This window comes from Lagopus leucura, unplaced genomic scaffold, assembly GCF_019238085.1.
Source record: "Lagopus leucura isolate 7727_CA_CO unplaced genomic scaffold, USGS_WTPT01 Super-Scaffold_100001, whole genome shotgun sequence".
NCBI lineage: Eukaryota > Metazoa > Chordata > Aves > Galliformes > Phasianidae > Lagopus > Lagopus leucura.
In genome coordinates this window covers 70,273,911-70,401,163 of record NW_024962262.1, presented here as the reverse complement: position 1 = coordinate 70,401,163, position 127,253 = coordinate 70,273,911, and the positions used below count along the sequence as shown (strand labels likewise).

The 127,253-nt window shown below is 40.4% G+C and overlaps 3 protein-coding genes and 1 long non-coding RNA gene across 4 annotated transcripts in view; 2 read left to right on the top strand and 2 right to left on the bottom strand.

The window, feature by feature from the left end:
• Positions 1–5,949: 5,949 nt before the first annotated feature.
• Positions 5,950–8,481, top strand: LOC122178100. Its single transcript, XR_006178234.1, has 3 exons — positions 5,950–5,979; positions 6,571–6,683; positions 8,415–8,481. It is a non-coding gene; the product is annotated as an uncharacterized LOC122178100 (long non-coding RNA).
• An 18,931-nt stretch (positions 8,482–27,412) lies between these two features.
• ABCG1 (ATP binding cassette subfamily G member 1) lies at positions 27,413–87,947 on the top strand. Its single transcript, XM_042868033.1, has 15 exons — positions 27,413–27,517; positions 30,394–30,637; positions 64,571–64,688; positions 65,419–65,551; positions 66,908–66,958; positions 71,733–71,878; positions 72,559–72,682; positions 73,767–73,881; positions 74,598–74,746; positions 74,930–75,031; positions 77,656–77,824; positions 78,577–78,677; positions 79,137–79,295; positions 80,559–80,677; positions 82,189–87,947. Exons 1-15 carry the CDS (start codon positions 27,476–27,478, stop codon positions 82,415–82,417), a joined length of 2,001 nt encoding a protein of 666 aa, XP_042723967.1. The 5' UTR covers positions 27,413–27,475; the 3' UTR covers positions 82,418–87,947.
• Positions 87,948–93,233: 5,286 nt separating this feature from the next.
• Positions 93,234–97,583, bottom strand: LOC122178271 (trefoil factor 2-like). Its single transcript, XM_042868343.1, has 4 exons — positions 97,472–97,583; positions 96,028–96,174; positions 94,036–94,185; positions 93,234–93,413 (listed from the first exon to the last, which is right to left on the bottom strand). The coding sequence occupies exons 1-4, from the start codon at positions 97,548–97,550 to the stop codon at positions 93,406–93,408; spliced, it is 384 nt and encodes a 127-aa protein (XP_042724277.1). The 5' UTR covers positions 97,551–97,583; the 3' UTR covers positions 93,234–93,405.
• A 21,985-nt stretch (positions 97,584–119,568) lies between these two features.
• The window catches only part of TMPRSS3 (transmembrane serine protease 3), a 12,696-nt gene continuing 5,011 nt past the window's right edge, over positions 119,569–127,253 (bottom strand). Inside the window, exons 6-13 of the mRNA XM_042868004.1 lie at positions 126,685–126,810; positions 126,088–126,131; positions 125,406–125,571; positions 124,692–124,861; positions 122,565–122,660; positions 121,283–121,425; positions 120,473–120,625; positions 119,569–119,679 (exon numbers count right to left, since the gene is read on the bottom strand). Coding sequence (XP_042723938.1) covers positions 119,569–119,679; positions 120,473–120,625; positions 121,283–121,425; positions 122,565–122,660; positions 124,692–124,861; positions 125,406–125,571; positions 126,088–126,131; positions 126,685–126,810 — 1,009 coding nt within the window. The remainder of the gene's footprint in view (positions 119,680–120,472; positions 120,626–121,282; positions 121,426–122,564; positions 122,661–124,691; positions 124,862–125,405; positions 125,572–126,087; positions 126,132–126,684; positions 126,811–127,253) is intronic.

Below are 127,253 nucleotides of genomic sequence, written 5' to 3'. Positions count from 1 at the left end.
TACAGCGGAAACATCCCCACGTCCAGCGTCCTCTGCTGCTAGTGCTGCGAGTGGCACTGTTGGCTCTATTTCCCCAACGCATATCTCGTCGTTATCTTTGTCTACAACGTCTTTGCATCCCTCATCTCTCTCAAATTTTATTCCGTCCACTTCTATCAAGTCAGCTTTACCTGAATTTTGCTGTGAGTGATATTTTTGTTTTTGTATTTTTTAATTATTTTTTATTGATTTTTTTTTTTAATTTAAGAATTTGTCGTTTTTTTTTCTTTCTTTTTCTTTTTCTTTTTTTCATTTCAGTGTAAATCTTGTTTGATTCTCATTTTGTTTTCATATTTCAATCAGAATTTAATTTTTTTACTTGTCTTTATCTCTTTTATTTTTTTAATTTTTTTTAGTATGAGTTTCTTCATACTGGTTGTCTGTCATTTTTTATATTTGTCTTTCTTATATCCCATTTTGTTTTTTGAAAGTCAGGTTTTATGTGTTTCTTGACAGCCTGGTCTATTTATTTGTGACTGTGCACCTTACTGGGTGATATGTACTAGATGATCATTATGGTTCTTTTCAACACAGAGAAGTCTACATTTGTTTTTTTTTTTTTTTTGATCTGGATCTGAGATTTTTGCTAATTTTTACTTTTTTTTTTTTTTTCTTTACTATGAGTTTTTCATTTGTATTAATGTACAGAAATATTTTTGTGTTTTTCTTGTTTTTATTTTGTTCTTCTTTTTTTTTTCTTTTTTCTATTTTCCAATTTTTTTAAAATGTTCACCCCTTTTTTCCCTCTGTGATTCGTATATGTTGCTTATGTTGCTTTAATTTATGTTCTTCATTTTTTCAGGTAAATATTAAGAATGAAATAAAATATTACTGCTCTTTTTTTCTTTCACAAATTTATAATAAATTATGCTTCTGTTTTTATGATTTTCATTTTTTGAGGGAAGTAATAAGCTTCCTGTTTTAAAACAAAGAGTTTCATGCTACCCTTATTTGTTGTTCTATTACTGTCATAGGATTCAATAGGCAATAGCCCTGTGCGTGTTGGTGGTACGTGGAATTTCACATGTTTACAAAAACATTGCAGAGACTTTTTTTTTTTAACGCAAGGAGTTTTTCATTAGTGTTTTTTTTTTCAGCACACCTACATCAACAACATGTCTTACAGGGATTTGCTTTTTTTTTTTTAGCTCCGGTTACTCTCTCCATACAGCTGGAGAATGTGAGCAGTACAACAATACAGTTCAGCTGGAAACCTCAAGGTGGCAGAAGAGACAGTCCTTATCTTGTGCATCTCTGGGACGGATCTATAGAAATGGAGAATAGAAACTTAAATGAAACTAGTACTGCATTTGAAGGTCTGGTCTCTGATCATGAATATCAAATATCTGTGAATGTTTTAACTTGCTCTAAGAACGTCAGCACGTCGATGACTGTTCGGACAGGTATTTCTTCTGAAATCTTTCCATTTTTTCATTAGCACACTAACATACACGTGGCCTGACAGTGAAGGCCATTTCATTGGGCACTGTCCTGGACATGAATAAACTATAAATTGAAATGTACAAGAAAACTGAGGCCAAAACTCCAGACACTAAAAGCTAACCTTCACATTTTTCATGCAACTAAGGTCCAAAGCCTCCCCTTACCAATCTGACAAATTCAAGATTTTGCTGAACTACAACCAATGTTCAACATGCCCATCTCTCACAACTCCACACTCCTCAGTTCCCAAACCTGCCCTTCTATTCACATGCAACTTGTGTTCTCTTTTGAGTTCCCAGTTACATGGCAGACAGCAGATTTAAAGCCATAATCTTCCTGTAAACTAAGGAAATCCTGGAGTCTTGCAGCTCCTACTATTCCCTTTGCAAATCCCAGCTTCTTCTCCAGCAAGCAGCTGTCCTATGCTTACAAACGATGGCAGTAAAATCTACCAGTGTAGTTATCTGAACTACTGAAGCACCTGGAGTCTTCCTCTGACTTCCCATTGCATAGCATGATTTGTGATTTTAGGAGTAACTGTGTCTGGTACATGGAGCAACGTATTGGAAGGAGCAGTCAATGCAGTGGAGGTTAAGGGCAAGTCTGTTCATGGTGTTCAAGTTGCCTTGATGTGAGGCACATAGCCCAGTGATATCCTTTCTCGTGTAACACCTTGTCCTCTTCTCTCAATGACACATTCAAATAAAAGGTGAGGGATACACTGGTCAGTGAGTGGCACAAAGTACTTATGCGTTATGCTATGGCCATCTGGGGTGCAGGGAGTTCACTTGTCTACATTTACCTCTGGTTTACTCTTGCCCTTAGAGGATTTTAGCTGAAGAGCTATTTTTAAAGAGCAACTTTGCTTTTGCTGGTTATTCTGTCTTTTATATCTCCACAGCTGCTAAAGTCTTCAATGGAATGACTAGGATTACCAATGAAGACTTCGTACCTGAATACCTGAACAAATCAAGTACAGAATTTAAGCAATTTGAAGCTAAGTTCACTGAGGAGGTATTTTGCTTAGGAATTCTAACCCAAGATTCATTTTCTCTTGCACTCTTTTTAATGTCAGTAAGCATGAGGATCCAGGTATGAATAATCTTTAGTGTGGTTATAAAAAGAATATGATGGTTATAAACAAAGCAACACTTATTTAGGCCTTAATTCTCATTTATGTTGTGGTCCTCTGAAGCCATAATTAAAAGTAATTCTAACTAGCTGATATATGTACTCCCCTTCTATAATACATGCCTCAAAATGAATTAGAGCAGCTTATTGCAATAACAATTCTTGGTGTTAAAGGAGAAAAAAGATAATAACTTAAACTTTTTACTTTCAGATTAAAAAACATCTGCCACCAACGATCCTGAAATTAATAGAGGAAGAAAAAATGCGTATTGTAATTAATAGCCTCAGGAATGGCAGTGTGATTGCACTCTTCAGCATTGTGTTGGATGAAGGAGAAAATTTAACAAAGACAGAGATTTCAGATGCTTTTATAGAGGCCCTTAACATGAGTACAGTACTGAAAGCTGATCTTAAAAAGACTGTTATAGAAGGTATGAATTCATCAACTTAGTAGTGTACCTTTCACTGATGGCAGAATTCAGTGAAATGGGATTTAAGTGGCACAAAGCAATTGCAAACAGTATTCTGTTCATTTCTTTTTTTCAGTGCTCATTTAAAATATTCTTCTTTTTCCATTTTGTTTAACCACACACTGCAGCAAGGAATAGTTGTCAGCCAGGATTAAATGACTGCTCACAAAATGCTACCTGCACTGCTGAAGGAGCAACTTATTCCTGTCAATGCAATGAAGGATTCACAGATAACAGTCCCCAAGTTCCAGGGAGAGTTTGCCAACTAAAGCAGAATCCACCTTCACGTAACTGTTTTATGTCTTTAAACTGTTTTTTGTCTGTCAGCTTTAAAAATTTGCATACAGCCTCCAAATTTCTATTTTACAGAGCAGATAACTACAGTGCCTCCAGAAAGTGCTATGGGTGGATCTACAGGAACCACAACTACTTCTGTTTTTGCTACCACATTCACACCAGGATCTTGCAGTGAGTAAACATTTAATATTGAACACTAGAATTGTTTTTTTTTTTCTGAGATTAGTTACTGAAATTAGTTACAATAGTTTTGTTCATCAATCATATTGGCTATGAAGTAAAATTTCAAGACACATCTTCTTAAAGAATAGCCTGAGAGAACCATTGGAAGCTGACATAGAAATATCAGTCAAGGAAATTTCTACATCTTAGTAAAGCCATCCTGAACACCATGATGTTCGTCATGGACAAAAATGCCTACCTCCAAGGATGAACCACTATGATAGACCATTTTTGTAATGTTGCTGTGAATCACATTTATTAAGTGCCTGCTTACTGCTCTGAACTTCAGGTGTCCTGCCAAATTTTTAGTAACCAATCCTCCTGACGATATCAAATGTCAATATCAGTCAGATAGCAGCCCAACTCAGTACACTCATTGATCAGAGCAGCTGCCTTGCCTGTGAAGGGAGAGACTAGAAACAAGCGAAATTATACCCATTTATGTTTTTGAGTCACCAAATAATGTACATTTCTTTGGACTGCTCCAAAAGTAACACCTCCATTTTACTATGTTGGCCCACAACATCAGAGGTGGATGTTGGTGATATGGCAGTGGAGGTTGAATTTTCCTGCCAACATTCTGTTCCATTTCCATCTCACATCTGCTATGTGACAGATGGCAGCAGAGGGGCAGTCTGACAAAATGACTGTTGGTTTATTTCACGCTATTTGGTTAAATACTAAATGTTTAGACTTGCATAAATGAACAGAATCCCCCTCAACTGCATGAATCGTTTTTACTTTGCAGTGCCAGTGTTCATTAAAGTTGAGAATGTGACTGGGGAGGCAATACAACTTAGCTGGAACTCAGAGGATGGCAAGAGAGACAGTCTCTACACAGTCTTCCTCATGGATGGAATCCAAGAAATAAATAAAACCACTACAAATGAGGCAACAATAATATTTAAATATCTGCTTCCTGGTCACGTATACACAATATCTGTGGAAGTATTATCTTGTGCTGAGAATAGCAGGACTTCAGTGAGTGTCCGAACAGGTATTTCCTTGATCATGCTGTCATTTGTTTTTAGTGGATATACTCTTAGAATGTCTTTTTGCAATGTGATTTGAAATTGATTTCAAATACTACTAATCTTGTAAGTTTTCTTTATTTATCTGACTCATCTCTTTAGATGGGACTGCGTGGATTAAACAGGAGTTTGCAAGAGTAATTGCTTATTCTGTAAAATTTCTGATTAACCAGATAATTCTTCTTTCCCTTGAAAGTCTCGATCACTCTTAATTTCTTCAAAATAGAAGCTTGAAAGTGGACAACTAGGATTACACACAATAATCCAGGCAAGGTTGTACCACTGTGCTTACAATATCATTAATATTCTCATCTCTGCTGGAAATGTATTGAGCATTGCATTAGATACACATGCTTTTTTCATAGCTACATAACAGCTTTGATCAACTTAGGCAATGAGCCACTTTTCAGTGTCTGTAACCCCGGGTTAGAGAAGATTTTTCTGTTATTAATCCTCAAATGCCCAACCTTCAGCGAATATTTTCCAGCTTTCAGGAAATGCCATCCTACTGCTCTTACTTTGGTCTTAGCTTCATCAAATTCTTTCTGTACAGTACCTCAGTACTCCCGTCTGCTAATGACACTTGCTAACTTTATGACATTAGAAAATTTTGTGAGAAAACTCCTGTATTTTCCAGCAGGATTTATAATGGAAATGCCAATCAAATTCTCAGTGGTTCTCAAGAAACATCACTAGTTATACCCCTTCAATGCAAGGTTTCATCTTTTGAAGCTACTTGTTTCCATCTTCCCATTAGCCTATTCCTTTATACACATTTTTTTTCCTCTAAAAATATTATTTAGCACTTTATTGGAAAAGATTGGAAGAGATCTTAATCAAGTTGTCAAAGGATTAGGTTATGTTAGCCCAATGTACTTTTGATAAAATTATATTGCACTTTATCATGTTTTCCCAGTCCCCGAGAAAATTCTCATTATTACTTTTAATATCCTTTGAAATATCTAATTTCTCTTTATGCAATTCTTACTTTCTTCCATCATTTCTTGCCTGCTCTATAGAACTCTCTTTTTTGCAACTGTCTTTTCCACTCTCTAGGAGATTGTATGACTACTTTCAAAACCCTTCTAGGACTATTATTCTAGAAGTTAACTGTGGAGTTCCCTTTTATGCACTTCCCCTACATACCTACCACTTGCCTCTTTTTTGATACACTCAATTGTCATTATCTGCAGTTCCACATTCTCAGCAGTAATCATCCGTGCACAAAGGCAATTCTCTTGATTTTGTTATTTATTTTGCAGATACTGTTTCCTGTTTCAACAGAACTGATTTTTGCCTATCACAGAATCATGGTTGTCCAGACTTAAAATATATCATATGCTCAAGTAGGTTTTATATAATTTTATTCTTTATTTGTTCGTGACTCTAGAGTATCATTTCACAATATAGTATCTTTCATGAGTGTTTTGTCATCTGCTTCCTTATGCCAATTCACATAGCATCTGAAGTTCACATTTCTTTGGTAAAGAAACTGACTTAATGTCAGCCTGAATCTCTATTTTCAGACAGGACTTTTCTGTGTAAAGTGTACTTCTTTTAGCTTAGAGCTTATCCACCTACTCATGAGGATTGAAGCATACTTAGTGTTTTGCAGACTCTAATATGCTGATCTTACTTCTGCTGAGATCAATTGGAAAATGACTGTTGAATGAGGGAGTGGGATATGCCCTGAATAATACAGGAATGATTAACAATGTGAGGATTGTGATGGCAGGCAAATTTGAAGAGGAGACAACTTTGAAGGTTCAGAAGCCAGTAAACACTTGTGTGATAGACTTCTTTCTTACTATTTGATTAGATCCTGTTTCTATCAATTAGTGTTACATACTGATAACATAAGAAAACAAAGTCCATAAAGCAACTGTAAAGTGGTGTCCCAAGGCTCACCCACTGTTTTCTTTTTCTTTCTTTTTCAGGCTACCAATCCTTTGCCTGCAGAGCTTTGTTAAAAAACCAGACATTTAACAATTCCCTTTATGACATTGATAGTGGAGGCTACAAAGCGATGTCTGAAAGTATCAAAACAGAAGTAAGTTGCTGTAATCTTGTTTGTCACCACAAGTAAGCTGAGAAAATTTTTTGAAATTAGCAATGCTGATCACTTACATTCTTTGTTAAATCAAGATTTGCAATAGGAGAAAAAGATAATTCCTCCTCGATAAACTAGCACATGAATCACTTGCTCAACAACAACTGTATTGGCCAAAGGAGACAAATCATGCCACCTAGAGAGGAGGGGTACATTGCCTACCTAGTCTTCAAATGTGCAGTATTTAGTGAGAGATTATTTAAAATTCTTTTTTACAACACAAGCAACTTTCTATTTCCTTAATTTTCCTCTACTTTGCTAAATGTGCCTGTGGAGAAGGGGGGAAAAAAGTAGTTAAACGCACAGGGAAATATGGGACCTTTACCAGTGGGTACTGTTAGCCCAGATCATCGTGAATTTTCTTCAGAGTAGTGGCTGGTGGATTGGAGGAGGGAATGAGGAGACTGTATCAAGGAGAAACTGAAGATGGTGATGACTCTAGTAAAGCTGATATGTAGAAGCAGCAGACTTAGCCATCTTTAAGGGAATGTTAAAGAAAAGGACTAGTCAATTTACACAGCACCCAGGAATCCTGATACATGTGAATCCACTAGAAAGGTACCACTGTTGTAAGACTGGAATAGTCTGCTTTTGTGTAACCAACAGAGAAAAATATTTTTAGTGTGATTTTTACTTTTTACCTAAAAATCCCTATGGATTTCATAAGCAGTAATTACTTTGTTCTCACAACACCAACTCAGAAGTGATTGTCTTATTAATTTTGGTTTCTCGAACTCATGGGTAGAGAATTGACTTCAGTCAGTTTAACAGGCTTCTGCTAACCTGACTGAATGGAAGAAAAATCTCTTTGTTGCCTTTTAATAAACTTTCACTTATCCTGGCATATTGCACTTTTCTTATTATTTCTACACTTTTCTTTAAAATTTGATAAAACCAAACAAAATGTACTATTGTGACTGAACATGTTGTCAGTTTCAACGTTGCCTGTTTTTTTTTATAAATACAATTAGAATATTGAATTACTTATTTTAAATTCCACGATGATGCTACACTATAATTATAGTTCTGATTTTTTTTAACACTCATCTGCATAGTCCAGGTTTCCTTTCTAAGTCTTTCTTCACAGTGGGCAAAAGAAAAACATAATCTTAGTGTAGTTTGTAGGGATGTGTAGTCTGAGATGGGGGTTATTCCAAGGAGAAGAATAGAGGTAGACTATTCTAGTTGGGTAGTAATTTACAATAGGGCAAAATTTCTAACAGCAAGTTCTGCCCTGATACCATGTGCATGACAATCATGCTCAAGGTTGAGCTGTTTAAAAAAAAATACAACAAGGGCAACTAACAATAATTTTAGAAACCTTATGCATAGTTTTAAGTACTTTTTTTTTTCTTTGCAGTTGGGTTTGTAGCTTATGGAGAAGGACAACTAATTCCAATGCAATACTGATTAACTAAACAGATTACTGCTTTGAAAGTCAAAGTCTGATGGCATATTTTCAATGCAGACTGCATTCTGCTCCACAGTAATCCTTCCATACGTATTTTACTGGTCTTGACAAAAAATGACTGTCATTATTCTGTTTGTTATTCCAATGAGACAACACTGAAAGGAGGAGAAATTCAGAAAGTAAATATCCTGATGCAATAATTCCTGCTTTATCTCAGTTGACTGACACAATGAGACAAACATAAATTTCTGTTTCTACAGATTGTTTCAGAAATGCGCATCAAATTGAAAGATGATCATTTTGATATTATGGTGCTTGGATTCAGACCCGGGAGTGTGATTGTTGATTTTATTTCTATACTGCAAAAACAAGAGCCTGTTGATGTGGATATTGTGCAGGAATACCTAAGCCAAATATTAAAGAGCAAGTTTGGTGATCAAACTGAAGTAACAGTACAATGTAAGTGATGCTAAAAACATCTTTTCTGTAGTGGTTTGGGGATTAGGGGATCAGATATTCTTCTATGTAAAAAAGCAGATAAATTAACTTCTTTTTAAGAGATTTGCATATCTATTTAAAGAGAAAGCATATTCCAACTATCATGTAGATTACAGATCTACTTTAAATAGCTTAGCCATTTCCATAAGAATGGATTATCTTTACACAGAAGGAGGGTTAGGCAGTGTGTAGCCATTTTTACATGCTCCACACAGATCCTGAAAGAGATGTGCCATTTGCGAAGAAGGGAAGGAGAATCCCTATTTCTTCTGTAGTGGCACCTATAACACTTCCCTTGGTACAGATGTGCTGGAAGGGTTCCTCTTGTCTAATGGACAACTCTCAAAAACCTTTGACACCTGCTTTCCTGGTTAGATGCAGTGTGGATTTAGTAACACGAAGTATTGCAGAGCTGCTGAGAGGCAGAGGGGGAAAGCAGAAATTGTGCAAAGGGATATTCATCCAAAATATGGTATTTGTTGTGCTCACTCTACTGGTAAAGCCCTTTTTGCATTGAGCTGCTGTGAGCTGAGGTGGTTTCATGCAACACAGGTGCACTCTCAGACCTAGTTAATGTATTTTATAAAAGGCTGGCTAGCACTATCCTTTAGTCTATGTGCCCTTCCACCAAGTGCATCTTTATTACAGAGATGAGATATGTTTACACACCTTACAGCCCTCTCACTGTCTTCATCTGGAGCAATCGACAGACTAGCAGTTTAGGTCTCAAATAATTTTATAAAGTTGCCTGTGCAAGTGTAAGGACTGAGGGTTAAATTATGTACATTTTACCTTTTACACCAGTTTTTCACACCTTGGAGTAACTTTTTCTGAGGTGCAAACTGGAGTTGTCTTCTCCCAGAGCCATCCAGACATTTTCCACCAAACAAAACCTCAAATCTGTTGATGACAGGTGTCACCAAGAGATCTCAAGAACCTTCAGAAGGAGATGGATCCATAAGATTTCTCACTTAAAAAAGCTCTACTTCAAACAAAAACATTTTTACATTATTCAGAGGTTTCAGAGCTGTCCAGAAATAAAATGCAGATGTCACTTTGGGCTCCAAGCTTTCCTACTCCTCCTTTTTAATAATTTCTAACTAATATCTCTAAAATGTGTTTTAAATTCCAGCTCTGTCTACTGGACAACTTCTTCCATCAACTGAAAGAAGTTCTTCCTGGAAAGTGGCAGTGATTGTCCTTGGAGTTTTATTTGGAGTTGCACTAGTGCTAATTTTTCTTCTAATATTGGTTTATATTTGGAAGAAGAAAAGATCAGGTAAATACCTGGTTGAACCTACAGGACTCCTGGGAAATTTTGTCTACAAGCACTTGTAATGTAAGCCATCATTTTGACTTACATATTTTGGATACAGGGGAAAATTAATATATTTGTCTTAAAATACTTTCATCTTTGTTAATCATTTATGTTAAACTAAGATAACCCAACCTTCTCCTTCCCAATGTCTTTTGCTGAGCTCATGAATTATTTTCTAATGAATTATCCTTTCAACATTACTCTTGGATAAGGAACTTCGTATTTTCCTCATAGGAAGTGGGGAAGACTAAGGTACTGAGAAACTCCTGTTTATACTACCCCTATTTTTTAAGCATTGCAATGACTCCTAGCCATTGGATTGCACATAAAGAGACAAAATTAGAACTGTTCAATATTCTTTTGTGTTTAGATGACACAGCAAACTGACTTTGTACAATCAAGATCAAACTGATCTTTGTACCAATAGCAGGACACCTGACCACAAATCTGAGCCCAGGTGATTCATCTAACATGAGATTTTTATCACCATATGAAGATGCCTTTTTCTCTCCAGTGACTGTAAAATGGGCCCAGGACAGTTCATGTTTTAGCATATACAGCTTGATTTAGAGCCTGGAGGAAAGTGAGATAAATCTGGGCAGTATGGACTTGTCACAGATGTCTCTGGTGGAACAGGAAAATTATCTGAAGGCTTCTGAATTCAAGACTTGGTTCCTTAACTCTTGGGCTATGAAGAAACATATGCCTTCATGTGAGAAATGGATAGCATGAGAGATAGAAATGTCATTTAATAGGAAATCAGTAATTGAGTAGCTTGACTTGTTACTAGAAGATGGGAGAAGGGATAAAAAGCTTCATCTGGACTGAAGTAATTTGTCATTTTAATTTATGCCTGTCAAAGAAAGCTGGGCAAGAGTGTGTCATATAATACTGTTTTGCCTTGCCCATGATAATCCCAAAGCAGAGTCTGCTGAAAGCACCCCAGTGGATCCAGTGGCTCTGCACAATACCCTGTGTTCCAGGGAAATGGAAAGAAACAGCCTTCATTTGTTTTCACCACTCTCAGCTGCAGTCCCAATGAGGTTACTGTCTGCTTCTCCTGTGGTGTATTTTTCTCCTTGGAAAGTGCTGAACAAATAATAAAAGGCAGTATATTTCTGTAGACATGTTCAGTAGGAGTTATTTATTTAATCTCAAAGCAGTTCTCCCTGCGTCTGTGTATTTTGTCTGTATGCCAATGCTCAGCACTGAAGTACTGAAGCACTGAATACCTTGTGATGTTCTGAGACCCTGGCTCCAGTCCTCTGAGCAGTTCACGCCCTTTGTTTGTGCTGATTGCATTATGGTTAGTTAGCAAGAGTTAGAGTAGGGAAGTGTCCAGAATTGTAGCATGTTACAGGACATTAGCACTGAAAAGAGCCTCTGTGTGCAGTCAGGTTTTGTGTATCCTTTCCTACAGCTCCTGGATGAATCTTGCCAAGGACCTGGGTAAGCAGAAAGGTGGAGCTGTCTAGGTGCTGGCCTCAACACATGTAGGCTGCTTTAGTTCAGGTTCTAATATTGTCCCAGTGGAAATCACAGCCAGCAATGATCTCTGCCCTGGGCTTAGAGGCAGTGTTGGTGTGATGCCAATGGTCTGTGCTGGTTGCATGACCACCTCGGTGTGATTAATATTTATTAAAAATTATTTCTTGCATGTTTTAAATACAGCTGATTTTTGCTGTTATTTTTCCTTGAATGGGAAAATAACATTTAACAATGCATTCTGTCTATAAATATAAGTTCTCTGGTGAGCTGTGCTGAAAATACCAATGAGTTCTTTTGCTTATTTTAATACTTTTTCATTCTTTTTGAGGGGTCTACTTTGAACAGCAATCTTATTGTTAATAAAGCTTTCTGATATCTTTGCAAACAACGTTGAACTAAAGACCATGTACAGCAGGGTTGTACTATGGAATTCTAGGAATAGTCCTTGTAAAATGCCTTTATCTCTGAAGAAATATGGTATTTTAAATGTTTTTTTCCCCAAAAGTTTTACAAATAAAATTTCTATTTTTACAATTTTGTGTTCTGAAGGCATCTGTTGTTTCTTCTGTGTAAAGTGGACTCTCTCCAAGGTGCACAAGGGGAAGATGGCCCCCTCCATCAACAACAAAGCTACCTTGGTCCAGTATATGATTTAAGAGCACCACAATTTGTTTGAACTAGATTAAACATGAAAAGTTAGATCTACTGCATCCAGCATTTTTGTCATATTCCAAAAATACCCTATACTACCATGTTGTGGCATCTAGACACTGAGAAGTCTCTGAAAATAAGAGCCAGAGCACTCCCTTTCCCAGGGTATTTCTTCCTCATTTTCAAGTGGCAGTCAGACTGGCTTGTGTACATTTTCTGCTCTGAAATGTGGGGCCAGAATGTGGGACAGAGATGGCTGAGGATAAGATATCCAAAGTTACCTCGATAGCTGGCTTTTGTTTATATCTCCAGGGTGAGACTCTTGTCTAACCTGCTGTAAGGTCTATCACACAGGAGGAGAGAAGAATGCTTTCAAACAAAGAAACTCTGCAGAAGGCTCTGGGCCATCTCATCTGTGGTACTAACAGCATTTCCAGTCAAACGATATTCTCTATAAAACAGTAAAAAATAGAGGTACGATATTGAAATTCCTAAATATGGAAGGTAATAAACTAAGCAATAAGTGAGACTTCTGTAAGACAGCATGACATGTGTTAGTCTGAAAGTAGAACACTGACCCAACACACACCAACCATATCTTAATGTTTCATACCTTTTTTGTGTCTGTGTGTGGAAATATAGAAAGTGTAGATAATGCATATTTTACTCAGGTGAATCTCTGCAAGGTATATCCTCTGAAGTTTTTAGAGCGGTATTCAAATGAGAGTATCACAGAAGGTTCACCACAAATGTTGAGATTTTACATTTTTTTTTTTTACAAGGTCTGGATGTTTCTTTTTCTGGCAGCATTTGCCTTCTGGCCTCTAAAAAGCCTCATGACTTGATATTACTCTCGTGAGTGCCAGCAGAATAAGAATCGAGAACTATTTCAGCCCGCTGTTTAAGATTTCCTGTGTTGGCTTAGAAGACAAGGCCCACCTAACCCAGCATTCCAACTCCAACAGCTTGAAGATAAAAGACAAGCTACCTATTTTGTGAGCCTTATTCTATGTTGGGTGATATTAGCCTCCACTGTTCAAATTTCAGCTACCTTCTAAGTGCTAATCTGCCATTTCCATTTCGTATGTTGTGATTAAAGCCAAAGCTTTTAGGATTGTGTCTAATACTTATGATTGATGTTGTAATAGGAACTTGAAGAACTTGCTGACATTTCTTTTAAAATGTTAAAATGTGAAAATAACCTAGCAAAAAGAAATATTCCAATTGATAATCCAAATTCCCATTGCTTGTGTCCAGGCCTAGGACCCTCAGCAAAAGAAGGATGTGAAGCTGTTGGAGTGGGTTCAGAGGAAGGCCATCAAGATGATCAGAGGGCTGGAGCACTCCTCATAAAATAGGCTCAGGGAGCTGGGCTTGTTTAGCTTGGAGAAGAGAAGGATCCAGACAGGCCTTCAAGATCTTGAAGGGAGCTTATAAGTAGGAGGGTGTGATAGTGATAGGACAAAGGGAAATGGCTGTAAACTAAACAGGGGAGATTTATGTAAAATGTCGGGGGGAAATTCTTTCCCCAGAGGGCGGTGAGGCGCTGGCACAGCTGCCCAGAGAAGCTGTGGTGCCCCATCCCTAGAGGCACTCAAAACCAGGTTGGATGGGGCCCTGGGCAGCCTGAGCTGGTGAGGGGCAGCCCTGCCCAAGGCAGGGGTTGGAGTGGGTGGGCTGTGAGGTCCCTTCCAACCCAAACCATTCTGTGATTCTTACTCTGTAAGAATTTAGTAATCCCAGATCATCACATTCTGGAGACCCAAACTGATAATGTATCTGTTCAGCAACTACTGACTGGATCAAACGGGTGCTTCTGCCTGCTGGAAACATGATTTCTACTAAATAAACTAAATACTAAATAAACAGTGCTGCTGCTAAACAGAGGTTGTGCTTAAACATTTTTACTGTCTAAACATGTCTGTTTGTTGATTATTTCCAAGTGTTAATTGGTTCTTGAAGGACTCAGCTTTCAAACATTTAAGAAATAATAGGCTGTGCTCAGCTTGTGGTTAGAAAGCTTGCAGTGAGAGGCTGGAATGTGGCCAGCTCACATCCAGTCAGCTGTCTCATGCCCCCAGCTAAAAGTTTGCCTTGAGCTGCTAAAGCTGTTCTTTGCTCTCTCCCATCTCTTTTCAGTCATTCTTGCTGTCTGTGGAGACATGAAATTATGCTAGAACATAAAGCAATAATAGATGCTTGAGCCCAGAGAAATGAAAGCTTTCACTGCTTGCTTGAAAATGTCCTTTTCTAAGCTCCTCACAATCCTGCCCTAGCATCAACGTGAGTGCAGGTTAGATGGGACTTTAGAAGAGTCAGAATGCCTTTGGGAAGACTTGGTTCTTTCATGGGATCAGCATGTTGCCTTTGTGACCACTGAGGTCACTTAAGCCAAGTCCAGTCTAGTTTACTGTGGTTCACTTCTAGTTGTTCCACTGAATCAGTGCAGGCATGTGATCCCGTGGCACATGTGCATAGTCAAGCAAAAAAATTCAAAAACAAACAAACAAAAAAGAATCTCTGGGGTTAATTTAAAAAAGACAGGAGGAACCAGCTTCAAAGCTACTTTAGTGGCAATTCTTCCCTTTCTTCTAGCTTCATAAAGAAGGTTTTTGTTGGTCCATCGGTTGCTTTTTGTTTGTTTGTCTGTTTGAGATTGGATGCACATAAGACTATCTCTGAGCTTCTAAAAATCTTATTAATGCATTGATTAGACATGAACAGAAAACTATTCACGAAATTACATGAAATTACCAAATCAAGGTGCTGCACTGTGCAGCAGTACCCAGCAGATGGTGCTCCCTGTACCCATACCAGCTGCTCCACGAACGGTTTGCACTAAAAACTTCAAAAATTCCTAAATTATTGGTTCAATCTCAGCAGCAGGGCAACCTGAAAGCTGACTCTCCTTTTAGTGGCCTTTGTAGTGCACTTTAGTTCTGTCTCAAAGCCACCCAAAGTGTTTTCTTTTCCAGCACGTGTTACTCATAGCAGGATTACAGTCACAGAAGCAAGGGAAGAAAGTGTCTGTGGGAATCTCAGTGTGATCCTGCCTGTCTCTTCGAGTGCCTAAATACCAATATAAAGCATGGCCCTGAAACCATGAAACCCATGAAAACGTTGAAATAAAAAGGTTTTGATTTGTTTCCCCCATTCACCCCTCTTTCTTTTGTATGCTCTGGATTGATTCAGAGTGTCACGTTGGCAGCAGATTAAGGAATTGCTTACAGCTCGAGTCAGGGGACTGATGCATTTGTTGGACTTAGACACTGCTGTTGTGGTGTTGTCACTGTGGTATGGTATTGACACAAGCTCCTAAACTTTAATTTGTCTCACTGCACCACCACGCATCCTGTTCTGCTGATTAAAAGGGTAATTGTACATCAAGTATGTTCAAAATGTTAATTTTTTTTCTATTCTTACATTCAGAAGCCACATACAGTAGTATGGATTCTTAGTTTTTATTGATACTTCTTATGGAGATTTTTACTGAGTTGGCATCTAAAGTAAATCACTATAAAAAAGATATAATTTTATGAGCATGGCCAAATTATCTGAGTAAAAAACACCCTATAAATCAAAAATGTAATTAAATATTAGCTCTCAGCTAATTAAAAAGTCTGATATTCCAAGTGTCATTTTCCTTAGCTATTACTAAGGTCATTTCACTTGTCTAATCATTTCTCTAGTCTGGGGAAATGGATGGCTGCAGAGTGTCAGCTATCAGAGGATTCACTTGGCACTGAGCATTGCATACAAGAACCTGAATTATAGAATCACAGAATATCTCGAGTTAGAAGGGACCCACAAGGACATCTAGTCCAACTGCTGGGTCCACATAGGACCATTCAAAAATCAGACGTTATGCCTGAGAGCATTAGCATTATTCAAACACTTATTTAATACTGACAGGCTTGGTGCTATGACTACTGCCCTGGGGAGGCTGTTGCTTTAGTTTTCAAATCCTAATTAGTGTACAAGGAAAATATCCTTTTCCTTCTCTTCTGCTGCATGGTGCCTAAATCTGCAGGGTACAGCTCCTGCCACCTGGTGAGGCTGTCCCAAAGGACAGAGCCCTCCCTGTGAGACCACAGCTCTGTCTATTCCTGAAGATGCAGCTGTATTTGCTGCTCAGTATGACAGGTATGAGGGCATTTGTAATTAGGAGAGGAAAATGAGATCCCTGAAACAGGATTCATCTGCCTTTGCTTTACATGTCTATTTTAGATGAGGTGAAGCCAACAAGAAATACTTTCATTTGTTGGGAGGAAGTGTTGATCTGCCTGCAGGTAGGAAGGCTCTGCAGAGGGATCTAGATAGGCTGGGGCCAATTGTATGAGCTTCAGCATGTCCAAATGCCAGGTCTTGCACTTTGATCACAACAATCCATTGCAATGCTACAGGCTTGGGACAGAATAGCTGTAAAGCTGCACAGAGGAAAAGGACTTTGGGATGTTCATCAATGCTGAGCCACCAGTCGTCTGAGCCACCAGTGCACCCAGATGGCCAAGAAGGGCAACAGCATCCTGGCTTATATCAGAAATAGCGTAGCTAGCAGGAGCAGGGAGGCGATCATCTCCCTGTACTCAGCTCTGGTGAGAACATATCTTGAGTGTTGTGTTCACTTTTGGGCTCCTCACTACAAGAAACACATTTAGGCCCTGGTGTGTGTTCAGAGAAGGACAACAAAGCTGTGAATGTTCTGGAGCACAAGTTTGATGGGGAGCGGTGGAGGGAACTGGGCTTGCTCAGCCTGGAGAAAAGGAGGCTCAGGGGAGACCTTATTGCTCTCTACAACCACCTGAAAGAAAATTGTGGCAAGGTGGGGGCTGACCTCTTTTCTCTAGTAACAGCAATAGGATGAAAGGGAATGGATTCAGGTTACACCAGGGGAGATTCAAGTTCGGTATTAGGAAAAACATCTCAGAAAGAGTGGTGAGGCAGTGGCAAAAACTGCCCGGGGAGGTGGTGGAGTCACCATCCCTGGAAGTATTCAAGATCTGTGAAGTTGTGGCATTGAGTGGCATGGTTAGTGGGCATGGTGGAGATGGGCGAACAGTGGGACTAGATGGTCTTAGTGGCCTTTTCCAACCTTAATGGTTGTATGACTACATGATTCTTAAGGGAACTTGGAGCAACATGGTATCATGGATGTCTACGTTATAAGAAGGCTGCAGGTCTTAAAAGAAGACCCCTCCCCAGCTTTCATGCCTTGGAAGAAGGTGCCATCCTTGTCCAACATGCCACCAGCACACTCCTCTCACCTCGATCATGAGGGGACATCCTGTCCCCAACATACCTGCATTGGACAAGATGCTCAGACACACCAGGGCATTACTGCACACACCCTCGTCTACATCACTGTGCCTCCCAGCCTATGCAGCTTGCATGCAGAGCTGCAGCCAGCTCATGTGTATCATCAAAGAATGTGCAATACAGGCCCTAAAGAAAGTATACGCATGTGCAGATATGCAGGATGAGGGAGGAGGGAAGAAATAAAAGGATTAAAGCATGGAAAAGCTGAAAACTCTTTTACTGCTAAATTCAGGACTTGTGAGTGAGTACTTCAAGAACTAAGGAAAAATATTAAGGAGAACAATGACTGCTTCACTCCTTCATGAGAGATCATTATCCATCATTGCAAATTCATCATTCCTACCACATAGGGTTCCGAGAGTAGCGAAGAATCAGGGATGTGTTAATGCTCTGCAAGCCTGATGGGAAGCACCTGCTATGATTCTCACTGCCAGCAACCTGTCTGCTTCAGACAAGGAAACTAGCAGATGTCTCATCCAATAGACGGATGAACTAGATAGATAGATGAACCCCTCTGTCCCTTCTTTTGAATTTTTATGTGCATGGAAGGTTGAGTATGGCCCTGATATTAATAATGAGTGGGGGTCATACTGCTCTGTAAACAATTTCCTTAATTCAGCAAAAAGTGCTGAAAGTCTTATTCAGATCAGAGGGAGAATTTCCAGCCTATTTCATACTTGAATACTCCATTCACCTTGAGTTGTTCATTCTCATGTTAATAAGTGCTACCTGTTTTGCTATAGTAACTTGGCACTTGCTGTGTTGTCATTTTGCAACATGATGGTGCAAAAGTGTGTAAGTCATATTTATATTTAACTTGCAGGAAAATGTGGACTGATCTGCCACTGCCAAAAAGAAGTCCTGCAAAGAAAGCCTGTGGGTCACTGTAAAGGGTAATCTGGTTTTATTTCACTTGTGCTACATCAGAACTGATTGGTATCCAAAATATGAGAAAATAGGGTTTCTTTCTTCATCCTACAGCTTGTATTGCAATTGTCTCCTTCCCTTTTATTAAATGATGTTTCCATGGGTAGCTGGGAACAGTTTCCCTTTTCATTTGTACAATGCAGTATGTAATTATTTCATGATGACTTTAATTAGTCATTCTTTCACTAAGGTTACAAGCACAATATTTAGTGATTTCTTTTTTGCTTGACTCGATTTCTTGACAAGAGAGCTGGAGGAGTTAAGGGGCTTATAAGAGAATGGAATGGCTATTCAATTTTGGAACTACCTCTGACACAGACTCAACGCACAAAATTGCTTGTCATTTTTTCAGCCCAAGAGCTTTATGCTGGAAAACTGCCAGAGTGAAATGGCTCTGCAGGAACCTGCTTGTTATCCTGTCAGTCTGCTCAGCCTCTGGCGGGCGAGGATGCTGGTGATGGCTTTCAATCCACTGCACCAACTGGGCTGGCGGGAGCTGGGAAGCTAATATTCTATCCAAGACCTGTTTGAGGGCTCCTTCTCCTCTTCACCTTCCTTTCACAGTCAAAATCTGGTAAGCTGTTACAAACCTGTTGACATCTTCTCAATAAAATGACTCTGAGACATTTCCATCCAAAGTGGGGTTACTTTGTTATGTCCCTCCTGCATATCCTCTTCTACTCGGAAACATTATCTGAGCTAAGTTCAGTGGATTACTGGCATTAGTTTGGGATGTCCATGTGAGTGGTCTGTCTTCCCTCAGTGATACAACCTGCTGCCACTGAGCATAGGTTAACCAGAGCAATATTCACATGTGGTTGCGAGGAACTTTTCACCAAGAGTCCAGACGTCCACAATGTGTGCTCAGATAAATAGAAAGTAGATCTGAATGGCTTAAAATAGAAAGAAAAGGAAAATAAAGGACTACTGGATACAACCAGTAGTTCATGCACTATGCAGAACGCACCTTGGTGGAAATACAAGCAGACTTTAACATGGGTGTGTCAGTAGTGAGCCATTGCCAGAGTTTTTAAAAATAGCAGATTGGTAATGCTTAAAAACACCATATCTGAAGCAAGGTAGTTGGGTGCTTACTGTCTCTACTGGACTGGAAACCACCAGTTGCTGAGGGGCCACTCATGCCAGTCTGTCTGTATACAAGCAAGACAATGTACAAAGAGTCTGAGACAGACCTGCCATGAACCTGAGATGCCTGATGAATGCAGAAAATAGTAATTTAATAAATATTTCTGTTTAGTATTCAGAAAATACCTGCATGGTGTGAGTAAGCTGATGAATTCAAGGAAGTACAAAGTACTAAGAAGTAAGGTTTTTAGGATGGAGGTGGATGCTACATAGCACTTAATTTTACAAACTTTTAAAACAGTAGCCTGGATAGTTTCAACTCTTTTATGTGACTATAAAAATATCAGAGAAACTTAATCGAGTTGAATTAAACTTGGAATCCTGGGGAAATTCCATTATCCTTAATAGTGTTGCACCATAATTCAGAAAAGGCTGGGCTGGATTGGGTTTGGGAGCATGAAACCAGCTTGAGACAAAGTAATAATGACCTGTGCTTTCAATGCCATCTGCCAAGAAGACTGCCCTTTTCTGAGCCTGCCCCAGCCAGATCATGGCTCCCTTCTTCATGAGCAGATACAGCCCTGACTTATGAATATACATGCACACTCACATGTCATATAGCTACACTCTTGAGAGGTTTGAACTGGTATCCTGTGAGAACCTGTCCAATACTATACAGTAATACAAAATAAGCTAAGTAGTTTAGCAAAGTGGTAAACTAACACATCTCAAGGCAATCATCATAGGGGAAACTTCTAATGGGCATGTTTTGATTAAGATTCCACTGGTGATAATGTTAGGCCTGAAGTGATTAAATATTTGCATCAGTGATTCAGAAGTAAATATATCTCCTCTGTTGATTAAGGTGTATGACTTATGGAGAACGGTAAACAAAGAGACTAGAAATGTTGCATGCAACAATCTTGACTTTTTGATAAGCTTGACCTATTTAAGTGAAATGTATTTAAGTAGCTAACTGCACAGACACACTTTTAGAAGCAAAGAAAGAAGGTCATGCCTACAGAATAGGATGCAGCATCCCAGCAGGAATGGACCCAGAAAAGGATTTAGCAATCAAAGGATAAGCAAGCCAGCATGAGCTCCCACAGTTATGCTGTTGTCAAAAAAGGTTAATGGTATCTTGGACTAACAGTGCATGAATGGGGCATAAGTAAGGTAATGTTCTCTGGCTATGGCACTGGTGGTACTGACACTGCAATACTGCATCCCATTTTGACATCAACTGTTCCTAAAGTGAGGCTGAAAAGGCACGAAAAAGTGCCACAAATGATAAAACAGCTGGTGAAATTGACTTGTAGAAAGCCCTAAAGAATTCAGTTTGTTTAGCTTATCAAGTAGAAGATTGGGTACAGCTTGTTATGTCTAAGTATCTACGTTCTTGAGACCAGGGGATAGAAAAATACCAAACTGTAAAAGGCTTTTTAACCTGGTTACTTATACATATAAATAGTCAGGAGCTGTGATAGACATGTAAATACTCTACAGATTGTTTTACAGCAAATGGCAAACCGGTGGTATAAACTGCAAAAGAGGATCTTCCCCTTCTTTGATTTCATACCTTAAAATCAAACCAGAACATCTGTTCAGAAGAGAGTTGAATATTGCTGTTTCCCATACAGGGTCACTGCACATGACTGAAGGATGAGTGATATACAAGGGATCAGACTAGCAGGTAGGCCACTTAGTTTGACGTGTATCAGTCTACCAGTTAATTGGGAAAGGCTCATTGTGAAAGCGTTCACACCAGGCCTGACCAAGGAAGACAAGTACTACTGAACGTTGTGGCCATGAGGTTTGTGATGGTGACAAATTATTTTTGGGTCTCCAAGTTCACTATCTGCAAGCCTCAGTTAGCTGTGTCAGGGGCTCCAAGGAGCTTATTGATCCAAAGTGGCACTTTCTCATTCTGATAACCATGACATACCAGACTGTGCAGTTTGGCTGCCCTACAGGTAATGGCAGCTCTGCTCTCTTGGGAGGCTTCCCAGAGATCAAGCATCCCCTTCAGTGTGCATCACACATATTTCTTGTTCTGAAATGTAATCTTAGACAAAAGCATTACCAAGTGCATGTAACAAGCAGTACGCTTGTAATAAGCTTTCCAGCCTCTCCTATGCTCCTTTTTTCTACCATCTTGGTAGATGGATGATATAAGTGTGCTGGATCTCTGTTCCCCTGTCAGACTCATGGGCTACTGGTAGTGAGTGGGATGAATTTCCCAATACATCACTGATTTGGAGTGCTTTAGCAGCTTTTTTTTTAACCCCTGAGCTAAAGAAGGACATGCAACTTCTCTATGAAGCTGAGATTCCAACAACCTGGTTTTGTTGCCTACTAATCATACTTATATTCCAAAGATTTCAGTGCTGCAGTACAACACTGGATCATTTTTCTAGCTGGCACCATAACTGTTCCATGTAAGATGGAGCTTGAACCTGAGCTTTATATCCTTTGTAGTGGAGCTGCATACTCTGGGGTGAAACTCCAGACTTCTTGAAGTTGTTTTGCTTCACACAGAAAGCAAAGGGGAGGATGGCATTCAGGTCCCTTCCCCAGTTAGTGTTCAGATACATTTTCAAATAACTGTAATAGGAGAGACACCAAATATTTTCCGTACAGAATACTTAAGTTTCCCTGACTTATTCTAAGGACCCTGTCCCATCTCAACAGGCCTGTCCATGACTTTTCCTAAAACTGAGCAGAGGCAAAATTTGAATCTGCTTTTCAGCACCAGGATGAATGCTCAGTTGCAGGATTATTGGGTGTAGTGGGATTGGTGCTGTTTGCAGCTTTCCATCAGCAAAACATGAAACAGTGTCATGGCTAAGATTTCCCTTTGGAAACAGATTTTAAAGACTGAGTCCAAGTCCTCCAGGCACTAGTCTTTCCTTGGCATTTTCTTTGGCCTAACTTTTCCTGCTGGCTTCTTTGTATTCTTTTCCCAGGTGGCTGATGCTCTCTTTAGGCATTGTGTAGGGAGCTTAAGGTGGTAAAAAGAGTTTCAGAAGCCTGGTGCCACATCTAAATGTCAAGTTGCCCTGTGAATTGAGATTGAAGCCTTTTCTTCAGGCCACAAGAATATGTTCTTCTCCTGATTTGCTCACAACAGGGTTGCTGAAACTCCTCCCATTGGCTATCACTGTGAGCTCTATCACCTGCTCCTCAGCACTCAGACCCTGAGGCTACACTCTGTGCTGCCTGCCTGTTAGTGTGTAGTGTAGGGAGATGTGATGCCCCCAAATCCAGCTGCTCTTAGTTGTGACTTCCACTAATAGTGCCTGCATAGTGCAAACCTCTGGTTTGGTTGTGTAGTTTATGCCCAGTCCCAGAGCACATTGACTGCTTGGGCAATTCCCCATTTTGTCTCATTTCTCCTTTTGGGAGGCTGCCAGATAGGGCAACACTGTAGGGCTGTCTGAAACAGCCTCTTTATTGGGGACCGTTTCCCTAGAGATACTCAGTCCCTATCTGCCTCCAGTGTGACGTGAGGATGACATTTTACTATTTCTCATCTCACTATAACTAAGGAAAGTAAATTTACTGTGAGTGTATTATGTTGGTATCAACTGAAAGCAGTGAGTTCATATAAATTATGCTCCATCTCAGAGAAAATAACTCTATTTGTTTGAGCAGGAAGAAGGATGATGTGCTTTCTTTTTCTCTACTAGCATGTCTTGGGATCAGCTGGCTATGGTAAGTGAGGGTTACTTAAATATAAAGTAATGGACAATCAAATTCTGCAGAATTGAGCTAATCTGGTGCACCTATTGCTGGTTTTTTTCCATTTCACCTCTGTATGCTTGAGTTAAAAAACTCAGACAAATAACCTGCTTGTATCAAAAGTGAATGCTGTAAGCCCTAGTATTTCCCATCAGTATAATAGACAGTAGCCATACAAATGAATTGCAACTAAAACTGGTAAGAAATAAATTGGTCCTTAGCTCTTGAATTTCTTGCCCTTGAATCTCTGGATATTGGAGCACTCAGCTATAAAAACAGACATGATATCTCATGTAAAATAAACAGGTGACACCTCTTGTGTCATTCCTGAAAATGTAAGTTGAAGACAAAAGCGGACTAAGAACACAACTTAGATGGTACCCATCTCTGTAGCAGTGGCCATGGCTAATCCCAGCTAGGTGTCTCAAGTCCCTAGTTGATTGGGAAGCCAAGATGGGTCTAGAAGCCTATTCATCCTAAATCAAGGTAAATATTTAAGAAGACTGAATTTTCTTTTGTGGAGACCCATTTCTCTTTAGTGACTGAAAGGCTCTGCATGACTAGCTTAGATAACAATTTTCCTGGCAGCTAAAATTAGAGATGAATCCCACCCATTAAACAGAGGGTAACATGAAAGGAATGACTGATTATATTCTTCAATATTAAATAGATCTCAAGGCAGATCTGTTTAAACCGACTGACTGCATTCTTCTCAAATAGCACTATGAGAATTTTTCCAGTATAGAAAGGGAAGTATTAATGTCACGTACAAAAAGACATGAGAAAAAATGAGAGGGTTTATAATGTTGTTCCACTAAAACAGGGTAGGTAAACAGCAGAAAGGGAAAAGAATAATCTGGTCTAATTCAGGGGTTTATTGTGTTTTGCTGAGATCTTTCTTCAAATTTCCAGCCCACTCCCAAAAAGTGCTGTAACTTTTTAGTTGGGTACTGAGCTCAGAGCTTGTAAGAATTTCTTAGTAGCACAGGAAAATCTGAAATGTCACTGGTGTTTTTTCTGACGTTATCATACGAAAGCCATGTATGGGTACTTAAATAGAAAATTATCTCTTTATTTCAAACAACTGTCTTCCAGTAAGACTGCATCATCATCATCATCATCATCATCATCATGACTGTTTGCTTTTCAGCTGCATGGCATCATGAAGACTCGCAGCTCTTAGCTGCCAGAAATGAAGGCTCTCAGCCTTGCTTAGAATCAGATCATAAGAGCTTTTCTCAATCTCACCTTTTGGCTGTACAAACCTACTGATGTTCTTTTCACCCTTGCTGTATTAGATCTACAGGATAATTGGGGCAGAGCACAGGAAGAGAAAAAACATAATTCAGAAACCATCCAAAGCAATGGATATTTTGAAACAGCAAGGTGACAAACTGTCTGGGATGAACTGTTGTTACTGGGTTTTAATGTGGGTCAATAACTGCATGTGAGCATTTTACTCATTGGAATAAGCTTCTTTCTGCTCACAGATCCTTTGGCTTTTTAGGTAGATATAGGAACAGTTCTGATAAGAAAACTCCAAATGCTTTTCTCGGGCAAATATTAAAAACAATGAAAATGTTTTGAAAACTCTCTAAATCTTTTCTCCAAAATTCCTTTAACTCACCCTAAACCACTTAAAATCAAAAAGCTGCAAATAGTTACAGCCAAGGTGTGTATACATGTGTATATATATATATATATACATATATATATATATATTTAATGAAAACCCCATCTAGAATATTTTGTATTTTATACTTTCTTTTCCTCATCCACCTATTTCACTCTTCTGAATTAAACTTTTCCTACATGTTGTACCTTATCAACTACATCCATGCTGGGTGCTGTTTTCCCCCAGGCTATACTGCTTTTCCATGTGAACTAGATCTTGTACAGAGACACCACAGCTATCAATAAGACACCACAATTACTCCTGCTGTAAATCTGTCCCCTCCTACTGCTGACATGCTCCCACTTTGCCCTGCCCTCCCCAGCTCATTTCTTCTTGTGCTGTCCTTTTTCTTTCCCGTGGGCTGCACCAACCCACTGCCTGCAATGCTTACCCTGCTGTAAAGCCTGGAAGCTACTACTGTTTCCTCATCTATTTTAGGAGTGAGAGTTTTGTTCCTGCCTGCTTGTCCTCACCTTCATTTGTAGCTTCCTTTTTTCTTTTTTCTTTTTTTTTTTTCTTTTTTTTTTGCCCTGGATTTTTTTAACATGGTTTTCTCTTCTCTTTTCTTTCTTCTCAGAGTTGCGTTCTTAATATTTTTGTCTGCAGGGACCAGGGGATCACCCTTAAAGCTAATGGAAGAGTTAATGAGGGAATGTAGGAATGCAGGAGACTGCTATTTTTAGCAGGCTTCTTATGTAATCGTTTTTTTTTTCCCTGTGTGATATCAAAATAGATACCAAATAGAATTCAGTTTCTGTGAAACCTGTTTCTATGTCTCAGTGTTTTACAGGAAGCTCTGGTAAGCACTGATACTGCAGCCACTGTGAAAAAATAAATCCCTGGGATGTGATCATGCACTCATATTCATGCAGAATTCCCATGGACAGTAATATGAGTGATGGAGCCCTCCTTTGTCTTCATATTGTGCCCCACGTGAGGAGGGTTTGTATCTCCATGTCACTTCATCCCAAATAACATGACCTCCCTTCATGCTGGACTGGTCCTGGCGGGCAGCATAGGTCCTCCCAAAGCAGACAAACTGTGCATACCTTTCTCTGCAGAACTGCTTTGTGAACTGCACTATTCAACCTTAGTGCCAAAAGCTGCTTAGAACCTGAACTAAAACTTTTGTTTGTGCAGCAGATTTCAGTACTCTCCATTTGTGCTGTGCTACACTAGTTTTATCTTGCTTCTTCTCAAGAAGTTGAAAGGCAGGAGAACTAAGCATTGCGCTGTGGCTGTATCACATGGGCACTAAAATGAGGATATCTCATGCACTTTCTCTGTATCTCCTTCTGCCCAGCAGTCAAAATATGTGACATCTTTAAATGCCTAACATCCATAGCCGTATTTTACAGCCCTTTTCAGGTCTTATGGGAGATACGTATAAAACATTTTTGAATCCAGTTCTCAGATCCCTGTTATGATTTATCTACCTTACACTCTTTCTGATAGTACCTGAGGGAAGGGAGCACCAGGGCTTATGGAAAATGGGCCCAGAGGGCACGTAACTTCAGATGCACAAGGGAAGGCTCCTGGCTGGGCCAAGCTCTCTGCCATTAGGTAGGGAGGCGGACTACTCTGACTTGAAATCTAGATGTAGATCTGTATTCATGTTGGAAGTGCCAGCACAACGCTAACAGCACACAAACACCATCCAGTGCACTTAATGGGCAAGGATGTGGTTTGGGTTCCTACTTAAATAGACTCATAGAATTGTTTGTGTTGGAAGGGTCCCTTAATGGCCATCTAGTTCAACTCCCCTGCAATGAATAGGGACACCCATAGCTAGATCAGATTGCTCAGAGTTCTGTCCAACCTGACCTTGAATGTCTCCAGGGATGGGACATCCACCACCTCTCTGGGCAACCTGTGCCAGTGTCTCACCATCCTTACTGTAAAAAACTTCTTCTTTATATCCAATCTAAGTATCTCCTCTTTTAGTTTGAAACCATTTCCCCTTCCACTATTACAGCAGACCCTGCTGAAGAGTCTTTCTCCTTCTTTCATATAGTCACCCTTTAGATACAGAAAGGCCACCCTCATGTCTCCCTGGAGTCTTCTCTTTTCCAGGCTGAACAGCCCCAGCTCTCTCAACCTGTCCTTGTAGGGAGGTGTTCCATCCCTTAGATCATTTTTGTGGCTTTCCTTTGGACACACTCCAATAGAACCACATCTCTCCTGTACTGAGGACTCCCCATCTGGATGCAGTGCTCCAGCTGAGGTCTCACCAGCACAGAGCAGAGGGGCAGCATCACCTCCCTCACCCTGCTGGCCACATTTCTTTGAATGCAGCCCAGGACATGGTTAGCTTTCTGGGCTACAAGCGCATCTTGTTGGCTCACGTCCAGCTCGCCATCCAGCAGGATCCCCACGCCCTGCCCAGAGCGGGGACAACCCCCGTACCCCAAGGGAAGTGAGCGGCTACGGACCGCGCTGCTCAGCCCGCGGCGGGGCCGGGCGGGGCCAGCTGGGCGCGGTAGGAGGCCGCTCCCTCCTCCCCTCCCTCCGCCACCAATCCGGGCGACTCTCGAGGGCTTCGCGCGGCGCCGGCGGAGCGGTAGCCGCCGGTAGCAGGAGCAGCAGGAGCGGCAGGAGCAAGCGGCCGGGCAGCGGGGCACATGGCATGCCTGATGGCGGCTTTCTCTCTGGGCACCGCTCTGGTAAGGGGTGACCTGCTTGCGTGCTTCCTCACGGGTCAGCGGGGAACGAGGGGGCGTGAGGGGCAGCGGGCGGAGGGCGGGGGGCGACCGTCGGCGCGGGGCGGCTGTGGGGTGGGGGTAGCCCGGCAGCGGCAGCTGTAAGGACGGCGGAGTTTGACCGGCAGTTACCTCTAGGCTTGAGCTGCTGAAGGGGATTAGGGGCTTCTGCGGGCGTTCTCCGATGGTTCTCAAAACAGATTTGCGGGAGGACCGTAACCTCTCCGGGTCTTTGCATAATAGCATCGGCTTGGTGCGTAACGGCCTCGGTTTGATGAGAGAGGGAAGTTGTTTGCAGAGCGTGGGGGACCGTTTCACTGCCGTTTCACTGCCGTGTCTGCTGCCGTGTCTGGTAAACACCAGCAAGCGGTTGAGCGCTGTACGGGAAGCTGAGGAATACAACGGCGTGAGCTCAGCTGCGATGTAACGCTGTCTTTCAGTACATATGCTATTTCTGTCTGTTTGAGACGGACAACGGTTTGATGTCTGCACACATCGCTGCGTCAATGAGCAGAGAGCATCTTGTTTGTGTTTGTACGGAAGTGTGCTTAAAGAATCACTGTGCAGGGCTGCGGCTCTGTGAACTGGCAGCGCCCACCTGACGGCCAGCGGGATTCATTTGCCCCAGCCCTCTGGGGCAGTGTCCCCCAAAGAGGCTGGCGTGTGACCTAAGGGCTGGACAGGTTGTGTCATGGTCTGCTGTAAGCAGACGCTTCAATCCATGCAAGCCCAAAACGGTTTGCTCAGTATCCCAGGAATACAAGTGGCTTCCTACTCACGGCTGGTTAAAGTTGTCTGGCAAGCATGTTTCTTTCTGGATTGAAATAAGCTGGAGGAGCCCTCACTGTCCCTTGATTGCTCAAGGTGACCTGCTCATTGAGGGCTACTTTTTGGATATTCTCTTTGACACGTGAAAACATTCAGAAGGTTCTGTGAACTAAGCAATCAGAGAGTTTCAAAGTTAAGCCTTGAAAACATTCAGGAAAGAATATTATTAACACACCATCTCATAATTTTTTAAAGGAAGAGGGAGGTCCCCTTGCTTTAATGACTCAAGCCTAAGATGTTTCACATTACACTTGTTTTGTTCAAATTCTGTGCCATTACAATCAATTCTTTAAGAAATCAGGAGTAAGTGTTACTGGATACCTGACCTCTCAGTCACTTGAGAGCATAATTAAAGTCGTTCACTTAAGACAGTGTGGTGAGCAGATTGGATTTTTACATCTAGAACCAAGAGGAACTGGAAGACTGCGGTCTTCTGGTTTTGTAGGACTCCGGACTCTACTGGTTTTGTAGGACTGTGCTTTAGGGTTTTTCATCAGCATTCATGGTAAGTGCTCGATCTGGAAAGCACTACTTTCCCCATATAAATGGGAAGACCATTCTCCCCAACAGAGAGGATGACAGTGGCACAGTGGAAATGTATCGACTTCTGAAGTGACAGTGTGACATAGTTGCTCTGGAGGGCGAATAGAAGCTGGCAGTGGCATGACCTACAGCTCCTCGTTGAGAGTGTTCAAGACTCGCACCTTTGAAAGAAGCGTAGGACATCTGCTTTTCAGCAGATACCTTTGGAGTGACGTAGGCTGTTGGATAGCAGTGACAGGATGGAAAGCCTAGGCCATAAGCCAACTATGGAATTATTTTCTGATACAGATCTGCATTAAAAACATGTTATAGTAGACAACTACACAGATGTTACACAGCTGTTACATGACATATGATGTTACATACTTACAGTAAAGGACATCCTCTGAACTGTTCAAAATTCTGTTTAGCTGAAGAAGATTCCTGGCTGTTTTCCTTTAGGCTTTGGATGTACCCTGTTGATATTGATGCAAGGTGCTCGTTTGGGTAAAAGAAATGGAAAAAGTTCAGATTTTTGTGTGTGTAAATTAGAAGAGAAGGGCAGGCTGCAGGCTCTGGTATGATCAGCAGAGGAAAGGAAAGAGCCTCAGTCCAAAGAATGACAAGTGGAATTGCACTGAGTGCTGTGCTGGGCAAAGCATGGCAAGAGGCTGTGAGCTGAGAGCATTGACCTTGCAGTGTCAGCAGTGCTAGTACTGGAACAGGGTTTAGTATGTTTATGTAGCTGATAAGATTTCCATTAGGGATTGCTGTCAAATAAGGAAAGATTTTGGATGGAAATCTTTGTGCTTTCCTCTTGTACTGCTGTAGGTTGCAGACTCTCCAGAACTATCGCTACATGAACAGATAAGGCAGAAAACAGCACATTTCAAAATTTTCAGAAATATAACTTGTACAATTTCACATTTACAGATGTGTGTTCTGATCTGAAGGGATAAGTCTTGGACTTTTTGAGTGGCTATCTTTTGACATTCCTGCACAAAAAACTGTTCAGCTAACTTTCTTCATCCTTTTACTCTGTCCCAGTACAAGCCCCGGGATTAGAGCAACTAGAACTCCATTCTTGGAAGGAACACAGTGTGACTGTACTTAGAAATTGCATTCTTCTGCTGTATTAATCTGGTCCAAGAGCTGTTCACTTCTGAAGGTAGATACTGATGTAGCTACTGATGTAGCTCAAAAGCTACTGCTTTTAGCTTTTGAGAGGAAACTAATGCCAAAGGAACTGCCTTTTGTGTGCCATAAGTGCGCAGGCTCTTTTATGCCTCTTCTGTGAAGACACTGGTGGAACAAATAAAAGGTGGCTTTGTTTTGTTTTGTTTTGTTTTTTTCACCTTTAAGCATACTTTTCTGGATTATGTGCTTGGATTTTTACTTCTAAATAATAATAATTCTTATGCAGAAGGTTTTGAAATGTGTTCCCAAACAAAAGCACGTGAACTTTGCTTCTTCTTCAACTTTCTCTCTAGAACGCCAGCAATTCCGCTTGTACTATGGTTGAACCAAAGTCAGTGTGTGTTTCAGTGGATGAAGTGGTCTCAAATGGCACAGATAACCAAGACATTCGACTGATGAATGGACACTTGAAAAAAGTGGACAATACTCTGACAGAAGCTCACCGTTTCTCCTACCTACCACGCAGACCAGCTGTAAATATTGAGTTTAAAGAACTGTCCTACTCTGTCCAAGAAGGGCCGTGGTGGAGGAAGAAAGGTGAGGAAAAGTCATATTTTAGCAACTATACAAATGTTACTGCCTGTGTGGATAGTCATGGTAGCTGAAATGAGTCTGTTGTAGGTTAGTGAAGCAAAGCAAGTAAGGGAAGCGTGTTTTCACAGTGCTTTTTACTTGGGGTCTTAATATATCAAACTCCTAAGAGTATGGAGATAAATAGCTCCTTCTAAATAAAAATAAAAACAACAAACAAAACAAAGAACAAAACCTAGAAAATGTATTATGGCTGAAGAGAGAGCATAAAGAAGCTGCTGCAGGACTGATTAGAAGCTCAGGCGCAGCATTTGACCCAGCTCTGGAAGCAGACATCACTTTGTTTTGAGGAATATGGAGGCCACAGGGAACTTTTCTGTGCTCTGAGAAACAGGAAATTCTGCAGCTTATTTAACTGTTTGCTTCCCAGTTCTAAAGTATCTGAAGTATGTTCTGTACTTCTGTGCTGCCAGTCATCTGTCCTGTGATTTTGCTTGTTTATTGTTGGGGGTGATTAGAGCATGCAGTAGCTTAAAGACAGAGGTTGGGGGAGGGGAGTGGGTTTTTTGTTTGTTAGTTTTTACTTCTACAACAAGGTTTTGTCAAATATTTTAAAAGTATCCTTTAAGAACAGTAAGCATCTAAGAATTTCAGAAGGCATTTGAAACCAAGATGATTATTCTCTTAAAACATTGCGTTTGGAAATCAGTGCCATGGGCTGTAGGATTGTCAGCTCTTCCAAGACTCTGGTTTTTCTCAGATAGGGATCTTTTAAGTTTATGATTTCTTTTAACTGATGAAATTGCTGGCTATTTCTAGGACTAACTCCTGAGCTTTAGCCAAGTACGGGGATGCTATTTTGCTACTTAATTTGCCAATACGTGGCACAGAGTTCTCAGCCTGCAACACAAGGCACATCAAAACAGTATGGACATTGGATGCATGTCAAGAAATGGAAGCATTACCACTTTCTTTTCACAATACATTTTCCTTTATATTTCTGAGACATTGCTTCCAGTGCTGAAATGTTGATGGGAGTTGGGAGGGCATATTCAACTCTGTTCTTTATATGCTTTTGGTCTGTTACAGTTTTGAAAGGTGGGTGTAAAGTGGTTCTGTCCTTTTTCATCTGCTTTGCATTCATTCTTTTTATACTTTCATCTGCTTTGTTGTAAGCCATGTGTTTTCAGGGCAGTTTTGTGTGTGTGTGTGTGTGTGTGTGTAAGTGTGTGACTAGTCATCTTTCTGACAGGAAAACTAGGTCGTGAAGTAAATTCCTCCAAGTGAAAAGAAGGAAGCCCGAAAGAAATTACTGAAATATTAAGGGAAGTTTTGTGTGTTAAGTGACATAATTGCTCTTCCTTAAGAAATTCTCTCTTAGTAATATAAATTGGTACAGTTGTGTGCTTTAGTTATTTTTAAATGATAAGACCCTGCCAGTGTGGTGCTTGACAGAGCCATATTAGGTACCTGCACTTGCTTTGAATATGTAAGTCCACTAGTTTAGAGGTTCCACTTGAAATTATTTCACAAAGTACATTGCTGCTGACTGGAAATTTTGACATTATCACAACACCGAGGCTTTAATTGTAGAGAAATGTGTGATATGAAAAACACTGTGCTGTGGCCAAGGAAGTGGTTCCATATCTGGATAGCCTAAGCATACGGTTATTTATTTGTTGAAGGAGGTGCAAACTTGTGGCTTTAATCTTTTTTTTTTTTTTTTTTTCAACATCAAAACTGTATGTTTGCACACGTATTCTATAATTATGTAGTAAGATTGCATGTAGAACTTGGCTGGAAAACAACTTTCATGCTTTTAAAACTATTTTTCATCTTATTAGAATAAACTCAAATTTTGAAGTTCTTTTTCCCCCAAGAAATGAAACTATGTTGAACTATATTGCATAGGGTGTAAAAACTTGAGGATTTTACCTGGAATTCTTTATCTACTAGCCAAAAATGGTCAAAAAGTTCTGAACCAAAAACCACTGTCCACATTTGTTGACATGTCTGAGGATGATTTGGCTTGAACCAAAGAGCACATCCCAACGAAATGTCCTGCTGCTAAAAAGGACCAGTTGTGGCATTTGGCTGTGGGCGTGAATGACTGTTAAACATGGATTCTCCAGCTTCTGGTTACCTGGGTATATGAGCAGGAGTTCTTATTCTCTACTCCTCACTTGGCTTAGACCTTGTATGTCTTTCCTTTGATCACTAAGGTCAGCTGCTGAGTGGTTGTGAGGAATGCTGTCTGTCAGCAGGTCTTGGCACTCTTCTGCTGACCAGGGATCTAGAAAATCTGGGAGGAGTTTATTCAGCCAATCTGAATACAAGCCAAAGAGTACTTTCACTGCAAGTCAGGCAAACAATGTAATGAGCTACCTTTTGAAGGATGTGGCCAGGAGGTTCTCCAGTTAACACTGGAGAGAGCACAACAGAAACATTGCATCTGGTTTGCGTCCTCCAGTTCAACAGAGGTAGTGGGAGGTTAGGAAGTGTCTATCAGAGAAATGAAAAATTGGTTGGGGATGTATGAAGAGAGACTGAGGAAGCTGTTCTTGTTTGGTCGAGTGAAGGGAAAGCTGGGGGATCATCTTGTAGTGATTTAAAACTACTCAAAGGGCAGCTCTAAAGACACTGGAGCCAAATTCCTGTAGGTATTGCCAGCTGACATACTGCATTTTGGATGGCTTACAGTGTTAGGAAATATGTTTTTAGCCATAGAGGAATGCAGTTCTGGGACAATCCACTCAGATGGTGTAGTGTCTCCATGCTGGGGGGTTTGGAAGATTGGGCTAGGCAGAGCCACAGCTGGCATGATCTGGTGTTGGTGAGCATCATGTTTTGGACGGAAGGCTAGCTTAGATCTGCAGAGGTCCCTTCCAAGCAACACTTCTGTGATTCACCGAGTTACTAACCAAACTATGGAAACCTAGAAAGAAACTTTCTTCCTACTCCAAGAATTGATCCAAGTGCATTGATTTTAGTAGAGAAGGTTTTCCAAAAGCAAAATAGAAGATGGAAAAAGGAATTGGCTAAATATTCTTAAATGAAGGTAGGCATCAAAGTGTTAGGTTCAGGAGATGGGTAATGTTTTATCCTCAGATGCTGATGACTCTCTTAGATCTGCACTCAACTGGGATTCTCTGTGTGAAAAGGATTTCTTGTTGCCATGAAGTGAGATGTTTAAATTGACCAATGCCATCTAGTACAACTGTCCACATACTGCCAATATTTCTCCACTAGGCAAAAAGTAGAAAGTCCAATGTTGGAAATCCATCTGATTAAAAAAAAACAAAAAAACAAACCAACCAGAAAAACCAAACAACAGTAAGCTTGTATGTACAAGCTTAAAAAGAGAAAAAAAGAAAAAATGGAAGATGTATCTCAGTTCATACTGTTCTTTGGTGCTGTTCACAGCAGTAAGGGACAAGGGATGCCAGTCTAAAAATGGCCTTTTAAACTAGTGGTGTTTCTATTCTAAGATCAAGCTTGACAAAAAATCTGCTATTTCTACACTTTTTTTCCAAAACTGTGATGAATTAGTGAAAACCTTTCAGCAAGTGTTGGATCATAAAGGGAGAAGTATAGTTTGCTCTGAAAGACAATTTATGTTAATATGTTGGAGAGGAATTCAAATAAAAAGCAACAATAAAGAAAAATATACTCCCCTCAGCGAGAATGGTATTGTAAAGTAATGTCAAGGTTAGACTATAAATTAACAAAAGGAGGACTTGTGAGTAATTCTGCCATTGTGTTCTGTACTTTGCTGTATCATTCAGACAGTTGAACTAATTATTTGTAATATCATTTACTTTTTATTAAAAGCACAGAGAAGTTAAATTTGAGTTGCTTGTCAACAGTGGAAAAAAAAAAAAAGCAACTAATTATGACATATTAGTCTTAAATTAGAATTCTAATTCTAAGGTCCTGGTTGGCTGTTCCATTAACATGCTTAATTTATCTACCAAATCTCATTTTCTCTTTAAAAACAAGAAAGTGCATTTTCATTCCCAGAATTATCTGATAAGTGCATCTTGCTACAAAAAAAGCTTGTTCCACTTGTTTTAATAAATTTTCATTAAACTCATAGTAAAGATTTGGTTGCCGCTAAGCCTGATTGATTTATGGTATAATTCTACTTTAAGTCAGTGGTGTTAACAGGAATGAATCTGGCAAGTGAGCTCTTGGTCAAAGAAGCTCTATTTGCCCCATTCAGTTCAGTAAGACTTCTTATCAATATGGGAATTTGGAAAATGCTGCAAAGATAAAATTTTCAGAAGGTCTCACATAGCTTAGGAATTCCTCACATAGGAATTACTCAACTGGTAGGATGAATTCGTTTTGAATGAAAGAGAAAAGAGACTGATAAATGACTTGATCCAGATCTTTTGAGGTTAAGGATCATAGCCTAACCACTCTCTTCCAGAACCAAAAATGACTCCCTCTTTGATTCCAATCTTTGTTCTAGCATGTTGCAAAAGTCTCCTGCAGGCCACCAACATTCAAGATTTCCATAAGATACCTCCAGGACTGCTGGAGCAGATTCTTTGTTTTAAAAGTTTAAGACAAACTGGCAAAACAAGAGAAAGGAAAATTCAGCGTTCAAAGAAAGAATAGAACTGCTTAGTCCTAGAATGCCTTCTCTTCTGTTTTAGGATGAGGGAGCCAGCTGATTCAGAGGGGGAGAGCACTCTATGAGATCACATGTGGGCTTCTTAAATGAGGAAATGCAATGTCACAGAGCTTCAGAGCAAACCATGCTCAAAATTTCACTGTCTTACCAGGTTGAAAAAGAGCTGAGACTGTGCCTCTTACCTTGGCTTCTGAACTACCTGCTTAAACTGTTTCAGATTGAAAATGCAGCTTAAAATACAAACTACAGAAATATGTATTGAGGCGTAGGTTTTAAACGTAGGTCTGCCTGAAGACTATTTGCAAGAGGATTTTATAGAAGAGTCAGTGCCATAGCTTTCTACTGCTGTCGTTATGAGTACCATAAAGTAATCTGAATAGGATGAGTGATTTCACTATAGAATTATGGATAGTCCCAAATAAATATGAGGAAGGCACAATTAATAGCTTGCAGTCTTCTGTCTTGCTGTAATTCTTTCAGTGTTATTTTGATTATAGATGCACATGCAAAAAAAGACATTTATCCTTTTGTTTCTAGGTGTTTTTGCCACAATGTAGGAATCTATCATTTCTACATAATTTGAGTGCATCTGGGAAGAAAATAGTAATAAATTGGCTGTTAAAACTCCATGGGAACTTGGGAATTCATTTTTTCTAGTACTTGTCACTATTCATGGTTAATTAGGCAATGGTGTAGTTGGAAATTTCACCATTGTTATTTTGAGAAAGGTAGTGACTCATTTGTACTGCCTCGGGATGGAGGTGCTGGTAGGGTTTGATCTCTAGTAACCTTTCAGGGTAGGGGTTCCAGCCAGTCAAGTTGCAATCTGGTCTACTTACCGAGTGGATTAACAGCAACAGAAATTCATGCTCAGCAGAAAAAGCCATTGTTCTGCTCTTCTGGGGTTGTTGGAATAGCTCAGAACATGGGAAAATAGCTTGAGAGGTCCTGTATTTTCTTAAAAGATTACAACTTCATAACTTTGAGATGGAGCACATGAAACATGCAGAGGAGGTTGGCCATAAGAGGAGGGAGGTGAAGGACGGTGTTTATTCTGAATGGCTCCATAGTGTCCAGTGGGGTAATATGGAATGTTTGGCAGGTTGCTCGGCATTTGTGAAAGGCACTGAATGTGTCCACCGTAGTCTGAGATGGTGTCATCAGAGCAGCTGATACTGATATTTTAGCTGAGAGGTCTGTGTATTATGTTAATATTGATCTCTGAGTAAGATGGAAACGTGACCCACTGTCAGATCCTCAGCACAGACTGGCTTTTTCTGATTCGCTCTGGTGCTCTGCTATGAATTTGTTCTGCTATGTGTACTTTTATGCACTCGGGCTGACCTGTTTCTTTTTATTAAGCTAGGCTTTTCTTTTTGCTGCATCTTTGCAGTGACTTCATTTTAAAGATTCCCCCCCCCCCTCTCGGAGATATCCAAGGACCCAAAAGATAAAGAGAAGGGGGAGCGAGGGGGGGGGTGGGATTTGCCCTAAATTATTTGCTAATCCTTGCCAGAGGAGTCAGAAAAAGCCTGTCCTCATCCCCAGCAGGTGCACTGCAGTAGAGGTGCCGCATGCCCGGGCTGCCAGGCTCGCGGTTACTGGCGGTCAGTGCACGGCAGTAACCCCGGCTGTGATGCTCCAGCGCCGGGAGCGGGTCCTGGTTGGCTGTTCCATGTGCTGTTGCTAAGAGGAGAGGAAGAGATGAACGGTAAAGAGCAAAAAAAACCAAAAAAACCACCACCACCAACAACAACAAAAAAAAACACCAAAACCAACAACAACAAAAAAACCCTTTGCAAGAGGAGGATTTTTTGTTTCTCAGCTTTCTCCAACAGATGGGTTGCATTGTTTTCTCTGGTTTTGCCTGTTTTGTCTGAGAGCGTGGTTTCATCTCAGGGAGCAGAATGTGTGCAAATTAGGATCCATATGTTAGAACAAATAAACAAGTTAAACTGGTTGAAATGAGCTGTGATGCTAGTAAAAGCTCTTCAACAAAATGTTTTGTGGATTCTTTTTCAGTTACTTAAAATATTAGTGAAATTAATGAAAACAAAACATGACTGCTAACAGGATTTCTAAATTCACGTTTCAGCCTCGATAAAATTGTGCAGTTTCTCTTGTATCACTTAAGCTGTCTCAGTATGTTAAAAATACATTGACAAGTCATTGTTACTGGAATAATTCACTGCATTTTATTAATAGATTTATAATAATTCTTAGCATCATCTTGCACGTTGTATGAAATAGGGGTTACTAGGGACAAATCTTGGTCAGCCTGTTTGTCCGATTGTTTTACTGCTTCCCAGACAAGAATGACATTCCTTCAGCAGTGGTTCCATGGAAATATTAGGATTACTTCTTTTCCTCCATATGAAGCCCATGGTTATTGCTGTAGGATTTCCTTCTGTACGTGTCTGAGCTTGATTCAGTGAGTCTTGATCGCTGAGTTACTGCATGAGTAAAACGTGTTTTTCTTTTTTCACTTTGGCATGTTGTTTATTAGAACCAAACATTACTGTGACCTCAGTGTTTTTCATACTACCTAATGTTTTACTGTGATGCATTTTTTTAATTGCTGTTTTCAAGACTTGTGGCCAAGAAAGGAAGTTTTAGAGAGAGACTTGTTAAGACATTTCAGAGTTTATATGCAAACAAAGTGGTGATTGCAGTGGTGATGGGCTGCTAGGAGTTTTAGCTGCAGTCTCCACTGTTTCCATCTCACAGGGAGCATGTGTTGGGGGCTAGCTGTAACTCACCCTGACAGTTCTCCGCTGCAACCCTTTTTATATTTACTAGGGTCTGATGAAGTACTTTGCTGTCCCCTGCCCATATTCAGATCTCTTGCTCGAGGTAATGAGGAGAAAGCATGCACCATCTGAAGGTGTGTAGCTGCACCATGTAGATAATGGCATAACAAACCATAGACTGGAATATGGATATAATTTTTTTTTTGCACAATGATATTTCAAAGTAGAGTTTGGTCATAGTCTGAAGATGTATCCAAACAAAGATTAGGTAAAGATTGGTTTGCAATTGAAGACTTTGGTCATTAGATGGTTGATCAGGGTTCATATGGCCTCAGTAAGAGAGAAGATAAATTAAAAAAAAAAAAAAAAAAATCACACCAACCAAGAACAGAAGCTAGTGCAAGTGTAAAAATGTTTTTGAGTCTGTTTTTACTTCTGTGTTCACATGTTGTTTTGGAAAGTGCCCTTCTGTAAGCCCACAGGGTCTAAACTTACACTTGGACTTAAGACAGATCTTTTATTCTCAGAGGATTTAAGATCTCAGAGTTCAGCTCTGTATTCTCTAAGAAATTAATTCCCTCAAGCTTCCCTGTAGCATTCTTCTATATAAACTCACTAGCTTTTGGAAGATAGAGTTCAGTAAACATGATACTACTCAAAACGTGGCATTAGTCTGGATGGTCTTATGCCTCAAAACTTGTGTAGCTTGTATACTATCACTGCATGTAAGGACAGAAGTCTAACATTCTGGCAAAAAGATAGCTTGGGAATTTAAGTCAGCTTACTGTTGCACAAAGTCAGAGAAGGTTCAATTGATCCCATGTCCATTGTCTGACAGTAGGCAAAGGTAAGTATTTTGGGAAGAATGTGAGAATATTCCCTGGGTTCTTGCAACTGACAGCTCTTTGTGGATTTTTCTTTTATTCATGTGCACTTAGAACCTAAGCAGACTTCTGTTCATGCTGTCGCTATGCTGCTTGCCTCCTTTTTCAGATCATTTAGGAGTGAGGTGAACTGCCCATATCTCAATACAGATCCCCTGAAACTCAGGGGTGGACTTTCACCATTGATTGACTACTGACTCCTCTTGTCTCCTATTGCTTTATCTGCTGTTTCATTTATTTGAGAGCCATCCATCTACCTTTTTGTCGCGTTCATTATTTAATAACTTTAATAAAAAACCTTGTTGAAACTTTCCTGTGATATTCATATAGTATGACAAAATGCCCCTTTTTTTTTTTTTTTTTTTTTTTTTTGAGGTATTACTTCCAAAAGGCATCACGTGCAGTCATGCAATTTATATAACCAATTTTTGTATCAGAGACTTCTGCTTGAGTTCTGCCTTTTTATATGTCAGAAGTACTGGGACAGTAACAAGCTGAGATGTTAGGTTTAGATTGCCTGCCTACTGTGCCAGCTAGGCTTTGAACCAAGAAGCTACCAGTTTCTGCTTAACTCCATCAGCATAGAACACAGCAAAACAAGCAGCCCTTGCTTAGATTGTACCGTGTGGAAAATTGAATTCTCCTAGTAACATCGTCATCTTCTGGATAGCAAAGTGTGCCTTCATTACGAAGAAGAAAGACTAGGGTCTTCAAATTCTTCCAAATGTTAATTGCTTTTTTGCCAACTCTCAAAGGCATGAAAAGAAGTAAAAGTTTAATAAAATATGTGTTGAAGAATTGGTGTTCCTTTTCAATCAATTCTTTAACGTGTTCATCTCCAAAACAATATTTTAATTTGATGGAAGTGGGTCATGGAACTTAGATAGAAGTGCAAGAAATTACAGTTGTTTTCAGTAACTATTTGAATCTCAGTAGCTTCCTACAAGCAAGTGTTTGTATATATTTCATTTATTCCTTAACTTATTATTAGAAGGCCTACTGAAATATCCCACCAGTGGTAATAAAAAAATGCAAGTAAATTGACAATTACTCCCTTGTGAACTATATGCTTTAGTGCAGACGTTTGAGGTTATTTGACCTTTGGTTACTTCCTCTTTTTCGAAAATAACATTTTAGAATGAATATTTGATAAAGAATGTAAGAGAGAAACATTCGTGCTGTGCTAGTATCTGTAGAACAAGGACAAAATAATTCCTTCTAGGAAATGGTATGGCTATAGACTTACACTGCATTATGACTTTAGTCATGCTGTGGTAACCTTTTATCTGTGTTTCCTGATTGGACTTTCTTGTCACTGCTAGGCTTGTATTCTCATCTACAGTTTGTTTAGGTTGTTGGTTTTGGTGAGAGAAACAGATGCAATTTGAAGACTTAATTCTCTTTAGGAAGTATAGGGATGAAGTAGTCCAAATTGTTAACAGAAAGAAGTACGTGGAATTACATAATAGTTAAACTGAGTTAACCACTTCTTTGTTCATCATTCCTTATGTACCTGTTCCAAAGAAAAATGAAGGAGAGAGACCTTGGCTTTACAAATAATTTACCATCTGCCTCTCATCTAGCATCTACAATCTACATCTTCTGTGTAAGAATAATATTTCTTCCTGCTTTGCATGTTTAGAATAATAACAAATGTTGTTTACAGTTGCAATACATCTGCTACAGCAGCAAGGAGAAGATGGAGCATGCCATGGTTAGGTTCTGAGGTAGATGAGAATGAGACCTTATCTCTTTCTTGTGCTGATCTTCAGAGAGTGGGTTTTCACACTGGTCAGGAAAAGAAAGGAAACAGTGCAGCTAGGTAATACCAAAAAAAAACAAAAACAAAACAAAACTTGAGGGTTTTATTACTCTCATTATGCAATAGAATTAAATTCTGCGCTTTTGCATCTCTTTTGTGCTTGAGGAGGTGCTGAAGTGGTTGAGGCTACACTAGCAGAGCATGGCTAATATAATTTTTTAATCATGATCCAGTTGTTATCTTGAGTGCTTCAGAAATTAAATGCTCAAATTGCACAGGCATAACAGGGCTAGAATTGGTAAATGGGTGCATTTAAAAGGATGGGGACTGAAGTTAAATGCTTTGTTCATAGAGTAAGAAAAGTTATTTTACCTGGGTCAGAAAAGTAGTAATTTCAGCCAACTTACTAAATATGACTGTCAAGGCCCGACTGCCTAAAATACCATTTGAGGCCCATAAAATCATCTGTGGGTGTCCATCTGTGAGTGAGCTCTACTTCCTTTTCCATTCAGAGAGATGAATGTTGTAGACCAGCAGGAAAGAAATCTGAGATCTGGAAAAATAAGAAAAAATGCACTCCATGGTAAGTTGCTCGTTGGGTTTTGTTTTTGACCCTGAATCTTGCAGAATTACTTGAAGGAGAATTTGCCCCAGGGGAAGAAATTAACAATAAGTAAATGCTAAGCATACAGATTCTGGATCAGAGACTGGGAGAAGAGCTCATTGAGAGCAGCCCTGCAGAGAAGAACTTCAGAATCCTGATGGATGAAAAACTAGACATTAGCCAGCAGTGTGCGTTTGCATCCCAGAAAGCCAACCATATCCTGAGCTGTATCCTCAGGGTTGATTGTCCCCTTCTACTCTGCCCTTGTAAGGCCCTATCTGGAGTACTGTGCCCAAGCATGGCATCTTTGGTACGAGAGGGATGCAGAACCATTGGAACAGGTTCAGAGGCAGACCACAAAGATCATCAGAGAGCTGGAGCACCTGCCCTACGAAGAAAACTTTGGGAGCCACGCTTGTTCATCTTGTAGAAAAGAAAGCTCCAGGGAGACCTCACAGTGGCCTTCCAGTACTTGATGGAAGCTTACAAGGAGAGGGACCGACTTCTTACCTGGTTTTACAGAGACAGGTGAAGGGGAAATGGCTTTAAACTAAAAGAGGATAGATTTAAGTTAGACGTTAGGAAGAAATTTTTTACTCACAGGATTGTGAAGCACTGGAACAAACCATGTGGAGAGTTTGTGGGCAATCCATTTCTGAAGGTATTCAAGGGCAGGTTGGAAGGGCCTTGTCCCGCTTGATAGTGATTGGCAACCCCACCTATGGCAGAGGGGTTGGAGCTAGATGATCTTTAAGGTACCCTCCAACCTAAGCCATTCTGTAATTCTGTGATATGATTCTATGACCTTACTGAAAACCAGGTGGGTCAGATTGATTTTTTTTCAATCCGAAATGCAAGTTATTTATAAGAAATCTGCAAGAATTTCTCATTTTGATGATTGCAAAACAAGGCTATTAGTCGTAGCCAAGTCTGGTGGAGCTTTGGGAATTTATTATTCCTGGGGAAGGGGATTTATTATTCCTGCCCCAGTCCAATGGCTACATGGCAGCCTTGGTCCTATATTTACAGATCCACTTAGTAAGGAGGCAGGACTTGAATTCCATTGGGCACATAAACACGTCCATATATGCATTGCACACAGCCAGTCATATGGACCTGCACAAACGCAGAAGTGCCTCTGCTCCACCCACATAGATGTGGGTAGCACATGCAAATATACGAAACATAGATGGCTTGCTGCATTTCATCCCCACTAGCTGATCAGGATTAAAGTCTGCTTGTGGGTTACATACACACAAAGCAGATCTCCTGACTGGTTTTGGACACTGTTAGTGCAACAGCTGGTCCATGCTCTTCTAGTTGATACTACCTGGACTTACAAGCCCTCAATTTTGCAACTTCTTGCTCCAATGGTTGGCATACAAACCTCTTCTACTCACCAATCAGCTTTTTGTGGTTTTTGGTAGGGTTCAGACATGCTGGCTCATAACAGAGAGTGCATCCACATGGGGGATAATTGGGAATGGGATTTAATAATGATACAGGTTAGACTGCAGTGGTTAGGTGCAGGGCTCAGTCAGACAAACATGATGAGCAGCTGCATATTCACACGGATCTGGCCTCATAAATCCGTTTACCCTCCCATTTTCTTGATCTTAGACCATCTCTGTGCTTGATCCCTTCCTTTCCCTGCCTTTGGTGATTGATTCCCCCCAAACATCCTGTGATAAATTTTGCTTACTTTCCTTTGTAATTCTCCCATAACTGTCCTATAGGTCGTTTTGTACTAATCCACATTTCTCTTCCCTCTGCATGGCAGGGCAAGTCCTATTCCCCTCCAGGAAAAGTCACCCCGTTGGCACATCATAGTACGCCAGTGCTCTAGTCCTTTCCCTTCAGGAGTCTTAAAAGTGGTTGATTCTGTTGGCTATTGGTATGGCTGGTGCACCTGTTGGTCATCTGAGTCTTGGATTTTATGTTCAATGTGATAATTTTTAGATCTGCTTGGCTGATTTGACTTTGCTAAGCCTTTTAATGAAAAGTAAATGACATATGGTGCCTGGCCAGTAGCTTGTTTTAAGTCCATGGGAAATTAATTTGTAATTCAAATCATCATTGTGTTGTAACTCACAACTGTGTGTTTTTACCCTCAGGTGTGAAAGGATCAGGAAAATTGTAACTGCAGACAGGGAATAGAGGTGCTGCCATTTTTGATTATAATACATCAGTTTCTGCTGTCTTTGAGGCTGAGTTATGGCTATGTGTGCAAGTTGCTTTACTAAAAATAGTCAGAGGACCTTGACAGATATTCATGAATAAGGCTATTTGATTTCTTGTCTGGAATTTGATAATGTAAACCTCCAGGAAAAATAGCCTGAAGTAGACACAAATCCATAGCCTCTGGGATTACTTTAAAACTGGGTGTTCATTAACAATGATTGTGTCTTCCCAATAACAGTAAGACACCTAGGGATACTACTACAGGATGAAATTCTGTAATGTGCATGACAGCACTTATCAAATTTACTCTTCATTATCTCAACCTCCTGAATCCCACATACTCTAAATACCCTGTATACAAAGTATAAAGACAAAGTAAGCTTCCTCATATAAAGCCCAACTGTGGTGTTTTAACACTGATTCTCATTGACAGGAGTTAAGCAGGGAAGATAAACCTCTTCAAGCCAAGCTAGGAATAAAAAGTCACATACATCCTGCAATAAATAAATCTAACTTTGAAGCAAACCTAGGCATTGGCTGAGACGCTTGTAATGTACAACTTGAAAACCGTATGGCCAAATGAATCTTGAAATCACAGCAACAGTATATTGGATAGACCTTAGAAGAATAGTTATGGCTAGTGTGCCAGGAGTGTTGTCTTACAGTGAAACATTTTGGACCAAATTCATCCCTGATATAAATTGACTGAAATTTATAAAGCTTGCTGAAGGAAGTGTATGACCTACTACTTAAAAGGGACTTTCACTTATTAATATGGTTCAATGCTAAAATTGCGTTCTAAAAAAGGCAGAAGCTAATCCAGTTCATATTAAATGCCAGTGATGAATGTCAAGCAAGCTGGACTTTGGAGTACCAGCATAACAAAGCAAACAGTGTCTCTTTTTCTGCACACTCTGATAATCCCCAGTTTTAATCTGAGAAAACTTGTCCTGACTTGTAGTCCAACTCTTGTCCAAACAACCAGCATTACAAATGAGGCAGAGCAAGGCATGTTTGTATAGAAGAGAAAATGTGACAGCAGGCATCATATTGATATGTGTAAATATGTATATATGTATACATACATATTGCCTCTGTTTATATATACATATATACACACACACATAAGCCCATTCACTCAGGTATAAATATTAATATTTATGTACAAGATCTGGGTGTATGTCACTACTGCAAATATTTTGAAGGTAAAATCTTCTATTGAGGTGTGTATTCCTCTTCCTTTGCAGTGACAAGGTGATGTAATTATAAAAATGCAGTAACAACCTGATTTTTTTGATGAAAAGCAAAATAATTTCAGTTGCTTAATAAAGATTCAAGTCTGCTGCTGCTGGATTAATGGCATAATAAGGTAAAATAGCAGGAGAAATGACTGTAAAATGGTGGGTGAATGCCACTAGTGTAAAGAATGGTATAAAGAAAAGACAGCACTTTACTGATGCTTTTCAATAGGAGCTTATGGTATTACCTAAGTTGAGTAATTTTCTGTTCTCAGTAATTTCTGTTGTAATCAGATTGCTTTAGCTTTATTTCTTGTTTTCTTTAGAAGTTATAAGGAAGAACGGTTTGAAGCCTTCGTGTATCAATGGTGATTCAAACCAATTTGGTTTAGACAACTTTTCCTGTCTTTTTACAGCTACTAATGTCATTATTTGAATTTCCCCTTTTATTAAACTGAGCATTAGTTCAACTCACTTTCCTCCTAGGTATAAGGCAGACTACACTTATGTGTTAGATAAATGTGTACTTTTATTTGTTTGGATAGTGATTTGCTGTTGACAGAAAATGGGAAGGAGACTATGTTTTGAAGTACAGAAGGAAAGTGTAGGGTTTTATGCAAACTAATGGGAATGTGACTGTTTAGTTTGCAAAAGGCACAGATAGAATAGTGCAGAGAACAGGGACATAGTAGGGATGTTTGAGTGGCTGATTTTCTTAGGGGCCAGAAATATCCCTTGGCCTGCCCTAAGGCAAAATCCAGAGTTGATAGTGCCAGAGTGAGCAGTTGAGGTCTGCGAGAGGAGAACACTTTCCAGAAACAGCTCTATGCATATGATGGGCTAATGAGAATATTGTCTGCTTGTGGTCAGAGTCTGTTGCTGTTCTTACCTTCTTTTCCTATCCACACTGGCACAGTTTATTTTAAGATTGGCTTTCCTTTCTCCTCTTTTCCAGGTCCCCTAATAATGTGTATTTGTAGCTGTTTTGTGCGTGTGCTGATATTAAAACACATAGGGAGAGGTGATTCCAAATGCTTCCAGGGTGTTTACAATTGGATACAAGGAAAGAAGATTGAAGATGGAGTCAAGATTAACCTCTCCTTTTGTATTGCAGTATCATTATCTAATTAGATCAGAAGCAAAACCCTGTGGCTTAGTCAGTATTAGAGCGTAGGCACCCATTTCAGGAGGAAGCCTTTGAGAAGAACAATCTTCAGCCGTCCACCTACACCATTTTCGCTGTGGATTTGCAAGATGGAAAAAGTGACAGATGCAAACCTCCCCAAAGGCAATTACATCTTCTCCTTATGCATTGCCTTTAAAGAGACTTCTTTCTCCCTGAATCACTGGCACTTGAACAATCCTTGCAGGGGACCTTTCTCTTTGCTGTTCATAAGTTTCTGGTCCAGAGACAGAACAGGTCCATTAAAGTTCACTGGATCAGAGAATATAGCCAGCTGGTTTTTAATAACATATGCTACTTTATGACAGCACAGATAGCCTTTGGCAAGAACCTGGAGCTATAATATAGGTAAGGTGTATGGAGACAGAATGGAAGGGAGCAGATAATTCTTGCTAGTTCCCCAAAAAGGTCCTGTGCCTGAACAAGGACTCTATCATCCAGGAGTTGTCATACCTTACTGCAGAAAATGGCCAAGTGCCAGATAGTTCCATATAGAGAGAAACTCCAGCTGAGGCTCTTGCTACATGATTTAGGTTGCAGTCTTGGGGTTTATATGTGTTGGAACTCACGGCTGTGATTTTGGTTTTGGTTCACTTCTGAAATGATTCTGATTCCATGGATCAGCAAACATCATTCTGGAAGAGCATATCTTGTGCAGTTTCCCCAAGAATTCTTCAACTATAACAGATGGTGGGATTTTTGTGGGCAATGCCAAACTGTGGGTTTGATTAAATTTCACTTTTACCACCCTGTGGGAATTTAACCCTTTTGTGAGCTTAACTTTCTTGACCAATAAGGGTCTTAAGGCAGTAAGGCCAAATGTATCCCATGCAAGTCACATCCCATGTATCCCATGGATCCCATGCAGGAAAACATGCTGCAGTGAATCTTTTCATTGGATTGGGACAGTTTACCATGAGCAAACAAATAGAGAATGTGAAAGAGAAGAACAGAGTAAAACATACTCTGTCCCTCCTGATCTTAATATTTGATGTCAGTTCATTACGAACATGGAATGTGTAGGAGCTACTGTAATAACTGCAACAACTGTGAAATACGGAAGAACTCGTGAAATTTTTACAAATGTATGAGTGGAAACTCATCTGTTAGGGGCAGGTAGCAGAACTTAAAAGTACATTGCTTTGTTTTATTCAGGTCTTTGCTGGAAGCGGAGTGGTGACTCAGTTTTAACACATGCATACAGAAATTTAAGGAAGTAGTAACGTTTTCAAAATGTTGTGATCTGATGGCAGAACACTGTACTGCTCTTATGCTATTACTTAGATTGTTAAAACACTTGTGAGCATCATGGAATCTCACCTGTTGTCAGAAAGACATAGTGCATTCGTCACTTGCATGTAGCAATCAGGAGCATTTATCCAGCACTAAAATGAAGACCAAAAATATTAGAAATGTACTTACTTTTTCCATTGGCACACAGGCTACAACTGTCATTATTTTCTCTTGTTCTTTCATATATATCTAGAAAATATTACCCAGAAGAATTTGAATTTGTGTATCCCCATTTTGGCGCTGAGTGTATTACCTGTAGGAGGGAATGTCTGTAGCCAGGTAAACTGCAGCTTGTTCTATCACTATGTTTAATGAAGCTGCTCATCTCACAGTGAGATTTGGAATTATGCTCAGATATATAGCTATTCTTAAAAACAGAAATTGCAGTTATACCTAAGAGACATTGGACCACATCTTCCCTTAGGCACATCACAGCAGTGGCAGACATACAACAGATTCATCTGAGTAAGTGTAGGTTTCTACCATATATGAGTCTGTGTCCAAGTTAGATAACAGCCTTGGCTTGTTATAGACCACAGAGATGTCACTGACAATCAGTGGAGAGTAGGTTACTGTTCATTTCATCCTAAATGAACCTAAAAGCGACTCTTCCTCCACACTTGCTAGGAAGAACAGCTGTGATGAGTTGACCCCATTCAGCTGTTTAGCCCTTTGCAGCTTTTCTCTCATTACCCTGCAGAGGCATGGGGAAGAAAACAGAAAAGGAAAAACTGAAAAGTTATGGGCTAACATAAGGACAGTTATAAAGCGAAGCAAAGCTACACATGCAAGCAAAACAAAATAAGGAGTTTATTCACTACTTCCAGTTGGCTTGTGGATGTTGACAGCACAGATAACTGACTGACAGAAGCATATTAAGCGTGGATAGATAGTCACATAAAATCATACAGTAGGAGAATGAAGAAAGCTGAAGAAACAAGTCGATTTTCATTTTCTGATAATGTATCTAACTGGCATTTTTCTGAAAAGTTAGTCAGTGTAGTTGGTGGGCAGGAAAAATGAAAGCATATCTTGACTTTGGAAAACAGGTATGTTTTAGAATGTGGTTTGCAGGAACTTCTAATTAGAAGGCTGTGAGAAGACCAGCACTTTCTAACTAGTGATGCATATAAGTCTTCAGGATATTAATATAGCTGATTTCTTTTGATGGACTTCCAATCTGTGGATGAAACAACTGCTTTGGCTATCAAATTTTCCCTGTCTTGATAGACCAGTTGGATGATCCAACATCCAGCTTAAATGTGTCTATAGCTTACCTCTTAACTTCTAATTAAACAACAACAAAAAAAAGTTGAATAACCTCATTGTAGAGAAGGACAAAATGCATCAAAATTAGTTACAGGTATTACAGGGAAGTGAGCCAATGTGGAGATGTGTCTAAATAAAACAACTATTAACAGGCTCCTGATGAGCCTGTAAAGATAATCCATCAGGAATTTTTCCATACCCTCTTTGTTTTGTAAATGGTAGTGCATTGGAGTAGAAATATGTTGTTTATATTAGTATATGTTATATTCACTATATTTTTCTGATTTTCTGGTTAAGAAGAGGAAGAGAGAAAATCCAATCTACCTGATGATCAGAACACTTGAAAATGGAAGAGATTCAAATTTGAGTTCCTGATCTGGCTCAGTGGCTTAGACTTGATACACCTCATCTCAGTGTGCCCATCTGGCCTGTAGAGTGACATCACAGAATCACAGAATTGTAGGGGTTGGAAGGGACCTCCTGAGATCATCGAGTCCAACCCCCCTGCCAAAGCAGGTTCCCTACACCAGGTAGCACAGGTAGGCATCCAGGCAGGTCTTGAACATCTCCAGAGAAGGAGACTCCACCACCTCCCTGGGCAGCCTGTTCCAGTGCTCCGTCACCCTCACTGTAAAGAAGTTCTTGCGCATGTTTGTGCGGAACTTCCTATGCTCCAGTTTCTGGCCGTTTCCCCTTGTCCTGTCTCCACTCACCACTGAAAAGAGTCCGGCCTCGCCATTCTGCCCCCCACACCTTAGATATTTATAGACCTGGATCAGGTCCCCTCTCAGTCTCCTTTTCTCAAGGCTGAACAGACCCAGTTCACTCAGCCTTTCCTCATAGGGGAGATGCTCCAGGCCCTTCACCATCTTCGTGGCCCTCCGCTGGACTCTTTCCAAGAGATCCCTGTCTTTTTTGTACTGGGGAGCCCAGAACTGGACGCAGTACTCCAGATGAGGGCTTAGCAGGGCAGAGTAGAGGGGGAGGATCACCTCCTTTGACCTGCTGGCCACGCTCTTTTTAATGCACCCCAGTAAGCCATTGGCCTTTTTGGCCACAGGGGCACACTGCTGGCTCATGGCCAACCTGTCGTCCACCAGGACACCCAGGTCCCTTTCCGCAGAGCTCCCCTCCAGCAGGTCATCCCCAAACCTGTACTGGTGCATGGAATTATTCCTCCCCAGATGCAAGACTCTACACTTGCTTTTGTTAAACCTCATCCGGTTTTTTTCTGCCCAGCTCTCCAGCCTATCCAGGTCTTGCTGAATGGCAACACAGCCTTCAGGCGTGTCAGCCAATCCTCCCAACTTCGTATCATCGGCAAACTTGCTGAGGGTGGCCATTATCCCCTCATCAAGGTCATTGATGAAGATGTTGAACAAGACCGGACCCAGCACAGACCCCTGAGGAACACCGCTGCTTACAGGCCTCCAACCGGACTCTGCACCACCAACAACGACCCTCTGTGCTCTGCCAGTCAGCCAGTTCTCAACCCACCTCACTGTCCACTCATCTATCCCACACTTCCTCAGCTTTGTTATAAGGACGTCATGGGGGACAGTATCAAATGCCTTGCTGAAATCAAGGTAGACTACATCCACTGCTCTCCCCCTATCCACCCAGCCAGAGACAACATCATAGAAGGCTACCAGGTTGGTCAAGCACGACCTCCCCCTTGTGAACCCGTGCTGACTACTCCTGATAACCTCCTCTTCTTCCAGTTGTCTGAAGATGACATCCAGCACAAGCTGTTCCATCACCTTTCCAGGGACAGAGGTGAGGCTGACTGGCCTATAATTGCCTGGGTCTTCCTTCTTGCCTTTTTTGAAGACCGGAGTGACATTGGCTATCTTCCAGTCTTCAGGCACCTTCCCCGTCTTCCAAGACTTCTCAAAGATGACCGAAAGCGGTTCAGCAATCACCTCTGCCAGCTCCTTCAGCACCCGTGGATGAATCCCATCGGGTCCCATGGATTTCTGAACATTGATGTTGCCTAGGCGCTCCCGGACCACCTCTTCCCTGACAGAAGGGGGGTCTTCCATTCCCCAGATCCTCTCACTAATCTCCAGGGTCTCGGATTCCCGAGGGGGAGCTTTTTCACTGAAGACAGAAGCAAAGAAGGCATTCAGTATCTCCGCCTTCTCAGCATCCCCCGTTACCAGAACACCCCCGTCACTTAGCAGGGGAGCCACATTCTCCCTAGTCTTCCTTTTACTGTTAATGTACTTGAAAAAACCTTTTTTATTATCCTTTATCCCCTTTGCCAGATTTAATTCCAGGCGGGCTTTAGCCTTCCTTGTCGCATCCCTGCAGACCCTGACAACATTCCTGTATTCTTCCCAAGTAGTCAGACCCTTTTTCCACATTTCATGGGCCTTCTTCTTTCCTTTGAGTTTGTGCACGAGCTCCTTGCTCATCCACACAGGTCTCCTGCCACCCTTTCCCGATTTCTTCCTCACAGGGACGCACCGATCCTGAGCTTGGAAGAAGAGCTGCTTAAATGCCGACCAGCTCTCACAGGCCCCCTTGCCTTCCAACACCCTAGCCCATGAGACAGCTCCAAGTAGGCCCTGAAAGAGACATGTTACTGGTTGGTAAGAAAAACCAAAAACCAAAAAACAAACAGCAACCAACTCAAGGTTGAGTTTTCTTTCTACCTCAGAATAAGAACAACGTGGAAATTCGAAGCAGAAATATGCTTTTTTGAGACAAATTTTTGCTTTCTGGCTTACTTTACCAAGCGTTTTGTAGATAACTTAGAAAAACACAGTTTCCAAAATGCCAAATGGTTCTTGTGCCTCATTTTAGCGTGACCTGAAATTGTGAATTAATTAGCCTTTTTTTTTTTTTTTTAACTTCAAATAATTTTAGTGTGTATGCTTGAATTAGGTCTTAGTAGGCAAAAGAAAAGTTAATCAATTTGATATTTACATTACAGTCTAAGTGCATCTGTCAAGTGATTATTTCTGGTTTGTATGTTCGAAACACTAGAAGTTTTCCTCTTTGAAACTTTCATCTTTACATGAAACATATGACTGATAAAATATTTAATTGCTAAGGATATATGGTTAGCAGCAAAAGTCAGGCTTTGTCTGTGTTACTCTATCAGCTTCAGCTAATCCATAACATAAAATGTAGGTCAACTGGAGCTTTTTAAAACAGATGGAAGTTTAGGAGTTTATGGTAGCTCAATGGATGCCTGTCCCCACAAGGCTGCCAACTTCTTCAGTTCCAAATTGCAGAAAAAGCAGAAATCAGCCTCCTAAAAGCCGCTTATTCCAACTCATTTTCATTCCAGAAGCAGTGATGCCATGTGCGGTTGGATTCTCTTTGTAACACATTCAGCTCTGACATGCTACAGAAGACGATAATTAGTTCAGTGGTGTTTAGAGGATTTTATATTTAGTTTGCTGACAACGAAAAGTATTTTAATTTGGGCAACCTCATTAGGGTAAATATTCCAGAAGAGAGAGAAAAACACAATTCTTCTAAGTAAAATTCAAGAATTGGAGCTAATCCAAAGTTTATTTCTGCACACACTTCAGGTTTCCCTTTATTTCAACATTCAGGATCATAGTTTAAATCTGTCATTAGGTTAGTGCTAGAATGAAGTAAATATATTATCCCATTTTTCTAGTTCGTAAAAACGTTGAGGAGAAATGGGCAGAATCAGCATGGCTGTTTCTAAAAACCAGGGTCTCCCAAAATAATTGCTCCATCCTGCCATATGGCTGGCCAGAAGGATATCGCACTGCCACAGCAGCTTCTTCAGCCTCAGCTGAAGGTTATTTTCAATGTGACTCCTGTTCTTGTTCACTGAGCTTCTCCAGTTTGAGGCCAACTTTTGACGTTACGATCTGTGTCTCTGCTCCTGAGTGTGTGTGTGTATTATAATGAAAGTTTTAAAACCCATGTTTAAAGTTTTCTTTTAAAACACCTCTGATGTTTACCCCAAGTGTGTTCCAAAGGCTACTTTTGGCTACAAGCGTTCTTAAGTCTCCTTGTGGAACAGAGAATGGAAATGGTAGCAGTAGAAATGTGAAGAGATGAAATTATTGCCATTTGCAGTACAGAACATTTTTACGTGGTTGAGAGAAGGGGAGAGGAGGGGTTGAGAAGTCAGGAGAATGTCAGGAGTTGTTCAGAAGTTTGGAGGGTCAAGGTGCTTGGTGGTTGGCTGTTCATTGGATAAAGTTCCTGAAATAAGCTGCCATGACTACCGTACTTAGATAAGACCACTGTGAAACACTGCTTTTTTTCTGGAGTTAAATGTAATATTTTGAATTATTGAAGCTGACTTGTGAACTACAGTTTCTTCTAAAAGGTCAAGCACTGTGACATCTTTTAAATTGCAGTAACCAGAACTGAAAACGTTTCTCAACATCCAGGAAATGTGTCTTCCAGTGGCTGTAATGGCTAAGGACAAAATGTTATCTTGTGAGCATAAGTCATCTGAGAACTCTGTTTTTAAAAACCACATTTGCTTCAAGTAATCTAGGAAAAAGTTCTACTTTTTCCCTATGTCGTTCATAGTAGATATTTCTTCATATGCAATCTTAACCTAAAATTTCTAATAAAGCTGTTTGTGATGAAGTATTAAAACAAGCTTTTCCTTACACATAGAAGTTCTTCAAACTAGGTAGAAGGCTCAGTCTGAAGGAAAGAGTGCTATGTAACTTCTGTTTTTCTTTTCTTTTTCTTTTTTTTCTTTTCTCTTTTTTCCCCTCTCTACTTTCTTGCTTTGTACGTTCGAGTGGGGAGAGGTTGGGAAAAAGGGAGAGAGCAGAAGCAAAGAATGTGGCTACTGTGAACGTAAACATTAGAAGTCCCAGTGTAGTCTCCTCTGAGAGAGGAAGGGTTTCTGTCTCCCCTTACAGGGTGATCCAGCAACATCTGCACTTTAAAATGAAGGCAGATGAGGCAGTTCTTAACAGCTGCTGGATATCTCCTGCTTGAAGATTTCTTTTTAAGGGAAAGGATGTTGGAGAGAGTTTTGGTTTTATCTGTTTGTAAGACTATGAATAATACTATTTGTACTTGAGGTATGAAGGTACTGCAATTATGAGAAAATTGCTTTTTGCCTGACTGGCATACGTAAACAGCTTTCATCTCCAAATGTATGCATCAGGCTCGTGACTTCAGTTTGTCATTTGAGAGAATGTGTCAGCCTTTCATTTCAAATTGTGTTGGCTCTTCTTTTGTCAGGGAAGACCTTTCTTGCGCATTTAAGTAACAGAAACAAAGGCAATTAATTTAAAAAAAAAAAAAAAAAAAAAAAGGCAGCTAAAAGCAATTATTGAACAAGGGTTGGGCTATGGATATTGCTTTGAAAATACATTTCCAGTAGTTGCAGAAGGACAAAGCTGTGCGTCATTCATACATGGTTTTTTTTGTTTTTTTTTTTGCCTCTTTCATGTTTCCTAAGGGTTGAAGATAAATTAGGGTAGCAATTTTCTGCACAGGCAAATCACAGACTATGTCCTAGATCTCCAAATGCTTCAACATGTAAATACTGGTTCTGAAGCCATCAGGTCTCATTGCAAGTACACATTCATTTGCATTTGTGGTTGAAGGTTACTTTCGTTCATTGACCCATTTAATTGTCATTCCTTATCCTCAGTTGCAGTTATATGGCTTCATGTGCACGCATATGAAGGACAAGCAGTTTTAAGTCTCTCAGGAAAACAGACAAGACCCAAATCTTGCTGTGAATGTATCTGAATAAAATGAATACCAGTGCATCACTGAAATCATCTTCAGTTGGAAGCTGTATCTAATCTCTGTGTAGAGCAGGATAAAGGGAACTTCTCTGAATACTCTGGGTATCTGCAGAGATTGACTGCACTGTATTCCTCACTAAACCTCTGCTCTTTCTGGCCTCTCTTAGTCTTTGTGAGTGGACCTAGGCAATGTTATCATAACCTTGGAATTACTGTGTTGGAAGAGAAATAAGGAGAGTCTTGTTTGTCTCATTCTGGTCATAGAAGTGGATGAATTGATGTTTGGTGAATACAACCAATGGCTCTCAACAACTGTTCCAGGGGGATTAATGTCACTGCATGTGAGGTATTTCTTTAACAAGTAAGATGTCAAACAGTTACCTTGCACTGTTACCACCTCGGGCTTCCTTGTCATAGCTGTAGAGAATGTAGACTTAATGAGAGCTGGCACAAAAATATTTCAGCATGATGGGGAGGTGCAATTTATAGTTGCAGGAGCAGAGAAGTGTTCCCGTGATGCTACTGCTTCCAATTCTATTTCTCTGCACTACTGGGAGAGTGATGTTTCAAGGAAGTCTGTAAATTCTATGTTCATTTGCAAGTGCTTCAGTCTTATGTTAATTGGTGGCATGGGTTCTGTGTGCAGAAAACTCCTTGTGTTCCTAGAGAAATATTGCCTGGACAGAAATTGTGATAGAGCCAGACAAGGTGAGTGAGGTTGTACTGTTTATTAAACCTTCAGACTCAAAGTTATGGGCCTAACAGACTGTCACATCTAATCAGTTGCACTAAAGAAAAACAATTTTCAGATACTAAAACAATGCTATGAGCAGCCTGCAGATAGGTAAAGAGTATGGTGCACACAACCCTTATTCTGAAATTTCAGGAGGGAGAAATCTTTGTTTAGTCAGGGCTTTTTTTTTTTTAATTTGACCATATGAACTGTCAGATCCAGTGCCTTGCATAAGCGCTATATCTAGTCCTGGGATCTGAAAGAGCAGTGAAATTAAAGAGTCTTTTCTGATTCTTTAAAGTCGATAGTTTAGTTTAAGATTCTCCTTCTGCTAGAACTCTGTTTCTTACCTAGATTCCCATTTTCTCATCAACATATTCCCTCTTATTATACACCATTGGCTAAGGTAGGTGGGAATTCCTCGTTATAAATCTTGGATTTGGGACTCATAATCTCAGAGGCTGCAATCTACTGTATTCTTTACTGACTTTCCACAGAAAGAAGTTAGCAGATAGATGAGTGCATGAGAAGTACGCTGATAGAATTCAAAACAGGCTCCCACACAAACAATTTAAAAGCTGCTTTAGAAGTTTGTTCTCACACTTGTAGCTTTTGCATAAGCTTCCAAAGCTTAAATGCATTTTTTTTGGCCTTCGAGATGTTCTGGTTAACTGTGAACTAAGTGCTACCAGCACAGTGATGGGTTCTTGAGGTACTGTATCTCTTGAAGCAAAAATTCATGGAGGTCTGAACTGTCCATTTACAGAAGTGAGAAATAAATGCTAAATACTAATGATGAAGTGAAAACACCATTCCTGTTACATTGGTATGTCCTAAAGATGGGCAGAATGCTATCCTTGATGTATTCGAGATGCTTCTCACAAACATGGAGTGCCAGTCCAACTAAAAGTTTTTGCATATGTGATTTGTGCGCTTAATTACTGCAAGAGGGCAAGCGTATGAGGGATCACATTCAAAATGACACTTCAGAAATACAGAAAAACTCTTGATACCTGTTTTGTTTGTGACTGATAATGAAATCAGCCATTATTGTGTTGATGAAAGATGAGATTTGTCAGAGCATCTAGATATGAGGTGTCCAGTGTAAGAGCTCAGTGTTCTGAGCTCTCACTGGAGTTCAGCGAAAGATGTTTTCTTATAAACCTTTCCCTGTACAGGAAAGCAAAACAAGTGGAATTAATTACCTACTAAGGATGACTGCCTCTCTTCATTGGTAATAAATAGATTCTAGACAATTAATTTAACGTACATGTCAAATTTTTAGATATACAACATAAGGTAAAAGGAACTCTACATGTCCTTTCCAACTCTGGATATTCTATGATTCTATGATAAGCATGGGTTAAGCTCTCTATTTGATTTGTGAGTAATCACTCATGTGATCATTAAGTGGGAAATGAGCTGTGAATCAAGAGTAATATCTTCCAGAAAGCCTGGTTGTCAGCTACATTAAGAAATGCAGTTTAGTCCACTGCAAAAAGATTTACTACACAGTGGGTTTTTTTCTTTCTTTTTTGGTAAAATAAGAAGGGTGTAATATTTTTTATGTAGAATGGAACAGATTCCTCATTTTTGAATCAGAAAGGACTTTGAGACAAAAGCATTTGATCTGTCTGCTTCAAGCACTTACTTAGCTTCTCTGCCCTCTCTGTCCTGACATTTTGGTGCTTGGCTTGCTGTTTGACAGATATTTACATAATGAAGGTCGTTTCTCTGAAGTGGGATATAAGGATGCATTACAATTGTAAATTCCACTAATTGTCATAAAGCAGGTCTCAAAGCTTAGACAATGGCAAATCCTACTGTTCTATGTCCCTGAGAGATGAGTGGATGAAATGTAAATATATGGATGAATAGATTCATAAGCCAAAGTACAAAAATGATTCATAAAAAGGTTTACTCACTTGTAATCCACAAATGATGCTTAAGGTCATGAACCACTGACCTGTGAATGTATAGCTAAGTTTCATTCGATAGACATATAAAATAAACATATTTATTATGTGTAGTGTGACTTTTCCCCTTAGAATTTGTAGAGGTACAGTTTGGGCCAATTTAGGAATTTAGGAAAATTCAGATTATAACAGCTCTATATTTTTTATTCTGTTTCTCAGCACAGCTTTTTCTGTCCCTTGTGTTTTCTGGAAGTTAAAAGATACGTGGTTTTCTTTCCACATATTGGTGTCTGTAATTGACTGTGACTTAAGCCCATTTGAGCTCAGTGGGGAGCTTGGGAAAGAAATACCTATTAAAATAATCCCCATTGAAAGGTTTTTCAAGTTCGAACTATTAAAATAATATCAACTGACACAGATAGTAATTCTCATCTGAGAACATAAACATTAACAAACCCTTTCCTTACCACTGAGAAGAAAGCATTCTGTGTCTGTATTGTGAGCAAGGAATGTGATGACCTGGCTGGTTAGAAATTAGAAATATACAGAAAACTTCTCTTTTAGAGTGTGTCTGTTCATGAAAACACCTTGGCTTTAAACTAACTTTGATTTCTGTGAAAAGCCCCATGTATCTTAATCTTATCATTGAGAAGTAATCTAATTGTCCTGTATTTCAACAAAGCAAACAAGCGGCTCAATTTGGAATGGAATTATTTGAATGGCCTAGCATGAATTGTGCATGGGGATTAGTTTCATTTGACTGTAAGTTCAATTTTTGTTTCAAAATGAAGTCTCAAGATATGGATTGGATGGTGGCACAAACAGCCTGCAATGTACCCAGATGCTGCAAGGACTGTCTCACCTCCCTGCCCTGCTTGCTGATGGTGCCTTCTTGTGAAAGCCTGTGCAGCTGAAGACACGCTCTCTTTGGCTTTGCTTTCTGGTTTTCGAGGTGACTCAGTCATTGTGTAGTCACACTTGAAAGGCAGATCAGGGAAAGATACCAAAGTGTCCTGTGGAATGAGCAGAAAGACAACACCCCCCTTCTATTACAGCATCATCTTCTGTTGCTGTATGCTGCTTCTGAATCTGTGTGCCCAATTAGCCCACAGCCAGAACCTGGGTCTGGTGTGAGAACAAGGGCTGAAGTAAAGAACCAGACTAATAGGTTTGTGAAGGAGTGGGTAAGAAGAGGTTTTGTTGGCATATTTACGTCTACAAATGTCTCTAATGTAAATCTGGTGTGAGGCTGTTGTGTGTGTGCTTGTCTCAACTTGCTTCACTGTAGAGTTTGTGCTAGCATTGCAAAGATGTTCAGGTTTTTTTTGCTACGAATCTAAAGAGTCTGTAAATGAAATGTTTACAAGGTGTCACGAGGATGTTTTCCAGATCTTCCAGATAGACTTCTGCAAGGTTCTTCTTCCATGCATGTCAGTAACTTGCTCTTGAAGATGATAAGTGACCTATTTTGCCTGTTGCTTGTGCTATTCTATGGTAAATTATCCAGGGAGTGAGTGGTCTTTCGCTGTTGTTGTTCGGGTATAATAGGTCTCAGAGACAGCAGCAAAGTCACGGTTTTGCTAGGAGCATTTTTCATAATAGGAGTATTGCCTACTGCTCTGTCAAAGGGAAAGATGTGGAGTCTGGATTCGGCTTTCTCTTATCCAGTTCATGTGTTGGAGAATCCTCTGGGCTTCAACACAGTTTTTGTTTTTTAATTTATGTACTATTATTGAGGCAACAAGATGAGAATTAAACTTACGAATTTTAGAATAGGAAAATGCAGTGGAGTTTCTCTAATCATAGAATCATAGAATTGTTTGAGTAGGAAGGGTACCTTAAAAGTCATCTAGTCCAACTTCCCTGCAATGAACAAGTTCACCTACAGCTACATCAGGTTGCTCAGAGCCCTGTCTGGCCTGATCTTGAATGTCTCCAGGGATGGAGCATCCACTGTCTCTCTGAGGAACCTGTGCCAGTGCCTCATCACCCTGATTGTAAAAAATGTCTTCCTTCTGTCCAGTCTAAATCTTCCCTCTTAATGTGAAATCATATCTTCTTATTCTATCACAACAGGCCCTGCTAAGAAGTCTATCCCCTTAAGATTCTGAAAGGCCACTCTCAGGTCTTCCTGGAGCCTTCTTCACCAGGCTGAACAGCCTCAGCTCTTTTGGCCTGTCCTTGTAGGTGAGGTGTTCCATCCCCTGGTTTATTTTTGTTGCCCTCCTCTGGACACGCTCCAACAGCTCCATGTCTCTCCTGTACTGAGGACTCCCCATCTGGACGCAGTGCTCCAGCTGAGGTCTCACCAGTGCAGAGCAGAAGGGCAGCATCACCTCCCTCACCCTGCTGGCCACACTTCTTTGGATGCAGCCCAGGACATGGCTGGCCTTCTGGGCTGCAAAGGCACACTGCTGGCTCATGTCCAGCTTGCCATCCAGCAGTATCTCCAAGTTCTTTTCAGCAGGGCTGTGCTCCATTATTTCATTCCCTAGCTTGTATTAATAGCGGGGGTTGCCATGACCCAGGTGCAAGATCATGCACTTAGATTTGTTGAACCTCATGAGGTTCTCTTGGACCTGCTGCTCAGGCCTGTCTAGGTGTCTCTGAATGGCATCCCATCCATGTTGACTTCACCTCCCACAGCTTGTTGTCATCCGCGAACTTGTGGAGGTTGCACTTGATCCCACTATTGATGTGATTGATGAAGATGTTGAAGAGCAGTACTGACCCCTGGACAGCATCACTAGATACTAACATGGTGCTTGTCAGAAGCATCTTTTATATTTCCAGCTGGATATTTCTGAGCAGTAGAAAATCACATCTTATCTGAAAAAAATGCACAAGACATAGAAATATAGCCCTTGTATAAATTATTCTAACAAAACAAGCTTATTTCCATCATGTGGACTGTGCAGGCTATGATGACTCTGGCTTTGACATTTAAGTGCCCAGTTCTTATTTTATAGCTTTGTTTTCAGTAGTTTCTCGTTTTGCAAAATTTGAGCTATTTGAATTGTAATTTTCAATGTTACTTATTTGCTGCAGTGAATTTTCTGTGAAACCTTTGAGCAATTTCAGTAGTAGTTGCTAGGGCATCAACAGCTATTTCCTACCTTCAGAAGTGCTTATGAAAGAGAACCAGTTCAGACATATTTGGAAGGGCAAATCCTGCTCTAATTGCACCAAGCAGGGAAAGCCTGCTGGGCCCACTTGGGATCAGAGGCGAGCTCTGTATGCCTATTGATGGATACAAAACTAGGTCAAAATGCCTAGAAACTTCTAGGAGTGTGTGATATTTCTCCAAATATCAGATAACTATATTACTGGCAATGAAATGCAAATGAATGAAACTTCTGAATCAGAAACCTAGAGGCAAGGATACTTACCTGAGGAAATTTGCTGTAAGGGTAGGAGTTCTAGTTAGAATTTTTTGGTGCTGATCAAACACATGCTTAAGCATGTGCTCCTATCCAAAATATGGGGAGGTAGTAGCTTTCCTCTTCTCAAGATTAATCATAATTTTTGGAAAATGATAAAACTAAATGATAAAACCCAGAAACCCTTGTAAAATCTGCAAGGAAGCAGATAAAGCCGTCCCCATATGTCTCCTCAGTTGAATGAATAAGCAACATTTAGGTGAGTTAATCAACAAGAGCTTCTCTATTATCTTAATCAAATAAAAAGGCCATGCTGGACCAGTTAATTAAAGGAGGGGCTGCTATGGGCTTTGTGCTGTTCTCATACATACAGTGAGGGAAATTCACCTCTTGAATAGGGGTCTGTTACAGCCAGTGATGTGGTTCTGACTATGAGTGAGATCTAAAATCACAGCGCTTGGAGTTTGCTTTCCATGGGAAATCTTTGCACGGACATAAATAATTTCATGTTTCAGGAGAACCCAGGAATTTAATGAGGTGAAATTAAGACCAAAACCTTTTGCTTTACCCACATTTTCTCTTTCAGTTTTGATTTCTTTTCATGTCCTTTATTTAGTGAGGTTGGACTGAGAAAGTTGCTAAGTGGTTGTTTCAGTTGGTGATGGTTTATTAATTTACTGTTGAGGAATTCGTATTTTGAGGAGTATCAGTATCTTGAAAACTGATATTTAGATTTTCACGGGCTTAAGACCCTAAACATATTTTTAAGGGTTTTGTCACAGTAACACTGGGAGGGAACATTGGAAAACTGAAAAGATCCAAACAATTTTCCATTCGCAATCGAAATAATATTTGAAAGAAGTATCTGAAGGTACTTCTTGATACTTAACTCTGTCTTGATGTAAGTTCAGGCCAAGAGAAGATGACCTCAGTGGTACTATTACAGAACGGCTAATAACGTGCATTAATTGTAGAGAGTTTTCTTTGAGGTACAGCTCTCTGGTAATGAAACTCGTTGCACTCATCATGAGCTGGTGACCTAAGGAGGTGGAGCTGACCAGGTAAACTGAGACTGAAGGTGGTCAGAAACTCCTAGTACACAACAGAGGGAAATAAAGCAGTCCCTGTACTTTAAGAACACAATCTCCAAATGTGTAATCTGTTTCTCGTGCAAGACATGTGGCCCAGTATAGGAGTTTTAGGTCAACTGATTCGGTTACAGATTAGCCTCAATGTTCTGAAAGAGAAGACTGTAGTTACTTATGGTCTTTAATTCCTGCTAAAGGATTATACTGGTTGATACGGTATTCCTACAATGTAAAATGTTTTTGTGGGTTTGCTAAATTAGCCTTTGTCACAGAAAGGCTTCTTATGTGCTTCTGGTCAGAAGAAGAGACAGCTTTGAGTTTGTAGCAGCTTAGATTGCCAGTGATTGAAATCTTCATCTAAAATTAATACATTTTTCTTACTCTTCCTGGATTATGTTCCCATATGGTTTTGCAGATGCATTGTAGAGATGTGACCCACTCTGATTTAAACATTGCATGCAAGGCACTTAACATAGAAATCTCCAATAGAGGGGCAGAAACAAGTGTTGGGAGGAGAAAAATAATGTAATTACAGGTAAACTAATTGCCATTTGTGAAGTGTTTGGAAAAGTGACTTTAATAAATGTAATTTTAAAGCTTCAAGTCATATTTTTTCGGAAAGACTTCCATTTTAGGTAATGGTGTTTATGTTGATAGATATTTTCAGATGATAAATGTTTGTTTTAAATAGTACCTCCTTTAATATTCATGACTGTACATACATACACTTTCTGCTTTTCTTTATGTTTGTGAAATATTTGCTGTCTTGATCTTGGCACACATGATGTGCTGACTGTTACAGACCTCTTACAAGAATGCTTTACCCTGAAAATCTAGGTCAGAATAAAGCCATACAATAGAAATTTTTTTTGTAATAGAGTTAGCATGTGCTTTTTCATTATTTTAGCATGTGATTTTTCATCATTTTGAACTGCTTCAAAATAATGGACAGAGTATAGAGAAAGACATACAGGGTACTTTACCCTGTACACTATGGATCTCTGGGATCCAGTGAAATAAATCCTATCCCAGTGAAAGTGAATAACAGACCAACTTGGCAAGCTTTTAACCAGTGTGAGAAAGAGTTTTCCATTTGTTTATGTGGTGGGTGTGGACGTAATACAAGTCAGTGCTGTTAATGTCAAATGCTTAAATCCCTTTTAAATGTAATAGGTTTGGGAAGTAGATGATTCTCATTGGACTTGAGGAATGTTTGTATATTGAGGAACTTTGTATATCTAGATCCCGTTTAGTACATACTGCCTTGTTTGAAAGATCTGATCTGTTCCTTGTGTTTTTCTTTCAAATTCTGACTTCCAAAAGACTGTGACATGCCTTGGTGATTCTATGATAGGCATGAGGAACAAGGTTGTTAGACCTTGTTGGGGAACCGCGGATTTCTTTCTTCTAAGCGGCTGTTCCTTTCATGAGATTCTGTTTGTATTTGTTATGGGACTTGCCCCCAAAAGATGTAGTGTGAATACACTGCTGCTTTCAAACCTGTGTTTTCATACCTCTTTCATACCTGTTCATACTGTTCTTTTCATACCTGTGTTATCTTGGTATCTTCCCAGGAAATTGTTTCATTCAGGTCCAGAACAAGATTTTAGACTGAAAAAAAACCCCAAACATTGTTTCAATACTTTAGATCAATTAGATTTTCTAGAATATCTGCTGTGAAAAAAGAAGGCTCAGGTATACCAAGAGAGATTTTCTGTGGCTGCTGCTTTCCTCCTGCAGTGGGGAATTCTGAAAGTATCGGCTGTGTACTTGGGAAGTCTTCTGGCAACACAACATTCATGTTCTCTCCTGGAATTCATGTTTGCTCGCTGGTATTGGAAGAGTGTGAATTGAGAGTAGAAAAAAGAAGAAAATTTAAAAAGAATGCTAATTGGGGACCGGAGAAAAACAAGAAGTGGTGGAGTTAGGAAGAAAGAGAAATCAGAAGAAGACAATCAACCATTCATTTTTTAGGAGCTTGTGTACAAGATGATTCTTTATGTCATTTCAGTGTTCCAGCTACAGCTTAGGCTAATGATGATCACAGCACTGGGGTTGTTTACCTGTTGAATACAAATGCTGCCTGGGTATGCACTAATATGGCAAAATGGGTTACTGAATCCCAGTACTGTATGTAAAAGGATCTTCTGTCCTTCCATTTTTGTCTTTATTATAAAAATATTTTCAACATAGAGTGGGATTGTTTTTTGACACCTTACTCGACATTTTTTTATTGTTAGTGTTTTAATGAAAGGCAGTGGTCATTTTAAGTAAGGCAAGCAAATAAATAAAAGGGAAAATGGTTCTGAAAAGTTTAAATGCTGGTCAGAGCTCTCTCCACACTCCTCACCCAGTCATTATCCCATTCCTCCTCTAAAGATCACTAAAGGAAGGAGACCTCCTCTAAATCATAAGTGGAAAAGGTGAATTTGTGAGTCATTATTACAGATCGTAATGAAAATCAAATTAACCAGTGATGTTTTGCAAGCAACAATCTCATTATTACTGCACAGTTTTTTAGATGTCAGCTAGCTAAATGTCAGCTTCTTGTTTTGCTTGCCAGTAAATATAGTAAGCTTTATTCATACAGATTCCCTCTTTCTGTAAAATGCCTCTGCACAGCACTGAGAAACTGTGTACTAGAAATCTTGACTTCCCACACCAGAGTGCTGACATGTTAGACTGTAGTATGCCTTAAAATGTGCGTCATGCCAGACAAAATGGATGTAACTAAGTCTGAATCTGCAATTTAAGGATTCTCTTTTACTGTACATTTGTTTATGCTGTGTTTCATGTCGTACCTCTTTTGGTGGGGAAGGGACAAAATCATAGGGCTTTGCTTTTGATGGACTGGCTGTTACCATCCAAGTAGTTACTCTGATGAGAGAGCAGAATTATTGAAGCTGTAGTGATTGGAGGACAACAATCTGCTCCAAGTCTGTGGAGTTACATTAACTGAGGAGTATTAAATCTGATAACTGAGCCATCAGAATTATAAAGTACCCTGAAAAGACACTTAGAAAATGGCAGCAAGGCTTAAAACTTTAAAAATTTCTGAAATTTTTCATACAATGAATCAAGAGTGTGTGTGCTTATGAGTGGGTTTCCATTTGTGTAGTACGAGAGGTCTGCCACTCTCAGTTTGGCCTTCAGTAGTTATTGCAAAGTACTGATCTTAACATCAGCCTCTCAGTAAAGAACTGGTGATGTCTAATTGTCATCACTGTTTAGTGGAAATAAATTTATATTGCCCACTAGACATGATTTTGAAGGATTAAGTAAACTTTTCTTTTTTTCAGGCTATAAGACCCTTTTAAAAGGAATTTCAGGGAAGTTCAGCAGTGGAGAACTTGTTGCGATTATGGGCCCCTCAGGAGCTGGGAAGTCAACACTCATGAACATTCTGGCAGGATACAGGTCAGTAACATGAAAGCCTCAAGTACAGTAAGGATCAAGGTTGATGACTCCTTGGAGTAAAGAACAGAAGAAATCTTACCCAGTGGTTTATAGAAAATAAATATTCCACAGATTCTCTATTAGATTCTTATTGCTTATATTATTTTTTCTATTTTTCCTGTTGTGGTCACGTATGATTTATCTGTTAATAAGTTGGATCCAGAAATAGGAAACAATTTGAAGTCTAGAACACCAAAAAAATTCTCGTTCCAGCTTTGTAGAGAATCTGATTCAGTGTCTTATGTTTGTCATATTTTAAGTTCAAATCTTACAAATTTCTCAAAAAAGAAGACCCTTTTTAATGAATACATTCACAGTGTTGATGTCTTCTAGACCAAACTGCAAAGGGTTAATGACTGTAGTTCATCATCCTCAATCTCCTATTGTATGGCTAAATATAGGTTTTCTCTGTGTTGTTGTCAGTAGTGCATAAGGAACAATATAGAGAAACCTAACCAACAGCTGCATATTTTTTCAGACATTTGTGTAAGACAGTATGCATTTTGTATTGAATTAAAATCATCAGCCTCTTATGAAAGAGAGCATAATTACAAAATAATTTCATTTCTATCCATTTATCAGTTTTATTCCATACTGGACAGTAATTTCCTAGGACTGCCACATAATGAGGACCATGACATAACAGAGGAAAGCAAGATTCATGCCTGGTTGTTTTGTTTATTCATTACAGAGAGACAGGAATGAAAGGAGAAATTCTCATCAATGGGCAGCCTCGTGACCTACGCTCCTTTCGCAAAGTCTCCTGCTACATCATGCAAGATGACATGCTCCTTCCTCATCTGACTGTCCAAGAAGCTATGATGGTGAATTTTGTTTTTAGCTGTAATTTATTCGTGTGGGAGAAAGTGGAAAATCTTTATTTGTGTATTGCATGTATTTTTACTTCTAGCAATGCCATTTACTATTAGCTCTATTTGATCCTGCTCAGTGAGAGTATGTGGACTTTGATAATGACTTGAATTCTTCTTCTGCTTTATTGCTTTCATTTTGTGATGAGCATTATGATTTAGAAGAAAATCTAAGGCTGTACTAAATAGTCTTCCCAAAGAATGAAGCCTGCAATTCCATACAGAATGAGTCTTTATAGGAACCATTGTATTTCTTGGGTGGTGGTCAAGTATTTGCTTTCCTTTTCTCTCTATCTTCCATGTTCTGACTGTAAAGTTTCTATTTTGACTTTAAACATGGTCTCTCTGCTAGTTAACTCTTACTTGACTTTAATAAATGAATTGTATAAAATCTTTTTGAGTTTTTCAAAGGAAAACAGCAGAAATAGAATAATCCTACGATTACAGGCAGCATTAATCTTCTTGATGCTTATCATAGCATCAAGAGGTTTACTAATTGCCACATAGACTAATCAGTCTAGAAAGGCCTGTTGCTCAGCTTGAGAAACAGGGTGATTTTTCTCAGATTGTTATCAAAGTAAGTCTAAGGTTGCTCATGCTGTATATCAGCATCAGTTCACAAATTTCAAGGTCAAAGAAATAACTATAGTCTTGGCTGTGCTTTATGTGGCTGATTTCCTGTAGAGACACTCCTCTGTGAGGAATTTTTCATCTTTGGTTTGTTTGAATGTTGTAGTTAGAATCCCATAGGATCACTTTAGTAGAAATGGACCCAGGTGATACTTTCTGTCTAAATTAATCAGTCAAAGCTCTGACAAAAATAATTTCTTAACAGTTTAATTTCTTCTCATAAAGGCTAATCAGAAAGTTTTGTGCAGCTACCTCTTAGGACAGCTGTGACATCTTTCATAAGATAATTTATTTCTGTACTCATTTGTTTATCTCCTGAAGAACAACCATTTTTTTGTTATCCTCATGATAGAGGTGAAGCACAGATAATCTGTGCTTTGAGCACTGCCTGTGAAGTTAGCAGCTATGCAAAAATACGATTCTTCAATCTTCTTCTGATCTTCCTTTAACTTGCAAAACTGACTTTCTTTCTAAGGTGATTTTTGTTGGATGCTGGAGTTTTTAAGTCAGGTTATTCTCATGCACAGGCATATGTGATATGGACATTATAGTTCAGCCTAAACTGAATGAAGAGGTCACTGAAATTGTACATTGAAATGTTTTGCTTGAGACATCCACTGTAGTTGATGGTCAAGCATCAGACCAGTACATAACCAAATTCCTTTGTATTTTGTACTCCAGGTATCTGCTCATCTGAAACTTCAAGAGAAAGATGAAGGCAGGAAAGAAATGGTATGTGTACTCACTATCAAACTGAGAATTTTGGGGGATGCTAAAGTGGTCTGTGAAGTGAGCACTCCTAAACTGATACCCTTAATCTAAAACTGAATTGCGTTGGACTTAAAATAATGGAATAAATCAGAACCTCAAAGTTGACAGGTATCATTATGAGTGAAGACATAGTACAGATTGCATAAAAGTTGTTTTCAGTATGCCTGATTCTGATAATGAGTAGATAATTGCAAAAAAATCTATCAAAATGAATTCATAGGTTTTGTAGGATTCCTTTTGATGTTACTTAACATGTAGATTTTTTCATATGCATATCTGATGGCTCAGGCATTCTCATGACCTGGGGGTACTGGTCAACGCTTAGCTCAATGTGAGCCAGCAGTGTGCCCAGGTGGCCAAGAAGGCCAATGGCATCCTGGCTTGTAACAGGAATGGTGGTGCCAGCAGGAGCAGGGAGGTGATCATCCTTCAGTACTCAGCCCTGGTGAGGCGGCACCTCAAGTGCTGTGTTCAGTTTTGTGTACCTCACTATAAGGAAGACATGGAGGCCCTGAAGTGTGTCCAGAGAAGGGCAATGGAGCTGAGAGGTCTGGAGCACAAGTTTTCTGAGGAGCAGCTGAGGGAACTGGGATTGTTCAATCTGCAGAAGAGGAGGCCCAGGGAAGACCGTATCTCTCTCTACAACCACCTGAGAGGGGGTTGTAATGAGGAGAAAATCAGCTTCTTCTCCCAAGTAACTAGCGATAGAACTAGAGGGAATGGCCTCAGGTTGCACCAGGGAAAATTCAGGTTGGGTGTTAGGAAATAACTTCTCTGAGAGAGTGGTCAGGTGCGGGAATGGGCTGCCTGGGGAGGTGGTGGAGTCACCGACCCTGGAGGTGTTCAGGAAATGTTTAGATGTTGTACTGAAGGTTATGGTTTACTGGGAGATATTGGTGGTAGGTGGGTGGTTAGACTGGTCAATCGTGGAGGTCTTTTCCAACCTTGGTGATTCTATGATTCTCTGTGATTTTGTGTGTGGTGACATAAGTCAGTCATGTCTGGCAACAGTGAGCGAAGGCCTTTGTTCACTTGAATGCTTCAAGGGAGTTGAAGTGTTCAACAAGAAAGTGTTCATTTTTCCAAAGGTTAATGAAAAATTCAGGAGTTCTTGCAACTACTGCAGAAATTTCTGTGCCCATGTTTGAAAGTTTTGGTCACTGTAGCTGTGCTGGTGAGCAGAAAGGATGGGTTTTGAAATCATGTTGCTCAGATAGGCAAGATCGTGCAGTTGCAGTTAAGGTAGAGGCTAATGTATTTGAAGCTTTTTTAAGCGTCCAAGGTTTGGATAAGTAGGAAGCTAGGCTAAAACATGCATGTGTCTTTTTGAAAACACCAGGAATTAGTTGCACGGTTTACACTTGCACGATTGGTGTGCTGTCTTGCTTCTGGCTGTTGCTGTCTGAGTGAGAGAAAAGCCGTGGTATATTTTTGCCTGTGAAGACCTATAACCTACCTGAACCTGCACTGTGTGCTCCTCTCACTTATCTGACTATGACAGTTCCTCCTGATTATTTGATCTTACACAGCACTGTGTTTTTAAAGAAAATGTTTTGGAGGTATTCGACTAGTCATAAGGGCTGCTGGCATGTTAGCTTATGAGGCAGTGTTCTCACCTGACTTTGGTTACCTCAGTTATACTTCAAAGAGCTGGAAATGTACCCCGTCTCCCCATTTATTCTGCACTTTAAAAATCTGGGCCTCTACGTACCCAAGAATACTCAGAGCTCAGGTGTCTGTCTCTGTTTGAGTGGCGTTACCAGAGCATGCTGAAGCGTATGGGAGGAACACTTCTGTGCTGCACAGTGTGTTTCAAAACAGTACATACCTGGGGAGGATTACGCCTGCAGCTAAAAATAAAAGAAAAAATAATGGCACTGTTGAAAATAAAGGTGGTTTGCATTGCTGAGAGACTCATTAAAAGTGAAACTGTAGCTCAGTGAGCATTTGGAAATGTTTTTACTGGCCTCAAGCTATGTTTCAGTCCAGTGTAAAACAACACCAAGCAAGGAGATGTTGCATAATCGCTGTCTCATACACTGCCTTTTCAAGGTAAAAACCTCTGCTATTTGGGAGTTGGTGTGAATGCTAATGGGGATTATGTGATAACATGGTCCTACTGCTAAACTTAAAATCTACTTTCCAAGAAGACTGGCAGCTCCTTTTATCTGTGTATGTTATTCTGGATAAGTATTTCCTGTAAAATTCAAGTTCTAATCTTTCCTTGGCTTTTCAGAGTTTTTTTTTTTTTGTTTTTTTTTTCCCCATAAATAGAAAAGATCATGTTTTCATTCTGGTGTATTTTGTGCTCCCAAAACCGTACACTTAACAGGTGAATTTAGGAATAGTTTAGGCAGCTGGAAAAAGCCATGTAACAGAGCTCAACTGAAACAAAAGTCTGAAGAACGAAGAAGGCGATGAGCATGCACATTGGAAAGGTGTGGCCTGATGTTTCAGGAGCATTAGATGCTTCCTACTCTTCCTCACATTCCAGTCTGTTTTAGAGTCATAGAATGACCTGGGTTGAAAAGTACCACAATGAACATCTAGTTTCACCTCCCCCTGCCATGGGCAGGGTCACCAACCACAAGACCAGGCTGCCCAGAGCCACATCCAGCCTGGCCTTGAATGCCTCCAGGGATGGGGCATCCACAGCCTGCTTAGGCAACCTGTTCCAGTGTGTCACCACTCTCTGAGTTGAAAACTTCCTCCTAATATCTAACCTAAACCTCCCCTGTCTTATTTTAAAACCATTTCCCCTTGTCCTATCACTGTCCACCCTCATAAACAGTCATATCTCCTCCTGTTTATACACTCCCTTCATGTGCTAGAAGATCACAGTGAGGTCTCCCTGGAACCTTCTCTTCTCCCAGCTAAACAAGCCCAGTTCCCTCAACCTTTCTTATTCGATTTATTCTTGCACATCTGATTGAGACCTGAACTTGACTTTTTGGACTTACCTACTCCAGAGGAGTATCTTATTCTAGTAAAAGATGCCTCTGGCCTTAGCTGGCATGTGGATCGTAAGATCCACATGCAGAAGGAGAACGGGAAACTACCTCTGATCCATCTGGGGAAAAGTAAATCCTTTGCCTACAATATGAAAATGGTATCTTCAGAGATACAGAAGCAATTTCCATTGCTGCCTGCTATCCATATTTATTTCCTAATTAATTGGAACATTCTAAAGCTCTTCAATCTCAGAGAATCTGTGAAATTCAGAGAAAACTCCAGACAGGTAGGTGAATCAACATATTGGTTAGAATTGCTTTGGTTGACTCAAATATATTTTTCTTAATATGATAAATGCACATTTTTAATTGGAAAAATGTATTTGTTCAGAAACAACTGTTATTTCGCTTGTACTTTGAAAGTCTTAATTTGTTTGCCCTTTGCTAAGTTAGGCCAAGCAAGTTCTTCTGTAATTATGAACAGAAATTTGAGGAAAAGACTGTGTTGTATGCATTTGCACAACTCTTGTTAAAAGGGCACTCATTGTAGTATTGCTAGCCTGTGCTGGAATAAATCATTCATTTTATTATTATAAATTGGTAAATGTTGGTCAAAGTTAAATTGTATGAATTTATGCACTTGTGTTAACAAGATTACAGATGCCTGTTTAAAACAGCCAGGGACAAGTGAAAGATCTCCAGTGAAGTTTCTGGTTTGTTTCTGAAGTTTCTGGTTGGTTTAGCACGTGTTGCCCATGTTCCATAGTACCTTCCCTAAGAATTAAGGGTAGAGGTAGTTGGGCTCTTCTCTCAGAATGAGAGCTGGTTGGTAGTTGGTTTATTGCAGTCATATTTCTTGAGTTCAGACATTTTAATGTCTATGTTTTTACTGATGCCAAAGTGTTGCTTTCCTTATATAGAGCTACAAGTCTGGATCTGCAATCACTGAGACAGAAAAATTCACAGCAGCTGGGATTGTTCTCCTTTGTTCTAAAGACTCTGGGACAAACTGCTTTTCCTGAGGCAGTGTCTTGAGGAACTCCCAAACATCTGAGAATACACGATAGCTCAGTTGGCTCTGAGGGAATGAAAACACTTAGAATCAGTGGCCACACTTGAAAGAGTGGACTTGAAAGAACAGATACGAGAATAGCTCGTCTCTTTAGAAGCTACTCATTTGTGTTATACAGTTCTCCATACTCTTGTAAGCCTAGAAGTTCTTATAAAAGAAGCTTGTTGGTTTTGCTGTGTAGTAAGTGTTCACATACTGCCAAGATCTTTTGATATTTTGAGGGTGACAGAGCACTGGAACAGGCTGCCCAGGGAGGTGGTGGAGTCTCCTTCTCTGGAGATGTTCAAGACCTGCCTGGATGCCTACCTGTGTGACCTGGTGTAGGGAACCTGCTTTGGCAGGGGGGTTGGACTCGATGATCTCTGGAGGTCCCTTCCAACCCCTACAATTCTGTGATTCTGTGATATATGCACCATATCCAAGGAACACTATGGAAGGTCTAGTTATCACAAGAATGGCTTTCTACTGAGACAAATAATGCATTACAGACAAGTAGAATTTTGGTCAAAATGTTTGGTGCTGGGTTAAGCAACACTGAATCTAATAAATGTTTAATCTTTTCTACATTATATGGAAATAGTCTTTGATATAGAGGTAGTGAAACAAAGTCATACTTTAAGTTACTTTCTCCATGAAAATTGGTACTATAGTGAAGAAGCTCTTCTTTTCTGCTAAGATATTTAAATGATTTGTATTGTTGTGCTTCCTGTAGGTGAAAGAAATATTGACAGCCCTTGGTTTGCTAACCTGTGCCAATACAAGGACTGGGAGTCTATCTGGAGGCCAGAGAAAGCGTCTTGCCATTGCTTTGGAGCTGGTGAACAATCCTCCTGTTATGTTTTTTGATGAACCAACCAGGTACTTCAGGGGCAAAAATTAAGGTTGCTCACATGATAGCACAGTGCTGCAGAACAGCTATTCACATCTAAGTAATTGGAAAAGGCTCATGTTGTATTGCATTAAAGTGCTGAATAATGTCTCAATACTTTCATTTGAGTACTTAGTGCCTTGGCTCACTTCTACAAACATGAGACTATGGGTCTGTAAGTAATATTTAAAGAAGGCATGAACTGAAATAAGAAAAGAGAGGATATTGTTTTCAGATTGTATCACGTGAGCTTTCTTCTTCAAGCAAAAATATAAGCTTGAATATAAGTATTTTGAAGATTAACTTTTTATAACAAGTGTAGCATATTTTGGATCAAATTCTGTGATCAATTTAGGAGGAAGCTGGGAGGGCCATGAATATGTATCTATTCATTAAAGTTAGGCACATTGAAATCTGTAGTTCTGAAATGCAGAAATCCCTTAAGGCAGTTTTCAGAATACTCCTATTTTTCATTCTTGGGCATGTTTCCAACTTAATTAAAAGACTAAAGGAGAAATACAAGCGTAAGGTTGGCATATGATAAAATTAAACTGTTAAAGAGAAAATTTCTAGGAAGATAATAGCCAGATACCAAAGTATCAAATACGTGTGCTAGTTCTGAGGGGTGTGTATGGATCTATGGATAACAGACTTCTTTCCTCTCATTCAGCGGCTTGGATAGCGCATCATGTTTTCAAGTTGTCTCTCTGATGAAAGCTTTAGCCCAAGGTGGCCGGTCCATCATCTGCACAATTCATCAGCCCAGTGCTAAACTCTTTGAGTTGTTTGATCAGGTATAATTCTCACTCTTTTTACATGGTTTAGGAAGGCTATACTTTCCAAGCTACATTCTCTAAGTAAAAAGATGAACTCTATGGTTCCAAATCAAATGCATAAATAAATTGGAGTAAAAAATATGTTTTATTATGTTTTCTTTTTCTTTTTCTTTTTCTTTTTTTTTTTCTTCTCTGCCAGTTTCCATTTTCCATTCCTGTTTAAGTGCAATATTTTTAAAGAATCTGGCTGGTATGTTTGTAAAATTGTGATTATCACACTTAAGAATTGTATACCTTCACCTACTACTGTTCCTGGGCACAGTGCTGTCAGTAAAGTAAATGAGAGGTAATTTTTAAGAGCAGGAGAGCTTTATTGCAGGTATCTGTAGTGTTATTACTAGTACACATTCTTATCTTAGTTACACAGGTGTAAATTCAGAAGTGTTTATTGATAGTAAGAATTGAAATGAAGTCAGTTGGAGATCTTTTCTCCAACCTAACAACAAGATGTGAACCATGTGCTTTTAGATTAGATTTTAGATTTAAATTTACCTGAATCTTTTTAGGATATCTAAATCAGAGACAAGAGAAAACTTACTACACCATAGGTGAACAAACTCTTGCAAGAAATTACCGGTCTGGCAAGCTGGGGGTTATTTAATGCCAGCAGTACAGCAAAAAGTGAGGATAATCAAGCTGTTTCCTGTTGCTGTGCTGTTCTGCTTCTTCTGTTTCCTACATTCACCAGCCTTGTCTCCCAACAAAAAGATCCATAATATATGGAAATTAGATGGCTTGGTTATGCAGTTTCTTATCTGATTTCAAATGTGTCTAAGGCTTGAATTAGCCTGTTTCTGAGTTAATGTGCTTTAAGTCCTGGAGGGAATGTTTGCAGAATTCACATCTCAAGCATTTCATCTTTCATTAGTTGTTATTCCATACAAAGATAGTTCCAAATGGTGACAAATCTTCCAGATATATTTCTCTGACTGGGCCTACAAGAATATGTTGTGTTCATGGTTTGCTGTCATACAGTTAGGATGTTCAAATATTATTATATGATTTCATGTTGTGATTCTCTTTTCTTTGCCTTGTATTTCAGCTCTATGTTTTAAGTCAAGGTCAATGTATTTACCGGGGAAAAGTATTAAACCTTGTCCCTTACTTAAGAGATTTGGGTTTGAATTGTCCAACCTATCACAATCCTGCAGATTTTGGTAAGGAAAGTTTGAATAATTTGTTTTGTGTTTGGCTAGCACCTTCAGGATAAGGGGAATCATGGTGCAGTTTATACTTTTGTACATGTATACATATGTTTCTGTGTACATATATGTACCAAAACTGGAATTAAAATCAATTGGATTATTTCTAAGCAATTTGAATGCCATCTGGTGGCCGAATTTAGTGACTGTTTCTCTCTGATAGAAGTGCAGGTTCATGAAATAAAAGGTTAAACATATCATTTTGTATTTCATAGTAATTTAATCACAGGGATTTTTCAAAGTGACTCCAATATTCTAGTATTTTGGATTTGTTTGTTTTTCTGTTTTGTTTGTTTTTTTTGTTTTGTTTTTCATGAACAATACCGTATACCATACAGCTGATAGAATTGAGATTTTTCTTTTGTTCTTAATTCCAAAAATGAACTGAAGACCACAAAATAGGCATTTGTCACTTTTGATTACCAATACTGTTTCATATTTACTACTTTTCATCTAAAACGGTTCATTTAACTATGAAGATCAAGTGAATTTTCTGAAGATGTATAGAAAAATGCACTTAAATTATATATGTATGCACATGAATTTAGATTAGAGCCCTTTTAAAAACAAACTCCTACAACTATTAATGCTACGGAATCAAGGGAACCTAGTAATAAGGCCTGTAACTAACCCATAGTATAAACCAGTAACTCATCTTCTGATTTACGTAGTTATGGAAGTAGCATCTGGTGAATATGGAGACCAGAACAGCCGACTGGTAAGGGCAGTACGGGAGAGGATTTGTGACACAGACTACAAGAGAGATGTTGGTGGTGAGAATGAGTTGAATCCCTTTCTCTGGCACCGGCCCTCTGAAGAGGTATTTCATATATCGCAAGTAATGGGTATGGCTTGAGGTTGGAGAGGGAGGAAGAGAATTTAAAATCCTCAGTCAATTGAGGAGTTTTGGGGCACATTCAGCTGACGATAATGGGGTTTTGTGAAAGAAAACTAAGCAAGACACTGCAAAGAAAGGAGTTTATTCTTTCATGTGTTTCCGCAGGATTCCTCCTCCACAGAAGGCTGCCACAGCTTCTCCGCCAGCTGCCTAACCCAATTTTGTATCCTCTTCAAAAGAACTTTTCTCACCATCATGAGGGATTCAGTAAGTCTGCCTTGATAGTACCTTTGGAGCCTAAAGGTTTATTCAGTTAGTTGTAAGACATTATAAATATGCTTTAAGAGTCTTGTCCACAGCCCATGCATGAAGATTGACAATGAACTTTGAAGTAAAGACGCTTCTCTTTCAGTATTGCTATTAATTGTACCACCTTAATTGTGAACAGCAGTTTTCTTCAGTAGAATTCAAACGCATTTGGGCTACAAACCTAAAGCTGAAATTTTCTCTGTGCTGGCAAGTTACTTATGCAAATATTTATCTTTTTAAAAAGTGGTAATGATGGTGTACTGGTATGCCAGAAAATTATTGTCTCTTCAGACTATTCAAGGTGACAGAGATACAATTTCAGTGTAATGTAAAGTTAATGCTTAAAATCTTTCTTTTTGCTCCTGAAACATAAAATCAGTAAATGATTTTTATACTTGCTTATGTGAAAAGGAAATACTTGTTTCCATTCACTTACAATGGAGTAAGTATCAAAATGAAACTCTTTATTCACAGGGGAAAAAAAAAGTATTTTTCACCTTTTTCTGAAAATAAATTCCTTCAAAGTTCCCAGGCCTGCAGTTTTCTTGTAAGTTTATTAAATGTTTTGCAGAGATAGTTTGCATTAGCAAAATGTAAAGGGACATTTTTTTAAACTCAGAAAAGTCTTTCTTATCTTGAAGTAGCTGAATTGTTCGTGAATTTGAGAGATAGGAGTATTTACACTTGTGATCGATGCTCCTGCTTTGAAAGGTCCTCTAGATATGAGTGTCCCTCTACTAACAGGCACAAGTTAAGGAGATGAGCTTCCTCAAAAGTAGACTTTATGTAAAAACTTGTCCAAGGGACTCCTCACTGTGAAGTGTCCTTGTCCAAGTGGTTTTCTCAGTGACAGATTTGCAATCTGATAAATCTGAGGAAGGTTTGTTCGCTGCTTTTTCTGTTTTGGAGGGTTTTCAGTGCTTCTCATGAGAGGAGAAAAGACAGCATAGACACTAATGCAACACATTAATTAGATATACCTGTCTTTAAGAAAGGGGAAAGCCATAAAATGTATTATGCATGAGGTAGTTAGAAACACAAAAGTGCTTGAGCCAGATGGAGCTCAGCATGAGTAAATTACTCTTGCAACAGAGTAAGCTGAGTTTCACTGAGCTCCAGATGCTGTGACTGTGCTGCTCTTGCCCCACACCTAAGGAAGTAGCTCTTTAGGACACAATAGTTTACAGTATAGACATGTACACAGAACTAAAGGCTAGGAAGAAATCTACTGGGACTCTGTGTCCAGGCCTCCACTGTCAGATAACAAGTGTTACATCTTTTTTAGAAAGAGAAACACTACACTGACTGTTACAGTAAAAGCAAGGAGCTGTTTTCCATAATATGGTAGTTGGGAAGATATGGCAGAACCATGTTGTCACAGTGGTTAGGAAGCGTCTTATTTCCAGACCATATATGTTATGTCCAGACCATATATGTTATGTCCAGACCATATATGTTATGTTGAGAGTGGTGAGGTGCTGACATAGGATTCCCAGAGAGGTTGTGGATGCTCCGGCCCTGCAGGTATTCAAGACAAGGTTGGATGGGGCCCTGGGCAGTCTGACCTACTATCAGATCTGGAGGTTGGTGACCCTACCACAGACAGGGGTTGGAACTTGATGATCATTGGGATCCATTCCAACCCAAGCCACTCTGATTCTGTGATTCTGTGCCCGTTGGTTGCTTTACCAGTGTGTTTATTTGTCATCTCGCATTATTGTCCCTTGCTGTTGTTTTATATTATAGTGCATTTATCATTAAAAGGTCAATGAGGTTGTTGAATGTTGTCTTTCTGTAATGTGTGCTAGTTTGCACATCACCAAATACTCAGTCCAAAATACACTGACGTGTTCACATGGGAGATGTGTTAAAAAACAAAGCATACATGCAGCTTCATGTCAGCTAGTCAGTGGAATGCCTCTGTGGAGAGTGTATCTCCAAGGTGTACAAACTGTAACCATTGATCATAGAAACTTCTCCTCATCTCGATCTAGGGGAAACTGTGGCTTATTTTAGGATACTTAGATAGAGAAACAGTGTTGTTTTTAATAATTATTGCAGGTTTTCCATACTTTTCTTTATTCATCCATGTCACTTGTAGAACTACTGTCTTGCCGAGAAGCCACAAAAGGCTTATGTGTGCCTGATTAAGTTCATTTGGTCTATACAAAACAAACAAACAAACAAAACTCTTTTCTTTCTCCCTTGTCTTACCACTTTTATCTGCTCAGGGACGTCTGTCTTATAGTGAGAAAGTCTCCTGGTACGTGAGGGAAAATTGCTACATGACACTATCTGACAATAGGATTTCAGGTTGCAACATTTACAATTTCTGCTTTTGTTTATTGGAAGAAATTATCTGGACTAATAGCCTGGGGTCTGATTCACACTAGAAAGTTCATTAATGTAACTTTTCCTTAGCTGAGACCCAGTTTCCTAGTAGAAAGTGAACATTCCTATATTTGTTCTTCTGGACATAATTATTATTTTTCTGCATGCTGTATATCTGATTTCAGTCATATTTCTGTTGTTTTTGAACTCAGACTTTCTGATCAGAAATACTTCTGTTTCCTTGCTTATAGGTCCTAACACATTTGCGTATCACCTCTCACATTGGAATCGGTCTGCTTATTGGCTTGCTCTACTTAGGCATTGGCAATGAAGCTAAGAAGGTTCTCAGCAATTCTGGCTTCCTCTTTTTTTCCATGTTGTTTCTTATGTTTGCTGCACTCATGCCAACCGTCCTTACATGTGAGTACCAGTCATACTCTTAAATTAAAGAACAAGGAGATTGCAACAAGTTGGAAGGGCAGTGTATCTATTTCATGTACCATGACATTTGATTGTGCTTCCAATTCTAAGACAGGCTTTAGGGTGAAGCTTGTTCTCACTAACTGCTGTGTAGAATCTAACAGGGACAGACTTCTCTCCACAGTTCTGCAAGCAGTTCTCAACTCTCACAGTCTATTATTACAATCTTGGACTGGAATTACTCCTTTTCCTAATGTGCCAGTGTATCTCTGCTTTGTTAAGATATGGTTTTTTTTAATCTTAGAAGAACTATGCTAATTTCCCTAGGACTTCTAAGTCATGACTGCTGCATGAAATCAGTATAGTCATGTGATATCTGAAACAAACTGTTCCGTACTTCTTCTGGGAGCACTGTTACTTCGGATTTGCCTTTGTACCAAAAGGAATAACCAGGTCCTTTAGGCTTTGAAATTCTTTTTATTTTAAAAAGCCTCTTAGAGGAGAGTTCAAATCATTTGAGTAACCCAGTAAATATTCTCAACAGTTAGCAATTCTCAGGGTAGACTTCTCACATTTCATTATAAATCTTGAAACTATTGCTGGTCTGTCAAAGGTATTTGAGTTCCAGTCCCCCTGTCAGACTACAGCAGTTAAGAATTATGTTGTTATTATATAATATTATTAGATTTGTTACTATGTGGAATAATATTATACACTGACAACCTACCTACCTTTATTTGTATTTTCTGTAGTTCCTCTTGAGATGGGTGTGTTTCTTAGAGAGCACCTGAACTACTGGTACAGCCTGAAAGCCTACTATCTTGCCAAAACAATGGCTGATGTTCCTTTTCAGGTATATGTGCTACTCTTCAATGAAATAAGAACCATTTTAAACTCACGGCAAGTCCACTTGCTGAGAAGATCAGTAACAGTATTTTATCTGAGTGATGAAGAAAGTTATCATGTGTGTGCCTTAGCCTCAGGTTCAGATAAAAAGCATCTTGATAATAGTATGCCCTCATCTGACATAGTATTGTTTTAATTAAAAAATTACCGTTTTTGATGTTATGTAAAGAGAAATTGAAACGGGATGTAAGTGTGCGGGATTTGTTGTCTAAAACACAGTAGCATGATAGATATTACGGCTTGCGGCAGATTAATTCGTTTTTCTCAGCTGAACACCATGTGTGTCATGTAACATGTAAAGACTGAGAGCTATGGATTAACTAGGTCTCCCTATGTTTTTATCTTATTCAGAGTAAAACTGAACGTTAGGCTTCAACAGACTAACTACAAGTATATCTCCTTGCAGATCATGTTTCCTGTAGCTTATTGCAGCATCGTGTACTGGATGACTTCACAGCCATCTGATGCACTCCGATTTGTCCTCTTTGCAGCCTTAGGAACCATGACATCCCTGGTGGCACAGTCACTGGGTCTTCTCATAGGAGCAGCCTCTACATCTCTCCAGGTACCAATGGCATTTGTTGATTTCACAATCTCCTAGATATCTCCTAGAACTGATTGCTTACTGTGGATGTTGTTGTGTCCCAAGATATTGGTTAAAAGAAGATAAGCAAAAAGTTCTCTTTGCCTGATATAGCTACTTGATGCTTCTTGCTACCAGATCTGAATGGGCTGTGCCTGCTTGAGCGGATTGTATTTTGGTATTTATCCCTGGCTGAGGAGGACTGATGTATATACAGAATGCAGGTTGGCCATGGAGATCAGTAGCTCAGGATGGGGTTCTTCCACACGCATGCAAGGTTGCAGGTGGAAGGGTAGAAAAAAGATTGACCAGACATTAAACTTCTGCAGAAGGAGGGCAAGAAGCAGCTGTTGGCGTGACTGTCAGGCGGCTGGAAGCTAGCCATGTAACTCCATTTTGCTTCCTGGCACAGAGATTGATGAAGCGATAATTCACAACAGAAATGTTCTGTGGTGCCTGTTTCAACATGTTACATTGATACTAATATGCACTGATAGTGTGAAGTTTTCTGAAGTTGAAATCTTGGTTTACTCTGTACCATCCTGTGGAAATGAGCAAAACCCTTTTCTACCTCTGTTCTTCTGCTTTCACCAGAGGTACCTGTATGACCCTTTGTCCTAGAGGAGATGTAGAGAGGAGAGGCTGGAGATGGGCCAATACCTGTCTTCCTCAACAAAGCCATTCAATTGGAAATCATTTTTACCACCTTCATCAAATTTTAGAACCGGTTGAAACTGCTTTGCGTGTGGGATTAATGAGAAGGAGGACTGTGTGTCTGCTGATCTGTCAAACAATGAGGAAGAGGGGTCACTTACACTGAGTATCAAAGGAATTCTAGTGTACGTCTTGCTCTGTAAATTTGTGGTGGGTTTAAGTCCTTCAAAGGATGGATCCTGAAGCAGCAATGTAGGAACAAGTTTTAGGAAGATGAGAGGACCCATTTTCCTCTACTAAATGTTAACTTGCCTCTAAGGAACTTTGTCCAAAAAATTCAGTAATTGGCATTTGAAACTCTAACTATTTAATGAAGTAGCATTCAAGTCGAATGGTAGAACTCTTCACTGCCTCAGAGAGTAGAATTTCACTGTCTGTTTGGTTTGGCACAAAAACCAGGATTTTTGTAAGAGAAGTGCTATTTGACAGTCTGGTTTCCTAACTTGAAATCTGGACATCAGATGAAAGAGCAAGTTAATTTTTAGTTTTTTCTCTGTCTGACAAGAATCTGCCTATTCCTTCTCTTCCCAGGTAGCCACTTTTGTGGGTCCGGTTACTGCCATTCCAGTGCTTCTGTTTTCTGGGTTTTTTGTCAGCTTTGATACCATCCCAACATACCTCCAGTGGATGTCCTACATTTCCTATGTCAGGTACTGCTAGGGAGTCCATTAATTTCCCATTTTAGAAAAGCTACTTATATGATCGTTTGGTTATTTTGGACACCAAGAAGGCTATGTTCAAAAGACGTTCTTTTGAAGTATAGACGTATACATAATGTAAATGAATGCCACATTACCTCACTTCATTTTATTTTGTTTTTACTGTGAAGTAAACAGGAATATTTGGTATGGATCCTTGGCCACAAGTCTGTTAAGTACTTGTGAAAGTACTCTGGATTGCACAGCATCCAAATCTCCTTGGACTTTGTGATATAAAGGCGGTATACCCAAAATTGTTGAGAAACTGTTGTCAGCACCACATTTCAGAAGGAAATTATGTATAAGTCACTGCTGTATCCTAGGTAGCCTTGTTGGACAAAGCATTGTTTTCTTTAAATTTTGCAGTAGCAAAGAGGCATAGGATTTTTGTCATCGCTAATCTGAATTCTTTGCTCAAGAGTTTATAGGCATAGGCATGTTACATCCTATCTATGTCAGTCACGCTCTACTTGAGACAGTTATCTTATGGTCTGATTGTCATCAGGAAACCTCTGGAGGCAGCAAACTAGTCTGGACTGGACACCTAAATATTTATGGCTAAAATTAAATGGTGAATTCCCATGATGATTATGAAAAGGTTTTCTTCGAAATCAGATGAAGTGATTAGGAAGTAGATGTTGCAGAAGGAGCTAAAGTGCATCTTAGTAAGAAATGTTTTGACTATCATTTTGTGTATGGCTTGTGTATGTGTAGTCCCCTTTAGTATGAGGAAATAGGTTTCTAGGTGGTACCCACTTTGCTCACTCCCTTCTCCTCACCCTGCCCATACTGCAGTATTACTAAGAAAACTCAAACTGAATATGCTTTCATTTGTCTAATGATGTCTTACACAAAGACCCATCATTGATAAAGAGACTGCACCCCCTGAATTAGTTAAGCTAGAATTCAAGATGAGGCCTTAAGTCATCGTCCAGCCTGCCTAGGGTTTCCTGGAGCTGAAGGTAGCTATCAAATGCATGGGAACTGTGATAACTTATCTGCTCATAGAGTAAAATCTTAAGTGCGTCTGGTTTCAGGGGAAACATGGGAACTGTGCTTATTAATTACTGAAACTGTGGTACTTGTAAGGAAAAAGAAGAAACATTCTAGATTTATATTAGTTTTAATATATTTCTGACTACAGACCATACTTGTATCCCCGTTGCTTAGTTTAAAAATTGAATTAATTATATCACTCTTAAAAGGAGAATCTGAATATGAGCTGAAGTTTACCTGCTTTCTATTTTAACATTCTCCTTTTTGAGAAGTCGCATATAAATTACCAGTGGCATGTCATTTGCTTTATTGCAATAAGGATAGAATTTACCTTGGGACAAACATCAGAACAGTAACAAACTCATCAGTGTTTCCATCCAAGCTCTTATAGAGAGTATATTTCAATGGGAGCACTTCTAAACAGATCATCAACATTTTACATTATGATCCACTCTTCTTCTTTCCAGATACGGGTTCGAAGGAGTTATTCTCTCAATCTATGGACTGGATCGAGAAGATCTGCATTGTGATAAAGATGATACTTGCCATTTTCAAAAATCAGAGGCCATTCTGAGAGAACTGGATGTAGAAAATGCCAAACTCTACCTGGACTTCATTGTTCTCGGAATTTTCTTCTTCTCTCTGCGTCTAATTGCCTATTTTGTTCTCAGATACAAAATCCGGGCAGAGAGGTAGAGGAAAAACAACCAAAATGATGCAGTAGGAAGATCTTTAGACATGCAGTAGAGGGCAGTTGACATTGTCTCACTGTGGCAGGCCCGTCTCCAGTGCCCAGCTAGATGCTGTTATGACCTAGCCCATAGAGAACCACACTGGGATAGAAGACATATAGTGTTACGTCAATCAGTCCAGTTGGGTTGGGTCATGTTTTCATTACACTTTCTAGCTTTAACCAGGAAGAAGAAATAGAAGGGAATTTTACAACACAGAATTTCAATACTGAGACAGTGTAACTGTAATTAAAAAAAAAAACAAAACTGGTTGCAGGAAATTTCTTTCTGAAAACCAATTATGCGATAAGGTAATTCAAGTCCTGGTAGCCAGAATAGTATAATGTCATCTGTAGGTGACAAGATAACGAAATGCAAAATGAGAAATGCAAAGAAAATAGGATTATCTCATCTTTTTAAATTCGAGAGTTTCATTGTCGTGGTTTTCTATGTATTATTTTGCAGTTGTTTTCCATGGCATTACCCCTACTGGCCAAAAATCTGTAACTGTAATAATAAGGAAAAGGCATCTTTTTGATATGGGTACTTTTTAAAAACAGAAAAAGAAAAGTCTAAAATGATTCAAGTCATTATTTTTGTTTCTGTTTAAATGTAGAATTCTGGTGCTTTACTTGTCGAGCTGGTCTCATATCTGAAAATTGTCATGATAGGAGGACAGGGCAGATTCTGAGTCTGCGCTAAGTCTGTGATCCATATTTGGAAGCAGCAATAGATAGCACAGACATGTTCAAGCTACTGCTGAATGATTGAAAATACATTCTTTTGCAGTGTCTTTTAAATCCTAAAGATTTGTTATCTTGAAAATACTGATACTGCTCCTTATCTGTTTGATCTACCTCCTGTGAATGAAAAGATCAAAGCGCTCCAAGGCTCATTTTTTCTTAAATTATGAAAGCAGAATCTGTCCCTAAAGTCTAAGAAATCGTCTGATGGAGTCCAAGACCTATCTATAGTTCAGAGCTTGGAGTATTGTGTTAAACCACTTCCGACTGCCTTGTATGTCAGTGTTTGAAATGCTAGTTAAAAATGACTTGTAGGAGTCTGTTCAGATTATGCAAAGGGCTTTGTAACACTGCAGGCCAAGCAGTTTTGTTTGCATCCAAAAGTCTACGTAAGTGAAATGAAAATTAACAGCAAATTGATCTAAACACCTATGAAACTATTGCAAGAGGCATGCATTTGTTTTGTATATCTCACCTTTGTAAACTTGTTGGGGAATTCTGACACTAAGTTGTTACAAATTTTGTTACTAATTTTCATGGGTATAGATTGGCAACCCAAAATGATAGCATGGCACTCATGCCCGTGTTGGACGCCCTGATGAAATTCTTTGTGAATTCCAGTACCTTCTGCAGTTATTGTCCATTTACCTAAGAGTCGTAGATATCTGAGCCAGAACTACACATTCTACAAATGCATTATTCCTAACAGGGTGCTGAAGTCTTGTAGACTGGAAGCAGCTCAGTGACAGCAAACCACTCAGGAGCTCAGTAATTCATAATGGTAGAGTAGATTAAGACCTTGTTCATCTGCTCATCATCAATTACAGTTCACAGACTATGTTTGAGGACTTCACAGCTACATCTTTACTAGTTAACTAAATAATGCTAGAATCTGATCTCTGGCCTTTAGGCCAGTTTGCACAATCTGCTGTCTTGTTAATCCTCAAACAACTGGGTCTTCTAGGAACAATCTCTGCCCTATGCTAACTTCAAATGCTTTCTGAAAAACCTTGGGTTGTGTTGGGCGACAACTCTACCATTCATTTCTCAGTGAAGACAGTTTGTTAGTTTTCCTTACCCATGCCCAGACTGTCTTTAATTTACTGGTGCAGACACAGACTGTGTATACCTATTAAAATCAGCATACTTGAGTTAAGCCAGTGTTCCAGAAGGCTGAAGGCTTTTCACGCATTTTAGGAATGGTAGCTGAACATTCCCTGGAAGTAAGGTTGGCCTGTGAAAGCAAGGTTAATCTTTACTTTAAAAGAAAAAAAAAAAAATCCTTGTACAATCTGCATGGGTTTTTTGCTGTTTTTTTTTTGTTTTTTTTTTCTTTTCTTAAAATATCCCTGAAGCTAATAGAGCTTTTGTACAGCTCCACAGCATTTCCAGGCATGCTAACAAGAAGGTATGTGTTTACCTGGCTGTTAGCTACGAGAAAGTAAGAACTTTGGCTGCTCTAAATAACACTCAGAACTGTGAACGGTTATTAAACAAGTCACAAGCTGAAATTCCTTGGTACAGCCTACTTTGATTATCTTAAGACTCTCAGAATATTTTTGTAAGTATTTCAGGCCGTTACTGTTTGCAAACAGATAAAAAACAGGGTTTACCAGATGACTGTTTTGTTGCACACCGATGGTCTTGCTGTGGGCTAGCTGAGTATGAATAAATGACATCCACATCATTAAATCAGGTCAGGGTTTAAGTTTTGTGTTTACCAACACCATTTAGCAAACAGCACACTGAAGATCACCTGCAGTTTATCAAATGAAATAACCTTGCTGATAAAACTGATATTTCTACACTTAGATGAGGGCGGTGCTGTCTTCTCCTGTCTAACCTTATTTAGTAATATGGGCACCTTGAACACTGTCTTGTCTGTGTGTGCTTGTTCCTCTGTTGGTAGATTTTATTTTAGCTCTTTAGTCTGCAGTATATCCTTCTGCACTGTAATGATATATTGTATGATGGTAGCCAAAAATCTGATCCTCTGTGGGTGTTCCTAAGAAAATAGATGCTCCAGAATATTTCTGTCACTCCTTTTATTAGCTGTGCTTCTTCCCAGCCATCTGCTGGCAGAATTTAGCTGAAAGTTACTATTCTGAGCAACACTTTCAGGCTGTAGTATTCCAATAAAGAAATAAATGAATTCTCTTGAAGCCAGCTCTACCCACAGATGAGATAATCATTCTTTCCTGCCTTGGTGCTAAAATTAACTAATGACATCCCTTGATGTTACTGTGGGACAGAAGTATTTGAAGTGCATCCCAATTGTGTGTTTTTAAGCTGTAAAGTCCTTTAACACAGATTCTGTTTGGCCTTTCTATTGTTTTGCAGAAATAAGCTCTAACAGGCTAGGATAAAATGCATTCCTGTGTTAGTGAACTGAGCAAACACTTTGCCAACCTCTGGGAGCTTCATGCTGAAAAAAAGATGAGGCCAGCAAGAAACTAAACACTTCAAAAAGTCTATTTTTATAACTGTGTATAAATAGCCATAAACATGTTGAAATCAATGCTATTATTACCATTCAGACCTGTTGCAATCCATTTAAAAATTGCACAAGGCACAAATGTTTTTAAATGGTTTCTTGTAGACTGGACCTGTGATTGCTGTTGTGATTACTAGAAGTCTTTAGCGTTCTGTTGGCTTCCTTGTTTCATTTTTGTTTATTTATTTTTATGTTATTTTGGTTATTATGTGCATCAGTTAAGACTTTATGCTTCAATTTTTTTCTTTTTTTCTTTTTTTTTTTTTGCTGAAACCTGCATATAATCTGGAAGTTTTCAGGAGTAATTTTTTCTTTTATTTACGATGAAATAAGCGATTTGGAAAACGGTTGCTACTCAGATAAAAAATTGAGAAAATGTCATCTTTATGGGTCAAAGGGAGTAGTGGAAAAAATATCTGGTGCTGACTTCCTATGCGATTCTTAACATTTGAAACCCCAACTATCTCTTTTCTTATTGAAGGAGCATATATGCACATTAAAGACAGAGATAATTATGTGTGAGATAATGACTACTTGAGTCTGAAAACGGGGTGTATCAGATGACAGCTATTTCAGTCTACTCTTTTGTGCCAGTGTCTGTGTTGACAAAAAAAAAAATTAATGGTATGTTAAGCATTTATTTTTGAAACAAAGTGTGGTAGTGCACCCTGATGTGTAGCACCACTGCAGTGATTCTCACAAGGACATCTTATCTGTGTGATGTACTCAGCCTTAGATGGATGCATTCTGCTCTAATGGGTTACTCCAAAGCTTTTTCCAAAGAAGTAATTATCTGTGTTAATAACTCCTCACATCTGTATTGTTTCATGAATCAAAGTAATGACTGATATCTCTAAAATAAAGTCCAGGCTTGAGTGCTTTGCTGGTTGAGGGCTGTATTGCACAGGAAAACTGAGATGTTGGCTGTGTGAACACACTCAGAGACTATAGCAAAAAGTCAATTTGCTTTAGGTTAGTTGCTGGGTGATTACAGTGATCTTGAATTAATCTTTTTGAACCAAAAAATATTCGGGGCAAAGGAGAGTTAAAATAGAGCATAGAGAGGAGTGTATGTTTTCCTGTAGTACTTTTAGTTTGGGTTTGCATAATAGCTTTTATTATCTGCATAATTTTGATAAGGAAAAACAATGTTTCTATTCTTTTCTTTCTGCACCAGAAATGCCAATCCAGGAGTGCTCTGCATACTAAAACTGCCAGTGTTTATTTGTTCTTTCCAAACTAAGAAGGAAGAGTTCTTAATTATTTTTCAGCATTAGATTTTATTGAAATACAATTTCCCTCTTTTGTCACCTGCCACGTGACATTTATATTCAGGACCAATACAAAAAGGGCAGAAGGAGGGACCTAAGGTGGGCAGCGATGTTTCCAGAGATCCTCACAAAATGCATGTGAGAAGAGTGAAAATGACATTAGTAATTCTTTCTGCAGCCTCTGCGCCTTCTTCCACATTGCCTTTACTCACTGAGCTGTAGGTCCATCCCACCTGGTGGCTTGGTGGAGAAGAGGGCTGTTTGTATTTGTCCTGCCTAATGGCAAGACCCCCCCAGCACTGCAGAATGTCTTATCAGATGCAGTGGATTTCACTCTTGAGCTCTGCTAGAATTATTCTTACCTTTAATATTCACGCAGGACAGCAAAATCCCTGCCAGAAGCAAGAATGTTAAAAAAAAACTTCAGGGTTAGTTTTAGCATGATCTGACTTCAGACTCCCCTAGAGCAGGGTGACTTGGTGGGTAATTGATCTGGATTTCTGCAGAGGGCATCTCAGTGGTAGATGCAGAGATAATGTCCCAAAGGTTGTTCTTTTTCATTTGAGACCAAATGATCTTATTGTATCTGTGTTCCTACCCAACACCCCAAAAGGGTGCGATTACTCAGGAGTTACTTTCTTCTAGTTCTATATGGAAATCCATTAATAAGATACAACAATCACAAAGGCATTTTGAAAAGCTGTTGGGAACAAAGAGTAGGCAGAAGATGACACTGTGTCACATCCTTTGTAACAGTCTATGACAGGCTGATCGTTGCTGAGTTCATGACACAGGTCTTACTGATTGTGCCACGCAGCACTAGTGAGCGCTTAAGTGCTGGGTGCCACTGACATTAATCATGGGCTTTGCGATTGGACAGAGGCAGTAGCATTTTCAGGGATCAGTTCCTACTGTCCTGTCCTAGAATCACAGAATGGTTTGGGTGGGAAGGGAGCTCAAAGCCCACCCACCCCAACCCCTGCCATGGGCAGGGCTGCCCCCCACCAGCTCAGCTGCCCAGGGCCCCATCCAACCTGGCCTTGAGCACCTCGGGGATGGGGCACCACAGCTTCTCTGGGCAGCTGTGCCAGCGACTCACCGCCCTCTGAGTGAAAAATTTCCTCCTGACATCTAATCTAAATCTCCCTTCTTTTAGTTTAAAACCGTTCCCCCTTGGCCTACTACCCATGTAAAAAAAAGTTTTTCTCTCCTGTTTACAAGCTTCCTTTAAGTTTTTTATTACTTTGAAATCCTACAATAAACCGTAACTTTATGTATTTGTCAGTTGTAGAAGCTTCCTCACAGAGATTTAGAATTCTATTGAGAGTCATTACAAGAAATGTAAAACAAAGGATGACCAAGGAAAATATGAATCCTTTTGCAAAAAGAATTCCCATAACTCAGCCTGCATTCTGGACATTGTTTATGCCTTCAACGTTCACCAAGATTTTGTTGATCCATTTTCTTTCTGGAGGCTGCTGTACAGCTCAGGCCACATGAACCAGTTGCGTGTGTCCTCCTTGCTAGATAATGGTTGTTGCCCACATGGGTGATTACAGTGAGCTTCTGGAGTATAGAGCAAAGTAGTTTGAGGAGGAGCACAGTCATTTGTAGATTTCTTTGGGCTACAGAATGCCAAACAGTCTGGATCTAAGGGTGTGCTTCTCTCTTTCAAGAAGAAAAGAAAAATCTACAATGGGTCTTTTTATGCAGATCATAAGGTGACATGGGAATCTTTAACATTGCTGTTGACATCTGTGATGTCTTTTTTTTGACCCTAGTTTAAATTATTTTGGTAACCTGTTTAGTGTTATTATACAGACTCTTCTATTTCACTTTAAGAAGCAGGTTTACTGCTTCTCAAAGTTGTTGAGCAACTCTGAAAAAGAATATGGAACAAATGCTCCTCATTTACAATAAAAGTAAATGAAATTTAAGGAAATAGAACATGTGATATATCTATCAAGAAAACAAGTCCTGCAGTGTAGCCAAACTCTTACCTGTAGTGGTACAGATTTGTTCATTACTTAATCTGAGTCAGTTGACCTTATTGTGAGATACTGCCCTTGAATCTATAATTGAAATATTTAATATTTTTTCTTTTGTTTTTAAAGCAAGAGTCAATGCAAGCATCGTTTTAAATCAGCGTGCTGAAGTGTGCATATTCTGTATATCGAATGTCATTGTTGTCTCTTGTTTCTGTAATGCATTTGCATTACTATGAATCAGTTTTATTATGCTTCTCTAGAGACTACTGCTGCCTGCACGCTGTGATATATTTGCACTGTTGTAGATATATATATATACATATATGTAATTATATCAGCCATGTCTTTTTTCAGGTTGCTTGTTACCTTTGTAGTTTACGCTTACTGGTACGGTGAACCTGAGTAAAAATGTGGGATGTGGGACATTCTGATGATATATTACAACAATAGAGAAATCTTTGTATATTTCTGTATACTTAATACCCGTAAGAGATTTGTAAGTGCATTATTTTCCAAACTAGGGCTTTGTTTTCTGAGAATAGAGAGCATTTATGATAATGTAACAAAAAAAAAAAAAAAAAATCAAATAAAGTGTTATTATTTTCAGACAGTTGCTTTTGTCCCTGTTCTCTCTCAAAGGGGCATACATGGCAGCTGTGTTGGTTGAGGTACGTTCTCACTGATTGCATGAGGTTCTGGCAGTCAGCAAGAGCAGCAAACTGCCTGGTTTGGATGTACATTGTGGTAGCTTCATGTAACTCCCACAGCAGTTAAGTTATGGATACAAATAGTAAAAATTCTTCAAAACAGAAATGCAGTCATGTTTGGCTTAGGGCAAAGATCTGTGCTGCCAAGGATCTGACAGTGGCAACAGCAGTGCGCAGAGAAGAGTGTAAAAACAGGGCAAAACATCAAGGTGTGCTTGCTTGACAAGTCAAGGACTATCTGATTCTCTGGGAGTTTCTTTGTATTTTCTTCCCTTTGATGGATTTAACTTCCATGGACTTGTCTAATTCCTATTTGAGTCACTTGTTCATATTCATCATGCTACCTTTTTCAGCACAGGTTCCCCGTGTTCTTGCATTACAGGAGGCAGTGAACGATCGTGTGTAGATGTGGCACTGAGGTACATGGAGAGATGGGCTCATGGTTGGACTAGATGGTCTCAGAGGTTTATTCCAGCCTGAATGATTCTGTGATTCCCTTTCTTCTTTCTGCTCAGTACTCTGGAATGTATAGATTCCCTCCTCCCTTGTTCCAAGAGAAATGTTTTATTCTGCTTGTCACACCTATCTATTCCCTGTTTTACAAAGTACAGCTCTCCCTTGTTCTGCCACAATACCCATGCAGTGTTCTTCTGCGGCCTCCTGTGCATTTCTGTCAAGTTGTACATCATGAAAGGTCTCTTCAGCTCATTTAGAAAACCAATATTTTTCTGCTCAAGTTTCTTCTGTAGATCTGCCTTGGCCAAGAAATGACATGCTTCCCATCTCTACCACTCTAAACAGTGTCCCAGCGTAGAAACCATGAGGCACTGGGAGTGCTGCTTCCTGTTGTACTGAGAGAAAAACTCTTGGACAGGAAACTAGACCTGTTTCAAACCCCAAGAACAGCAGTGTCATAAGACAGGTTGTAGTACAGGTGTTACTTTGCCAAACACTTTGTTGGCAGGGTGACTTTTCATGCTAAGTTGTCCTTGTGCCACCCATCCTGCCTGCCACAGCCTCAGGGTTAGCTTATTTGTCACCACAGTTCAAGGTCAGCAGCCACAGCTTTCACAAGCTGGTCAAGTGTCCAGTCCTAGACAGCATGAGCCATGATGCTTTAAAGGACAAATAGCCCATAGGATGCAATAGGATTGCATTTTTCATGCTAAAGGCAAGACAGTTAATGATAATGATAATGATAATAGAGGTCATATTTTATGGTGTGCAAGAAATGCTGGATTGAAGGATTTACAGCCTCCAAAATTAGATGCCTCCGCATGCCGAATTTCCATAGACCAGAAAAGAAGAACAGGACTCCTTTGTAGCTGGAGAGGCAACTTAAATTACTTTTAGTGTCTTATATTATAATTAATGCTATGAAATAAGCCAACCATAAGCTTCTCATTAGAAACTGTGCAAAAATTAATGTACCTCACACACAATTACCTTCCACTCTATGCTGCAAATGGATTCATAAAACAAAGAGCATTTGAAAACAACAGTTTATGCTGTATTTTCTTGTAGCTATCAATTTAAAATCTCCTTCAGAGTGCAGTTTGGAAGGTAGGAAAGCTGCTACAGTAAGAATGACCCCTTTTTTAGCCTGGAAAGATGTAAGTGTCCAGGTTGACAGTGAGCAGTTGTCGCGCTGACAGTTTTCAGCACCGAAATCTGATCTGAGGAGAACCATAATAAAGGTCTTGGTTGGGAAATGTATATTGCAAGCTCCATTTATGTCAGAAAATGCTGTCAAGGGCAGCATTAGTGACATTAGTACTAATTGCATCTTTCTTTTTTATTTCACAGCCTCGTTTTTTCCTGCCCTCCTCTCCGTTTTTTTTTTGTTGCCTTGCAGATTTTTTCAAGAACATCTGAGAACTTTTAATGCAATGTTGTGCAATTGCATTGCTAGCTGCTTGGCACTGCAGTTCTGTGCCTGTCCTTGATCTCTCCTACATATGGAAAATATTAAGAAAACATAAAAGTGAAACATCAAATTGTGACCCCTTCTCCTGAGCCCTCCTCGCTCACCCCCCATATCCTTACAGTTGGATGTTAAACATATTTTGTAGCTTTACCTGAAGTCTTACCCGTGCTTTTTTTTTTGCTTTCTCCTGAGGTACAATGAGGAAGTTGCTTCAAAATCGTTATAAAAGAAGCAAAAGTTAAATGAAGCTCAGGATTTTTCTGCTTCTGTTTGTTGAAAGCTGCATGCTGCCATGATAGTGCCCCCTTGGACAAGGTCTAGTGCCAAGCCTGAGAAAGGGCAGGAAGTGGGGAAATCCCATTTTGAGCAAGAAGGAGCACATGGATCAGGTTTTACTTCCCACATTCAGCTTTTCAAAATGCGATAGACTCAAATCACCAGACTGATGATAGCTGCTTCAAACCATGCCAGTCCACTCCCATGTGTGTGAGTGCTGATGTAAGTGGGCCAAACATCATGCATTGCAACAGAAGTATTGTAAAGCAAAGTCTATCTGTTTTCCAATTTGTCTTCTACCACTGAGCACACGTTGTCATTCTCCTCCTGCCATGGTGTGCCTGGGGTAAACTGGGGCAAGGACCGCACATGCTATATCGGGGAAACAGAAGTAGCTCGTATGTTCTAGCTTCTGCTGTTTGAGAGCATCATTTCGAGCTTTCAGGTTCTTCTTTGTGACCAAGAATCTTGAAATGTACTTGAACACATGGGATGAGTGTCTCCTATTAATAAAATCCAGAACTGAAACTTTGGGCCAGTAGCTCATGGATATTTGCGACACAACTCTGTCGTTTAGCTGTTTACTACAGGAAAATTTGGGCTTTTGTGCTCTTTTTCAGTTTGGTTCAGCACCTTGCCTGAAACCTTCCCTCCGAATGGGAGCTTTGCCAGAGCTTGAACAGGAAGCATGGCCTTTCTAGTGGTATTTGGGAATGGGAGAGAATAAGTAGACATGTTAAAAAGTGTATCTGCAGAGGTGTTTTCAGTTACATCTTTTTGCCAGATTGTTCCTCACTGAAGAGCCACACATGGAATCGATATACATTGCCAAACATTTTCTTCTCAGTCTTTGAGAAGCCAAAGCATTGGTTGCAATCTGCTGTTCTGATAACAGCCTACTGAGGACCACCAGGCACTGGTGATTTTCAACATCATTCACTGTTTGCAGAACAGCCTCAGTTGGGACCTGTTAGAACCCAACCCAGGGACCTTTGCAGCACAAAGGGACATGGTTAGTGAGCATGGTGGGGATGGGTTGGTGGTTGGACTAAGTCGACTTAGTGGTCTTTTCCAACCTTAATGATACTATGCTTCTTTTCTGTGGAGCACCCAAGTAAATGGAACTTCACTTATGTCCTGAGGGGAAAAAGCAAACCAGCCCTACTGTTGTAGCGATGTGAAGGGGAGCACTGAGTATTTTCAGTGCTGAAAAGAGAGGGGTCCATATGCAGCCACCTGTCAGGTAGCACATACATACAGCTGTGAAATGTAAGCAGCGAACATCGCTGAGATGTCTGACTTCATGGGAAGCAGAAATATGCAGCTTTGAAATAAAGATAGCAGAGGACTCATGGACTGTGTCTTGGTTCTTTTATTACGTTGAAAAACTGTACGTACTACCCTACTGAGAGAATAAAAGTTGTGGTTATATTTTCTTCAGAATGAAGAAATAATCACCTAGAAATCGTTGTTACAAACAGAAAGTTGGAGCTGGGATATCTGGCTGTTATTTCCCAGTTGAGCAGGTTCTTCAGCAAGTTTCTACTTTAACAACCTGGAGAGGAAAAGAGAAGAAGCATGTTAAGAGATATGTTTTTTCCTCAAATTTGACACGATGCAAGGAAGTATTTGCCTAGATGCAGTACATTAAAAAGAGTGTGTGCATCCAACAAGCAGACTTTAGCAACTAGTGTCCTACCTGTCTTTACATGTGTTTCCTAGATATGATTCAGATCATTAAATCAAATGAGAGTCCCAGGGGCAAAATAGACTATGGGGTGGCTTGGAAACAGCCAGGGCTGCACCAGTTGTACTGTAATACAGGAGGAGGGGAACAGAAATTTTTGTCAGGTTCACTCCGTGTCTCTAAAAAGAAGCCTTTGCCTCTTGTGATAAAGCAGATGTGGACTTGACAGCCAGACCTCTATCATCATGCTAGCCAAGGGCTTGCACTCATACCTGAGTCCCAATTGCCCTCAGGTCCCTGGCCCTGGGACACATCAACACCACCCCTCCATGCAAGAAGCTGGTCTTTTAGGGGTTTATCACCCACTCACGCCTTCAGGTGAGGAGGCTCTGAACCCACTGAGATCTGAGAATCAGAGAAGATCCTGTCCTGTTCTGGAACTTTGGGGTGGCCATGGGGACACAGAGGAGATATCTCATTTGGATGTTACCTTCTTCAACCGTGCGGTGGTAGAAGCACCAGGGGACACCAGCAGGACGTGGCCGGAAGCAGCATCTCCTGCTTAAGCACTCCTTAGCTGTGATGCCAGGGTAGCCACAGTTCACTCGGATACGAGGATCAGCAGGACACACTTTCTTAACTATGTAAAGCAAAAAGGAAGGAAGGATAGAGGCTGTGTTACATTATGCCCAACGTATCTGGTGGAAAAATTCACAAACAAAAGGTAGATGGGGTGCATGAGCAAGCACAACAGCTGTGGTGACCTTTTCCACACTGATTTCAGACAGGAAGATCACTCAAACGCTTACTATGCCTAGTATGCAAAGCTACATACCAAAAGATGAGGAACTTCTGCTGCACCCTAGGGGCTAGATGGGCCAAAGTTCATCCCTAGAAGTGCCTGGCAGGCAGCAATCCGGTTTTGCCTTTTGCAGATCCAGCAGTGGAGCAGAGAGCCGACTGCAGAATGGTCACAGCCCCAACTGCCAGAGTTCAAGGAGTGTTTGGACAACACCTTAGACACAGGATTTGAATTCGAGTGGTCCTGTGTGGAGCTAGGAGTTGGACTCAGTGATCTTTCTGGTTTCCCTTCAACTGAGAATATTCAGTGATTCTTTGTCTTCCATGATGACACCACGGACAGCAGCCTTGTGTCTGGCTCAATGCAAGAGACCAACACTTCAGTAGCCCTGCTGACGTGGGGAGAGGAAGATCCATTCACCTCCATGCCAACTTCAGTTGTGGAGGAAAGCTAAGTCACTTGTGAGGAATCACAGCTCATCCAGCAAATTAAAATTACATGCAAGGAAGGAACTTCTGTGGGAATGCAACCAACAGATAGGAAGTGTAGTTGTGGGGAATCTACGTTAAGCCGCCTTCCACAACATTAAAACCTTCTTAAAATACTTTCACCATCCAGGTTGAATAATTAGATATTCCTATCCTGGAAGATTACTCCTCGTAGAAGCAACTCCATGAAAATGACACTGTGAGATACAGCCATTTCTTTTTCAAGATTTACAAGAAAAGCAAGCAGTGTTCAATGTCAAAATTAAATTTCAGCAGTTCTAAGCCCTGTTGAACAATCTTGATTCACACCAAGTTAATTATTTGTTAACATTGCCTTTATACCCTCACTTCCTCTTATTTCATGTGTCCAGAGCTGGTGGTACAATGGGTAAAATTGCACTGAAGTTCTCCTGAGAAGGAGTCATGCAGTTGGCACTGCACAATTCAACAGTTACATGAAATGCATTCAGCTACTGAAGGATTTGGGTGAGTACCTCTGACCCTATATGGCAGCATAAGGGTAAAAGATGGAAAGAGTTCAGATTTTCCAATGGGTCTGCAGAAGGAAGAATTTAATGGAGAAAATGATCTGCCGTGACATAATTTGGAGATTTCATTAAATGAACACTGGAAGAAAAGGCAGGAAAGAAAAAAAGAACTACACATTGTAATTATACTGGGAATCATGCAGAAAATGAAGAAAGTGGTAAGCATGAAAATAATCTTAAAAAAAGAAAAGAAGAAAAACCTGTAAGTTACAACATGTCCATGTTTTTAAATGAATGCAGATGGATTCATCTGCTGAGGACTTTCTGATCTCTTTAACACATATTGCTAAAGCAGCGTTAATGTTCTTGTCAGTCACATAGAATTTTAGGTAAGTGCCAAGCATCATATGCTCCACTGACAGACAAGACCACAATTGGCAGTGAAATGTTTTTAAACAGCCAGCTTGGGCTATCTGATAACTAGGAGCCCGAAGGAAAAAGAAATATCTTGTGCAAAGAGGATGCGTTCCAAGCCTGTTCCAAGGCAATCAATATTTAACTTTGCATTTTTCTACCAAAGGCCTTCTGAGAGAGGTTTGCACCCACTTCTTTGGCTCGAAAGTAAGAACAAGCTGCTCCCTGACTGTACATGTTTCTGTATAAGCAAACACTAGGTAAGTTAGTGTTTCTGGTGGATGTGTTACCTTTCTTTGGTTTAGCAGTGAAGCACCAGGGGACGCCAGGCACTGACGCATTGAAGCAGCACCCAGCTTTCCTGCAGGCTGCTGCTGAGATTCCTGGGGGACCGCAGTTCTTCCGCTCTCTGGCAGCTACTTTGCACTGGCATTTTGCTGTTGAGCACAGAAATCCAAAGTTACTGTGTGTTAGTTTGCTTTTTAGCAGAGGTGCATTTATCAAGTGTTCTCTTGAAACGATAAGCTTTCCCTGGACTCTGTCCATCTTGTAAATGTATGTTTTCTTTTGCTTGTTAAGATCAAAACTTAAAATGTTTGTTTTAAGATCTGTTCATGGCAAATAGATGGCAAGTGAAATGCTGGGCCCCTCCCTGATGGCTGAGGTGAAACTCCCCTATCAACTTCAGTAAGAACTGTACTTCACCCAGTATGGCATGGTCCCACATGCATCCAGCCCAGCGCAGCACAGTGGGACAGTGAAATTCAAACAGATCACATAAATTCCAAAAATCATAACTTCAGGTATTGAGCTAATATTTGCTGGTAAATATTGGTTGATTTGGCTGATTGGTAAATATTTGTTAATTTGCTCATCTCATTTGAGGAAATAATGAGTTAAGGGTCCTGTGGATCTTCAGTAAGTATAAAGATAAAAAACCTTAGTGTTATCTTTTAGGTCACTGTAAGAACATAGTTGCAGACAAATAATTGTAGCTGCACTTTTCATAGAATCATAGATAGAATGGCCTGGGTTGAAAAGAACCCTAACAATCACCTAGTTTCACGCCGCCCCCCCCCCCCCCCCATGGGCAGGGTTATCAACCACTAGACCAGGCTGCCCAGAGCCACATCCAGCCCTGGCCTTGAATGCCTCCAGAGATGGGGCATCCACAGCCTCCTTGGGCAACCTGTTCCAGTGTGTCACCACCCTCTGAGTGGTGACTTTTAATATTTTGTTACTAATATCTATTACATAGTCAACTACAACCAAGAAATTCTAGAGATGTCCCTTTTCATGTGCCATTGAGCTACTTGCTTTCCACTTCCTGAGTTACTTAAATGACTTGTCTTCTACTGATGAGGTAGATAGACTTATCTGAAAACACATTCCTGCAGAAAAGTAATGTGAAATGGATGTCAGGAGACTCTTTAGACAAACCTAACTACTACTCCAGTCCCAATCCTGTTCTAGTGAACACCTGGGCATTTTGTTCTTCCATCTTTGGGGCAGGTTTCTGGTTATTTCACCAGTAGTTGACCTGCAGTTTTTGTTGTTGTTTTGCTGTAGCTTTCTCTGAAAACAAAAATTAGACTCCAGATTTGGGAATAGTGCCAGAGCAATACAGTCACAGTCTGGTATGTGATCTGGAGGCATGCTCTTGCTGTTATTAGAATCACTGTAATCAGGCTGATGTACATACCTGCAAAAGCAACAGGAAGTAAATGTACTTACATGGTGGTTTTCCTTCTGTTGAGCTGATGAGGGCTACAGCAAGGATGACAAAGAGCAAGCAGATCCCCTTTACATCCATTGCTCTGGGAGCCCTCAGGCCAATGGCTGGAAAGGGAGGTAGAGAAGAGGTGCTGCTTTGCTTCAAGCAGCCTGTTTTATATGGTCCTCATGTTTACCTGGAGAGATCTGATAACATTGTTCTCTGCAAAGCTTCACTCAGAGGCTGCTTTTTTTGTTGTTGTTTAATTAGGAAATGTTACCGTGTATAGTTTGATATCCCTGAGATAAATTTCTAAGCTTGTGTGAACTTTTCATTGCGTATTTATTATATACCCCTAGATCACATATCTATTACGTGATCCCCTAATCTATTAATTGGACATTACTGCATGCCTCTGGCATTCCTAGCTGACATCATAGCCATGTGAATGTTTCAGAACACTAAGCAGCTTCAAATGGTTGCTTCTACTGAAAAACATATACATATATTTCCTTTCCAAGTGCGTTCTTTCTGCCACAAATATTCCTTGTCCTTAAGTTCAGTCTGAGTTACATTTACTCTTCAGTTTACGTGGCAAAGCAGCTGGAGCTGTGACACCTTCAAGCTATGGGACACTTGGGTAAGAAAAGGAGAGTTTTTGTGTGATATCAGCCTGACCCATTGGGGATGGTGCTTGTCCAGGGGCTGGTCCCCTACCTCCCAGCTGATACTGCGGAGTAGTCATCTTATGCAAGGGTGTCTGCCCCATGGAAATCTGGCTTCTTTAAATAACTGAATTTAATGTATGAATATTTTAATTGTATTTTTCTTTACTAGTTCCAGCTAAGTGAACCTAGATAGAATATACGCATGCTATCAATTTCAAGGGCTTATGACTTCCCAGCCACCAGGGAACTCCTCTTGCTCATAATCAAAAGTGAAATTCAAAGTTGCTTTATTTTTTCCTTGACAAAATTATGTCTTTATGTCTTTAATTATTATAGATGAGTTTATTTTCTTCCTCTTTCCTTGATAAACTTTGAACTTCTAAGACAGTTTTGAAGGTAATTTATTTGTTTAGATGTATTTTGAACCCTATAGGAAAGATCTCGGTCTACAAAGAAGCAAAAACAAAACACAAGAATTAACTTTCATAGAATCATAGAATCATTAACGTTGGAAAGACCACCATGATCATACAGTCCAGTCATCAACCCATGCCTGTGATCACTCCAAACCATGTCCCTCATCCATGCGGTTCTTGAACACCTCCAGGGATGGTAACTCCACCACCTCCCTGGGCAGCCTGTGTCACTGCCTCACCACCCTTTCTAAGAAATATTCCCTAATATCCAACCTGAACCTCCTCTGGTGCAACATGAGGCCGTTCCCTCTCATCCCATTGCTGTTGCCTGGGAGAACAGGTCGACCCCACCTCATCACAACATCCTTTCAGGTGGTTGTGGAGGGTGATAAGGTCACCCTTGAGCCTCCTCTTCTCCAGACTGAACAATCCTAGTTCCCTCAGCTGCTCCCCATCAGACTTGTGCTTCAGATCCCTCACGGCTTCTTTGCCCTTCTCTGGATATTCTTCAGGCCTCAATTTCTTTCTTATAGTGAGAGTCTCAAATCCTGCTGTAGAACTTCTTAAAGACTTTTTTTATGTTCTCTCATTGAAAGCCATGACTCAGATATCAGACACTGTGTGCATCCTTCACTGCACAAGATACCAAGCTGGAGGTGGAGGAGGACAGCATGCCAGCCCTCACCTTTTACCTTCACCAGTGAGGGAAAACACCAGATCTAAAATTCAAAAATCCATTTTTCTCCTTATATGGAATGCTGACAGCACTCCCAGAGGTCAGAGGTGATGCTTGTCCTGGGGAAGCCCAGATCAGTTTTCCACCAGCTTCCTTCAGAAGCCTGGCTGAAACGTTGTGCCTCGCACGGGAGCTGTGCAGCCTTCATGCTACAGCAGCAGCTTGCAGCTGATTATTGGCCCTGCCCATGAATCAGGCAACCATGATAACATCTGTCCCTCCTGCCTCTTACAGAACATTAGTTAAGCCCTTATCTGCCAGCTGTCAGCTCTTGGGCCCAATCCTACCACATGCACAATGGCAAATATACCGCTGAGTTCTTGCTACGGAAAGAGCACATGATTGGCATCTTAAAGCAAACACTTTGAAAGAAATGAGCCCCTCGCTTTCTGCCAGCAGATCACTTTAAGATCTCTGATATGTTTATATAGCAAAGCCTTGGACACTATCAGGGGTTTCTCCACAAATGTGTTTCTTTCCCAGAGGCCAGTATCCACCCAGACCTTTGTGTCACTCTGCATTGAGCACCAAAGGGACTGGAAGGGCTCTTCGCCTCCTTCCAGTCTCCTGGCCTCTCTCACCACCACTCTCTGGTATCCTGGGGGTTGCAATGGAGCTAAGGGCTCAGGCACAGAGAAACAATGAACGTCTCCAGTTTGTATTTCTGGATTTTGTGGGAGTCTTCATCAATTCTGCTCCTTCAAGCTCTGCAAGGGATGCCCAGTAAGGAGGAGGACCCGTGAGAGGAAACAGTACATCTACACCATCTAGGCAAAGCTCATCTCATGCCATTCACTGCCATGCTGAGTTTTAAGAGAATGTTTATGAGAACTGCAGGAATGAGCAACGCTCTCCTCCTTTATTGTCAGACTGTTTTCCTTATTCTACAAGGGTGCTGCAGATCAGAGATTCCTGCGCCTGGGTCATCCTTGCAGGGCATGAGCTGGAGCTGGGTTTTCCCTTTCCCTTTTAGGGAGGGCCCTGCTTTTGGACCCAAACAGCAAAACTAGGCCTCATAGACAAACTAAGAAATACTTCTGGAAAAAAACATCTAAACCAAACTGCGGAGTATGACAGCACATGAGACCACAACACTTGGAAGTGTGCATGCCGTTAAATACAGACTGAAAAATAGAACAGGTGAGACTTAGGAAAAATTTAAATACATGTTTATAAATGTAAACTCCTGGAGTACATCCAAAGGCTTTGCAGCTCTCCATTTGCACAGCTTACTTTGCAAGACACACCACAGAGAAATCTGCCCCTGTTGCAGAGGTAGATACTTGTCACTAAGAAAAGCGTGGCCAGACACTGAGTCAGGAGCAATTGGAAACAGAGGAACTCTGTAACCCTTGTGTTCACCTCAGTCTGGATGAATGTTCCTTCTCAAGGCTGAGTCCCACCACACCTCACATTTCCCCACATTGCCAAAGCATCATCCTCATGGGACCAGAGCCAAAGCTGCATAGGTATGGGGAAGAACTACAGAAAGAGGTAGAAGCCTTCCCCTGTAGAAGAAGAAACACAAAAAAGCATGCAGTAAAGATAAGAGATACAACAGGGTCTGTGACAGTTCTCTAAGTTGTTTTGAGGCATACACTGTGAGAAAACCCTTGCACTGGTGCCAATGGGACCGTCAGCCTCCCACAAGCTGAATGAGCATACAAAAGCTCTCAGTTCAGGTTGTTATTTGCCTATCTACCAAATAACACTGTGGGTTCAAAAAATAAACAGAGGAAACCTTACATCTTAACTCTGGGAACGAATGGTTCAAAGTAAGCGTTGAGAGCCATTCAGCCCTATCTCTTAGATAAATATACCTATACCAGATATATATTAGCGTGGGTGTCCAAACCACCTTTAACTTGGTGTGCACAAACTCTTTCAGAGCACGTTTAAAAAAGAATATGAACTTTCTACACATTTTTGTGGTCAGCATTCATGCCTAAATGGTAAAATGAAAAAAGCAATGAAGTTAATCAGATATGTAACGTCAGGCCTGAATTTCAACATCCAAAACACTCAGAGATAGGGTTTGAATTTTGGGTGGTCCTCTGTGGATCCCAAAATTGGACTTGATGATCCTTGTGGATCCCTTCCAACTCAGGATATTTTATGATCCTATAACTAAATGGAACTTAAAGGGTCAGTAAAATGGGTGAAATGCTTGCAAACAGCACAGTGGTATTTACAGGCACAATATGAGGGACTGAGAATAAATATTTACCACAAAAAAAAAAAAAAAGAAAAAAAAGATGTCCTCATGCATGCATATAGATCCAGAAGAGTTAAACAAAAAATAAAGGAAGCTACTATAAGAAAAAAGAGCCTTTTCTTTCAAAGCCAAATAAAGAAAACAGAAAAAAAGAATGAGTGCATGGAGGTAAAATCAGAAAGAAATAAACAAATAACTTCTTTTGAGATAGGAGACAAAGGTTAGTTATCACAAAGAGTAAAAGAGGATTTTTGTTGTTCAACAAACTCAGAAATGATAAGAAAATGTTGGTGAATAATGAAGTGATGAATATGCAGATGATTCAGAATTATTTGTCATATTTTTCCAAAAGTGCAGGTAACTGAGGAGTTGTAGAAATATCTTACAAGAGTGATAAATGTCAAGTGAAAGGCAGAGTAAGTAATTGCAAAGCAAAGTGCATGGAGGAAAAATAACTTAATTATATGTAAACACAAAGATGGGTTGTAAATTAGCTCTTGTCACTCAGACAGAGCTCTGCTTTGCTTTGGTTACACCAATTGAATATTCAAAGTGTCAAGAAGGCAAAATGAGTTTTAGTTGTTATTAGAAAAGGGACTGAGCGCAAAGTGGCAAAAGTAATTCTGACACCACTGCAGTTCCCACTGAGCCTGTGCCTGGATCCCTTTGTGAGGATGCCCCACACTAAAAGGAGAAAACGCAATTTGAAGAGATGCTGAGAGAAGTCCCAGGCTTGGAAAGCAATCAGCTATGGACCCAGATTTAGAAGAGTGCAGAAACTTAGAAACTAAGTTGTCACAGGCCAGAAGGAGAAGTGTTTGCCTAGATAAGAAAGAAGGTAAAAATGTGAGAGTAAGTGAATGATTTTCGTTGAAGGGAAAGGCCAGAAGGAGCCATACTGGGACCTTTGCATCATAACAAACTTGTAAACTGTCTCAAAACGGTGGGAGAGGGTAAAATTTGTTGGCAACACCATGGTGGTGAAGATATGAGACAGATGCAGAACTGATGATATGAGAATTTTGCAGAACTGAATGGCTGCAGGGTAAGATTGCACTTGATACTGCCCATAAACATGAAGCACTGCTCATTTGGGAAAGGAGCAACCCTAACTCTTCAGACAAAATGATGGCCCTGAGCTGTTTCTTATCACCTGGTTGTGAGTGAGTGCAGTGTGTGATGTTGGCATATGGAGTAGAAGAGAGAGCTTTGTGAAAACAGAACTCAGTGCTTTGCTGCTGAGGAAATCAAATGGCAGCAGTGGTTCAGAAAGAGACAGCACATTGAATGGAAAACTCTGTTGTGCCATCTTATAAACTCACGGTACATCTGCTTTTCTCATGCCCTTTTTTCAGTCTCCAACTTCTAACAGGTCCAGTCATGAGGATGAAGGAAAGCTGGTAGGGTAGAACAGCATCCACACCAGGAATTACCATGTAGGTTGGGTCTATTCAGGCTGCAACGTCTACAAAGTTACAAAAGGCTGAGGAATATACCACTAGTTCATTGTCTCACCTAATATAAAAGTCTGACCATCTAAGAAGCACATTCTAAGTGGAGAAAGGAAGATGGGCATGTGGGCAGGAAGTAGGTAAGCTGTGGAATTCCCTCCTTCAGGATCCTGCATTTGCTAAAGCTTCACACTGGGGAGTGATCAAAATCTGTAGAAGAAAATTTGTTCTGGGCTGTAAGTCTATCTCAAGAAAAGCCTAAGCTGAAAATCATTGGATGTTGGAAGAATTCGTGGAAGTGTCACTGCCCATCTGACTTGCTCTTTAACTCTTTCCTTGGCATCAACTCCTGCTATTTAAGACAGGATGCTGGCTGGCCTTCAGCTCGTGTTGCTCACTGCTCCTCAGAATACAAAAATGAGAAAGTCAGTCACTGAAACAGTGAGGCTGCAGCTGCACGTGAGAAGAATATAATGTAGGACTGGTCTGGAATTCATTTCTCCAGAAGCAGAAGGCCAGAGATGTGCAAGGACTGTAAGACAGGTGGTACTACCCAGCACAGAGGGCCACTGGTAGTGCTATTTATGATGTTTTAAGGTATAAGTTCTGTCTTCAGAAGGCTCTAAACTTCTTGTTTGTCTGGGATGACCTACTGGAAAGATTGGTCTGTACTCCCTAAAGCTTTCCTGTAAGCACCTGTAACTGGCCATGCCTGGCATCAGATCAGGAATAAAGATGGATCTAGCCTGGCTTAGTCTGGCCAATCCTATGATTTTATGATTACTTCTTTTGCTTTTTGTTATATTTTTAGGAAAATCTTTTCAAACTCTCCTAAATTTTGGCATTTAATCACATGCTGAAAGTGCAAAGCTCAGAATCAAGATAATACAGCTTGGTTTAAATTCTAAATCTGTTTAAAATGTCCCACTTTGCAGAATGGAAAATGCCATGATGAATGGAGATGCTTCTCAGACTCATCTGATCTCAAAGCAAACCCAGTCCTGCATATCAGTTGTGATCACTGGAAGAAAGACTCCACTGATGAAGGAGGGGATGGTTCTCCTGCGATGGTATCAATTAAACATAGACAAAAAATAGGAGAAATGCTAAACTCTAATGCTATATAGAGAATACAAAAAATAGGTGGAAGAACTTTCAGGGAAAACCACGTGGTAAAATTCTTCAAAGGTATTAGCAAAATAAGGATGGAAATAAGTAGATTTTTTTGTTTTAATTTTAAAAGAAAGAAGAAGGCTAGCTATAAAATTTCTTTGAAATTTTCCTTCTAAGGATTTTAAAGAGATTGAGCATGTGAAGTGAACTGTAAAGATTTGGAAAGAGAAAGGGAAAGAATATTTTCCTCCCTTCAAAGCCAAAATCTCCTAACATTTTAGCAGGGGAAGTAAAACATTTCCCTTTCAATTCTTGTTCCCTCTCCAAGATGTTTTTATTCTTTCCACATGGGCAAAATCAGAAACATATTATAATGTAATTTACCCATTTCAGGACATATTTATAGCATAAACTAGCTCAGGAATGGGTATCTTTCCATACAGAGGGGCAATCAAAAGGCATCATGGCAAAAAATTAAAGTTTGGGAGATATTTAGGTTCCAGGCTCTGTTTACAAACATAATCAGTATTAATCAGTATTAATCAGTATTAATTAATTAATTAAGTGGCAAAAAATTATATGAACTGATCAGAGAGCACTGTAAACCAGTGTCTTGGCAAAGGAAAATCCTTTGTATGGAAAGACCAGCCTATAGCTCTCCATCATCTCATGCAGACTTCTCTTTGGGGCTCAAGCCAAAGTTTGGTCCAAAGCTGAGCTGGGAAATCAGAAAGCCTGTCTGGTGTTGGGCCAGTACAGTCAGCATGTGGGGCTGCTGAGGGTGATGCCTTCGAGGAGCCCTGCAAATGAGGCTCTGACATAAGCGTTATGCTGCAAACAGCTTTTCACTATGTATAAGGCAGATGATGACAGAAGTTGGTGGAGAGGAAGGGTCTTTTGTTAGTGGTAATTTCCCTAGAACTGGGCTTCAGCATCCTACTAGAATGCAGTGAATTCTTGAAAGAATACTTCATATGCTCTCATTTGTAACACAACTGACATCCACTAGCAAAACATCTCTTAATTCTTGCCCATAAATAGAGTGTTGAAAATATTAATATTTCTATAAATCAAGCCACTGCCATCTCTAACATACTTTGCTTTTCAGAAGTAAGACCTGAATTCTCAGTGTCTTTCTGCTAATGGAAAATTTCTGAAACCTAATTAAAAAGTCTCTATTCAATGGGCTGTGGAGAATTTATAGCAGTGAAGCTGCCTGTGTCAGACAAATATGCTATTGATGGTCCTGTGGGAACTGATGATGAAGGGGCTACAATTAAGAATAGATATAAAAAGGAAACACGCAGTTTGCTGGGCTCGGTTTCAGCCAGCTGGGTGCTGGTGTGTGGGAAGGGCAGGGAACGGAAAGGGCTGGTGTCAGTGCAAATGAATGCTGCTCTGGGATAGCTTCAGTGAGAGAATCAAAGATGTCCTGAGGGCTTTTACCCTTCTCAAGGAAGGGGATGCATCTGTGCTAGCAAAATAGACTCTTACATGCAGTTTTACAAGGATACTGGCTGCAAAACAGTAAAAAATAGCCACTAATGAGTGCGCTGGGATTGTCAGCCAGTGCTGAGAGGTCAGAGAGGCTTTTCACCCAGGTGAGAAAAGACTTGTGCATGTATACCTGGTAGAAGAGGCGGCTGCCTACCCTCTGCAAACCTCCAAAACCCACACCCAAAGCACCAGGCAGCACATCCCCAATGGATCCCTCCAGAAGGATGAAGGGAAATTGCATCAGACCATCCAGGACACTCTGCTGTCTCTGGTGATATTTGGCCACTTCAGCAGTAACCCAACAGGCACAGCACACACAGCAAGCCAGATCAGCTACAGAACCATAGGAGGCTTTTGGGGAGATCAGGGTCTATTGCTTTCTTGGAGCTTTGCTATGTGATATCTTGCACATCCCTAGAGCCCTGCTGTGTTGCACCCTGGCTTGGTTGTTCTCCCAGCCCCACAGCCCCAGCACTTTGCAGCCAAGGGCATTGTGATGGCAGCATTCACTGCTGATGGGAGGGATAGCAAGATTTAATTATGTATGAATGACAAGTTCAGTGTTGCTATAACCCATCATTGCCTCATTCCACAAAGGCTGTTCCTACATCATAGTCTCAGGCTGGCTGGATTTTGTTTGGAGAGGCTTATAACCACTTTATTCATCTCCTTAATAACAAAAGAGAACTTTAGAAATGTGGGAAACCTGAGGCCTCTGTAATGGTTTCGGAACAACAAACCAGCTGCCCCTACCTTTCTGCCAAAGGTACTCATTAAGCAGCAAAACTGGCCACATTCACGTAACACAGATTTATTTGCACTAGGGAGGCCACCTGCAAAAGGGGAAACAGAGAGGAACTACGTGAGTTGGAGGGAGGCCTCAGAAACTGGGAGGACTGGCCAGGTGCCCCAACATGAGCATTTCTCCCTTGGGGTTTCCCCTTGTTCTCTGCAAAGTCCAGCCTGGATTGTACTCTAATTCCTGGCTCAGCCACTTTACCCTTCTGAAACACTTATCTTTAGTGAAATTACATTAGTATTCAGAAAAAGTTCTGCCAATAGTTTAACTCAAATTATTTCTTGTCTCTATAATCTTTGATGATTGCGTTGAGATCTTTTCTGAATAACTGTTATTTAGTAAATGCTTTGTTTGCCATTCCTAAGTGTTCCTTTATACAATTGTAGATTAGATAGTTCCCTGCCCATGTTAGAGGAGCCAACATGCTGGTCTGAAATTTTCAGAGGTTTTCTTTAGTTCTGCAACTGTGTGTGGCCATTTTGACTGTAACAAAATGATCGCTACCTTTAAAGACAAAATTGGGAAATTCTCAGGTATATGTTAGTATCAGAGATCTTCCACTGTTGGCTCTTGGGAAAAACAGGGCTGGAAATGGTGTGAAGAAATGGTTTTCTCAATAAAAAAACTCCCTAAAAGACAACCTCCAATGAGAACTTGAATGGGAAGTGCCATCAGGAGATATGAGGGGTGATTTAGGTGGGCTGTTAGGTGGAAATTCTTTCCCCAGAGGGCGGTGAGGTGCTGGCACTGCTGCCCAGAGAAGCTGCGGTGCCCCATCCCTGGAGGCGCTCAAGGCCAGGTTGGATGGGGCCCTGTGCAGCTGAGCTGGTGGGGGGCAGCCCTGCTCACGCTGGGGTTGGAGTGGGTGGGCTTTGAGCTCCCTTCCTATCCAAACCATTCTGTGATGCTGTGATTCTGTGATGCTGTGATTCTGTAATTCTGTGATTCTGTGAAGGTGAGCCTCTCCAGCTTTAAATGAGCTTTGTGGCCAGCCTCCAAGAGGTAGAACTTCACCTTCTCATGGTTGCTGTGAGGCGATGTCCCAGCATCACCAAATCGGAATGTGGGAACTGTGGGCGTTTCTGTTCTCAGTGCCCAGAGTGCTACAGTGCTCTCCTCTCTGATAGAAGCAAGTAAGGCAGCTGCCTGAATAACGTTGGCTAAACAAGGTACTTGGCCACATTACAATCCTTCTGATGTCTTACACTTTTTTGGCTGCCTTTTATGGGTTCTCCTTTCAGCTGCTTAGTTTGCTTTTGCCCATATTCTACTGGACCGTATAGATATATATCATCCATAATCTTTCCCTATAAAGATGATGCTTACCTGCCTGTCTGAAAGCATCCTGTGCTGTCTGGTGCAATGATAAGCCGCGTCTATCAAATGACTAACAATAACAAGTACTTCAGTTGATCTTTGTAGTATGCTTTTACCTTTATTTGTTAGTACATGTGCATTCTGTTTTCTATAGTAAAATTCTTGCTTCATTTCCATCATAAAGAGTGTCGCTGGGAAAAAAAATGTAGACAGAATTTTTTCATAAGTTGAAATAGTGGCTGGAAACTTGAGAAGGAAGTAGTAAAATTAACAGGTTGAAAAATGTTTGATAGTTTATCCTTGGAAAGTCATTTTAGCCAATTTAAGTGAATTTTCTGCCTTCATCAGCCAGAAGAATGAAATATTTTCTTCTACAGACATGGCAGCTATGGTTCACAGGGTCACAGCACACCCACGTCCCGTATATGTTGCTGTGCTTCCACTAATCCTTTTATGACAGTGAGTACTGCAGTGCCCCAATGGCCAGAGCTTCAGCTCTGCATGAACATTTGGTTCCCATTTGTGTTAGGTGGGTCACACTACCCCGACAGGACTTTGTGCTGTTGGTTTGATCTCAATCACTTCCTTTTTTAACAGAAAGAAATAAAACAGGTTTACACATGTTATTGAAGGGACAAACTCCTCTGCTCTGGTCAGAGAAAAATGGGTGGAAGAGGACAGAAAGATTCATATGCTCCATCCATCATCTGTTATGTTTCTTTGTGGTATAAAAATGTGAACCATTTATCTGTAGGCCTGACAGGAAGAAAATAAACCCTTAAATACTGTATATTTCTTTATCTTCCCTTTGTTTTCTTTCCTTCTTTTCCTAGCTAGTTAAATCTAGGAGGCTCTGGACATACATGAACTTCCATGAACATACATGGACTTCCATGAAGCAGAAGCACTTTAGATCCCACGCTTTGCTCAACTAACACTGTTTTAAACTCTTTATATTCTCCCTTGACACAGCTGGTAACTGGAAGAAGGAGAAGGTTTTTAAAGATAATTTTCTCTTAGTATCATTTTTCTTTTTTAGATGTTTTAAAATGTAAAGTCTACATGCCACGGTGGTACTTGTTTTCAAGTTTCCAGCTGCACTGCAAGCTACCCCTCTGATGGAGTGTCACCCAAGCTCCTTGTGGGACCTGCATATCAAGCTTTGGAGGGCTTAATGTGCCAACACCTTTCCACTGGGAAAAAAAAGCCCAACAAAAGGGATTATGCCAACACTGTATGCTCATTCCTCCTTGGCTTTTAATCTGGTACACAATGAATGAGCATCCTGTTGGCCCAGAGCCACCCTTACCCACCAGTCCTCACGCTGCATGAGCAGGGCTGGTAAGTGCAAACCAGGTGTTTGCCTTCTGCTTTTTCTTCTTTACCAGTGTTGGGACAAGAAATATGAAGGGAATAATTACTGGAGGTCTTCTTTTTTTTTTCTCTGTAAATTAAGCATGTTGGAACCCAGGGAGCACTGAGATCTTCCAGCGATTTGTGCTCAGCTTTGTGAGTAGACTTCGCACTCCCTCTTCTGGCATGTAGGCTGGGTGCTGTGGAAGGTGAAGGAGAACAGTGGTGATGGTACCCCTGCCAAAAGGTGCTGGCAGCTGGGCCCTACCTGCCCTCAGCCCTTCTATGATCTGCTGCTTCCAGCCCAGCTGTCTCCAGTTATCCCTGCCCACCCAAAAGAGCTCTGGTTCCTTTTTGAAAGAGAAACTGCTTGATCCGTCTGTGCCAGGAGCCTCCTGTTTGAACTTTGGGAGGTGCAGACCCCCATGGGAGGGTCTCCTAAAGCAAAAACCTTGTGCTGGGGAAATGACCCTGATGGTGCTTGCTTTCACATTTGGGCCCTTCAGCTCCCAGCTCTCTCATGAGAGCATGGAGAAGTTCTCCACTGTTGGCACATGGGACCAGATTTGTCTTCTTGCCAAATGGTGCTGGTGCTGCCCACACTCACCTGGAAGATCCCAAATACCTACACAGAGCTGGTAGGACCTACAGAAGACCACTGTCCTGCTGGACAGGCAGTTCTAGACACTGTTCTCAGATGTATGTGGCAGCTCTGGTAAGATTCAGCCCAAATCAATTGTACTGGCACTTTCATCCAGAAGTACATGATACAAATACGTATGTAGGGTACATGTTAGGCAGCTATAAGGTATCCATATTTATAGCGAATAAGGCCCCTACTTACAGATGTCCACATGTGCTGAGGGTCCAAATGTTTATTATGTACAGTGAGGTTTGAGATATGGTGCAGTTGCCTATGCTTGCCTCTCCAGTGCCATTGTGCCTGACTGAAGCCACTTTCAGCTGCTGCTCCAGGGCACATGTTCCCTGCAAGCCCTTCAGGTCTTACACCAACTGAAAAATTGCAAAAGCAGTTTTTGAAGCAGAAGATGTATACTATACCAAACAGAAGCGTGACATTAAGAAATACAGACAAACAAACAAACAAATAAAAAACGCCAAACTATTTCAAGGGTCATTTTGACATAAAATTTATTCTGTTTGAAGCAGAAAAGCAGAACTGGTTGAATAAATACTTGTAACTGAGCCCTTCCTTCTGCAGGTCATCTCTATATTGCTTCCTTTACTCTGATAATGATTTACTCTGGGAATTCAGGAGTCTTGCTGATCATTTCTGCTTGTTCAGTCATTAAAAGAAGGTGGGCTCTTAAACACTCTACTCATTGTTTATTATATTTTTTCCTGTCTGAGAGAACATTTTAAAATTTGAACAATCCTGTTGCTGCCAAAATTGCTCAAGTTGAACAAAGATCTTCCTTGGAGTACACTTTGTTGCCTGCACAGAGCCAAGCCAGTGAGGGGCAGGTGCTGGTGTGCTCTCTCTGATAGCCAGTGATAGAACCTGAGGGAATGGCATGGAGCTGTGTCAGGGGATGGCAGCTGGGGGTCAGGGAAAGGGGCTGCACCACAGGGCGGTGGGTGTGGAATGGGATGCACAGGGCTGTGGGCACGGCCACCAGTGCTGGAGTTCAAGGAGTGTCTGGACAGTGCTCTCAAACACATGGTCTGATTTTTGGGTGGTCCTGTGTGCAGCCCAGAGCTGGACTTGACAATCCTTGAAAGTCCTTTCCAACGTGGCATATGTTATTGTTCTATGATCTGCCCAGCTATGGACAGGAGACACAGCAGCTCAACCCAGCCCACCAGGCAGGTCATAGCTTGGATGGAAAACTGCATTGCTGTGCAGCACCAGGCAGCAAAACCTGCTCTTACAAGATGGCTGGTGGCACTGGTAGCCTCACAGCCCATCCTTCACATAGTTCTGCTGCTGTTGTGTGATCTGACATTTCAGGTACGTTTTTCTCATGGTGCTGCATCATACAGTGAAGTCATGTTCTAGTTATACACTGTTGAGAAATGTTCATAATGTTGCTGTGTGTTTAATGCTGCACAGTGGCTACATGGGTTTCTCCGCAGCCCCCTCGTGCTTTAGCTGCCTTCCAGAAGCAGAACAAAGCAAAGCCAAAAATAATGTAAACAATATACATTTATGTATGTCACAAATATACGCATACATATATGTATATATATATTATTATATATATATATAAGTATATATATATATTTTTTAACTAACTAATCAGTGCAGGTGCTCCAGGGTCACAAAGCTGCTGGTCACATATCAGACACAGCCATGAACTCAGACTTACATTCACTTCACACTATAAATAGGAATAGTGCAGGTCAATGCCTTAAGCAAAGAGCTACTTAGTGAAGAAGGCTGTGGTCTTGGCGGACCTTCAGAAGTGCAATATGCTAATCCTTACAGTTTAAACTGACTCTCTTTGCATTATCCCTAGTGCCTATCCGTACTTACAGCCATACCATTGCCTTACAGTGTCACCTGGATTAACCTGTGAGGGGCTATTTCTGCACTGCCATGCAAACACACTGCTGAGAGTTGCGGCAAGCTGAGAGCAACAGGTACTGAAAGTTGCCTAGGTGTAAGCATGAAGCAGGGCTTGACTGTTAAATAAAACATGAGACAGGGCCACTGAAACTGAGAAGAATGTGACAGAGTAGTTCTGTGTGAAAGGGAAATGGGGATCATGCAAAAAATCCCAGCTCCTCTATGAAGGTGGGCTTGCTGAGTGAGGAATCTTCCTTCAGTCTTGCCAGGCAAAAATGTTCACTTTCCTGTGCAGAATCCATTGTTGCACCCTGCCTGGTTGCCAAAACACAGTGGAAATCCTTTCTTTCTTACTTTGCATCATACTGCCTGTGCACATCATACTGCCCATGCACACTGCACTGCGATATGTGAAAGACTCTCTGATTGACCCCTCTCCTCTGCCGGATAAGCTGCAAGCACTTGGATTAAGAACATTTCTCAACAATGTATAACAAGGATAATATAGGATGATACCATAGAAACTTATTGAAATAAATCAAACATTAGTAGTAGATTAATGACACTCTTAGAAAATCTCCTTTACTTCTGAATATTGGCTTATTTTTTTAGTTCATTTAACATGGAGAATGAAAATTTATTAGGTCTTCTGTAATGCAGTACCCTAGAGATGTTCCCAACACTACTTTTCCTGAAGCCATGTACCTGGCAGAGAAGAACGCAAAGCAGATAAATAGCTTCATTGTTTTACACTCTGCCTGCAGAGTGATGCTGCTCCTTTTGAGCTGCTGAGTAGTTAAATTAAATCTGCTTGCTACCAACCCAAGAAAGACAAAAATCTGCAGTAATTCCCAATCAGATTCGGAAAAAATTAAGTGTCTGGTTACTCATTTCTGTAATCAGTTCACCCACTGGGAAGTGTGCAGGTTGACCTTACCAAAGCACACTTGTTCACTGCCATTCACTGCTACATAAGAAGCTGTCTCTGCACTGCATCACACCAGCCTCAGAGAAATGTCATCAATAACCTTCTGTCCAGCTTTGTCCCAGCACCATACCATGTGCAGTGCCATCCCACACATCCACCAGAGACCACCCAGACTTCAGATGAATCTGATCACAGCCTGCATTGCTCTTCTCCGCCTTTAGTCTTTGGGCAGAGTGTGTGTCTGTATGCTCATTTTTAGAAAAGGGAGAAAGGAAGACTGCAGGCTGGTGAGCCTCACTTCTGTGCCTGGGAAGATCATGGAGCAGATCCTTCTGGAAGATATTTTAAGGCACATGTGAGATGAGAAAGCAATCTGAGATCATCAGTGCAGCTTCACCAAGGGCAGATCATGCCTCACCAATCTGGTGACATTCTGTGATGGAGTGACAGCATAGGTGCACAAAGGAAGGGCAACTGATGTCATCTACTTAGACTTGTAAAAGGCCTTTGATGTGGTCCCACACCATATCCTTATTGGAGAGATATGGGTTTGAAGGCTGGACTGTCAGGTGGATAAAGAATTAGTTGGATGGTGGTACCCAGAGGGCTGTGGTCAACAGATCTATGTCCAAGTGGAGGCCAGTGTCCCTGAGGGATCCCTGAGGGGTCAGCTGTAGGTCTGGTGCTCTTTAACATCTTTATCAACAATATAGACAGTTGGAGACTGGTGGTGAAACAGGGGGAAGCAGTAGTGTCCTGAAGGGGAGTTGGAAATTAATAACAATATAAAGTTCTTCAACCTGTTGGTCCAAGTCATTTTATCTGGTTGGCCAGAGGGGTTGTGGGGGCTGTAAGAAAGAGAGGTGCTTGGTTTCTGGATGTCATGGTCTCTGCAGGTTCTGCACACAGCCCCACGCCCTGGAGCAGGGGACTGGAATCTGCCATGTGTGAAGAAAGGAGCAGGGAAATCATGAGGTTGCCATAGGAAGGGGACATGAAGGACAATCAATGGCATTTGGGGGAGGGAAGGTGTTTTATACAGGGATACCATGGGTGGGTGGAGAATGCAGAGGGCTTGTGAGATGAGAAAGAGGTCTTGAGAGGTAGACAGGATCCAGGGGCACTGCAGGGAGGAACTATAAAAAACAGAGATGATGTATGTGTGTGGTGGACATGGGGACACAGCACTACAAAAGGCAGGGATGGAGATCCTGTCTTCAGCCTTCCACTGGGAGAACAAGGAGGCTGAGATAAAGGAAAAAAAATTGTAAACAGACCACCTGCTTTCCCTGCACCCAGCCTACATTTCCATTTTCCCACTAACTTTAAGGGTTTATTAAAATTAACTTGTCTGATGGATGTCTACACACAGCTGTAAGTGCTTAGCACTGGGCCTCCGTACCAAAATATATTCTGTAGCAGACGTTTTTCACCTGAGGCCTGCAGGTTGTGATACTGTCCTAGTCTGATGTCAGTAAAAGGGAAGGTCGCTGAAAGTTTAAATAAACGTTTATTCGTTTATTTATTCTGCTGAGCGGAGGACATAGGCGAAATTGTGATGTATGCTGCCATCTGCTGTGGGATGAATATTATCCAGAGCCTTTCACATTCGGTGCTGATGGAGGCAATGCTGCAGAGGATAGGGATGCTCAAACAAATGAGAGATCTGCAGGAGAAACCCCTAGGAAGGAATTACAGTTTACTGGTGATTTTAAGTGCAAATGATTTCCCTTCCCAAGTAATTTATGCTGCTGAGCTTCAAGGCAGCCTTAAGTTACACCTCTCTCCTCATTTTTCACTCTCTGACTACTTTTCCTTTCTCACTCAAAAACTTTGGGGTGGCCACATCTATTTTAAACTATATCTCAGAAAAGAAGGCCTTGTCCCCATTATTGCCCTCTGCAGTCATTTGAGTTTAATCAAGCAAAACCCATGCAAGGACATCCTTTCTCAGGAGAGCCCCAAACTCCCATAGTCCCACCAGCTAGCCCTGCACCAGGCTTGGCAGGGGACCTTAAAAGATGGGTGCAGAGGATAGGATCCTTCTTGCTGCAGCTAATTTACATTTATGTAAGTCTCTGCTAATAGATTAAAATATATATTTTTTGCTTCATTTTGTGAACCTTGTTTTCAGCTGTACAGCTGTGTCCAGCCCTGGCAATATGGACACAGCGTAGGTGCCCATAGTGATTCCAGGCTCACAGCTCAGCTTCAAGTCCTGAACCTGCAGTACCCTTGTGTAAATACATTTCAGCAGTAATAGTTGGGAGATCATTAATTTTTTTCCTCTCATCTGTTGGAACATTCATATTGCTTTCCATATTCATACTGCTCAGGCTGGCAGCTATCAAAGAACTCATTGAAAAATGAATCAGGTACAGAGTCAGTATTCTTTACCAAAAATTACCCTGTTTTCTGCCATCCCCATAACAACTTTTTTATTTCTTGCATGCCAAATTTTGAAGCCAAGAGTTCAAAATCCTGCCTGGCTAACCAGTGCCAATGCTGGGGATGCAACATTGCTGTGGAGCTCCACCAGTGAGAAAATCATGTGGCAAAGGCAAGAAAACAAACTTGGAAACCTCCATCTTGTAAAACACATAAAAACAGAGATGAAAGGCAATGATCAAGTGTGCTCTTTCAGTTTAGATAAGAAACACTTCCTTGTACCTTCCCTAAAGTTAAACACCTGAAGTAAGCTCATTTTTTACTGTGCTCTATGTAATCGCAGGTTTCTGCAGCTCACAGGTGTGATACTGCTTTTCACAGGGCTTTTTGTTGAAGAAAAGAAACTTGATCCACATATCTTGAAACAGTAGTACACTCACAAAGATACTGGAGAACATACCCCTTCCAATGATTGACCCAGGTTTGTCATCACAATAGCTGGATTTACAGTGCAGCAGTTAGGATAGAAGCTGGGTGTTGAAGACTGTCAAAAGTTAGATGAGCCAAATCTGTTCTTTTTTTAAGTTTAATGTGCTGTTATTATATTTGTATTTAGAGCCTTACATGAATCTCGACAGTGAGAAAGGCTTTATGAGCCCAGCTCTGTTTCATACTCCCCTCCTTGTGCAGTGATTGCTTCCTGGTGCAGGATGTGTTACCATATGAAAGCATGTAAAGCCTCAGGAAATACTTCTGCTTTCTTGAACATAAGAAACACAAGCTTGCTCACACAATTGTTCTTATGCTAATCTCTGTATCATGGCAGAAACTGTCTTTCTATTTATGCATCATAAGTGAAAAATGATGTTATTGGAGCATCGGGGAAAAGCGCATATTGAAGAAAAGTTCATCCAAACGTATTAACTTTGTCTGAATTTTGGGACAAATATCATGATGACAAGAACAGGTGATAGATGGTAAAATATTGTTTTTCATATGCTAGATATTTATTGGAAGTTTTACAGTGGATGAATTTTCTGAGATGCTTGCTGTTGGTGCAGGTTTGCTAAATGGGTGGTGCAAAATAGGTTGTACTTCTAAGGGATACTGTGACTGTAATGTAATCCTTCTTTAGCAGCTGTTTTAACTGGTGATGTGAGTTCACAAGATAGAAGCTGTTTCATCAGCCTCTTTAATAATGCAGTAGACATACACTCCTCTAGAATAAAGATCTTAAATATTTCCAAGGTGTTTGGCATGAAACTCCTAATCAAAATTAGTTAATGAGAGCTGCCTTCATCTCCATCTGCTTTGGCAGACCTCTGTACATAAACATGTGATGTAACTAATTATTTTCATTGGTCAGGAAGAAGAAAATTCAAGGAAAAGAACAGGCACGTGGTTGTATCATCTCTTTGAAAAGGTACTTTATTGTCTACTAGTTCATTCCCTAGAGACCACCTCATTGATCCTACCTCTCTTTAAATAAAAGAGAGATGGAAATGGCCATCTCTGTAACAAAACTCTTCCCACAGTAAATGTTCTAAACCTCCATGTATCTCCACCTGGCTTAGCACAAAGAAATATGTTAGTACTGTGATTAAAGTTATTTTTAAACCTCTGGCATCCTTATTAATGGCGTAGGTTGGGGTAGGAAAATCCAGCTTTTTGGAGTGACTCTTTTGTGATTACATTCTTCCTCTACCTGAGACACCATGGGAAGGGCCATGACAAATAAAGATCTGCAGCTCTGAGATCTTGGGCGTCCATCATTGATGATCATTGATTTAGGGGATAATGTGCCTTCTTGTCTGGAAGACTTCTCCATGGTTTACATTGGACTTCTCTAAAATATAAAGCAGAGCACAGTGGATGTTTACCAAGTAGTCTTTTTATGGAAATAGAATAATTCAAAAGGATTTTTCAGGGGTATTTTCAGAAATAATGAAATAACTAATCTATGAACTGAGAGCAATCCCCTCATCTCCAGACTGCTGACAATATCATATATGCGCCATACTGTGGCAGTGAAAGTGTTATGAAAACAAGCACTGAGCAATAAAACACTTCTGAAAACCTATTAGTTACACAAGGATTCAGCATATTTCATTTTAATTCTGTCAAAGTTCTTTCAAGTTGAAATTTCCCATTTTATTCCAAGTTTTGTGTCAGATTTGCAATGGCACTTCCCTCTTGCTTCCAACATGATGTCCCTGGAACTGTTATTCCTACAGCACTGCAGGTCTTTTAGCCACAGAGAAGGGTACTGGTGCAGTGACCTCTGGGTATAAACTCAGTGTTCTCAGAGCAGTGGGGAGGTTGCCAGTTCATGCTGGTTTACTGTTCGCTCTCAATTTACAGCCAATGTGTTGCAGTGAGAAAGCAGTTCTCATTTCACCAGTGCTTTCTTGCAGCTGTGAGGGGTGGCATTTGTGATACAGATACTGATTTACAGGCAAACAAAACTGCCTCCAAAACCACATATCAAGCAGATCAGCAGCATGTGATCACCTGATAAGATCAGTTTTGGCTGGTACTGAAAATTTCTGACAACATTATGTGTTATTCAGCCTACCTAGCCCCTAGAACTCAATTCTAATAACTTGCATCCCAGGATTTTAACAAAGAACAAGTACAAAATGATGAGGCATTTTTCAACATAACAAGATGTTGTTGTATTAACATGGCTTGTAAAACAGGAAACCACAGCAGCACTTCAGCTCTTCTTTTCTTTAAGACTGTTCAGCGATCTCAGAGTTTTTCAGTAGTTACAGTCTGTACATTGCTCATTTCCAAGCCATTTACAGCAACAAAATACTTAAGAATTCCACTTTAGGGACTTTGCTCACATCCACATGATATAAGACTTGAATCCTATGATTTTTTTTTCTAACAAGAGTTGAACATACTTGCCAAATGTGTGCCAAAACTGCCGGCTGCTTGCTTCCTACTTGCTTTACGGCTATAATGAAAGCTGCTGGTACCTGCAAAGCAGCTTGAGCTTTACATGTGGATAGTTTCAGGAAAAAAAGTATTTTTGTTGCTTGATTCTTGGAAGAGAAGTATCAAAATAGCAGGAAGCAACCTGATCTGAAGTTCCTGTAGACTTGTACACATGGTGCCTGCAAAATGTTATTGTAACTTTCCGGGTTATCAGTTTTAGCACTTTTTTGATGTGTGAAATTACTAGCTGACAGTGAATGCACACGCCAATCACCCGGAATGAAACTGCCTCATCCATCCAAAAGAGGCTAAATGTGCATTAGTTTTCCTTAGGTACAGTTACCAGTACAAAAAAAAATGATTAAAAGTAGCCCATGAAGATACAGAGCTCAGAGCAGGTGTCCAGAAGAGTGTGATAGGTCCTTCTGTGGGGGAGCATGGATGTCCAAAAGCCCAGCAAGTCAACAAGCCCTTCAGGTCTGCAACTCTTCTCTCTAGAAAGCAAAACCAATAATGTATGTATTCTGCTTGCTTCTGTTTGAACCAATGGCACCACGGGTCTGCTGGAGCCAATTCTGCCATCTGAATGGTTGTGCTTGTTCTTCACAAAAATACACCGTCTCCTCCTGATGGGGTGCAACTCCCATCACACGTACTGAGGAAATGCCATCGGCTTCTCTCACCACTTGAGTTCACTGATTGCTAACTTTGTGTAGGCTGAGACAGGAACAGAAGATTCGAAAAGAATTATGGTTATGGGGGATGGTGGAATATATTAGCAACAGCAGCAGACACTGTGCATGGGATAGTGCATATAAGGAGCTAAGTAAGATTTGAAGGGCTTTGTTTTGTTTCCTCTTAGTTGTTCCATTGCTGCTTTCTTTCTCTTTTTTGTTTTCATTTTTCTTTCTCCTGGGGTGGGAATCTTTCATGCCTATTCAGATGCACTAGCTAAAGCATAGTAGATCTCAGATGGTAATGTATGTAGACCAATGGTACTCCCATTCTGCACTACAAACTTTGCTTCCTCCCCTAGCGCTTCAAAATGGAAGCAAGAGAAACTACGCTCACAATGTTGGATGAACACTTTGATAAGCAACATCACCTAACTTTCACTCCTAGAGGAAAGCAGTAGAAAACTTTCCATTGCCCTCACAAGAGAGAGTCATCAACAAAATATTTGCATGCTCCCAAAAATCTGCGAGGCAGAAGCGCTTACCTCGGGGTTTAGACTAGGAAATGGAAGATCAGAAAATACAAATACCTTCTCTTTGATTATGCCTGGCATTACATGAACAGTCCTGAGAGTTGAACTGTCACAGTGTCAATTTCCAGAAAGAAAGCATTTAAAGGGCAAGCTGATGACCAAGCTCCTTATCTTGCTATTTTACATCTCTTAGATCAAAATGGATCCCTCTCCCAGCCTCTTTGGTAAGCCTTAACTACAATAGTTAAGTTAGTGTGAAGAACATAAAGGAACTCTGGAAATACCAAATGAACCCCAATCCATGGTGTGCAATAGCAGCTAAGAGCAGATCAGAACTGTGGTCTTGTTTTCGAAGTTCACATTACATTATCTTTACTTTCTTTTGGTTTCTTTCAGATTGCATTACAAAGTGTCTGTGTTTCTGTGCTGCAACTGACAATCTTTTTGAGGAGGATGAATAAATGTCTAACCTGAAGGATGTCCCTGTGAAAAATTATGACTTGTTAGCATCTAGCCAAACAAATATCAAACTGTACTTTTTTCCCTCTTGATTACTTCACCATATATGACATTCATCTGAAATGTCTTCACTTATCTTGAATATGCAAAATGCCAGCCATTTCTGGAACCTATGGTTAGATGTAGGGGAAACACAATGCCAAATATACTGAAGGGAAAGGAGGGGAAGAATACCAGAGGTCTGAAAGCTTTGGGCATGTTATCCTGTCTTCTCTAGCTTTGTCAAGTGGCAGATGGGCAGTGTGATAGTGTTAACTTTTGCATGTAATACAGACTGTGAAAATAGCATGTCATGCAGTATACAGACTGAGTTGATCTAAGACTGCACACATAATCTTGTTTTGGGAATTTTCTCATCTGAGAGTGCTTGACATTAGTACTTCAGATTATATAGCAAGTTTAGCCTATTTCATAAGCAAGATGAGGCAGGAGTGATTCCATCACACAGCACTGTGGCAGTACAGGCAGGTGTTAGGACTGGGAGTCATGCTGCTGCTGCTGGCACATCACCACTGCTATTCACTCATTCATTCATTCATTTGCTCATTCATTCATTTCAGTAAATTGGGTGCTGGAATAGCAGCACTGGTGCCTCTGTCCTCTCTGTGCTGCTTTGGTGCTTGGAGTAGTTTTATCTTGGTAGGAGAATGACACGTAAGAGCCTGTGTATAGATGCTTACCTGTGAGCTGTGACTCACCCAGGTAGGTGAAGGTGGCTGCAGCATCCCCACACTTCTTTGCCTCTGCTTTCCTCTCAGCCAACACCTTCTCTCCCCACTCCCAACACCTTCTCTCCCCACTCAGCTTCTACAGGACAGACTCACTCTTGTGTCACACACTGCCATACAGCAAAAGTCATCTGTGACAAATATAGGATGAATCCTATGTGGAACAGGTGAAGCAAAGCTACAGCTGGAGATGGAGACAGGGCAAAACCACACCTCCATCTGCTCATGTATCCAGCCCAGGAAGGAGGTAGTTCGGCTGTAGACACCAGGCTTGTTTGCTTCTGCACAGCCCACTCCAAAGCTGGTGGTTCCCACCAACTTCCAGATACTCATATCTTCACATGCTAAAGGGCCCCCACTGTCTCCCTGGAGAACAAAGAATTAAGACAAATGTCAGTGCCTCAGACACTTAAATGAAAACTTGTGCACTTCATGCCTTGGTTTCATCTTGTCCCTTGTGTGATTGTATCTGGGTAACTCTGGTAACTTTGCCCCTCATTCATGACTAGCTAGGTGAGCCTGCATTACTGTGTGTGGGGCTGAATTATTGGCAATCCACTGATACTCAAATCCTTTTTTCCATCCCTCTGCCTCTACATTTTCCAAAGTTCCACACTTCTTATCTTCTCATGTATGCTTTGGCTGCTTTTCACTATGGGGTTTCTGCACCTTGCAGGTCTCCAGAACTGCTCACAGTGCAATTCAGTGCAGTGCAGAGGCCATAGTCAGGGCAAGGAAAGGATGGTACCACACTGTAGCACATACAAGAAATTTAAAAATGTCTTAAGTAAATTTGGCTTCAGAAGTAGCAGATATGGCCCGCAGAAGAAAGGTAAAGAGAGAATTATAGTGCATGAATGTGTGCACAGTCAGTGGCTTGTATTCATGGTGAACAGAGTAAATGGTACAAGAAAACAAATATTTGTCCAAGAAAAGCCTGGGAGTGCCTTCTGATAGCTTATCACTCATGTTTTTCCATCACTGCTGTTAATGAGCACACTTGCAGTTTGGAAACTTCCATACCTGGCAGGTGTCCACCCCTCCCTTTAGGAAACCAGCACAAAGCATTGAAGAGGTTATGATCCCACCATAGACATCTCTGTGATTGCAAATTCTATTAGAAATCAAGGGAACACCTGCATAATTCATGGTTTCAGATGTATCACCTGTTCAAAAACAGAACAAAACCAAAAACTAACAAACGTTGAAAGTAATCTCTACCGTTGAAAGTAATCTCTACTGAAACACAGAAGATGCTTTACAATATGAACTGGCAAGCAAGAGTGAGAGAAATGTAGTTATAATGAAAATGTAATGTAAGTCTCATCACGTACATAATCTGGTAACTAGTGACTGCATAGATCTGGGCATTATCATAGTGTGTAATAAAAATTGGTGAGCTGTATGTTTCTACTTCAATTGTGAACTTAAAAGCTATTTGGGCGCTGTCTTCCAATTCTAGTGCACAGATTTGTTTGGAATTTAGTCTCTGTTCTATTCATCAACAAATCACCTGCAAACATCTGTTTTATTTTACAAGTATTCATCAGAGTCTCAGTGAATCATATCCACAAATAGGAGCACTTGCACACTATCCTTCCAATTTAGATCTCATCTTTTTATGTGGTAAACATTGCTTTTTCTTTTTTCCCGCCTTTTGCTATTATCTATTATTTTGTTCCCTGAATAACGGGAACATTTTAAATGAGACAAATGAAGAATGAATAAAGAACAATGACATGAACATTCAAGCACTCTGAAGTGAGTCAGTACATATTATTGACTAACGTAACCCACGAGTCATGCTAAAAATAAAATATTCCCTTTTGTTTGTAACATAATTCACAAATCTAATTTCTTTATCATCCAACTCGCCTGAAAATAGACATGCTCTCTCTTGAAAAAATGAATGCTTGATTCTTGCATTTCTGCTCTGCTTTGTGTGCTTGAAGTTATAAAAAAACATGAGAGGTTGGAGGGTGCTCTGCCTAGATGGTACTGCACCTACATGAGGTTTTCATCCTTTTCATAGAGTGTATCCATTCATTCCTCATGTTAAGAGTTAGTTCAGCACTTCTGTCTCATACTCCCCCCATATTGCAAAAGACTGAATTCCCTTTCCAGGGTGACCATAAAATGTAGAGATATGTCATCTTCTTCCCCTCAGATATCCCAGACAATTTAATGTTGATCAATTGCTCCAGCCAAATCCTATACTCTGTGTGAGATACTTTGTACTGTACTGACATGTACTGTAATTTTGACTGTACTATGCACTGTAACTGACAGCAGACATTTAAAATACCTCCTTCAACAGTTGCTCCCCATCCTGATACCCAACACATTTTTCCTTCTGGGAACTGTTCACCAAAATTAGGCAGACAAATTGGCTCTATGTGACCTAGTTAAAAAAGAAAAAAAAAAGAAAAAAGAAAAAAGAAAAAAAAATAAAGTAGAGAGAGAGAGAACAAGAGAGAGAAGGGAGAATCATTTTCAAAATTTGACACAAAGTCAAAGCTTGAGTAAATCTTTCAGGATATGGCTTGCAATGAAATTTCTAAGAAAACTATCCACTCACCACATAAAGAAACTCAGTAGTTCATAGAATCATAGAATCATAGAATCTTAGAACCATTACGGTTGGAAAAGACCTCTAAGACCACCTAGTCCAACCACCAGCCCATCTCCACCATGTCCACTAACCATGGCCCTTAGTGCCACATTCACATGGTTCTTGAACACTTCTGGGGACAGTGACTCTGTCATCTCCCTGGGCAGCCCTTGCCACTGCCTCACCACTCTTTCAGAGAATAATTTTTTCCTAATATCCTACCTTCTATAAGTTTTGTCTTATGGCCAAATACCTACAGCTGGCTTAGTTTTCATCAAGAAGGAAGTAATAAAAGAGGTGTTGGATTGTCAATAAAGTGAAGAATGAGTAAATAAGAAATACATCTTGTACTCAGCTGATGGATACAGAGAATTGAGACCCCATGGCATGCTGCTCTGCCAGAGAAAAGGGCCATGGTTAGCTGTAACATGACTGGTATAGTACCTTGTGATGTGCTTTGTGCAGTAGCGTGTGAAAAGACCTGTAAGCATGCATTACTGCAGTCTTCTGAAAGGGCAGCACGATGTCTGGGGTACTCTTTTCTTCCTATCCATGTACTCACAGACCTAGAGTACCTCTGTGCTCTGGGGTACTGAATGCTGTGCAATACAGTTAGTGTTTGATGTTCATCGGGATGAACTACAAGCTATCGAGGTGGCCTAGCACTGCACAAAGGGAAGGAACATATGATGTTATAGTGGGTAATTCCTAGCACTACCCTTTTCCACTATGCAATGATTCCAGCTAAAAGCATCGAGCCTACAAGGCTCCCCAGGCTGCCCCTTGTCCTCAGTTCAGATGCAGAGCTTTTCCTGTTCTTGTCAGGCTCACAATCTCGATCCTGAGCAAAAGAAAACAGCAGTGGCAGAAATTTCAAACAGAACAAATTCAAGGTGAATTTTTATCTAAACTGGAAGTTGGAAAGATTTAATAGAATAGAATCATAGAATCACTGTATGGCTTCGGTTGGAAGGGATCTTAAAGGTCATCTAGTTACACTCTTCCTGCTGTGGGCAATTTCAAGAGTATTGATTTAGGAATGGACAATCTAGATGCACCGGGGAGCCAGTCCACCGTAGCAGAAAGAGCTCACAGTGAATAGGAAATACTGGTAGGTGATAATTTATATTCATACAGTATTATTACAAATTATTTCAACTCACTGATTAGTGTCAGCCATAGACAGCATCCTACTAAGAAAATAAGACTGGTTTCAATTCAAAAGCACTGTTATGTTTGTATTGTGTTGGCTTCTCTTTGAAATTTAAAATTGATTTTCAGCTTTGGGCACTGCTGGACCTCCCTATATTCACAGAAATGAGGATATAGTAAAAATCTCTGTGATGTCCAAGAAAAATCAGGTGGGATGTATATTTTAGAAAGGAAAAATTATTTAGAAAGAATGAAGTTAATATCTGCCTATTATTAAATGCCTTCAGCAAGCCAACACCAGAATGAATTGGAAACCTGCAGTGCCTGTGATCACACTGTACCTCTGTACCTGAATACAGAGTACAAGTGTTTCTGGTGTTGGGGCTGGGAAGGCTTTCTGCTGCCATGTGGAGACAGTACTTGGAACAGTAGCTAAGGCTCATGATATGACTGCTGGTGAGCAAGGGGAAATAAGCCAGTGCCATTTGGGTAGGGACCCCTTGCCATCACAGCAGCAGGCTCACTACATTTATGCTGCTCTTCTCTCAATGTTTTTAGAGGCAGTGAGAATGCACCCAGATGGCCTGTGTCAGACCAAAAGAACTTCCCAGCCCATGCTCTTAGCTAGAGAAGTGAGAAAATCAAGTGACAGCTCACACAATGAATTACCATTGAAAGCAAGCGGTGCTGCCAGTTTCATCAGTGCTATATCATTTCCCATGGTCTTGGGTTTATAATTTCGATGGTATATAATCTTTTCCACTGAATATGTGTGAACCTGGGTATCTTGCTGAGTCACAAAGCCAACTTGCACACTCCATGAGCTTGGTAAGTACAAGCTGAAATGAAGAGGTAGGGGAAAGTGAGGAACCTTTAAGAAAACTCTTAGGTTGTCATTTGTCTCCAAAGCTTACAAACTGATTGATCCTGTTAAACTGAAAAGCGTCTTGTCATTTACTTAGGAGCTTCTGAGTACTTTAGTACTCAGCAGCCAAGTAAAAAATTCCTCCTGGGCCATTAAATCACATGCAATGTAGAGAAATCAGTGATCTAAATTCTAAATAAATGATTTAACATTTATCAGTTGTTTAAGTTGATTTCCCAGGAAGCTGAGAGTTTCCAGAATTTCTGAAAATTGGTCTGTGTGATTTGAACACTTCTGTGGAGGATCCTTTTTCATAAGGATTTGCACCGGTACAGAAAGAAGGAGAGACAGTTTAAATGCTATGGATAGAGTCTGTGAAATCAGGACCAGAAGGCAATCTCTTCTGCAGGTTTTTGAAGGACAAAGCGCAATGCTTGAGCCTTCTTCTGCAGTGTCTCCCAAGATGTGCTGCAAGTAGAGTCAGTGGGACACCTGAGTAAGACAAGTTAGAGACTCACTCGTAGACACAGTGTGCAGCTGTGATGATCCAGCGTGGGGTGATGACAGACCCTCCGCAGAGGTGGTGCCCATGGAACTGCAGGCTGACCTGCCAAGGCCACTGCTGGGGCAAGGATGCATTGCCTCCCACAATCCGCGGCCTGTAGCTGGCCCGCATCCCGCATGCTGTCAGAAAGCAAAGTTTACAGTCCATGGGGGAAACATGGGAACAGTTTCTGTGACCTTAGGAATTCTACTCCTAATCCTGCCAAGGCCAGGTGGTCTCTGCAGCAGGACCATCTCCAACGCCCACTGACTTTTCATATCCCAATTGGAAAACAAGCTGGCATGGACAGGTACGCATTGAAGTTCAGGAATTAAGACAGAATTTCCCTTTCCATGCCAAGATGGCAAAGACTATGAATTGTAGCACCAGATCATTGATCCAATGCACAATCCTTACATGTCTACTTCCTGCTATGATTTTCACTGAATCATTCTTGCTATGTGATACTCCAAATCTGCCCTCCAAGTCTACTCTGGACTCCTGAAGTTCTGTGAAATTTTATATAAGAAGTACAATTTTTCATTGCGTGTGAAAAACTGACAGTATTCCCCTGAGTATCCAATTCCTCCCCGCTCTTGCTCTGAAGCGGATGAAGGACAGGTTTTCATCTTATTCTCACTTTTGCTAATGCTTACCCAAACACTTTAAGATGATTACATTGCCAGAAGTGCATTCTTCCCTAAGATGAAGAGACAGTAAAGTATTAGATACAATTTAGGAATACCATTTTTTCCCTAGTACGCATGTTTACATAAATATAGAATTCATATATTTAGAGAGACAAGAAGACAAGCACTCATCCAATCTACTTAAGGCATTTAACTGAAGTATGTAAGGAAGGAGCTTAGACACCGTCAGGATTCTGCAGACCACTTGCTGTCCTGCTGAAGAGTGTTTCACTCTTCTGTGATGGGAGGTTACTTTTAGCACATGATCTGTGTCTCCTTGGATCCATAGCTTGCTTCTCAGTGAAAAGCAACTAAGAAAAGCAAGCTGTTGTAAGATAAAGAAGCACATAATGAGGGGTTATATTCCCACTGGGAAACAGCTATGGGTCTCTAAACTCAAAGGAACTGCTTTATGTTAGAGAAAGATAAGTGCCTGGTGTCTATCCATTTTCTGTAAAGGGACTGTGGGACAGACAACTTTGTCAAATAGCTCATTAAATTCTCTCTTTCCGTCAGTAAGAACAGCCTGGTTTTCTGTCATTCAACCCACAAGTTAAAGTGTACCTCAAGTTTGTTGCATTGTGCAGGGATGTCACTTGATCCATGGGTAACCAATGGCTGAGGGATACAAAATGTCTTTGAAACTGTTTTTCAACAGCAGCCACGGGCAGGTAACCTGAACTCACATAACTGCAAATAAAGCATAAATACAGCTTCATCAGACAGACTTCCAGTAATCCGCCTGAATAATTTAGTGCCTGTATTAGTGGAAACCAAGTGCAGCAGCCACAATTATCAGATTATGGCACTTGGTGAACTCATCCCACTCCCTCCAAGAAGTGCTTCGTATAATGCATGCATCCAGTACCATGTCAGAAGTCACACATACCAGGAGGTATTTAACTGGCAGAGAAAGTCAATTTTAATTCTAATGTTGTGCTAGAACTTCATTGTGACTGGATGGCAAGTATCTTCAGCAAGTGTCAATGGATGTCAGTGGGTGCTATGTTTTCCACATGGAGGAATTCAGTGACACGCCTTTGCTTCATACACACTTCCATGTGTCAGATGCTATTTTGTCAGACTGCCCCCCTTCTGCCATTTGTCACATGGCAACAGCATGTAATGGGATA

Excerpts from the sequence above, each read along its gene's own strand:
- ABCG1 (XM_042868033.1), top strand. The coding sequence starts at position 27,476 with ATGGCATGCCTGATGGCGGCTTTCTCTCTGGGCACCGCTCTG. Across the intron at positions 30,638-64,570 it reads GCCGTGGTGGAGGAAGAAAG|GCTATAAGACCCTTTTAAAA; the intron begins GTGAGGAAAAGT and ends TCTTTTTTTCAG. Across the intron at positions 80,678-82,188 it reads TCCTACATTTCCTATGTCAG|ATACGGGTTCGAAGGAGTTA; the intron begins GTACTGCTAGGG and ends TCTTCTTTCCAG.
- LOC122178271 (XM_042868343.1), bottom strand. The coding sequence starts at position 97,550 with ATGGATGTAAAGGGGATCTGCTTGCTCTTTGTCATCCTTGCTGTAGCC. Across the intron at positions 96,175-97,471 it reads AACAGAAGGAAAACCACCAT|CAAAATGCCAGTGCAAAGTA; the intron begins GTAAGTACATTT and ends TGTGCTCAACAG. Across the intron at positions 94,186-96,027 it reads CACTGCTAAACCAAAGAAAG|TTAAGAAAGTGTGTCCTGCT; the intron begins GTAACACATCCA and ends TGCTTTACATAG.